We start from the raw sequence: 144,179 nt of genomic DNA, 5'->3' as shown, positions 1-144,179 counted from the left end.
TCATAGACCTGAATGTAAAACAAAAAAACTTTAAACATTCTAGAAGGTAACAAGAGAAAGTTTAGGTGATCTTAAGTTTGGCAACAGTCTCTAGTAAGTCTCTAGAGACGTATTCATGAAACAAAAAAATGATGCAGTTGGAATTCATTGCAATTAACAACTGCTCTGTGAAAGACAAGCCACAGACTGGAAGATAATACATATTTTAAGTAGACTACGTTGTTTGTAAGGTATAATTGATGAACTGTGTGACCTTTTGTCAAAAATGAGGCTGCTTCTGTGTGTGTGTATATATGTTTCTTTTTTTTGTTTTTACTGAAATGCACTGTGTGTATATATGATTGGGAGTACTTTAGAAAGACTGTAGTATTGTGAAAAATAATTAGTAGCAATTTATTTTGTTGCCAAGGAAAGTATAGACAAATAATGTTTCCTAATTGATATCTATCTTTTAAACAACCTATTAGTCCTATTCATTGGAAAACCTGGTGTGTAGATTTTTGTTTTGACTTGTTTCTATGCGGATTCCTTTAAGAGAAAGCATCATTCCTTTTATTCATATTCAAATCCATTAACACTTAAATTACTCCCTATTTTACAAGTAAATAAATGCTGGACTCAATGGAAGGCTTAATAAAAAGACTATGCAATGAACAGGAACATTTATTAAAGGTTGATAAATTCATCCACAGAAATAAAAAATGAATATAATGATATACACAAAAAGAAGATACTTGAGTACAGCAAGGTAAAATTCATTTCAACATTTACAATATTTTATTTGTGTTTCTATTTTGTGGGTGTTCTTAACAAAAATGTTTCAAGGGTAAGAAAATCATAGATGTTCAAAAATACTTTTTAAATATTGAGAAAATATGTGTATACTAAATACTAATTATTGTTATTGGGTCTGTAACCAGTTATCCTCCTGTTTTCAGTTTAACAGGCTTCCAATTTTTTTTTTTTTTTTTGAGATGGAGTCTCGTTCTGTCACCCAGGCTGGAGTGCAGTAGCGCAGTCTCGGCTCACTGCAACCTCCACCTCCTGGGTTAGCAATTCTCTTGCCTCAGCCTCCCGAGTAGCTGAGACTACAAGCACGTGACACCACGCCCAGCTAATTTTTATATTTTTAGTAGAGACAGAGTTTCATTATGTTGGCCAGCCTGGTCTGGAACTTCTGACCTCATGATCCACCCACCTCAGCCTCCCTAAGTGCTAGGATTACAGGCGTGAGCCATCGCACCCGGTCAGGCTTCCAATTCTCTATAGAAAAAAAGTTATGAATGAGGAAAATTATTTTATGTAAAATAAAATGCTGTACATATATATAATTTAAATGGCCACATGGCAAGATTTTTTCTAGATCTTACCTGAAGTCTTTTCCACTTATCAAAGTCTATTGATAAACCCTGAACTGTCCAAGTTAAGTTGATGAAACTGCTATAGCCATGACTCAGTAATATAGTTTCAATTTGGGCATCTAACATACAAATCAGGAAAGCTAGATGTATAAACACCAGCGGCATTTTGATGCCATAAGCTTCAAAATTACCTCAGATGTATGCAGCCATCTTTCACTCGCGTCTGTATGAAGAGACCACCAAACAGGCTTTGTGTGAGCAATAAAGCTTTTAATCACCTGGGTGCATGCAGGTGGACTGAGTCGGAAAAGAGTCAGGGAAGGGTGGGGCCGTTTTGTAGGATTTGGGTAGATAAAGGAAAATTACAGTCAAAGGGGATTTGTTCTCTGGCGGGCAGGAGTGGGGGTCCCAAGGTGCTCAGTGGGGGAGCTTTTTGAACCACGATGAGCCAGGAAAAGGACTTTCACAAGGTAATGTCATCACTTGAGGCAAGGATCGGCCATTTTCACTTCTTTTGTGGTGGAATGTCATCAGTTAAGGCAGGGCAGGGCATTTTCACTTCTTTTGTGATTCTTCATTACTTCAGGCCATCTGGGCTTATAAGTGCAAGTCACAGGGGATGCCATGGCTTGGCTTGGGCTCAGAGGCCTGCCACCATCTTTCACACTTCTTATCTTACTGACAAACACTTTATCAACAGCACTTAGAATGTTTGCTTCCCTAAAATGAGAAAGAGACAGTTTCTGATTTTAGTTTTTTTAAAATATATATAATTGTACATTTATAAAAACATTGCAAGTACCCTACAACATAATACCAACATAATGCCTCACTATTGTGGAATGTGTTAGTGTGAAATTTCTACAAGCAAGGGCATTTTCCTACATAACCGCAATATAACCATAGAAATCAGGAAATTAAAACTGATACTTAGCTGTCATCTTATCGTCAGACTTCGTTGAAGTTTCATCAGTTGTCTCAGTAATATCCTTAATAATAGAAAGATCCAATTTAATTTCATGTGTTACATTTAGTTGGTGTAGGAGAGAAAACAATTTCTTTCCTTTCCTTTTTTGGACTCCTTAGTCAAGACACAAGAAAATTAATAAAAGTCTAATTAATAAAAGAAAAACAAGTAAAGTTGATTAATGAGTGCTATTAATCCCATCATATGAGAAAGGCCACAGTTCAAAAGCATTTCTCTCTCCAAGTGGCTGCTTAAGGGCCTTAATTAAATAGTATGTTAACAAAGAGCCATAAATCCTACATAGTGAGAAGACAAAGGATATAGCAGTTGCAGTCTTTTAAACGGTGGGAAAATGTGTAAATATAGTAAAATCAGTTTCCAGATTCCTCTGGTGCTTCTAGTGCCTTCCCTAGGCGGATAAGCAAGTGCTGTCTTCAGCAAAGAAAGATTTATGTCCTACCTGCAGTCATATTAATGCTGAGGCAGAGCGTTCCCCTGCATTTTCAAATGTCTTTAATAATCCCCAATATTTTGGACAAAAATATTTTTGTTTCCTTTATTGACATGTCTCTTTACTCTCCTTTATTTTTGAAGAGTTCTTAAATCTTTCTTTGATGTTCATTACCTTTGCCCGTTGGAAGATTACAGGCCAGAAATTTTGTAGAAAGTCTCTATAGTGGGTTGAATAGTGTTCCCCCAAATTCATGTTCACTGGGGACCCCAGAATGTGACCTTATTTGAAAATAAGATTTTTGAACATGTAATGACTTAAGGATTGAGATGAGATCATACTGGATTAGGATGGGTTCTAATTCCTTAAAAGAAGAGAAAAAGACACACAAAGACACAGAGAAGCCGGCTATGCAAAGATCGTTAACAGTGGTTGGAGTGAGGGGTCTACAAGCCAAGGAACACCAAAGATTGCTTGGGGCCACTGGAATTTAAAGGAGGCAAGAATGAGTTCTTCTCTAGAGCCGTCAGAGGAAGCATGTCTCTGCTGGCACCTTGAATTCAGGCTTCGAGCCTTAAGAATTGTAGGAGAATAAATTTCTTCTGAGTTAAACTATCGAGGTTTGAAAATTCGTGATGGCAGCCCTAGAAGACTAATGCAGTCCCTTAATTTGGGTTTGTGTGATTCAAGTTATACCTTTTTGGCTGAAAAATTACTGAAGTCATATTTTTCTCATTCTTCTTAGTGCCTCTTCAGTACACAGAATTTTGATTTATCCCATTCCTGATAATGTTCCTTTTACTTACTTGATTGAGGTGATATCTGCCAGTTTTCTCCACTGCAAAGTTACTTGTTTGCTTTTGTAATAAACAGGTGTTTTGTGGGGAGATGCATTAATACTGTGGAAAGATCCGTTTTGAAAACTTTCTCCACCAGCTTTAAAATTGGGGCTGAAATAATTATTAATATCATGGCAATTAAAAGGTGATTTTCACTTCCAATATTATGTCTGCATTTTCACTAGTTGATCTTCTACTGTTAAAAAAGAGATTTTTCCTCTCTGATTAATTTATTCATTTATTTATTTATATCACTATGGGCTCCTGAATATTCAATGGGTTAAATTTATTATTATCATTATTTATTTTGATGCTCAAATTATACTTAATTTGGCAGTGAAGCTCCTTCAAACTGGCTCCTATATTCTCTTGACATGCTCCCATCATTATTTGAGTACTTCTTTGCTTTCTAGCATAACAAAATGTTCCAGGCTCATCTTGTTTTTTTTTAACCCCATCTCAGTTTTGAAATTAGCCATTTTTTCTAATAAGCCCTTCTTTCTGCCAGTGGACAATGGCATTTAGAAAGCAAGATCTGGGTGCAGGTATGCTCACTGCTCTTAGGTAGCACCATTCCCAGACAAAGGTAGGAAATATATGTATGTGCAAACACACACGTACCTAAACTTATATCTACCTCTACTCCATCTCTTTATATATTGAAAAAGATTAGAGTTTATGCCAATAACTTTAATTTCAATATAAAACCACAGGGTTCATTCTAATGTTCTGCCTTTTCATATCTGTGACTGCCTTTTCTGACAGTGAAAAGTATGACCTCTGTTTTCTTAAATATACATACTTGTTTGCTTAATCTGCTCTCTGTATAAGCAATCACCAATCACTGCTTCTAACATTTTATCCCTTGTCCACCCACCACACGTTGCAGCCTGTTTGCCCACTTGGGTACGGATGCCACATGCTGGGCCATTTGGTTTCATAATTTGATACCAAATGGCCATAGTTTGATCATCAAATTATGATACCAAATGGCCCAGCATGTGGCATCAGTACCCAGTACCATTATGTCCTTATCCCCATGCATGGATCCCAATAGTCTCTCAGATCTCTGCGTGGCTCTTCTCTCACTCTCAAAATTGCACAGATGACAGCCTTGTTTGGCCCCACCTAATGGCTTTTAGATTGCTTTATTCTGGAAGAAAGGCAGATGGGTTTTGGCTTTTAAAAACCTGTTCCATTCCTCCTCCCTAAGTACTATCTCCTACCTCTAGAGCTTATTTATACTGTGCTGGATTGGTTTCCAAGTTGGAAGTAAAACTTTTCTACTCAGTACTCAATCTTGATCTTTAAGAACCATTATTTTCTTTTAACATTGCACTTATATAAATATAGCAATTATTATATTTACCAAATTCACTATTAACCTGTTTTCAAAAGCTGTGTATTTACTCACAAAGGAGTTTCAATATAACCTGCTGAATTTGAGCAAATAGTAATTCAGTAATCTAGTCAAAATTATTGAATCAGTACGACCAAAGCCACTGACTAGCTGCCGGTTTATATAGAAAGTTCTTTGCAACTGTAATCAAATTACCAACTTAAAAAGAGCCCTATTGGACAGACTGCTATACTTCTTTCATATGCCTGACTCTTTGAGAGGTGATGAGTTACCATTTCTGTGTACAAAATATTTTGGGCTACTAACAAAATAAGAAATAAAGCTCAGTATCCATAAAAGGAATAAATGTTTGTCATAGAATCTCTTTTTGATTTCCTAAAGAAGATTAGGAAATCAAAGGTCTACATTCAAGAAAGAGTTCACAGCATAACACATTATTTCCTAACACCCAAGGGAACATCATGAGGTATGGGAAGTATGGGGGCTCTTGGTTTTCCAGGTGTAGGTATTACGTAATTACTCATGTGATAATAGAGAGTAACAATATGCCTGATCTGTTTGGATCATTTGTATATGTTATCCTTCTTTGCTTTCTGTTCTCAAGTTTGGCTCTCTCATTACAATACTGAAATAATTAAATCCAATATCCCGTTTCCTTTCCTCAAACAATAACAATTACAATAGCAGCAGCCCCAAATGAATATTAGTATAATTAGAATGTTCAATAGATTGAGGAGAGGTATGAAAATTCACCATTTCATATTTTCTATATACAGATTTTTATAACTCATAAGGCTAAGTGTTATATAAGAAGGACATGGATTTTTGGATCCCAAAATATAAGTCTGAATCCAGTATCTTCCACTTAGTGTCTGTGGACTTTGGACAAATTACCTGACATCTCCAGGTCTTGGTTTCCTCATTTAAAAAATATAACAGACAAACACACCTACCTAGATAGCATTACTGATCAATTCAATGACACATTGCATGTAAAGTGCCAGGTATTGTATCCCAGTTCCTTCTGCTTAGAACTTGGGGATTACATATATATCTAGGCCCTTGAAAAAGAGAATAATCCCGGAACAGTTTGGCTGTATTCCCACAGGGAGTGACTAAAATTGCAGATTTTAATCTGCAGGGGCTGTAGAAAATGAATTCTTATCCAGTTTAATATCATTATACAAATGGTTCAAAAGGAATGTGGGGAAAATGAAGAACATGGTTGTAATAAAGGGCTAAAGGATAAGCCAAAAGGATTCTAGGCTTCTCTGACTTGTTTTGGTTCTTCCGTTTTAGGTGTGAAAAACGACTGTATTTCCGGAAAGAACTGTCACAGATGGTACAGGAAAAAGATTCCTGCTGTAGAAAAGATAAATCAATGCCCTGGGAGATAATTAGTAATTTAGGGAACTAGGAAGCACAAACTAAGATAGAAGCTCAGTTGGTTAAACTAAATATACTCAGTAGAAGTTACACAGAAGGCTGTCTGTGGCATATGCACAGATTATGACTTCAGATGCCCTGAGATTGAGGCCATGATCTCATTCAAAACTCCTGTGTATTCATGAAAAAAACCGTTTAATACACTCAAAGTTTTACTCTCTTTAATTGAGAAATTGTGCAGAGATGAACCTACAGAAGGTAAATATTTTTATACCTGTGTCAGTGTATGGCTAGGGAATAGCTGAAGTGATTTGGTTTTTATTCAAATTTCAAAACTGAATTATCACTGCTACTTGTAAGTATCCCATAAAATCCTAACAGCCTCCAATAGAAGGATACAGTTCTATGAGACTCGCTGCAAAAACACTCTGCTTTGGCTGGGCGTGATGGCTTGCTCCTGTAATCCCAGCATTTTGGGAGGCCAAGGCAGGCGGATCATCTGAGGTCAGGAGTTCGAGACCAGCCTCTCGAAACCCGTCTCTACTAATAATACAAAAATGAGCCAGGCATGGAAGCATGCACCTGTAATCCCAGCTACTCAGGAGGCTGAGGCAGGAGAATTGCTTGAATCTGGGAGTCGGAGTTTGCAGTGAGCCAAGATCATGCCACTATGTTCAAGCCTGGGCGACAGAACCAAACTCCGCCTCAAAAAAAAAAAAGAAAAAAGAAAAACCACTCTGCTTTAATGTGCTCACAAATTAGTTAGTGCTGTTTCTAGAGGTGTTGCCTAAAAACATGGTCCCAGTCCAGTCCCCAAGAGCCGGTTCATGGATCTCATGCAGGAAGGAATTCAGACCAAGTCACAGAGCACAGTGAAAGAAGAAATTGTATTAGAAATTATTCCTATACAAAGTGGGGAGTCCTCAGAAAGTAAGAAGAGGGACGCCCCATCTTTTGTTAGTGCCTCTACTTAAAAGAAACTATAAGGATATATAATTAAACTTGGAATGTGTCTACATGCTCACTGAAGGTAGGGGCTATTGGTGTTATCAATGACCGTATTGATGACTATTAATCTTTTAACCTAAGCTTGCTCATTAATTTATCTTTAAGTACAGAAGGCTACATTCTTAGGACATCTGGACACTTGGCAGGCTTGGTGGGAGATGCTCTGTATGTCCACAATTATTCTGTAATTATAAGTGGTTGCCAGCTTGGAATGTGGCTATTTATTAAACCAGAGGCCTGGTACTTAGGGGTTCCTCTAACAGAGCTATCTTGTTTACAACCTAATTTACACTCAGGGAACAGTTCAAGTACGAGAGAATTGTTGGTAATTATGTACTGAAATCAGTTTCTGTTTAAGCTCAAATTTCTATCTAAGCTACACTAATATGATTTAAAGTGAACTTGCTATTATGCAATAATCTGTTGTTATATATCATTTATTTTAGTATTACAGAAGATTGTTAATGTTTAATATTGTAATATTTAATATAGTAATATTTAATATATTAAAAAGAGGTAGATATTTTTGTGAGGTATATATAAAAATTTAAGTGTATACTTTCTCAAAATATATGTAAACATGAGTGACTATCTTTGAATTCCTAACTATATATATGAACATACGTTCATATTAGCCTAAATGGCACAATGGATTTTTTAAGGTCTATTTATATTTGAAGTGAAGCCACGAACATTGATTTCACTTACTCCAAAAAGACCTCATTTTGGTTGTAACTCAATCAGCTTGACATAACTAAAAGAGAAATTCTCAAGCCTTTACTGAGGAACATTTTGGGATAAGAAACATAGTTTGATCGACAATGAAAATGCTTTCACAACTGAAGATTGTGCCTGAAAAACACTGAACATATTTGAAGACACTTTTGCAATGTAGACACACTTTGAAATGATGTTACATGTTTTTTCAGAAAGCATTCATCAGGCTTACACATCAAAGGTTAATGTCAAGGGTATGGAATCATGAAAAGGAGGATAAATGAACTATTGAATTGAAAAGTTGCTAAAGGACAGAAAACAAAGGAAAGCGATAAGTGGAAATTTAGAGCTGAAAATTACTTTTCATTTGATATTGGAACAAAAAAAAAGAAATTAATCTCAGGAAGGATTTCTGAGCTTTTCCAAAACGTATTTCCAAAGTTGCAATATAAATTAGTTTGAAAAGATGAGGGAAGTGTTCACTTTTAAAGAGTCCCATTTACCAAATATCTTTAACACGTTCTATGATCTCAAATTTGAGTTTTATGAAATTGTTTTGCCCTCTGTTTATGTGGCTCCAGTAATAAAATATGAAAGTAAACGGTTTAGTTATGTCTGAATGCAAACAGAAGACTGTACTAAAATTATCCCCAATACCTTTCTAGAAGCCAGTGTACTTGTCCTTCTTCTTCACCTCACTTTTGTCCTCATATTATTATTAATACTAACAGTTTTAAGATACCAAATTATGTGCAATTTATGGACTGTACCTATCTTTAATTTGATTATTCATGTATGAAACAAGGAGTTGGACTGGATGATCTTTACATTGTCTTCTATGTCTTAAAAAGTTACTGATTTTTAATTCTAGTGAGAATTTATGAACAAATACAGAAGGATTAAGACAAGTTTTCAACATTTTAAATTGACAAAGGTAAGAAAGGCATAAAAAGTATGAGGGTCAAAACAAACAAAAAAATTTATGCTGCTTCATTTTAAAAGCTCGTTCTCCTTAAAATTGAAATAATCTTTCTAATTAATTATATCAGAGATGCCACACATTTCTTGAGGAAACTGAAAAAAATGATTTGTATAAGTATTAATAAATATGAATTTGATATCTGATGAATCTCATAAAACTTGGGTTATAGAAAAAATTTTTATCAACTGCTCATTTATTTTTATACAATAATTATCCAATAAATGTTATAATAATTCCTTGGCAGCTTTAGTTCCTTGACCAAAATCATGACAGACTAGGGCTCTCTTTGTGAAAACAAAGTCTGCTAGATACTTCTCTACACAAGTTCACAGAAAAAAAAAGTCTGCTAGATTCCAATTATGATTCTGCAGAGATCAGGATTTATTTTTCAAAAGAATGAATGGTCTTTTCATCTTACCTATACTCATTGAAGAATAATTTTCTTGAAAATTAACTGCACCCAAAGATTTTAGAGAGCAACAAAAAGAAAATAAAAACTACACTTTAGAGAGGAAAGATACAGAGTAGCTTCTATGAATAGTTAATATTTGTGAATATTAAAATTATCAATAAGGTACCAAATATGTAAGGTACACTATGCTAACCAAAAGTTGATTAACTTGTGTGGGTATTGACAGAGCCAGGAGGCAGACAAATGCCTAGCAGATAGGGAAGGCTCCCCAGAGAACTTCCTTCACACCCAGGTCATTGTGCACAGTGGGCTTTCCTAAACATGCCCACAGCGAAAAATTCCATCCCTTAACACATGTGCAGTAAGGGAAGTAAATCAATGTGGAGTGGCTCAGACTTAGGGCCCTCATGGGCACTAAAAGAATGGGGAGGAGCCACCAGGAATTTGTGCCTTATGTTGAGGAGGAGCCTGGTCTCTTCAGCGCCTGTGTGTGGAGGCCTGGTATTCAACTTTGATTACTTTTCACTTAATAAATTTCATCTTCCTCACTCTTCATTGTGTCCACGTGCCTACTTCTTTCTGGTCATGAGACAAGATCCCGGATTTAGCTGAGCTAAAAAGCAGAAAATCCTGCATCATTTTTGTGGCCTGTACAGGGACATGAGGAAGGGTAAATAAAAAGTGGACCCAAAAATCTCTTTCCCTTTTGTTTCTAAGCTTCTTCAACCTTAGACTTAGTCTGAGGGCAGGGAAACTGCCTTTCCACGTCGCTCTCAGGGTTCAGGAATGTCAGCCTCAGTGCAACTGAGTCTTTTCTATGGCATTTTCTTTCTTTTTTTCAGGACTGCAATGGCACTTATATTTTCTTTTACAATATGAGGGGTGTTCCACCCCCACCCCAACAGCCACAGGCACACAAGCAGGAAGGATGGGCAAACAGCCCCTTCCTGCCCCACTCCTCTCCCAGCTGGGGCGCATGGCAGTGTCTGCTGTGTGTGAAGCATCAAACAGCCATGTAGGGCGTAACTGAGCCATAGCTACTGCCTGGGCCTCAGGGCAGTCTCAGGGGGGCCACAGGCCCCACATGGCTGGCAAACCAGCATTCTCTGCTTCACATCCAAGGAGCCGTCCCCTCCTCCAGCCCAGGGGTCCAGCTCAGTACAACAGCAATTAAAAGTTTTTCTCTCTGTTGGAGTAACCTATTTGCATAAGAATAAGAGGATCTTAGGCCAGCGTGGTGGCTCATACCTGTAATCCTAGCACTTTGGGAGGCTGAGGTGGGTGGATCACAAAGTCAGGAGTTCGAGACCAGCCTGACCAACATGGTGAAACCCCATCTCAACTAAAAATACAAAAATTAGTGGGGCGTAGTGGCACGCACCTGTAATCTCAGCTACTCAGGAGGCTGAGGCAGGAGAATCACTTGAATCCCGGGGGCAGAGGTTGTAGTGAACCAAGATCATGCCACTGCACTCCAGTCTGGGCAACAGAGCAAGACTCCATTTCAAAAAAAAAAAAAAAAGTTTTATCATTCAGTCATCTTCCCTGCCCCAGACTTAAGCAGTTTTTTTTTTTCTTTTCTTCACTCTGTCAGGAGTTAGCTTTTATGCGAGAAGTTTTGTTTCTTTGCTTTTTTTTTGTCCTTTGGAAGACATCTTGTTAGGTCAGGACCCCTATTTACATTTACAAGACACCCATTTATCTCCCTTATTTGAGGAAGCAACAGCCAGTCTGGCAAGGGACACCTGGGGCTTGAAGAGTTTATGCACCCCCGAGGCAATTGCTTTGTCCCAAACTCAATTCCAAGATTCAGGTTGAAACTCTAGGAAAGAAAACTGGATCTGATTGATCCAGAGGCAGATGACAACAGAAGTTAAAAGGCACAGTGCAGGTAAGCATGACTAATTCCTGCCGATTAAGCCGAGCCTCCCATTTCACGGATAAAGCTCATGCTAGTATCCAAGGCATTAATGAGGTCTAGGGAACTTGAAGACTACTGACAGCAGAGGGAAAAGGCAACACGTGGGTAAGAGTGTATGATCCCACTCTTAGACCCCCGGTTAGCATGGGTGAAAGCCACTTTGAAACCCATGGCAGCACCCTGTCAAGATCACCAAGACTTGGGGATATAAGGATGGAAGAAGGAAAGAAGATGCTTTTCCTTTTCTCCCTCATGTATCATGGGTATTCGCTAGGAAGAAAAAGGAACCAGGGATGCCTGGCTCCCCTCTTTCTGTATGAGTATCAATCCATTTTCAGTCTGTACCACTTTCGAATGCATCCTAAACCCCTTTGACTCCTTTGAAAAAAAAGATGCCTTCTTTTTTCCTTTTCTGTCCTCTCTTTACAGATGGGTAATTTTGTCCCTGTACTATAAGATACTCCCCTCAGATGAATCCTTCAAACTAGGGAAAGTTAATTTGCCAAACCTTAAACTGGTTGACTTAGAATTGAGTTTGGGGGAAGGGAACCCAAAAGTCTGACAGGCCAGCAAAGGGGTAAAAGTTTTTTTTCACAAGTCAGACTTTTGGCCTCTGCCTGTGCAAACCAGTACAAGGAATGATAAGGATCACTGTTTATATCCTCTGTAAAGTTTTCATTAATTAAAAAGGATTTATGAGGTTGATCTTAAGCTGTAGCGAATCTGGTTTATTTTGTGCTATAAATTTGCCTTTCTGTGTCATTCTGTCATTAAGAGGGGTTCCTTAAGATAGAACACAGGCTAAGGACCCCATAAGCTTGCTGTTCAAAATGACCCAGCAAGCTGGTCAACAACAAACTTTGCCACAGTTCAACAAACAAACAAACTGGATGAAGTCTCCATCTTGTTTTATGTCATGAGGAACTTGACCTTGTAATCACATGGTGGTACTTCTTCTTGGTCTACACCTTCCAGGGGACAGGAATTTTGGGGTTCATGGCATAGTTCTGTCTAAAAATTATTAAGTAGTTAAAAGCCTTTGCAAGCCCAAAATTACCTACTCTAGACTCCTTCTGGGAAGGGGAATGAAGACTGCCCAGTGCTATAGCTCAGTAGCTAAGGCTTTGTTCTTTCATAGTGGTGGCCCAAGTTCAATTCTCAGCATAGGTAAGGAGTCCTTTCCGGTTTGATATCTGTGTGACATTTACCATTCGTTGATTCTCCTCCCCTCCATGAACCATCTTGAATTTTCCTTCCTCTGGGCACCTGGGAGGCTACCTTTGGTAGAGTTCAAAAGCCGGAAATATAGGCCACTTTGCATGTCTAAAGTCAGGTAATAAGTGATTTGAATGGACTTAAAGAGAACTTGGCTTAATTAAAAGTAAATATTCAAGTTATAGGCATGTTTAAAAGACCTTTACGTTTGTTTCTCTTCTTGGATCTTGTTTTGCTGGAAAGAGGTTTTTTCTCAGTCGACTGAATTACTTTTCTCCACTTTGTGCTGCCATTCATAATGTACACATGTGAGGCCCTAAGATAACTTCTGATGGCCTGGGAATCCCTGGGAAAAACAGAAAAGGCACCATGGATTCCACTTTGGGAAAAACCTGTTTTCCTCAGGGAACCACAGGAATTGGTTGACAGCAGATATATGACTCTCAACATCTGTTTTTGTCTTTCAGCTATACCTGCTTATTGGGCCCTAGAAACCACATGTTTTCCTAGCTTTGCTCTTAAAGGGCTCCACGTGTATGCCAATAATCCAATTAGGAGATTGGCAAACATAAAATCTTGTAACTGCTGGATCTTTTTCTGTCTGTCTGTGTAGTTATATATGTGTTGTGTGTAATGTCTATAAAAAAGAGCTCTAATTAATTGGCTTAAAGAAAACAAAGCACTTAAATCGACTATTTTTTGAAGGAAAGGTGAAAGCTGTAATACCTTTTAGTTCACGTAACTTTAATCTTTGAGAAATAAAAACAGTCTTAAAGATTATTGGTAAAATGCAAATGTCATTAAAATAAAAAAGGTGATCTAACTTAGGCAGGTCAGATACTAAGTTTGCTAAGTGTTTTATGGTTGTAAACTGCCTCTTTGGCATTGATAACTGTTCGACTTGCCTGCTTTACAACTTGGTAAGGCCTGGAGACATATGGAATTAACCACTCCCTTAACTATGCTGATAGGATTCAAACTTTATTGGCACCTAGTGCGTAATTAAAACAACTTACCAGATTTTACATGAAAGTTAAAAATTGCTGAGGGTTAACATTATAATATGTAATTGAGACCACTGAAAATGGATTTACATGGAAGGTGTGTAAGGACAGTAAAATGTGTTTTTTTAGTAAAAAATTATAAGAAGGTATAGAAATGTAATTTTTTCGCCTAGGGTTAAAGGATTGTTTTGAATTAGATGAGATAAAACTGAAGGTTTAAACAAGTTGTGGAAGGACTGTAAAAACTAATTTTGGAAAAGAAAGTCTGTGTGTGAACATATTAGCTAAATTCAAAAGGTTATTATATGATTTTTCTGTAAATTGTGCATTGAAATAAAAGCACAACAAGGTTCCCTTAAGGCAGTAATCTGCTGTTTAGCAAAATTTGTAAAGGGTTGTAAAAGGCTTATAAGAATCTTACCTCATAGTCAAACTGGTTAAGATTGGATAGAATTGCTTATAATGTTTCATTTAAAAAATTGGGGTTGACATTAATAGTAAACTAATGTAAGGGTAAAATTTGGCTTTCTCTCCCTTATACAAGATTTTCATGTAATAGTAAATAATAGTGAAAAATTTCCATTTGCCTTGCAGATAAACTGCCAAGACAAAGAAAGAGAAGAAAGGAGACAAATTATTTGCAAAGCTGTTTTCCCTCTTAATGAGTAAAGGTTTTTACCTTGTTTTATAATTTTTGAGTCATCATTTTGGTGAAATAACTAATTCATGGTAATCTGGAATTCTATCTCATGACATTAAATGTTTTAAAACTCTAACATTTAACAGGCTTCCCAAAATCAAATTTTAGCTTCAGGGTTGTCTTTCCTGACCCCTGGCTTTTGGATGCTACAGAGGGCTCTTGGAGCATCCAAAAGAGAGGTAATCAGAATTATCTGACAAGTTTAGTTACATGAGATTACTAAAATGATGTTTAGTCTTCTTCAGGTTACATTTTAGTGAATAATATTAATATATGTTCCAAAATTATATGGGATTTCTAAAATTCGAATGTCTGAGTATATGCTGCTATCAATCATAATTAAGGTTAAATTATTGTAAACCACAGTGATAACCAAATTTCTTGTCAATTGTGTATTTAATTGTAACTATCCTGGACATTTTGTTATTCACAGACAATTGTCTCGTCTTGATCCTCTTCAAAAGATGATTTATAATCAGCTATAAGACTTTGACAGGTGCTCTCAAATTCAGGTTTCTGATAACTTTGGAGATCATGACATTGGAATAAGGAAAAACATACAGGATTAATGAATAGCTGAAATGTTCAGAAATATCAAACAGAACAAGTGTTAACAGAATGGACCAGGCATGGTGGCTCACTCCTGTAATCCCAGGATTTTGGGAGGCTGAGGCGGGAGGATCACTTGAGGACAGGATTTTGAGACCAGCCTGGCCAATGTGGAGAAACCCTGTCTCTACTAAAAATACAAACATTAGTTGGGCATGTTGGCGTGCACCTGTAATTCAGCTACTAGGGAGGCTGAGGAAGGAGAATCACTTGAACTGGAGAGGTGGAGGTTGCAGTGAGCTGAGAGCATGCCACTGTATGATAAGTTTCAAAACTTACCATACATTTGTCATTAAATTCTAGACTCAGTTGTTTTTAAGTTTTTACCCACATTTTGAACCAACCCTGCTTATTTCATGGATCAACCGGTGATGTCTAGCTTCAGTTCAGAAGAAACAGAAGGGATGTGTAATGTAAAAGTCTGGATTAATATTCTAGTTCTGGGCAATTATCCTACAAACCCTGCAAGGTGATATGAGTAAATAGGCTGTCCATAACCCGGAGGTTTCTTTACACGGGAAAATAAGACCAAGGGAGCTAATCAAAGCCAAGTCCCATGCACCCAAATCTTGGCAGGCATAACTGTAGCCACCAGCTATCTGGGTGTGCCATCAGTCTTGGGATTTTTGAGCTGTCCTTATCCACCCTTTTTTGTTTCATTTTGAGACATGTATTCTAATAACCCGGTTTGTCTCTTCTCACCTTCAGGCCACCAAACTCTAAATGGCCATGCAAACAATGCCTCAGATGATGGCTCTTTTTACTAGAGACCCTTAGATAGGCCTCTGAGGGAGATCTGACTGCCATCTTCCCAATCAGCGCCCCCTGTCGGTAGGAAGCAGTTAAGATCAGTCTTCATCCCTATTCTAACACAGTTAGATGTACCTCTTTAGAAGCGGGAATGATAGAGGCAGGAAGCTGACAAATGCCTAGCAGACAGGGAAGGGCCCCCAAAGAACCTCCAACCTGCCCAAATCATTGCACACAAGGGGGTTGCCTAAATATGCCCACAGTCAAATATTCCATCCCTTAACACATGCACAGTAATGGAAATAAATCAATGTGGAGTGGCTCAGACTAAGGGTCGGCATGCACCCTGAGAGAATAGGATCAAATCCCCAGGAATTTGCACCTTTTGTGGGGGAGGAGCCTTACCTTTGCAACTCATGTGTGGTGGCCTGGTATTCAAATTTGTGAAGTGGAAGCCTGTGTGCAGGACACCTCTCTTTACTGAGTGCTTTCCTTTCACTTAATAAATTCTGCCCTCACCCCCCTTAATTGTGTCCGTGTGCCTACTAATTCCTCGTCAAGAGACAAGATTCCAGATTTAGGTGAGCTAAGGAGCAGAAAATCCTGTATCAATATATTCTGTACCATGATTCTCAGTCATCAGCATGCATCAGAACCACCTGTGTCCCATCTTCAGAGATTGAGTGATGGGGCCCAAGAATTTGCATTTCTAACATTTTCCTAGGTGATGCTGATGCTGCTGGTCTATGAACAACATTTTGACAACCACTGATCTATGACACTGATTTCCAAATTTAAGCACTAAACCTGTTTACATCGGAATAATTCAACAGCTGAGAAAAAATAAATTTCTTGTTTCCAGACCTAGAAGAAACTGATTCAGCATGTCTTCAGTGGATTGCAGAATGCTATTATTTCCTAAACCATTGTTTTCCTGATTCTGATAATCAGTGAAGTTTAAGTTTTTTCCTTTTTGTTCTCTTCAGTCATCTGGTTTATAGACTTCCTATATAGAGGCAGATGAAATCAATGTGTCTTCTAATATCTTCTTACAATTATATAGGAAGAAATAAAGTACAATGAAAATCAGGTAGAATATAAACTTGATCATCTTAAAACCTGTAGGGAAACTTTATTATAAAATTTCTTTCTGGAATCACATGAAAGCAAAAGATGCTGTGGGTGAGTTTCCACACAAATAGAAACTAAATGAAGAGCTTTATATCATTTATCAAATTAATTAAAAAACAATTGGTAGTTTATTTGCTTTTCAAATAAAAAGAAGACAAAGACAGATACTGTGATGGTAGATTTAAAGATGTCACATAGAGAATGCCAGAGACACTTCAGAAAGATTACAATATTCTGATGATAATAGAAAACCAGAATAGTGAAACCCTGTTATAAATTGCTTCCCTATACTATGGATTTAGTGGATCAAGGTATTTCCCATGCATACAGAGGTATAATTCATCTTTCTCGCACTTATATGTAGACTCTTCTACAAAGAATAAAGTAAAGCAATCATAAGCCTTTGTGATAGATGAAATTTCTTTAAATCATTTTAAAGACCTTGTTAGGTTTTCTATTTAAGCTTATTTTAAAGCAGGATTCTTTTAAAATGAAAGACTTTTGATGACTTCTAAGAAGGCAATTTTCAAAGAGTAGCTAGTTTTTAAGGTAATTTTTACTGCTAATAAATGTGCTATTATATTTAAATTTTAAGAACCATTTAGAAAAAGAGTTAATTAATGATATGAGGAGAAAAAAACATGTTTATCATTTTTAAAAAGTGGGAAATGGCTCCCCTCAGATTAGGGGCACAGTCGTAAATGACTTGTGCTTGATGTTTAAAAAATAATACTTTTTGTTGCTTTGTTTTCCCTTTCTCTATCATTTTCTCTCTCCCTCTTACCCACCATAACACACACACACACACACGATTTAATTACAATGCTAGAAAGATAAACTAAGACCATCCATTGAATTACCTTAGGTAGTCCAAACTGATCTAATAATCAAACAAGTCTAATAATCAATTCTAGCTATGAAATCATTATTAAAATAAATTGGGGCTGATAATAGTAAGGAATTCAGGCTCTATCTTGGTAGTACACCTTAAAAGAGTGATCTGTAAAAAATATTTACCTTTTGGTTTAATTTTTAAGCCCATTCATCTTAATAAGCCTTATATGTGCATTAAACATAGCTATACACTTTAAAAATAATCTCATGAAATAAATCACAGCCATTATATAAGTAGAACAGTACAATTATACTCAATTATTTACTTGTAAGTGTTTAACAATCAGTTTCTGGAAAAGAAGTATATATGTGTATGTACATATATATAATTTTACTAACATAAAACATATGTAGCACACAATGTAAAGTAACAAAGGAAAAAACTTCACTGTAAATTCATATTGCCAATTGATTATTACAGAATATTTTTGAAATTTTTGTTGAACTCTTGTTGCCATATCCTACTTATTATAATTGACAAATGAGTGTACTTTTGCCATGAATGTTGGTTGACATTTTTGTTTAGGTTAATGAATGAGACAACAATGAAACAATAAAGGTGTATGTTGGAACTTCACTCATTCACCAATGACACGAACAGTTTTATCACAGAAATGGATAATGGTTTATTTAAAGGGGAAAAGCTTTCCTTTTGCCCTCTAAAGGTTTACTGAATATTAACCGATAACAGCCAGATTAACAGAGGAAAAAGGTATGCAAATTTATTTAATATGCATAAGCATAGGATAATTTCAGAAAAATGGTTACCCAATAATCCAATGATGCCCACATGCTTATACACAATGCTACATTAAGAGTAGGGGAGATGGGGAAAAGGAGAATTGTTTGAACCTGCCAGGAGGAGGTTGCAGTGAGCCGAGATCGCACCAGGGCACTCCAACCTGGGGTGACAGAGCGAGACTCTGTCAAAAACAAACAAATAAACCCTAAATTGGTAGCTGTGGAGACAATAGAGTTAATAGCAGAGTGCAAAGTATCCAATTAAGCCAGTCTCTCATTCCTAGGCATAGGAACGAGTCCAATTAAATCAGTGTGTCTCATTTTAGAAGATGGCATTGCAGATGGTCTCTGAAAGCTAGGCCACTATATGGTCTAGGCAAACAGGTTTTAGTAAGAGGCATTTCTACGGAAATGAAAGTAAAACAAAGAGTAATATTTGGAGTAGTTTATTAAGTAGTTTCTGTGTCCAGTAGTTGAGAAAATGTCTAGATTTTGCATTTGAGCTTCATTTTCAGTTCGAGCAGAAGCAGGCAGTGTCTATCTGAAAGATTCTTTTAGTTTGCAGTTTACATGTTATTAAGTTTGTTCAAACGTAAGCTGTTGTGGTGATTTTTCTTCAAATCCAAGTTGTGTTGCTTTGGCTTGTAGGGCCTCAAGATAAAGGCAGTTTTAATTTCTAGTGATTCCAAATAAGAATAGGCAAATAGGGCCGGGCGTGGTGGCTCATGCCTGTAATCTCAGCACTTTGGGAGGCCCAGGTGGGCAGATCATAAGGTCAGGAGTTTGAGACCAGCCTGGCCAATATGGTGAAACCCTGTCTCTACTAAAAATATAAAAATTAGCTGGGCATGGTGGCAGGCGCCTGTAGTCCCAGCTACTTGGGGGGCTGAGGCAGGAGAAATTGCTCTTGAACCCAGGAGGCAGAGGTTGCAGTGAGCCTAGATAATGCCACTGCACTCCAGCCTGGACAACAGAGTGAGACTCCATCTCAAAAAAAAGAAAAAAAAAAAGAAGAAGAAGAAGAATAGGCAAATAATTGAAAACCTTGGTTTAGACTCTCAAAGACAGGAAATAATTCAAGATTCAGTCCAAATTGCAGGTAAATAATAAAACCTAAAAAAAAAGATATAGAATCTAATAATGGATGCATTATAGGTTTTGTCTAAAACATTTTTTTCTCTAAATCCCCCATAATTTAACCAAAGATAGTCACTGTCAGAATGGCGTGTTTGCTAAATGAGTTTCACTTTTGGACTGATTATGTAAGTTTAGCAAGATGGTGATTGATAATATATGCTCTTTTTAAAGTTAGCTTTGTTGAGAGGTTTTCATAAGAAACCTCAGACTACACTTTTGGAAAAGCCACTTGAGGCTAATAAGCCAAAGCAAAAATGTAACATCACAGTGCCTATATTACTTATATCAGTTGGTTGAATACCTCTTTTCTTGAGGTCCCCAAATGACTTAAAATCCTGGGCATGTCAAAACTGACATTCTTCACTCACTGAAAGGCCAGCCTGTCTAGACAAAATACCAGATCAGGTTTTCCAAAGGTTTCAATTGGCTTCATAAATCCAACCTCAGTTTCTGAAAGCCAACTGGTCATATGTGAAATATAACATTCCAGTCAAAGCCTTGGTAGTACCACCAGTGTCCCCAAAGCCTTGGTAGTACCACCAGTGTCCCCAATTGTCCTGTTATAAAGAGAAGATATTTTTGAACTTACGAAAATTACTATATTGTCATAAAATAAGAGTGTCTATAAATAGTTTTCAAATTCTGAAAGAATTAGGATAAAAGTAAATAATTCAGTTCTACTCACAAAAGTATGCTTTGTCAATTTGCTACAAGCTACATATAGTTTAAAAAATGTTTCTCTCCATTTGAAAAGCAAATCATTTAAAAAATCAGCAATGTTTTCAACAAAACATTATTAAAATATAGTTTTTTATCAGTTGAATGTTGTGTAATTAATTCTTATTCTGCTTAGTGTTGGGATAGAAATTTTATGGGTCCAGTTTTTGTTCCTTTTTTATTAGAATTCTGGAAATTTAGTCAAATCCTATAAATTCAAACATGTTAGAAACCTGTACTTATGAGAATATTAAAATTATTTTTTCTACATACCTTCTAGAAAACACAATACTTTAAAATTTGTAACAAGTTTTAAGAAAAATGCATCAGAAAAATGGACATTCTTAAAAGCCTGATGAGAATTCGTTATAACAATAATATAATCAACATGGAAATTTGGTTATTTTATAGCACACAACAAATTTATATTAGAGTTATGACTGATAATGTATACCAAGTACATTAGTCAAGATTCTCCAAAGGGACAGAACCAATATGATATGTGTATGTATATAAAAGGGAGTTTATTTCGGAGAGTTGGCTAACATTATTACAAGGCAAAGACCCACAATAGACTGTCTACAAGCTGGGGAAAGAGAGAAGCAAGTCAGTAGCATGGCTCTGTCCAACTCTGAAAGCCTTAAAACCAGGGAAGCCGACGGTGTAGCCCTTGGTTTGATGCCAAAGGCCCAAGTGGAAGACAAATGATGAAAGTCTCACAGTCCAGAGCCTAAGAACCTGGAGTCTGATGTTTAAGAGCAGGAGCAGAGGAAGCAAGCGTCTGGCCTGAAAAGAGACAGAGAGTGAGAGGACTCAGCAAGCTACTTAACCCCTTTTTTCCACCTGCTTTGTTTTAGCAATGCTGGCAACTGATTGGGTAGTGTCCATCCATATTGAGAGTGATCTTTTTCTCTCATTCCACTGACTCAAATGTCAATCTCCTCTAAACATACCTTCAGACAAACCAGGAAACAATACTTTACCAGATATCTAGGCATCTCCTAGTTCAGTCAAGTTGACACTCAATATTAGCCATTACACAAAGACTTATCAGATTTCTAGGAATATCATACATTTCAGATCAAATATTAATAACAAATTTATACAAATATGACTCAGAGTTAAACATCATTTCTTATTTGATAAGCTTTCCATGTAATTTTAGCATATTAAATAAGCCAATTAGTTTAATAAGTCTCTCTTTTCTTTCCATGGGCCCGTCTAGATTGTCCAAAAGTTAGCTTGTGGTCAGATAGACTAAATTTAGAATTTGGAATTTGATTTTAGGAAGACTATCAAATATATCAAAGGTTTAAAACACTTGATCAAAAGAGGATCATAGTCATTGTAAAATAATAGTCATCCATTTAAACAAAGTGATAATTATAAGTTTTTAAAAGCAAGTAAAAGAAGCTACATAGGAAAAGCAAAACCTTAACTCTTAACATTTAATTTTTGATAACATAAAATATCACTCTCTCTTTTTGCAGTTTAATAAAAATGTGAATATTTTACTCTCTTTTATTAATACTATATAAAAAATTTAGTTTAAAAAGACCAAATTTTAGTTTTATGTCAGTTGTATTGAGGCTCATTTTCTAAATTTTTATTTTATATATTTTTTATGTTTGTTTTTATTTCAATAGGTCTTTGGGGAACAGTTAGTGTTTGGTTACATGAATAAGTTGTTTAGAGGTCATTTTTGAGATTTTGATACACACATCACCCAAGCAGTGTACACTATACCAGTGTGTAGTCTTTTATCTTTAACCCTTTCCCACCCTTCACCCTGAATCCCCAGAGTCCATTGTATCATTTGTATGCCCTTCCATCCTCATACGTTAGCTTCAACTTACAAGTGAGAATCCACAATATTTGGTTTTCCATTCGTGAGTTACTTCACTTAGAATAATGGTCTCCAACTCCATCCAGGTTGCTGTGAATGCCATTCTTTCATTCTTTTAATGGCTGAGTAGTATTCCATGGCATTTATATATCACATTTTCTTTATCTGCTTGTTGATTGATGGACATTTAGGCTAGTTCCATATTTTTGCAGTTGTGAATTGTGCCACTATAAACATGCATGTGCAAGTGCCTTTTTCATATAATGACTTATTTCTTTCTTGGCAGATACCCATTAGCGGTATTGCTGGATCAAATGGTAGATCCACTTAGTTCTTTAAAGAATCTCCATAATGTTTTCCACAGCGATTGTACTAGTTTACATTCCCACAAGCAGTGTAAAATTTTTCTCTTTTTACCACATCCAAACCAACATCTATTACTATTATTATTTTAATTATGGCCATTCTTGCAGGAGTAAGGTGGTATTGCATTGTGGTTTTGACTTGCATTTCCCTGATAAGTAGTGATGTTGAGCATTTTTCCATATGTTTGTTGGCCATTTGTACATCTTCTTTTGATAATTGTCTCCTCATGTTTTAGCCCACTTTTTGATAGAATCATTTGTTTTGTTCTTGATGATTTGAGTTCCTTGTACATTCTGGATATTAGTCCTTTAATAGATGCATAGTGTGCAAAGATTTTTTTCTCATTTTGTGGGCTGTCTGTTTACTCTGCTGATCATTTCTTTTGCTGTGCAGAAGCTTTTTAATTTAATTAAGTCCCATCTATGTTTCTACGTTTTTGTGGCATTTTGTTGCATTTGCTTTTGTGTTCTTGGTAGTGAAGTCTTTGCCTAATCTTTGCTAAGCCAAGAAGGGTTTTTCCGATTTTATCATCTTCTAGAATATTTATGGTTTCAGGTCTTAGGTTTAAATCTGTGATCCATCTTGAGTTAAGTTTTCAATAGGTGAGAGATGAGGATCCAGTTTTATTCTTCTACATGTGGCTTGCCAATTATCCCAGTATCATTTGCTGAATAGGGTGTCCATTCTTCACTTTATGTTTTTGTTTACTTTGTCAAAGTTCACTTGGCTGTAAGAATGTGGCTTTATATTTGGGTTCTCTGTTGTTTTGCATTAATCTATATGTGTATTTTTATACCAATACCGTGCTGTTTTGGTGACTATAGCCTTAATAGTATAGTTTGAAGTCGGGAAATGTGATGCCTCCAGATTTCTTCTTTTTGCTTAGTCTTGCTTTGGCTATGCAGGCTCTTTTTTGGTTCCATATGAATTTCAGCATTGTCTTTTCTAGTTCTGTGAAGAATCATAATGGTGTTTTGATGACTAATTCAATGAAGATTGGTGTTTTGATGGAGAATCATAATGGTGTTTTGATGACTAATTCAATGAGGATTGAATTCGTAGATTCCTTGTGGGAGTATTGTCATTTTCACAATGTTGATTCTACCAAGCCATGAGAATGGGACATGTTTACACTTGATTTTGTCATCTGTGATTTCTTTCAGCAGTGTTTTGTAGTTTTCCTTGTAGAGGTCCTTCACCTCTTTGGTTAGGTATATTCCTAAGTATGTTATGTTATTTCCTGGTATTGGTATTTGGGTGATGCTGGCTTTATAAAATGATTTAGGGAGGATTTCCACTTTCTCTATCTTTTGGAATAGTTTCAATAGGATTGGTACCAATTCTTCTTTGAATGTCTGATAGAATTCAGTTGTGAATCCATCTAGTCCTGGACATTTTTTTTGCTAATTTTTATGTTACCATTTCAATCTCACTGCTTGCTATTGATCTCTTTTAAGTTTCTACTTCTTCCTGGTTTAATCTGTGAGGGTTGTATATTTTTAGAAAATTATTCATCTCCTCTAGGCTTTCTTGTTTGTGTGCATAAAGGTGTTCATAGTAGCCTTGAATGATCTTCTATATTTCTGTGGTATCAATTGTTATATCTCCTGTTTTGTTTCTAATTGACTTTATTTGGATCTTCTCTCTTCTTTTTATAGTTAATCTCGCTAATGGTCTACCAAGTTTGTTTATCTTTTTGAAGAACCATCTTTTTGTTTCATCTATCTTTTGTATTTTTTTGTTTCAATTTCATTTAGTTCTGCTCTGATCTTTGTTATTTCTTTTCTTCTGTTGGGCTTGGGTTTGATTTGTTCCTGTTCCTCTAGTTCCTTGAGGTGTGACTATTGATTATCTATTTGAGCTCTTTCAGACTTTTTGATGGAGGCATTTAATGCTATGAACTTTCTTCTTAGCACCACTTTTGCTGTATCCCAGAGGTTTTGATAAGTTGTTTCATGATTGTAATTCAGTTCAAAGTTCTTTTTTTTTAATTTTCATCTTGATTTCATTGTTGACCCAACAATCATTCAGGAACAGATCATTTAATTTGTATCTATTTGCATGGTTTTGAGGGTTTCTTTTGGAGTTTATTTCTAATTTTATTCCACTGTGGTCTGAAAGAGTACTTGAGAAAATTTCTATTTTCTTAAGTTTATCAAGACTTGTTTTGTGTCCTACCATAAAGTCTATCTTGGAGAATGTTTTATGTGCTGATGAACAGAATGTATATTCTGCAGTTGTTGAGTAGAATGTTGTGTAAATATCTGTTAAGTCCACTTGTTCTAGGGTATAGTTTAAGTCCATTGTTTCTTTATTGACTTTCTGTCTTGACCTGTCTAGTGCTGTCAGAGGAATATTGTAGTCCCCCACTATTATTGTGTGACCATCTATGTCACTTCTTAAGTCGAGTAGTAATTGTTTATAAATTTAGAAGCTCCAGTGTTAGGTGCATATATATTTAGGATTGTGATATTTTCCTGTTGGACTAGTCCTTTTATCATTATATAACGTCTTCCTTTGTTTTTTTTGTTTTTTAACTGTTTTTGCTTTAAAGTCTGTTTTGTCTGATCTAACAAAAGCTACTCCTGCTAGTTCTTGGTTTCATTTTGCATAAAATATCTTTTTCCATCCCTTTACCTTAAGTTTATGTGAGTCCTGAAGTGTTAGGTGAATCTCTTGAAGACAACAGATATTTGGTTGTTGAAGTCTTACCCATTCTGCCATTATGTATCTTTTAATTGGAACATTTAGTCCATTTAAATTCAATGTTAGTATTGAGATGTGAGTTATTATTCTATTCATCATACTATTTGTTGCTTGAATGCCTTGTTTTTTTTGTTTGTTTGTTTTTTCATTGTGTTATCCTTTTATAGGTCGTGTGAGATTTATGCTTTAAGCAGGTTCATGTTGGTGTATATTAAAGATTTGTTTCAAAATTTAGAGCTCTTTTTAGCAGTTTTCATAGTGCTGACTTGGTAGTGATGAATTCTCTCAGCATTTGTTTGTCTGAAAAAGATGGTATCTTTTCTTCATTTGTGAAGCTTAGTCTTGCTGGTTACAAAATTCTTGGCCAATAATGGTTTTGTTTAAGGAGGCTAAAGGTAGGACCCTAATCCCTTCTAGCTTGTAGGCTTTCTGCTGAGAAATCTGCTGTTTACCTGATAGGTTTTTCTTTATAGGTTACCTGACGCTTTTGCCTCAGAGCTCTTCAGATTCTTTCCTTCATCTCAATTTATATAATCTGATGACTATGTGCCTAGGTGATGATCTTTTTGCAATGAATTTCCCAGGTGTTCTTTGAGCTTCCTCTTTTTGGATGCCTAGATCTCTAGGAAGATCAGGGAAGTTTTCCTCAAATAATTTTCTGAAACTTTTAGATTTATCTTGTTTCTCGGGAACTCCAGTTATTCTTAGGTTTGGTCATTTAACGTAATTCCAAAATGCTTAAAAACTTTGTTCATTTTTTTATTCTTTTTTTTTCTCTTCATCAGATTGGGTTAATTTGAAAGCCTTGTCTTTGAGTTATGAAGTTCTTTTTTCTACTTGTTTGATTCTACAGTTGAAATTTTCCAGTGCATTTTGCTCTTCTCTAAGTGTGTCTTTCATTTCCAAAAGTTTTCATTGTTTTTTATTTGTGCTGTCTATTTCTCTGGAGATTTTTTCTCCCAAATCCTGTATTGTTTCCTTAATTTCTTTAAGCTGGTTTTTGCCTCTCTCTGGTGCCTCCTTGAGTAGCTTAATAATTGACCTCCTAAATTATTTTTTCTGGCAATTCAGAGATTTCTTCTTGGTTTGGATCCATTGCTGGTGAGCTAATGTGTACTTTTGGGGGTGTTGACAAATTTTGCTTTGTCATATTACCAGAATTGTTTCTCTATTTCTTTCTCAAAAGATCTGGGGCTCAAGGGCTGCTGGTAAGCTTTTTTTGTCCCATGGGGTGAGTGTGATCCTTTGATGTGGTGCACTCACCCTTCCCCTAAGGATGGGACTTCCTGAGAGCTGGACTGCAGTGATTGTTATTGCTCTTCTGGGTCTAGCAACCCAGCAGAGCTACTGGGCTCTGGACTGGTACAGGGGAGTGTCTGCAAAGAGTCATATGGCATGATCTGTCTTTTGGTCTCTCAGGTGTGTATACCACCACCTGATCCAGGAGAGGTAGCAGGAGAGTGAAGTGGACTCTGTGAGTATCCTTGGATGTAGTTTTGTTTAGTGTGCTGGTTTTCCCCAGTGCTGATTGTGCTAGCAGTGAAGTTGTAATGTGGACAGACTCAAGATCTCTAGTTAGCCAGAATGTTCCCTGAAGTGGAATTAGTTGTTGTCTTCTCCTTTCTTGAAGCAGGGTTGTTCTTCAATGAGTTTCCGTAATGGGTTGGGTTGGTTGGCCTCCAGCCAGGAGGTGACACTTTCAAGAGGACATTAGCTGCAGTAGTACAGGAGGCATACAAGCTTGCTCTAAGGTTTCCTGGATAGATATTCAGGTTTCTGAGGTGATGAGTGGGGCCATAGAGCTCCCAAGTGATTCTTTTGTCTTCAGCTACCAGGGCTAGTTGAGAAAGAACATCAGCTGGGGTAGGGTAAGGCATGTCTAAGCCCTACTGTCCTTGGGTGGGGCTTGCTTTGTCCCAGTGTTTTGTCTTTATTATGGAGCTTGCAGCGGCAAGCCACTTCTTTCATTGGGTCTGTGAATTCTTTCAGTTTTCCTGATACTTTCCTGCAGCAGTGCTTGGAGCAAAAGTTCACGATGTGAGGCTCCACATGCTGTTCTGTCCATCCGAGTGGGAGCTACAAGTTAGTCCTGGCTGCTACCTTCATTGATCAAGGCTCATTTTGAAAAATCCTTATAATAAATGTATTAATTTTAGTTAGTTTGATCACACATAAAATTATTTTGTAAGTTTCTTATTTTATAAACCTTTATAACATTGTATTCATTTTGGTTTATCTATATAATTTTCAATTAAAAAAATTTTGAAACAACTTTTAAATACCAGGTAAACTAGACAAAATTACGTTTTCTTTAACAAAAGCCACATCCTCATGCCTTTTTCTTACCTTTCTCCAAACTGACATAGCTTACATTTTTGTATATTTTGTATACTATAATTATTTTTTAGTTTAATTTTTAATTACATAATTACATAAAATAGTAATTAGAATGTTTGACTTTTAGTTATCTTAGTTATTATTTGGTAACATATTTTATCTTAATTAAAAATGATTTAGAATTAAGATAAATACCTGTCACTTAATTTAATTTAGAAATACTTTTAAGATATAGTTGTCAAAGAAACTTGAGAAGTCTTTTTAAGTAAAGAAATGTTAAATATGAATTCTAAATTTCTCTTCAAAGAATTAATATGTCAGTATGTTCAGTTCTTTGCCTTGTACTTTTAAACTTAACTTCCTCATAAAGCAACCTTTTTCCATTACCTACTCCACCCTGACTCATTCCAATGACCTGCTCCACCCTGACTTATTCCGGTTACATGCTACCTGCTCCACCCTGACTCATTTTTCTCCACCCTGCATAACCATTTTTTTTCCCACCAAAGCACTCACCCCATCATTCTCTAAATTAGCCGGTCAGAATCAGTTTAGCCTGTGCGGTCTAACCCTAGCCAATAGGGGAATGACACAGCAACAGGGGCCATGTGCATCAGGGATAAGAACGTCTTTCCCTCCCTTGTCCAGGTGTGCACTCACCCTTGCTCCATCTGTGAGGGTGCAACCTTCTATAGAAGTACCTTGCCTTGCTGAGAATTAAAAAGAAAATTTTATATTCGAATGCTACTTCTTTTGCAGCACCGAAACTTTATATATAATGGTTTTTAGACGGCTCACTAGAAACAGTGGCGTTCAGAGACTCCCACCAAAACGAACCATAATAAGCATGTGAATCCTTTACCAGCAACCAAGGTATCCAGGTTCTCTCATCAGAACTGACTAGGAGGCTGGCATGATCCACGGAGAGCAAGGAAGAGCAATGTGGTGCTGTGGCCCACCTGAGAGCCACATGGGGCAAGAGAGCCCCCACCACCCCAGCCACGGGAGGCAGTGAGTGAGCATGCTACCCAGTCAGGGAAACTGTGCTTTTTCCACAGAACTGTGCAACCCACAGATTAGAAGATCCCACTCATGAACCCATGCCACAGGGGACTAACGTCCCAACCCCAGACCCCTGCAGATTCTCAACAGACTCTCAGCTGGAATCTGCTTAAGCCTAGCAGATTCCTGAGGGGAAGGGTGACCAACAACACAGATGCAGCTGCCTGCTTGTCTAAGCCATTTGAGCTCCTCAGGGGATGGGAAGCACTCAGCACTGGGACTCACAACTGCCTAACACGCTAAGCTCCCCAGGCAACAGAAGGGTGGCATCCATCTCTATAGCTCCAGGCTGTGCTTTTCCCCTGCTGGAGCCAGGGAGGCTGGACTACTTGGTCAAAAGACCTGTCCCCCACAGCCCAACACACTGGCTGTGGCAGACTGCAGCCACAGTGCCTCTTCAGGCTTGACTCTGACTCATCCTTCCTCACTGGGAACTCCAATAACTCTAGCCAGAGGCTCGGGGAGAGAACCTGGATCTCCCTGGGCCTGAGGCTCCAGGGGGAGGGGTGGCCACAGTCTCTGCCGACCAGCAGACATAGCCTTTTCTCCTGGTAGTTCTGAGGAATCCAGGCAGCCCAGACTAGTGGATTTTTCCCCAGTGAAGCACACCCACTCCAAGGGACAGACAAAGTGCTTCATTAAATGGGTCCTGTTCCCCGTGCCACCCAACTGGGTGGGACCCTCCAACAGGGGTTGTAAGACATCCTACACAGGAGCCTACTGGCATCAGGTTGGTGCCCTTCGAGGTCAGATATCCCAGAAGAAGGAGCAGGCACCTATCTCTGCTATTCTCCAGCCTCCTTAAGTGACATCTCCAGGCATGGGAGTGAACCAGGTGAATAGGCTCTGAAGTGAACCCACAGAAAACTGTAGCAGCCCTACAGAAGAGGGATCTGAACATTGAAAGAAAAACAAACAAACAGAAAGCAACAACAGCATCAACAACAAAAGGCCCCAAAAAACCCTATCCAAGGGTCAGCAGCCGCAAAGATTGAAACTAGACAAACTCAGAAAGATGAGAAAGAATCAACAACAATTAAAAAAAAAAAAATGCCAAAAACCCAAAAGGCCAGAGCGCTTCTACTCCTCCAAATTATCACAACATCTCTCCAGCAAGGGTGCAGAACTGGATGGAGGATGAAATGGTTGAATTGACAGAAGGAGGCTTCAGAAGATGGGTAATAAAAAGCTACGCTGAGCTAAAGGAGCATGTTTTAACCCAAAGCAAATAAGCTAAGAACCTTGATAAAAAGTTAGAGGAGCTGCTAATTAGAATAACCAGTTTAGAGAGGAACATAAATGACCTGACGGAGCTGAAAAATACAGCATAAGAACTTCATGAATCATATACAAGTATCAATAACTAAATTAACCAAACAGAAGAAAGGATATCAGTTTGAAGACCACTTTGCTGAAATAAGGCATGTAGATAAGACTAGAGAAAAATGAATGAAAAGGAATGAACAAAGCCTCCAAGAAATGTGGGACTTCATAAAAAGACTGAACCTTTGATTGGAGTACCTGAAGGAGATGGGGAGAATGGAAGCAAGCTGGAAAACACACTTCAGGATATTATCCAGGAGAACTTCCCCAACCTAGCAAGGCAGGCCAACATGCAAATTCAGGAAATACAGAAAACACCACTAAGATACTCCATGAGACGATCAACCCCAAGAGACATAATCATCAGATATTCCAAGGTCGAAATGAAGGAAAAATTGTTAAGGACAGCCAGAGAGAAAGGCCAGGCCACCTACAAACGAAAGTTCATCAGATTAACAGCAGAGCTCTCAGCAGAAGCTCTACTAGCCAGAAGAGACTGGGGACCAATATTCAGCATTATTAAAGAAAAGAATTTTCAGCCCAGAATTTCATACTCAGCCAAACTGAGCTTCATAAACAAAGGAGAAATAAAATCCTTTCCAGACAAGCAAATGCTGAGGGATTTCATTACCATTAGGTCTGCCTTGCAAGAGATCCTGAAAGAAGCACTAAATGCAGAGAGGAAAAATCAGTACCAGTCACTGCAAAAACACACCAAAATATAAAGACAAATGACACTATGAAGAAACTGCATCAACTAGTGTGCAAAATAACCAGATAGCATCATGATGACAGGATCAAATTCACACATAACAATACTAACCTTAAATGTAAATGGGCTAAATGCCCCAATTAAAATATACATACTGGAAAATTGGATAAAGAGTCAATATCCATCGGTGTGTCGTATTCAGGAGGTCCATCTCATATGGAAAGACACACATAGGCTCAAACAAAAGGATGGTGGAAAACTTACCAAGCAAACAAAAAGCAGAAAAAAAGCAGGGGTTGCAGTCTTAGTCTCTGACAAAACAGACTTTAAATCAACAAAGATAAAAAAAGACAAAAAGGGCATTACATAATGGTAAAGGGAACAATCCAACAAGAAGTGCTAACTATTCTGAATATATATGCACCCGATACAGGAGCACCCAGATTCATAAAACAAGTTCTGAGAGACTACAAAGAGACTTAGACTCCTACACAACAATAGTGGGAGCCTTTAACACCAAACTGTCAATATCAGACAGATCAATGAGACAGAAAATTAACAAGGATATTCAGGACTTGAATTCAGCTCTGGATCAAGGGGACCTGGTAGATGTCTACAGAACTTGCTACCCCAAATCAACAGAATATACATTCTTTTCAACGCCACTTGGCACTTTTTCTAAAACTGACCACATAATTGGAAGTAAAACACACCTCAGCAAATGCAAAAGAACTGAAATCATAACAAACAGTCTCTCAGACCACAGTGTAATCTAGATATAACATTATGAAAGCAGCATTGAATTTAACTTGCACCATAAAACAAACGAACCTGTCATTTATAGAACATTTCATTCAACAGTTGTATAATACACATTATTCTCATCAGCACATGAAACATTCTCTAGCATAGACCATATGTTTGGTCAGAAAACAAATTTTAACAAAGTTTTATTAAAATTTACTGCTGAATTCTACCAGACTTTTAAAAAAGCACTAATACTGATTCTTCTCAAACTATTCAAAAAAATAGAAAAAGGGGGAATTCTTCGTTATTCAACAAAAACAGCATTATCTTTTTACGAAAACCAGACAAGAGTGCAAACAAACAAACAAACAAACAGAAAACTATAGGCTCCAATATCCCTGATGAACATAGATGTAAAAATCCTCAACAAGTCTGGGCATGGTGGCTCATACCTGTAGTCCCAGCACTCTGGAAGGCCAAGGTAGATGGATCTCTTGAGCTCAGGAGTTTGAGACCATCCTGGGCAAATGGTGAAACCCCGTCTCTACTAAAATACAAAAAAAATTATCCAGGCATGGTGGCATACACCTGTAGTCCCATCTACTCAGGAGACTAAGGCACCAGAATTGCTTGAGCCCTGGAGGCAGAGGTTGCAGTGATCCGAGATCATGCCGTTGTACTTCAGCCTGGGCTACAGAGAAAGACTCCATCTCAAAAATAAGTAAATAAATAATAAATAAAAATTCTCAACAAAATACTATAAGACTAATCAAACAGCACATCAAAAATGCAATAAACTATGATCACGTGGGAGTTATCTCAAAAATACAAGGATGATTCAACATATTCAAATCAATAAATGTGATATATCACATCAATAGAATAAATGTGATATATCACATCAATAAAATAAATGTGATATATCATATAACAACTACATGATGTGATATGTGTTATATCACATAACAATTACACGATCATCTCAATGGATACAGAAAACACATTTGAGGAGATTCACCTTCCCTTCATGATAAAAACTCCATAAATTATGCATAGTAGTTACATATATCAACACAATAAAGGCCGTGTTTGACAAACCCACAGCAAAAATTATACTAAATGGGGAAAAGTAGAAAGATTTTTCTCTAACAACTGGAAAAAGACAAGGATGCCCACTTTTACCACTCTTATTCATCATTGTACTGAATATCCTAGCAAGACCAATAAGAAATAGAAGAAAACATAGGGCTTCCACAATTAAAACAGAGAAAGTCAAATTGTCCCTCTTTACAGGTAATATGATCTTATATCTGTGAAACCTAAATATCCCACAAAAAAACACATCAAAACTGATAAATAAATTCAGTAAAGTTGCAGAACACAAAATCAACATACAAAAATTAGTAACATTCCTATACATCAATATCAAACTAACTGACAAGGAAATCAAGAAAGCAATATGATTTTTAATAGCTATAAAAAATACATTATGCCTAGAAATGAAATTAGCTAAGGGGATGTAAGATCTCTCCAATGAAAACTAAAAAACACTGATGAAAATGAAAATTGAAGATTACACACACCAAAAATGAATAGACACCCTATTTTCATGGACTGGAAGAATTAATATTCTTAAAAGGAGCATTTTACACAAAGCAATATACAAATTCAATAAAATCTCCATTAAAATACCAGTAACATTCTTTGCAGAAACAGATAAAATAATCTCCAAAATTCTTTGGAACCAAAAATGAGCCCATATACCTGAAGCAATCTGGAGCAAAAAGAACAAAGCTGGAGGCATCACACTAACTGACTTTAAATCATATTACAAGGTTATAGTAACCAAAACACCTTGGTTTTGCTTTAAAAATAGACCCATAGACCAATGGAGCATCATACAGTTTGGTTATGTCCACACCCAAATCTCATCTTGAATTGTAACTCCCAAAATTCCCACATTTTGTGGGAGGAACATGGTAGGAGGTAACTGAATCATGGCGAAAGGTCTTTCTTGTGCTGTTCTTATGATAGTGAATAAGTCTCATGAGATCAGATGATTTTAGAAAGAGGAGTTCCCCTGTGCAAGATCTCTCTCTCTTTGCCTGCTGCCATCCAAGTAATATGTAATTTTCTCTTCCTCGCCTTCCACCATGATTTTGAGGCCTCCCCAGCCATGTGGAACCATAAGTGAATTAAACCTCTTTCTCTTCTCCGTCTCGGGTATGTCTTTTTCAGTAGCATAAAAACGGACTAATGCAGAGCATATAGAAATAAATCCACATATTTACAACTAACTGATCTTGAATACAGTCATCAATCACATACATTGGAGAAAGGCCACTATTTTCAATAAACAGTGCTGGGAAAACTGGATAATCAGATGCAGGAGAATAAATCTGAACCCCTATCTCTCACTATATACAAAAATCAACTCAAAATGTATTAAAGACTTAAATATAAGAAACAAAGTTAGAAAACTATTGAAGAAAACATGGGGGAACACTTCAGGACATTGGTCTGGCAAATATTTTATGGATAAGACTTCAAAAACACGAGCAACAGAAACAAAAATAGGCAAATCAACTATTTCAAATTAAAAATCTTTACAGCAAGGGAAACAATCAACAGAATAAAGAGACTACCTGTAGAATGGTAGAAAGTATTTGCAAACTATTCTTCTGACAATGACTAATATCTGAAATACACAAGAAGCTCAAACAATAGCAAAAAATCAAGTAATTTTATTAAAGAAAGGGCAAAGGAACTGAATAGATATTACTCAAAGGAAGACGTACTACTGACCAACAGCTATGTGATATAATGCTCAACATCACTAATCATTAAAGCAAAGCAAATCAAAAGCACAATGAGATATGATCTCACCCTAGTTAGAATGGCCATTATCAAAAAGACAAAAATGAAGGTGAAGATGCAGAGAAAAGGGAACTCTTTTGAACTGTTGGTGGAAATGCAAATTAGTATAGCCACTATAAAACACATTATGAAATGTTCTCAATAAAATGAAAATAGAACTACCATATGATCCAGCAATCCCACTACTGGGTATTTATCCAAAGGAAAAGAAATCAGTATCTCGAAGAGATGTTTGCACCTCCATGTTTATTGCAGCATTATTCACTATAGTCAAGATACGAATCTAAGTGTCCATCAACATGAATGGATAGAGAAAATGTGATATATATAAACAACAAAATACTATTCAGTCATAAAAGAGAATGAATGTCTGTCATTGGCAGCAATATGGATAAACCTGGAGAATATAATGTTAAGTGAAATAAGTCAGACACAGAAGGGTAAATACCACATATTTTCAGTAATATGTGAATGATAATAAGTTGAGCATATATAAGAGGAGGGTAGGATTGCGGTTATTAGAGACTGAGAAGAGGAGCATGAAGAAGAGACTAGGGAGAGTTTGGTTAATGAATACAAGGTTACAGCTAGATAGGAAAAATCAATTCTAGTGTTCTATAGCACTATCTTGTGAGTATAGTTAACAATGCTTTATTTTATATTGCCAAATAGGTAGAAGAGAGGATTTTGAATGTTCCCAACACAAACAAATAATAAATATTTGAAGTAATGGTATGCTAATTACCTTTATTTTATCATTACACATTGTATATATGTATTGAGATATCACCTTCTATCCCATAAATACATATAACTTTCACATGTCAACTAAAAATTTAAAGGTAAATAAATACATATAGGTGACCAGTATTTGTTATAGAAATTTTATTGAGGATTCAACACTAGAAACATGGGGGCAAACACACATACATATATGTGTGTATATATGCACATGTATGTATATGTGCACATAAAGATGCACATGCACGTATATGTATGTATGTGTATAAATGCACATATATGTATATATTATATGCACACATTAGTATATGTAAATACGTATGTATGTAGATCAAAATCATGGTAACTGTTTTGTTTAGGTGGCATAAGATATTGTGTGACAAAGTGACAAAAATAAGACACTATATACTAATGATAGTGGTGCTGGTGGTAAAAGAAAGAAAAGGCATTTTACTTGGCAAAATATTGATGTAATAAAATATTAGATTTGTTCAGTGGTATTTAGGCTACATATCTATATAATTAAGCAAAAAGGCAAATATTAAATCTTTACAAAAAACAGCTTGATACATATTCACTCTAGGTTTATTAAAACATAAATAGTTCATAGTAGCTGAACTACAAAAAGAGACTGTAATACCTTATACTCATCGGTGTTTTTTTCACTTTAGTTTTCAATTTAGGTTTCTTATATATTAACTTATTTGTGCTCCACAAGAACTTGAGGTAGATATTGCAAAGTCTATTAACTTTATTTTATAGATTAGGAGTGAAGGTTTAGGAGGTTAGACAATTTGCCTAATATCACAGTGATTAAGACTAGATACAAACTCAGAACTGTTAACATCCTAGTCCGTTTTTTTCTTCCTATACTTTGCCTTTACTAATCATTGCAATGTATCATCCTCATGAATAGACCAATGAAAATCTCCCCTAAAATAGGGCTGCCAGATTTAGCAAATAAAAACACAGGACAGATAGTTAAATTTAAATTTCAGATAAATAATAATTTTTTTTGTATAAGTATGTCCCAATATTACATAGGACATATTTATGTTAAAGTATTTATTGTTTACTTAAGATTCAAATATAACCAGGAGTCATGTATTTTATCCGGCAAGCCAAGCTTACAACAATATAAGTAGTTTTATTCCTAGTCAAACACTACTTTACAGTCAAATAGAAGTAGCCAATATTAAATAAGAGGTAGGCATTTATGTGAACATTTTGGTCACTGTAGACAGGAACCTGAAAAAGCAAAAAATAACCAAACTTTATTATCCCTCCTCTCTATTGCAAGTTGCAGAAGTATCCAAAATTTTAATATTCTCCACATATTATCTGTAAAGATACTGGCTGTATTTACATAGTGATAGTAGTTAGTGAAGCTTCCAGTTGCCAGTTTTATTTTTCATTTTTAGTTTGAAGTATAAGATATGGCTGTTCATATTAATCAAATTTGGTGGCTAATTGTTCAATTATTCTTTTATGTTTACTATATCTAACTAAGCCGCATGGAGTATGTTTCTTCTTTTTAATTGTTATTTTAAGTTCGGGGGTATATGTGCAGTTTTGTTACATAGGTATACTTGTGTCATGGGGGTTTGTTGTACAGATTATTTCATCACCCAGGGATTAGCTCTTGTACTCATTAGTTATTTTTCCTGATTCTCTCCCTCCTCCCAACCACCACCCCCACATAAGTCCCAGTGTGTGTTGTTCCCCTCTCACATGGAGTATGTTTCAATAGTGATTTACTGTATCACTATTGAATGTTGTTTGCCATCTTTTGCTAAAATGTTAACATATTTTCTAAATGTACTGTGTTTATTTTTGCAGAAAGTATGATGTATTGCTTGGATGCAAAATCAGAAAAGGTGTGCGGCAAGAGAATCAGCATTTACGAAAAAATAAGTCAGGTTTATGTGTTGGATTTTATTTCTGGCATTAAGACAGCCAGACTTAGCCTTTATAGGGATTTTGGTGTCCTTGGGCATCCTGACATGCCAATCAGGAGGGCCCTCTACTACTCTCCCTGAATGGTTCAACCTCTAGAGACTTTTATTTTCTAGGTCAAGGCCAGGCAATTGGTCCATGGACTGGATCCTGACATATTTATTATCACTGAGCCTATCATTATAATTAATTGTATTGATGCCTTTAGTTGTGTTATACTTTTCAGATTTTTAAATGTTCTTTTAGATTACCTCTACTTGACATTCGAATAATTGATATTTTTAATCGAGGTAAATTAGTTAAATTGGTGAGATGTGGATTAAAAAACCCAAATGTTAGACCGTGTTGTTCATCTTAAACTTCTATTAGCTAGTATTTGTGGAGTGAGGATTTGTTAGAATCAAGGGCTTAGTGATTACATTGAAACTTGAAGCCCAACTTCTATTTATTTTTAAACTTTACTTGAATGAGTTGATAATAATGGACATAAGTATACCTACTATGGTGACATTTAAAAATCCTCTTATTTTTTCAAAAACAAAAAAGAAAAAACCTACCATAAAACTGTCTCCAGGACATACATACTAAGTCTGAGCATCTAAAATGTATTTTCAGAAGACAAAATTTTAGAATATTTCTTGTCAGTTGCTGCTGCATAAATATAGTACAAGCATCAGTTGTCACTGAAAAAAGGAGAAGGACTATCTCCATGCACCACTATGATTAATTTCATTGGTAAATCATTAGGAGCCTTAGTAAAATTGACAGTTAATCCAAAAAATTTTAAAAAGATACTTACCTGGTTTTTATGTCAGAAAGCTTTTATTTCAATTTATCTTTCCTAGAGAAGAAATATAATAATGTGTTTGTGATAAATTAAAACTAGAAATTATTAAAAATGAAAGATTTGACAGAATAAGGTTTCTAGTGAGAAAAAGAGTTCTGAGCAACACATTTTTTCCTCTGGAAAAAATTATTCTATAATTTTACAAAACCCAGCAGTGCTTTATAATTCTTCTTAAGAATTTCATTAATCAAAAACACCATAAAACTACTGACAAATCTACTGCAATACAAATATGTGACATATATGTGACTACTGCAATACACATAAGTGACAAAATATTTACATCCAAAATGTATGATTGTCTACAAATCAGTAAGAAAATAACAGAAATGTAATTTACAAAAATAAAGAAGGAAGAGCCAAAATTATAATATTTCACAAAAGAAAATCTCCAATGCCAAAAAACATATATGAGGATGTTCTCATTAGGGAAATTAAAATTTGAATTATAATGAGATACTGTTACTTGGTTAAATGAAAAACACAGATAATAATATCAAATGGTGTTAAGGATGTGAAGTAATAACTGAACCACTCATATACTGCTGGTTTAAAGTGTCAAGTGACACAATGACTTTGGAAAAATGCTAGGTAAGGCCTACTGAAGTTGAGTGCATGCACACCCTATAATACAACAAATCCACTCCCAGGTTTAAACCCAATATATGTACATGCATATGTGTACTAAAAGTGATATGCAAGAATTTTTACATTAGCACTGTTCACAATTGACAGAAAATAGATACAATTGAAATGTTCAACAAAAAGACTGGACATAGAGATGAAAGTATACCCATACAGTAGAATATACAATAATGAAAATAAAATAAATCTTGCAACATGGATGAATCTCAACAATATAACATTTAATAAAAGCCAGAAACAAGAGTGCATACTGCATGATTGTGTATTTAAAGTTCAAAAGTTGGAAAAATCAAAGGGCCGTGATAGTCAGGATAATCCTCACCCTTGTTTGTGGGATGAAAAGTGATTGGAAGGGTGCTTGAGAGAGACGCCTGGGGTAGCGCATATTTCTTGACATGGATGGTTGTTTCACAGATGTGTTCACTTTCTAAACATTCATTGAGCTGTATAGTCATCACTCATATACTTTTCCGAATGTATGTTACACTTCAATAAAAAAATTTGAGAACAAGAAGAGTTCATAAAAAAAGATCAAAGAAAACAAGGACAGTCTGCTAAGACAAAAAATGATAACTAGAGTTGTCATAAAAAGGCCATGAATATTCATATAAAGTTTCTATAATTCTACCTTTTAATTATATTATAACTATTATCGGGCTATTATTGAATTAGGCTGAAACTGCCCATGGTACTCAGGTTATGCTCACACTAAGGCAATTTTTTTAGTCAATTGCTATTGTGTGGAACTGGTCTATTGCAAAAAACAATCAAAAACAGGAATATTATGCAGAATTTTACTACTCATTTCTGCACACTTTCATTACATAAAGTTAGGTAATAGATGCAAAATTGTTTTTGGATCCAGGTGTTCTGGTATATAATTATGTTACAGAGCAGCAATCACAAAAATTCCATCTGATACCTGTGCGCAATGTGCAGGTTAGTTACATATGTATACATGTGCCATGCTGGTGCGCTGCACCCACTAACTCGTCATCAAGCATTAGGTATATCTCCCAGTGCTATCCCTCGCCTCTCCCTCCACCCCACAACAGTCCCCAAAGTGTGATGTTCCCCTTCCTGTGTCCATGTGTTCTCATTGTTCAATTCCCACCTATGAGTGAGAATATGCGGTGTTTGGTTTTTTGTTCTTGCGATAGTTTACTGAAAATGATGATTTCCAATTTCATCCATGTCCCTACAAAGGACATGAACTCATTTTCTAAAACCTAAGTATAATAAATAAATAAATAAATAAATAAATAAATAAATAAATAAATAAAAGAAAAGAAAAAAGGGAAAAAAAGAAACAATTTCAGGCTGAAATAAATGATAAAGAGAATCCCTGTATACTTTAATTTTAATCCATATTTCTCGATTCCTTGAAATTAACATTTATTGCATTTCCTTTACCATTCTTCCTCTCCCTCTCTTTCTCTCCCCTTCCATATGCACACACACACACACATTCATTTATAAGTTGTAGACATAATGCTCCTTGTTTCTATATTTGTATTGGTAAATATTTGTATATGTGTGTGTATATTGTGTATATGTATATGTATATGTGTATAGTGTGTGTTCTTGAGATGATAGTTTTTTGTAGGGTTTTATGAGAAAGTATAGATATTGTGTTCAATTAAATAATCTATTACAAAAAAAATTCCATCTGATAACAATATACAGTTAAATTGTTTAGTAAAATCTTTATGGGAATCAAAATACTCCTATGTTCTTCTAAGATTTATTCCCCTAAAACATCATACATACAGAAGCATAGAAGGTAAGTCATATTTCTATAACTATTTTATGTTGATTATAGTTTGCAAGGACCAATGCAGAGTGATTTTCTTCTGTTATTATATAAATACTGTTCTCTGGCCTTGACAAAGTGTTCATTATCAAGCAGGGAGCAGATGCTGTTAAACTTTCTAACCTAGAGAGAGACACTTCCCAGTGTATAACTGTATTCTACTTATGAATAATGAGTAGTTTAACATAACCTTTTACTTTACTTTGACATCTGAGAAGTTTAATGAGAGAATACTGTTGAGCAACCCCACAATCTCAACCTCTCTTTACTCTTAAGACTATAGACTTGAAATTAAATGATATGTTACACATGCTTTTACTTTATATAAACAGAATTTAGATTGTTCTAATAGATGGATCACATAGGAGATTCATAAAGTACACTTAACTTTTGAGGCACTTAAGTTAATAAGATTGGAAGGATGTGAGACATTCTGACTATACGGAGCTATGTCAAACTAAATATAATGAATATTTATATACATAAATATTTTAATAATACTCAATATTTTATACAATATTTAAACAAATATTTAGATAATTATTTCCTTATTCTTGGATAATAAATGGAAATCTGTACTTTTTTTCACATGTAAGTAACAATAGGGGTCTTTTTATTGAAGCACATTTCTTGGAATTAAGAAATTAATATTATACTGATATATGTATTACTTTTTAAAAGATCATATAGCTAATATACAAAGTCCTATAACACCCAACTCCAACATCTGTAAGACAAATTGAGATAAAATTAATCAGATCTACCAACCTTATATTTCTCACCTAAAATCATAGAAACTCAGAAGTAAAAGGATATTAGAGCTCAACTACTATAACCTCTCATTGATTTTTATCTTGACTGTACAACAATTGTATAAGTTACAGTTGCTCTGTTTGCATACAGTGAGCACAAAACTCACTACTACTTCCCCAGAAATCTCACTACTTTTCAGACAGCTGTAATTTTTATACATCTTTTTTATGTGTTGCACTGGAGACTGCTAGTTGATTATGCAATATTCAGTTTCCTCTTCTTCCTTGTTAACATAATGCCTAAATCAGGGGTAGCTGCATAATTTTTCAGGGTCCAGTGCAAAACAAAAATGCAGAGCCCTGATTGAGGGTGAGGAAGTCAATCTTCCTTTCTCATGGACCCACCATCCTAACTTATGGGAGATGAGCAACTTCCAAAGGATTGCAACCTCCCTGCTGGTTGTGCTTGGAACCTGGTATGTGAGGAGGCAAGAAGTCCCCAGTGAGTTGCCTGTTGAGCTGTCAGCCTAGTGTTGAGATGGTTGCTGTTTTTTCTCTCCCTGAGATGCCATGGGGTGCAAACCCAACCTCAAAATGTTCTACACTCTTACTAAGCCCCCCACCTGGGATGGAGGGCAATGGAGGAACACGGGCCTTCCCCCACCAATGCATCCCATTACCAAGACCAGCTCAGTTGTGGAGACCCTAACCCAGTGGCGCTAGAGGAATTAAAGACACATACACACAGAAATATAGTGTGTGGAGTGGGAAATCAGGGGACTCACAGCCTTCAGAGCTCAGAGCATCGAACACAGATTTACCCACATATTTATTGACAGCAAGCCAGTGATAAACATTGTTTCTATAGATTATAGATTAACTAAAAGTATTCCTTACGGGAAACAAAGGGATAGGACAAAACAAAGGGATGGGCTCTGGCTAGTTATCTGCAACAGGAACATGTCTTTAAGGCACAGATCGCTCACGCTATTGTTTGTGGTTCAGGAACACCTTTAAGTGGTTTTCCACCCTTGGTGGGCTAGGTGTTCCTTGCTCTCATTCCGGTAAACCCACAACCTTCATCGTGGGTGTCATGGCCATCACGAACATGTCACAGTGCTGCATAGATTTTCTTTATGGCCAGCTTTGGGGCCAGTTTATGGCCAGATGTTGGGGCCTATTCCCAGCATCCCATACACCACCTGGGCACAGAGCAGCACAGTAGTGAGGCAAGGGCAGGGAAAGAGAGGCTGATAAGTTGTCCTCAGAAGCCAGGGAGAAGGCAATAGCTATGATTGCTTACAGGCCAAAATTCCAACGTACGGGCACATACTCCAATATCCCATTAGTCTTAACTTAGAAAAAAAATAACTACAAAGATTAAAATATTAAGAATTTTAAGCCAGCAACCTCAGTGCGTTCAATCTCAAGTACAGGGTCAGTCTGAGTTGATGGTCCTCTGCAACTGTTCTGGTGACACACCAATGAAGGGTCACATTGTACCCTAAATTAAAGGATGAAAACTGTGTGTTGGAGCTGAAAGCCACTGGCCCAAACGATTTTATGAAGCCTACGTACTAGCACTGGTTTGCCTGTTTTCAAATATCTTTTACAAAGAGATGCCATCCACTCTAATTTTTATCCCACTATATATTGGTCTCTCTTAACAACTGCTAAATGCAATTCCTAATTAATAGACATTATAGCTAAATTTACCTTCCTGTTGCTTCCATACTTTAGTCCTTACTGTATTATATGGGATAGTAAATAAATAAACACACAAATATATAACAGCGTTAACTTGTAAAGCTTGTTTTACAAAAAGCCTGTAACATTTTCTGTACATACCTTTAGAAACTGTTACTGATTTTGTCTTTATACTGTGTAACTTTTCACCATTTCTACCAAATTATTCTTTTTCCATTTTCCTTTACTCACTCAGAATTGAACTAAATGTCAGGCTGTGCCTGGATATATCATAGTAGTAGTTCACTAGAGTAAAGGGAAGAAAAGAGGTAATCCTCATGCTACCAAATGCCAAATCTAAATCTTTTAACTATTTTTTATCCTCTCTCTGCCTCTGATTTTGCAGTATTTTCGGTTGGCATTATGTATATGCTACCAAAGACTGAACTTATTTTTAAGATACTCTCATTCATTTTGTTTTATTTGCACATTTTTGATTCTTCCATTATACCTTGAAATAAATGTGGCAACATTTAAAACATTAAATAATTTTACTTTTTTTAAATCTATATTTTCAACAATGAATATATTATTTTTGTTATGAACAGCTAGGTAACAATGGCCCTATACTGCACTTTATTTATTTATTTATTTATTTATTTATTTATTTATTTTGAGACAGGGTCTCGCTCTGTTGCCCAGGCTGGAGTGCAGTGGTGAGATCTCAACTCACTGCAACCTCCAACTCCCTGGCTCAAGCGATCCTCCCACCTCCACCTCCCGAGTAACTGGGACTACAGGTATGGGCCACCATGCCTGCACAGTTTTTGTAGTTTTTATAGAGATGGGGTTTCACTCCTGGGCTCAAGCGATCTACCCATGTGGACCTCCCAAAGTTTTGGGATTACAGGAAGGAGTCACCGCACGCCTGGTCTGCTCCTAAATTTTTAGTTTGACAGTTATTTTAATTTATATTTCAAATGCAGAGGACTCATATTCTAGATTGCTCCTTTGATACTTGGATATCCTGAAACACAAAAGATACTTGCATTCCGACACCAGCTCCACTACCTAAATGCGCACATCATGGTGTATGAAGTCTGGTGCAGGGGGTGGGGTCTTGAAAAGGATGGTGGATTAGTAAGAGTTTAGGTAAAATTAACTCTGAAATACACTGAACAGCAATAGATATTTCACTATCATTTAACAGGAAATATTATCTAAGATTCCCATACTAATGCCACAACAATCATATGACTTATTAGTTATGACATTTTGCCCATTAAATGTCATTTTACTGTTCACTAATAAGATCAAAATTTAGTTCTAGTATCTTAGTTTCTTTTGGAAATCATGCAGTAGTTTAAAACACATAAGCTGTAAGACATGTTCACCAAATATTGTATACTTTAATCCCGATTCCCCAAAGCAGTGAAAACAGTGGTCTCAGTTTTATGTGCCCCATCTGAAACTAACCCCTAAGGGTGCAGTAATGAAGTTTAATCTTATTTGGTGTTTCCGGTTAGTGTAATTACATAAAAATGTCCCCAATTATTTTATAAATCTCAGTTATTACATTAACATTCATTTATTCACTTGAAACCAAAACACACTGATGAGATTTTATTAATATTTACATAGTAATACCATTTAAATGTTGCCAAATAAATAATAAAACAACTGTCCTGAGAAAAGTGCTGTCTTAAAGAAAGTTTCTAGTAGAATAAAAACCCCCACCTCTCTGAAATCTATTAGTGAGTCCACCTCATTTCAATAAAAAGATTTCACAGATACTAAAGAATAAAGAAGAATAGCTATATTCTATTTATGAACCCAGCACATGAGGTTATTAGTGCAAAATATTGTGAATGTCTTACATTCTAGGTGAATGAAAAATTGAAAGAGTTATCCAAAAAACCTAACTCCTCAAAAGAAACTTTAATTTAGAAATACACTTTGTTATTCAACAAATAATTTTCCAGTGCTTACTACATGTAGGGTCCTGTGGAAATTATAGAAATTCATACATATTCCGTCTTGTTTTTCAGAAAGGGTAGAAGAATACATGTAAACAAAGACTTCACTTTCATCAGGACATTCACAGTTTATCTACACAATGAGCAATGATTGAACATTACTTATGAGACTAAAGTCAATTTCATATATTCCTAAGTGAGAAATGAAAAAGAACTGAAAATGTAAACACTCTATGAAGCATAACTGAGTTATTTAATCAAACACACACAAATGTAAACACACACATACATACATACATACACACACATCAGTTTTAATGGTGATTTTTGGCTTTTCCACAGATGTAATTTGCCCACTATACCAATTCACCTCTTGCTTTGGTCCATTTGTATGGCTATGAAATAATACCTGAGGCTGGGTAATTTATAAAGAAAGGATATTTATTTGCCTTATGGCTCTGCAGGCTGTACGAAAAGCATGGCATCAGCATCTGCTTCTGGTGAGGGTCTCAGGAATCTTCAGCTGATGGCAAAAGGTTTTTGTCACTCAGGTAATAAGTGTAGTCCCCAGTAAGTAGGTTTTCAGTCCTCATCCTCCACTCACCCTCAACCCCCAAGTAGGCCCCTGTGTCTTTCATTCTTTGTGTCCATATAGACTCAATTCTCTGTGTCCATATATACTCAATGTTTAGCTTCTGCTTATAAGTGAGAGAATATGTTATTTGTTTTCTGTTAGCGTGTTAGTTTACTTAGAATAATAGCCTCCAGCTCCATCCATGCTGCTGTAAAAGGTATTATCTCATTCTTTCTTATGACTGCATAGTATTCCATGGCATATGTGGACCAGGTTTTCTTTATTCAGTCTACCATTGATAAGCATTTAGGTTGATTCCATATTTTTGCTATAGTGAAAAGGGCTATATGAACATATGTGTGTGTGTGCCTTTAGAGTTAGAAAATTAATATTTTGATTATAGTAATTCTAAAGCTACTTTATATCACACGGTACCATTCTTCTCATTAACATTTCATCCTGGAGTCATCAAAATGTATGTTTTTTAATATAATATTTTTGCTATCAAGTGTTTGGTTAATGCAACATTTCTTAGAAGAATTTATAAAATAACCACATTAATTAATGTTGGGCTGTTATGCTAGCTTTGAAATTATGTGCAGTTAGATCACTTTGATTCTCACTTTAGAAATGTTAAACACATGTGATGCACCAACTCTTCCACTCTCTTCCTACAATCATTTGTCTCATAGGGGTTAAACTAAACTCTCCACTATGGGCTCTCAGCCTCCGACATCTACTCTGCACATGTTGGTGATGCTAATCCTTCCGATGTGATCACAAGTTCAGGAAATGACTACTGTATTACAGTTGCCACTTGAGAAACAATTGTGAAATGCCTTTGATTATAAGATACATTCAAATTTTAGATATGTAAAAATGTGGAAAAAAAGCTAATCTTAGAATCCATCAAAATTTTAAGAATTCTAACAAAATATTAAGACATCAATAGTGACATTTAGTAGACTGGAATAAATAATTATATACAGACAACTATTTTTCTGGCAAAGTTTCCTGGAACCCCATGTTTTTCTCATATCTCCAGTAAAATACTTGAATATATCTGCAAATATATTCTTTTTCTTTCTCCTTTTTGAAGTAATTTCCACACTTCTGCTGTATAACACATGAAATACTAGATATTCATTTTGTAGATTCAGGACAATTTTTTTTCCCAAGCCATCTCATCCTAAACAAAGCCAACAACATATTTCTACTTCGTTTATTTTTTGTTCTGCTCTGCACCAGGATACACTACATGACTTGACAACTCTCATAGGCTTTACTTAAAAATAAGACCCAGTTTTATTCTACCATAGAATTTCACAGTTTGTTGGTAATTTCTAATGCTCCTCTATCATCCCATCATCTGAAGAGTGGAAGAGCATAGCATCTTTTATCAAGGATACTTACTAACTAAAAAAAGAATGAACTTCCTTTCTACTTCTTTTCTCAATTGCAAGTAATATTTTCTGAAACAATAAAACTCACTTATATTATTGTGATTTCTTCAAAATCTGATGTTTAAGCCCATTTTTTTAATATCAATTCCTCCAAGGACTTGTCTTATGATACTCAAAATCAAGATTTTATATTCAAGATTTTATATTCTACATACTATTCATGTCCAAAATGTCACTTATTTTTTCTTTACATTCATAAGGTAAAAACATATATTGAATGAAAAACCCAGCAATCTCATGTGGTTTAACTTAATATTATGCTTTTTTTAATACTTTTTGAAATTATACTTTAAGTTCTGGGGTACATGTGCAGAACATGCAGGTTTGTTACATAGGTATACATGTATCATGGTGGTTTGCTGCACCCATCAACCCATAATCTACATTAGGTATTTCTCCTAATGCTATCTCTCCCTCAGCCCCCTACCCCCCAACAGGCCCTGGTGTGTGATGTTCCCCTCCCTGTGTCCATGTGTTCTCATTGTTCAACTCCCACTTATGAGTGAGAACATGCAGTGTTTGGTTTTCTGTCCCTGTGTTAGTTTGCTGAGAATTATGGTTTCCAGCTTCATCCATGTCCCTCCAAAGGACATGAACTCATCCTTTTTTTATGGCTGCATAGTATTTCATGGTGTATACTTGCAACATTTTCTTAATCCAGTCTATCACTGATGGGCATTTGGGTTGGTGCCAAGTCTTTGCTATTGTGAGCAGTGCTGCAATAAACATATGTGTGCATGTGTCTTTATAGTAGAATGATTTATAATCCTTTGGGTATATACCCAGTAATGGGATTGCTTGGTCAAATCGTATTTCTAGTTCTAGATCCTTGAGGAATTGTCACACTGTCTTCCACAATGGTTGAACTAATTTATACTCCCACAAACAGTGTTAAAGTGCTCCTATTTCTCCACATCCTCTCCAGCATCTATTGTTTCCTGACTTTTTAATGATTGCCATTCTAACTGGTGTGAGATGGTGTCTCATTTTGGTTTTGATTTGCATTTCTCTAATGACCAGTGATGAAGAGCATTTTCTCATGTTTGTTGGCTGCATAGAAGTCTTCTTTTGAGAAGTATCTGTTCAAATCCTTCACTCACATTTTGATGGGGTGGTTTTTTTTTTCTGTAAATTTGTTTAAGTTCCTTGTAGATTTTGGGTATTAGTCCTTTGTCAGCTGGATAGAGTGCAAAAATTTTCTCCCATTCTGTAGGCTGCCTGTTCCCTCTGATGATAGTTTTTTTTGCTGTGCAGAAACTCTTTAGTTTAATTGGATCTCATTTGTCAATTTTGGCTTTGGTCCCATTGCTTTTGGTGTTTTAGTCGTGAAGTCTTTGCCCATGCCTATGTCCTGTATAGTATTGCCTAGGTTTTCTTTTAGGGTTTTTATGGTTTTAGGTCTTACATGTAAGTCTTTAATCCATCTTGAGTTAATTTTTGTATAAGGTGTAAGAAAGAGATTCAGTTTCAGCTTTCTGCATATGGCTAGCCAGTTTTCCCAACACCATTTATTAAATAGGGAATCCTTTCCCCATTGCTTGTTTTTGTCAGGTTTGTCAAAGATCAGATGATTGTAGATGTGTGGTGTCATTTCCGAGGCCTCTGTTCCATTCCATTGGTCTATATATCTGTTTTGTTACCAGTATGCATGCTGCTTTGGTTACTGTAGCCTTGTAGTATGGTTTGAATCAGGTAGCATGATGTCTCCAGCTTTGTTCCTTTTGCTTAAGATTGTCTTGTCAAGGCGGGCTCTTTTTTGCTTCCATGTGAAATTTAAAGTAGTTTTTTCTCTGTGAAGAAAGTTAATGGTAACCTGTTGGGGATAGCATTGAATCTATAAATTACTTTGGGCAGTATAGCCATTTTCATGATATTGATTCTTCCCTTTCATGAGCCTGGAATGTTTCTCCATTTGTTTGTGTCCTCTCTTATTTCCTTGAGCAGTGGTTTGTAGTTCTCCTTGAAGAGGTCCTTCAAATCCCTTGTAAGTTGTATTCCTAGGTATTTTATTCTCTTTGTAGCAATTGTGAATTGGAGTTCACTCATTATTTGGCTCTCTGTTTGTCTGTTGTTGGTGGATAGGAATGCTTGTGATTTTTGCACATTGGTTTTGTATCCTGAGACTTTCCTGAGGTTGCTTATCAGCTTAGGGAGATTTTGGGCTGAGACGATGGGGTTTTCTAAATACGCAATCACGTCATCTGCAAACAGAGACAATTTGACTTCCTCTTTTACTATTTGAATATCTTTTATTTCTTTCTCTTGCCTGATTGCCCTGGTGAGAACTTCCAATACTATGTCAAATGGGAGTGGCAAGAGAGGGCATCCTTGTCTTGTGACAGTTTTCAAAGGGAATGCTTCTAGTTTTTGCCTATTCAGTATGATATTGGGTGTGGGTTTGTCATAAATAACTCTTATTACTTTGAGATACATTCCATCAATACCTAGTTTATTTGTACTTTTTAGCATGAAGCATTGTTGAATTTTGTTGAAGGTCTTTTGTGCATCCATTGAGATAATCATGTGGTTTTTATATGCTTTAATCATTAGTACCACAATTAAGATAATTATCCTATTTTTAACATGGCTTTTCTCAAAAGTCAGCCTTGTTATATTCATAGCGGGAAGTTAAGATCCAGAATAAACATGGAAGAGGGCTTCTTAGAGGAAATGAGGGATTGGTAGCATCCATTAAACCACAGAATGTAGGTGTGGATTGCCTACTCTGTCTTTTTTCATCTTTCCTGGCTCTATTAATGCTTATGTATTGAAATACGTGAGTGTCATTTCTGAAAACTGCGTCTCAGTTGGTACTGGTTACCACCTCTGTTTTAATCAGAAACCATGTCTTTTTCTATTCAGCATTAAATTTGCAAGCAAAATTTACTAGAAAAATAATATTTCTTCTAAAACATTTACTTGAAAATAAGGAAAGAAAAATAAACTGATGTGGGGATAAAGGCTGTACAGATTATGTGGTCATATAAGCCCAGAGTGATTATTTGCTTAAAATCGTAGGGTTTGTCGATTAGTCAGTGGGAAAATTGATGCTGAAATTCACCTCTCGTAATTCTTAGTTAACAGTTTATTCCAAAATCCAGGAGTAAGAAACAGAAGAAACAGTCCCTCCATTAAAGGAGTATTGTTGTCTGATTGGAGACATTGAAAATACACACACACACACACACACACACACACACACACACACTCACACACAAACACATACATACACACCCTTAAATATAGTATGAATCATGTTCAAAATTTACTGGCGATTTAAGTTTTGTCTCATGTAATATTTCTAAAATCGCCAACCCACCAACTCTTGATGATTTTCTTAGTCATCTATTTCTGAAACAGTGCTGTGAAACAAAGCATCCCCAAATTTAGTGGCTTGCTACGACAAATATTTGTTCTTATAATTATATTTCTCTTGTTTGGCTGATCCAGGCTCAGCTCAACTGGGTAACTCTTCTTAGGTCTAGACAGAATGCTTAATGCTATAGAACCATTGGGGCTGGAATCTGGTTGTAGATTGAATTCAGGTCTGCAATAAATGTTTCCTAGCCTTCTTAAACCAACACCTACCCATGACATATTCTTGTCATGGTGAAGGAAAAGAATACAAGAAGCCAAGTCAAACTATGCTAGCATATTTAAGGATTTTGTTCATAGCCCATAGGCTAACATTTTATTGACAAATGCAAGTTGCTTAGCATTGCCCAATATAAATGAGCTGGGGAAGTATTCTTCCCCCACAATGGGAGAACACTGTAAAGTTGTATGTCAAATGGCATGAATGTTTAATCCCATTATGGAGAAGTGAGGACTTAGAGTCAATAATCCATATTACTATGGATCTTTCGTTTCTTTAGACATCCCAAAATGTTTCTATACTTTAGTTATATATTACTAAATATTCTTACTCATCTTTAAAAAAAATGGTAGGTACTCAAAATTATAACGCAGAAAATATGTGGTAGAAATGAGAATAAACCAAAGCTTCTTGGATTCCAAAGTTGGTAATGATAACTGCTGTGGTATAGTGTTGCTTTTACCAGCAAATCATTAGTTCATTGAAGATTTTAAACTCTTAACTAGCGTAATATCTTGCTAAGAGAACTAACTCAAAAAATACTTGTTGAAAGTTTAAATTCTATTGAGTAACAAACATTTTGATTTGAGCTATCAAAAGGGACTAGATACTGGAATACAGGCTCTATGTGTTGGTTGAATCTAATCAGTGCACACATACTATACCAATTATTTTAGAGAGATAATATAATATAAAATATGTTAACCAGGTATTATAAAACTGTAAAGGTAAAGGAAGGACTATGAAGTATCACAGAAGTAGTAGCTTCAGGAAGCAACGCCTAGACCCTAGATCTCAGGGAACAAACTGAAGAGATTTACATTTTTAAAAGCTAGAAGGTTGCAGGAGTGCCCTCACAAAGTTAGGACCAGACAGCCTCAACAAGTGCTGGTACCTCTGAAATACCTCAGTTAGCCTGGTCATAGATATGTGAAAACAGCAACTTGGAACCAATTGATGTTATAACCAATGTCATTGTCAGGGTGAAAACATTGCTGTGATATTATGAGGCAAAACAATGTGAACCATTTTTCTCCTTCAGTAATTTAGTCCCCCTTCTCTCCCCACACCCCTCTCCTGCAACTCTATTGCTCTCTGTCTCTCTCACTTCCTATTGGCAGTGACTATAAAGAAGTCACCTGCCAGTAAAGAAATGTGGTTTGTAGAATCCCAGTTACAACATCAGAATACAAATATAAAAAGGTGGGTTTAAAACTAAGAGATAATGATTCAATTATTATTCGATATCATCTAAAAATACACCATATTTATTTCAACTCTAATGTAAAATGTATTAAACTTTTATTTTTTAAAGGTGTTCCCAACAAGGGATAAAAATACAAAGTAATTACTTTGTTTGAGAAAGTGCTTATTCCTTAGATTGAAAGAGTAGCTTCTTACTTAAATTTAATTTCAAAGTTTAGTTCAAACAAATTTTTATACTCTCAAAATTTTATTTTTCCTTTTTTTAGTAGTATAAAGGCAAAGGCTCTCTGCTGAAATCATTTTCAGATCTAAATAAGTATAAGAAATTGAGAAACCTTTTTATTCGAGGGTACTATAAATGATAAAGACTGAAATATGTAATACTGTACTGTGATTATAATAAGCAGAAACTCATAACAAACAAATATATAGTTTTTTTACATAAAAACCTTGTCTTCTCGTCTTTGCAATCATCTTGGGCAAATCTTTATAAGGAAATCCTTCTCTGTTCAGCTATGTGGACTGTAAAATTATTCTTCTCAAACGAATGAAATGAAAGTGTTCTCTTTATTGTAAATAAAACTTTTTAACAGTTGAAGCAAAAAGAAGTATGAATTTTTTTTTTAGTTTCTAGTCATTGGTATGACAAACAGCTTCCAAAGCTGAAGATGAGACAGGTATGTTTCATCATTATTTTAGAGCTCTTCTCTGATTATTTATGACTATATTTTGGTAACCATAAAACATATGCTAATCAGTGAATTTAATAAAACATCAACTAAATCTCTGGAAAAGGCAGTAAATAGCTAAATTACATTTAACAGCAAGACAATTCAAGAGATTTAGCTATTTAAAACTGTCATATTCCTATGGAGGAGAAGTAAGACAGAATGTGGCTAAGCTGTAATTTCCTGACAAGATTTAGAGATAATTGAAATAGCCCATTCTGTCATTTTGTAAAAAGATATTTCACTCTTCAAGTAAGTTTAGCATGCAAATGATGTTTGGAAAGTTTATAAGAGACGAATGAAGTATCGTATCTGAATCCCGTATGTGTGTGTGTGCCTGTGTGTGTGTTTGTGTGTGTGTATGTGTGTGCATACTCCTTCCCCTCCAAAGATAGTGGATGTAGTTTCCCGAAAGAGTACAAATAACGAAAATAACTGAGAGTAAGTTGCTAAAGTTTTTGTGAAACAACTCTTCTGAGGAATGTAAATGCAAAGAACTTTTATGCCCTGAAGGCTAAAATGTCATATAGACCAAACTTACTGGGAAATCTAAAGAAGCCTGTCTGAATTAGGTTTCCTGTTTGGAGGGAGTATCTTTTTCCAGATCAGTCATTTATAATCAGTGACTCAGTGGTCCCCAATTAAGCTTAGCTATATTTCTACCAATCTCTTGTAGTTTTGTCAAAACTCGACACAGAAATTACCCATAGTAATTATGGCACATATATTTCAGATTATTAAAAATTGACTGAGTAGTGAATAAACATTAATATATGCACCATTCGTCTGACATTTGTATACCACATTTTCTTCTCTAAAATTGACTGACTTCTATCTCTTTCATAGTATCTCCGAGTACTTTCACTTATTCTTCACTTCTTTGACATGATGACTACACCTTTCCTAATTCGGACATTAAATTCATAATACTTATATTAAACACAAATTTGTGGCAATAGGTATAATGCTTTTGTCGTGTTTTTCAATCTATAATGAGCACATAAATCACCTGGAGATCTTGAAAACATACAGATTCTAATTCAGGGGTTTGGGCATTAAACCTGGGATTTTGTATTTCTAACAAACTTCCCTGTTATGTTAATACTGCTGGCTGGCAAATCACACTTTGGGTAGCAAGGCCTTAGAGAATCTGGTTCCAGATTCTGCCTTTTTCTTTTTAAATTTCTTTTGGCCCAAGCATACAATTTTTTTAAAGTTTAATTTTGTGCTTGCTTGTACTCATTCTCTCTGTCTCATACACAACAACATTTACACAAACAAAATTGTGGTAACTAAAATGTTTTTTATTCCTGTGTAATCAGATTCTTCCTAGACCTCAGCAACCTATATGTATATTATTAAGGGTTATAGTAAGAGCAGTAAACAAAATTTTATTGTTATTTTACCTCACGCATTCAAACAGGATATTATTAATAGTAATCACAGAATTGCCCCAGTTTATTTATGGGGTCTGCAGCATTATCTAATATGCACATGAGAATGTCTATTTCCATGGAGTATTATTCCTACTGAACTCATTCTTAATGACTATATATCTGCTGGTCATCATTATCTCCTGCTGCTTCTGAAGTAACAGAGTCCACAAGATGGAAATCCTGCAGTGTTCCATGTTGCAATAGGGAAAAATAGTTTTTATTCTCCTTTCACATTAGAAGTGTTAGAGTGATATCAAAGCATTTTTGCTTGTATCACAGTATTTCATAGAACAATTAGTGGTAGATGACTATCAGTTTTGGCTTAGAGTCTCCTTACTCTCTAGATGATTCATCCTTTAGTCCAATGGATAACTGGGAAGACAAATTAAGCTCAACTGTAAATAATATGATGTTTGTATAATGCTCCCCCACCAATTCTCATAATAAAGGCTTAGTATTTGATCAGGATAGTCGTATCTAGCTACTTTTCTGTCAATATATATCTCAGGATACTTTTTAGCACCTCTACTTAAGTGGACTTCCAGAAAACTCTATCCACCATTTTTTCTAACAGTTCCCCAGACAAATCTACACACCAGTGAATCTCAGGCCATGAACAGTCTGGCAATTCAAGTTGAAAGTAAAATCACCACACACCTGTTCTTTAGATACCAATTTATTCCCTTTTAAATAATAGAAGTGATACATCCTTCAAAACATGTGTGATTAATTCTCATCTTAATCTTTATTCCTTAAGCATGCTTACTAACCCACTCTTTCTAATTCACTTTTATGAGCAGTCAATTAATTTTTAAATGTAGATCATTTTCTTTGTCTTTTCTTCCTTAATAAATTTTAATATTATTGAGAACAAAGGCCACAGACATGCATGTGTGTACAATTGTTATTTGCTGAAAGGGTTTGAAAAATCATTGTTGACCAAACAGTAATGAAAATATGTGACCATAAGTAGGTGCTAAAGTTTCATTGGGCTAGGAATTTTTTTATAGAGTTCCAAAATGCCCAAGCCTGATAACAGGCATAAATATGAAGAGCTACGTTATTATAAAATGTACTATGTATATAATATATATAAAATATAAATAAATATTTATATTATAAATGTAATTTAATGCTTATGCTTTGCTTACAGTGGTAGCTATAAGAAAGCTATATATAAAAGATATGGATGTTTTATAAGTGATTGAGAAAAAATGGTGAACATGTGAATGTTAGAAGTTTATTATATTTAACATGTGTAATAGTTGAGATCTGTGTAATAATATACTTGGTGGAACAAAAGTGTCATTCCATTTAGTAGCTTTTAATGATAACTTTTCCTTTCCTTGCAAAACTATCTGTAAAGAACATAAAAATAAAGACATTAATTTTTCATATCCCACCACCACCTGTTGTTTCCATGTAGATTATATTTACAGACCCATGGTTCATCATTCTTTATTTTGTAAAAATACCCCCACTGTGTGTCAACTGAAAGAGACTGAATTATTTGTCGGCTTGAAGAAAAATATGTTATGAATCGTGGTGCTGTTTGAAAATTACAGGTGTAAAAACAACAGGGAAAAATTTTGTTATCTGAACCAATGCGAGATATCATTTTGTGGAATGGATTAATTTTTTGTGAATTTAGAATCTACTTTTGGTTTTTATCATGTATGTTTTGTGCAGCTGTAACTGAATACCTGAGAGTAGGTAATTTATAATGAACAAAAATTTATTCTCACCATTCCAGATGCTGGGAAGTCAGTGATCTAAGTCCTGATATCTGGCAAGAGCCTTTCTGATGTGTCAAACGTAACATGGACAAAGGTATCACATTGCAAGAGGGCAAGAGAGAGTAAAAGGGGCTGAACTTGTCTTTTTGCAGTGAACCCACTCCTGCAATAATGGCATTAAACTATTCATGAAAGTGGAGGCCTTACGGTTCATTCACCTCCTAAAGGCCCTAATTCTTAATACTGTTACAAGGACACTTAACTTTCTTTTTTTTTTTCTTTATAGAAGAGGGTTTTATTTTATTTTTACTGTTTTAAAATTATACTTTAAGTTCTAGGGTACATGTGCACAACGTGCAGGTTTGCTACATATGTATACATGTGCCGTGTTGGTGTGCTGCACCCATTAACTCGTCATTTATATTAGATATATCTCCTAATGCTATCCCTCCCCCCTCCACCCACCCCACCACAGGCTCCAGTGTGTGATGTTCCCTGTCCTGAAGGACACTTAACTTTCAACATGAGTTTTGGAAGGACAAACATTCAAACCATAGCAGTGTGCTCTTTGTCTCAAAAAACTCATGTCCTTCTCACACACAAAATACACTGATTCCATCTCAATAGTCTGAAGAATCTTAACTTGTTCTAGCACCAACTTAGAATTCCAAAGTCTCCTCTAAACATCATGCAGGTGAGACTCAGGCATGATTCGTGCTGAGGCAAATTGTTGTCCTGTCCTGAAGTGAGCCTGTGAAATCAAACAAGTTATGCATTTCGAAACTAAAATGTCAGAACAGGCATGAGCTAGACATACCATTTAAACATAAAATATTTTTCTTAATAAGAAATGTTGAGACATTGTTTCTGACATATGGATAAAATGTTTTTTAACATATGTACTTTTATATCATAAATCATCTTCACTTTCAAACCTCACAGTTATAGTTCTTGGTACATCATGTCAATTTTGATCAAGTGGAAATTATTTCAGCATCATAAATCCATGCATGGGATGGTATTCTAGATACATAGGAAAAATAGGAAATTGATTGTACCAAGAAAACATAGTATTTTTTATATATGTTTAGAATTTCAAATTAGAATTTTGGTCTCAGTTTAGATATCTATTGCTTTCTATGTGGGCACTTTCATATTCAAAGTAAAGATGTAGCAATTCCAGTATACCTATGATATTTGTGTATACGTCTGGAGGCCCTTATGAATGTGCCAGTTCATAAATATTATTGTAGCATGTAAGTTCTCCTATAAAATACAGTAATTATTTTAAAAAATGAGTAATCTTTTTAGATAATTTTATTGTAAGATAAACAGAAAAAAGTCTGATTTAATCTGAGTTCTTCATTCTAGATATATTCTCTCATTCTACATGTAATTTTATTCTAGTCATATTCTCTCCATGATACTAACTTCAACTGTTAAAAATGCCATTTTTGTTACACTGTATTAGTTTCTGTATTGTAATCATAAATGCTAGCAGTTCACATTAATTTCAGGAGAAATTTTCCCCAAGCAATGATGTTTTCATCATATCAATAAAAATAATGTAAATTTTGAACAAAATAAACTAAATATAATTGAAATGTAGATGTTGGATAAGCATTTACATTTACTCATTGCTAAGATGCTCATTTCAATGCACTTACCTGACAGGACCTAGAATAAAGTCTGTGATTTGAAAAACATTTTAAAAAACAATATATAAAATTGACATTTGTGATACTGTACCTTCCCTTAAACAAATGTTCCATGGAAAATCATTCCATAGGGTTATACTAGACTGTACTTTGTCAACTTGGCTAAGCTAGGAACTATGTGTCTCAGATTCACATTGCGAAAATTTATCAGGTTAGAGTTAGCCAAAAACAGATGTTTTATGAGAGTTGAAAAGCAGGAATGAAGAAGAAACCAATACTTTTGAAAATACTGGAAAAATGACAAAGTGATAAATGGAAACTTACGTCTAGTGGTCTCCATTTTCCGGTGTATCGTCTCAAATTTTGTATCATCCTTTCATGAATGGTGCCACCAAGGACTTGACTACCTCACCTTACTTACTTACTATGACCCTTAGAGGCAATATCTTCAAGAGACTTCCACATAGCTCCTTCTTCCTGGGTTCAGTTCAGTAGCCAGGCATATATAATCTCGGGGCTTTTCTTGCAATCTGTGATCTGCCTACTCAGATCACTACTTATTATGTGGTATGATTATTATGGTTATGTGATTATTATGGTCATATTATGGTTATTATTATCGATAGTGATTTTATACCTCTTCTATAATTTCACTTTTCCAGAAATTTTAATGCAAGTGGTTATTTCTAATATCATGTTTCCACAATGATTTCAGTGTCTCTTTAATCATGGTTAACCCCTGGTATGCACAGATTCTTCACAGATCTGCTGTGGGTGGAGGAAAGAAGTGGCTAGTGTTTAACAAAGTAAATAAATTGCTAGATTTAAAACAATTGCTAGCTGTTCAATCTTTGAAATTTTAATTTCAATGATGTTTAATTTACTCGTCAGTAAAATATCAGTAACAATAGTGTATCTAATTGAGTTACTGGGGAAATAAAATATCATATTACATGACAGGTGTTTAGTATTGTAATACATGCTAACTAGCTTGGTTATGTAAAATTAAATAGGTTTATTTACTGTAGGACATATCAGGGGCTTGAATATGCTGAAGCATATCCTTAGGAGACGAAAAAAAAGGAGTGGAAGAAAGAAAGGAAAGAAGGAAGAAAGGAAGAGGGGAAGAGAGACAGAAAGAGAGAAAGAAAGAAAGAAAAGAAAGAAAAGGAAAGAAAGAGAAAGGAAGGAAGGAGAAAGAAAGAAAAGAGACATTTTGTTACATAATAATAGCTACAAGAAAACTTTGCACAAACTAATAGCATAGCAATGGTAGTGGGAAAGACTGAACTGGACACAAGTACTAAGGGAGTTTATTATAAATAATTATAAAGGAAAAACAAAGCTAATTAAAATTCAAACAGCTTTTAATTATTATCATGTGAAGACAATTCTGAACGATGTCTACAATAAATAACACTTCCAGAGAAAAGCATTTGTTGGTCAAAGTGCTAAACAATTGCCGCTGCTTATATTGAATTTTAAGTACATATCTATATATCTGTATCTATATATCTACACCTACCTATATGTGCATCTGTCTGTAAAATCAGCCTGTTTGTATTACTTAGACTTTCATAAACATTGTATTCTACTTGGAAGTTAATTCAGATATCTAGTTATACAGGTGGCACCTAGCATGTGTAAACTCTAATAGATTTGTTTCTATGTAATAAAAGAAAAACTTCAGCCAAATTAAGTTTAAAAGAGTTTAATTGAGCAATAAATGATTCATGAATCAGGCAGCCCCAAGAATCATAGCAGATTCACAGAGATTCCAGGGGTGCCCCGTGGTCAGAACAAATTTATAGACAAAAAGGTAAAGTGACGTACAGGAATTGGAAGTGAGGTACAGAAACAGTGAGATTGGTTACAACTCAGCATTTGCCTTATTTGAATGCAGTTTGAACATTCAGCAGTCTATGAGTGGTTGAAGTATGGCCACTGGGATTGGCCAACACTCAGCTATTGTTACAGGTACATACTACTAAGTTAGGTTTTCAATTTTGTCTGACTATTAAGCTAGGTTACAGTTCATCCACAAGAACTCAAATATAGAAGCATGGAGTTCTTTTCAGGCCATATTTAGTTTGCTTTAACATGTGTCTTAAGATAATGCTTTTTCCTTTAAAATATATTGCAAGTTTTTATCCTAATGTTTAGCACATAAACCACAGTTTATATATATATATAGTATGTGTATATATGTATATATATAGTGTGTGTATATATATATAGTGTATATATATAGTGTGTATATATATATATACACACACACACACACACACACATAATTGAATACTGCTCAGCCATAAAAAGGAATGAATTAATGGCATTCACAGCAATCTGGATGAGATTGGAGACTATTATTATAAGTGAAGTAACTCAGGAACGGAAAAACAAACATTGTATGTTCTCACTTATAAGGGAGAGCTAAGCTATGAGGATGCAAAGACATAAGAATGACATGATGGACTTTGGAGACTTGAGGAAAAGGGTGGGAAGTGGGTGAGGGATAAAAGACTACAAATTGAGTGCAGTGTATACTGATCAGGTGATGGGTGCACCAAAATCTCACAAATCGCCGCTAAGAAACGTATTCATGTAACTAAACACCACTTGTTCCCAAATAACCTATGAAAGTAAAAAAATAAAAATAAAAATAAAAATAAAATAAAATAAAATAAATATACTGATACGAAAAATATAAATGAAAACATTATATTCCTACAAAAAGAAATTAATAAACAAAGACTGTCAGAAAAGAGAAGAGCTAGGTCGCTGCGAAAAGAAAAATAAAAACTTGAAAAAGCAGAATACTATAAATAATAAAAAAGAAAAAGGAATGGAAAATTTTATCTTACACAGAGAAAAAATAAATTGGAGGCTAGGCTATGAAGTGCCAATATAGCAGAAGCAAAAAAATGAGATTTTATATAAAGTTTAATGAAAGTGATAATAATTAACAATATTACAATAAAAAAGTATTCTAACGAAAAAAGAACTACCAGTATCAAACTGAATACAAATAAATAAGTTGACTCATCTATCCACATAGTAGCAATCCTGCATAATATGAAGAATAAAAGAACAAGCTTAAAAGCTACTAAAGACAGATTAAATTCAAGGAATGATAATTTAATTGACAGGAATGTCAAAAAATACATAATAAGAAAAATAACTGCCAAATTAATTTTTTATACTGAACCAAACTATCATTCCAGAGTAAAACTTTTTAAATTAAACTTTTTAACTAAATCAAAATTAGGCAAGTTCACCACTTAAAGATGGCCATTAAAATACATATTTCAGCATAAGAACGAATTTGATGAATAAGCATAGGAAAGGTTAAACAATGAAGAGTAATATGGATAAAATATATTGGCAAGCTGAGTGATGTGGCATGTGCCTGTAATCCTAACTACACAAAGGACAGGAGGATTGCTTTAACCTAGGAGTTTGAGACCAACTTAGGACACACAGTGAGACTCTGCCTCTAAATAAATAAATAAATAAATAAATAAATAAAGGATACAGGAGGATGTGGATAGGTTATATGCAAATACTGTGCAGATAGATAGATAGATAGATAGATAGATAGATAGATGATAGACTGTTCTGAAAATGTTTTTAAGAAGTAAAATTGCAACTACAAACAAAATAACAAGATTAAAAAAACATGATAAATAGATGGCAAAATGTTCTCAGGTACTTGTTATTTACAGAGAGAAGAGAGAAAATAATGAATTGCATAATATATTGGAAAAATGTATATTTAAGTACATGTATTTAAAATGACAGGTTAACAGTTAAAGTAATATATATATATATACAACTTTTAGCATCCAAACCAGTAAAAGAGATAAAAGTATGTATACACATGTTTATAAATCCAATAGAAGGTAAGAAAATAGAAAAATAAAAGCAAAATAAGAGGATCGGGGAATAATAAAGAGAAAGTAAGTCTAAATACATTAGTAATCAAAATATTATAAAACCAAATGATTATACTAGACCAAAAATACAACCATAAGCTTTTAGAAAAGAAATAATTGGATGTAATCCCAGCACTTTGGGAGGCTAACTTGAGCTCAGGAGTTTAAGATTACCCTGGGCAAGATTGTGAAATCCTATCTCAACAAAATGTACAAAAGTTAGCCAGGTGCAGTGGCGTGCACCTGTAGTCCCAGCTACTGGTGAGACTGAAGCAGGAAAATCACTTGAGCTGGGAGGTGGAGGTTGCAGTGAGCCAAGATTGCACTATTGCACTGCAGCCTAGGTGATGGGAGTGAAACCCTGTCTCAAAACGAAAAAAAAAAGAAAGAGAAATAATTGGGATAAAATAACAAAAGATTTAAAATTATATTACTATATTATATATATTATATTATTTAAAATTATAATATAAAATTTATAGTATAAAAAAGAAAATGATATTATTTCCAGAGCATGAGATAAATTGTCTTACCCAAGTTTGCACAATTACTAAGTTACAGAGCCGGGATTTGAATATGTTTCTCTCTGGTCCCTAACTCTACTCCTTTCCCACTCTACCATAATTCATTTAATAAAATAAAATTTCTTTATTTAACTGTTCTTTTTTCCTTTGTCATTTAGATTGATCCAGTTATTGAGAAACCCAAAGAATATTGTTAGCTGGACTGGCTGTGGCTTTCCTAGGGCTTGACTAGGCAAGGGCTGCATTTGATTAAGTAGGAAGAATCCCTTAATATGAGAATAAAAGAGGGAAAAAGTAAAGCAAAAATGTATCTTTGTTAAAACTCAAACAGTAGAAAACAGCAAAGAAAATGATTCAATTTCAGAATCAGAATATTAATAAATCTGAAATTACTGTCATTCATTTATAATACTAAAATTAGTCTTAAGATAATGTTTTTTCCTTTAAAATACATTGCAAGTTTTTATCCTAATGTTTAGCATCAACAGCTTGTTGTTCCAAATTTTTCAACAAAAAGTTTTCCACAATATTATGCCCTACTAGAAATATAAGGAGATCTGAGTTTGACTTAAACTAGAATATTCATTGATGTAGTTGGTCAAAATGAGCAGTAAAGTTTTTGTAGATATGAAAGGAGCTATCTTGACTAAACACAGAAATTACAGCCAACATCACTGATGCTTTTTAGATAATAAGAAACTTTAAAATTATACCATTTTATTAGGCATATGATATGAGCTTTAATACTTGTGCATTTCTAGGTTTTAACAGAGGGAAATGCATTGTGGATACTTAATAGCAGACAACAGTAGCATCCGGTAGATGTATTACCCTTATAGATAAAGACTTGTCAAAAGAATTGTGACCTCTGCTTAATATATCAGAAATGAGAGAGTACAATTGAACTTCTCTCCTTGGAGAAAGCACATTTCTCTTTTTTTACTCCTCCAAAGTATTCATATTCTTTCTTAATCATGTCCAAACATTAGTGTGTATTTCACAGTGATTAAGATAACATATTGTGCAGCTAAGAGTCATCTACATTGAAATGTTGCCTTTGATACTTAGTAGTTACGTGACTTTGGCGAAGTTCATTTACCTTGTTAAGCCTCAGTTTTCTCATCTATAAAAGAAGGATAACAATTTCTCCTGCTTCCTGTGCTGTAAGAACTGAGACGATGTGTATACTCACACAGTGTTTTACACATAGTGTCTAGCAAGTAGTGAGCTCACAAGAAATTTTAGTTTTTTCCATTGATGGTTCTTATTACAAATAAAAGTATTTCCTTAATTTTATTATGTTTATACATCATGTGGAGAAACTGCTTTGTAAAATAATTTCATGTCACTTAACTACATAATAAAACTCCTAAAGTGAAAACATCAATATCCCAAAGAGAAGTAGGTTTAGAAAAACAAGTATTACTAGGTTACTGAATAATACCTTCTACTCATTAATATAAATTTTTTACTAAGACAATAAAAAGTATGAGGGAATTAGTAACTTAGTTCTCAAGTAAAAGCTATCTACATCTTATATTTAAAAGCGTTCAGCCTTTGTCTTACTCCTTTCAATAAATATCATCTATATCACCCACCCAAGCTGGATATTTTGCAGTCATTAATAACAGAATGCTAACTCAGCACTCCCTATTAAATGGTCAGAAAATCTTGCCTCCTGAATTTGTCTTGGGCCTGTCTGCTTCCCTATATTTTAATTGCCATTGTCATGACTCAGGCCTACATCATATTTCTACATAGTCTACTTCAAAGCCAAATGTCCCACCAGAACAGAATAAAGATCTATGTATTTATGTGGGTCTATCTCTTCTACTAGATGTAGATTTTATGTAACAATTTAGTGATGATTCTTCCATATCCTCCATTTTTATGTCTAATAAAAGGTCATTGCATTAGATGATAAACCAGTGCTTGTGAAATCAGGCCATTTCTCTATGTTGTTTTGTAAAGAATCCCGATTATCCATTACAATATGCCACTCTCTCTACAGAAACAGAACAAAAGCACTTGACTTTAATTTAATCTTATTTCACTACTCTATAATTTCCATATTTTTGTCTTTTGCTCATATGGGATTATTGTAAACAATAATAGCTAATATTTGTTAAAGACTTCTTTTCAAAAAAACAGCTCCTGGATTCATTGATTTTTTTTTGAAGGGTTTTTCATGTCTCTCTCCTTCAGTTCTGCTCTGATCTCAGTTATTTCTTGGCCTCTGCTAGCTTTTGAATGTGTTTGTTCTTGCTTCTCTAGCTATTGTAATTGTGATAGCAAGGTGTCGATTTTAGATCTTTCCAGCTTTCTGATGTGAGCATTTAGTGTTATAAATTTCCCTCTTAACACTGCTTTAGCTCTGTCCTATAGATTCTAGTATGATGTGTCTTTGTTTTCATTGGTTTCAAAGAACTTTATTTCCTCCTGAATTTCGTTATTTACCCAGTAGTCATTCAGGAGCAAGTTGTTCAATTTCCATATAGTTGTGCAGTATTGAGTGAGTTTCTTAATCCTGATTTCTAATTTGATTGTACTGAGAGACTGTTATGATTTCTGTTCTTTTTCATTTGCTGAGAAATGTTTTACTTCCAATTACGTGGTCGATTTTAGAATAAGTGCTATGTGGCACTGAGAAGAATGTATATTCTGTTGATTTGGGTTGGAGAGTTCTGCAGATGTCTATTAGGTCCGCTTCATCCGGAGCTGAGTTCAAGTCCTGAGTATCCCTGTGAATTTTCTGTCTCATTGATCTGTCTAATATTGAGAGTTTGGTGTTAAAGTCTCCCACTACTATTGTGTGGGAGTCTAAGTCTCTTTGTAGGTCTCTAAGAACTTGTTTTATGAATCTGGGTGCTCCTGTATTGGGTGCATATAAATTTAGGATAGTTAGCTCTTCTTGTTGCACTGATCCCTTTACCATTTTATAATGCCCTTCTTTGTCTTTTTTGATCTTTGTTGGTTTAAATTCTGTTTTATGGGAGACTAGGATTGCAACAGTCTTAAAGATTATTGGTAAAATGCAAATGTCATTAAAATATAAACACATGGTCTAAATTATGCAGGTCAGTTAATAGGTTTGTTAAATGTTTTAATATTATAAACTGGTTCTTTGGCTTTTGAGAACTGTTCAAATTGTCTGCTTCACAATTGGTAAGGCCTGAGGATATACCCAATTAACCATGCCTTTAACTATGCTGGAAGGAGTCAAACATTATCAGTGCCTAGTGCATAATAGAAACAACTTACTAGACTCCACATTAAAGTTAACTATTGCTAAGATTTACCATTATAACATGCAATTGAGACCACTGAAAATTGATTTACATGCAAGGTGTGTAAAAGCAGTAAAATGCGTTTTTAGTAAAAGATTATAAGAAGGCATCAAATGTAAATTTTTACCTTGGGTTAAAAGATCATTTTGAATTGGATGAGGTAAAGCTGAAGGCTTAAACAAGTTGTGGAGGGATTATAAAAATTAATCTTGCAAAAGCAATTATATGTGTAAACATTTTAACTAAATTCAAAAGGGTAATATATGGTTATTCCATAAAGTGTCCATTGAAATAAGAGCACAACAACATTCCCTAAAGCACTAATCTTCTCTTTAGCAAAATTTGTAAAGGGTTATAAAAGATTTAACAGTTACCTACACACACACACACAAAATTACATTTATAAGAACTAAAAATTAGGTGAGCACTCACAGTACCTGCTTTTAGTTTAAAAAGTTACTGGAAGAGACACTAAAGAGGTAGAAAAAACAGTCTTGAATCACTGATGCTACCTCTCCCCCATCCACCAGCAGTGGAAGCATAATGTGGACAGTATTTCTATGCCCTGAGGAGAGAAAGATCCCAGTAATTGTGAGGCTTCCCTTATTATAGCAGAAAGGAAAACTGAACCAAACTCAGCTGATGCCAGTCACAAAAGGTGCAATTAAACCAGCCCTTAGCAGAGAGGAATCACTGATTCCAGAGGTCTGAAATTGAGTTTCCACAGGCCTTGTCACCATGAGCTAAAGGGTTCTGGGGTCCCAGATAAACTTGGAGGACAGTCTAGTTGACAATGACTGCAACACCTAGGTGAGTCCTAAGGTTGAAATGGGCCCAAAGACAGTGGATTTGAGAGCATGCAATCTACTGAGACACAGGCAGAGCAGATAAGGGAGTGCTGGCATTACCCTACCACTAGTAATAGGCTGCACAACTCATGGCTCCAAAAAAGACCTCTTTCCTCAGCCTGGGGAAAGGATACAGAAGAATAGAAAGCCTTTTGTCTTGTATCTTGGATACTAACTCAGCCACAGCAGAATAGAACACAAGTCAGAATTGGGAGGCCTTTATTCCAAGCTCTAACCTCCAGTCATTTCTAGATCCACCTTGGGCCAGAATGAACCCTACAGCCTTGAAAGGAATAACCCAGTCCTGGCAAAATTTATCATCTACTAACTGAAGAGCCCTTGGGCCCAGAATAATGAGCAGTGATACCCATGTAATACCTCAAGGGTCGTGGGTATGATCCTGAGACTCTCTGACCTCAGGTGAGACTCAGCACATTTCCAGATATGGTGGCTATGGGGTAAGACTCCTGATTGAGAAAAGTGGAGGGAAAAGTAAATAGGGTTTTGTCTTGCACCTTAGGGGCTAACTCAGCCACAGGGATGTAGAGCACTAGGCAGGCTCTAGGGGTCCTCGATTCTAGGACTTTGCTCTTAAATAGCATTTCTGAACCTTCCCTTGGCCAGAGAGAAGCCCACTGCCCTGAAGGGTGAGTCCCAGGACAGGCAGCCTAAACCACAAGCTTAATGAAGAACCTTTGGGTCTTAGGGGAATATTGCCAGCAGTCTGAAAGTACCTTCTATGAGCCTGAAATGGTAGTGGTCATGGGGAGAGGTTCTTCTGTCTTTGGAAAGGGGAGGGAAGAATGGAAAGGACTGAGTCTTGTGCTTTGAGTGGCAGCTCAGCCACAGTACAATAGAACACCAAGTGGACTTCTAAGGTTTTTCATGCTAGTCTCTGGCTCCCAGATGGCACCTCTGGAACTTCCTAGGACCTAGGAAGACATGACATACTGAATAAAAGTATATAAATATGGCTGTGCCACTTGCTTTACATTGCCCTCTGATGATTGTAGAGCTCCAGGGCTTGAGAAAATCTAGGCAGTAGCCAGAGAGTGGTTATAGCAGGTCTTGGGTAAGATCCAATGCTGTGCTAGCCTCTAGTCTGACCCAGTATGGTCTTAGAGGTGGTAGCCATAGGGGTGCTTGTGTCACTCCACTCCCAGCTCCCGGTGGCTCAAAGCAGAGGTAGACAATACACTTGTTTGGAAAAAGTAAGGAAAGAGAAGAAGAGTGGCTGGCTGGTAATCCAGAGAATTTTGTTGGATTTTGCCCAAGATTAACATGGCTGTATGATAAGAACCAAAGTGTTACTGAGTTTGTGGTGCCCTCTAAAGCAGATACAGCTTAGACTGCAACACACAAATCCTGATGAATATCTGGAAAGCCTTACCAAGAAGGACATGTACAAGGAAGCCCAGATTGTGAAGATTAAAATAAACCTCTAACTCTTCAATGCTCAAAGATGAATATCTACAATAATGAGGATGATTCAGAAAAACAAATGGACTAAATGAACCACCAGGAAGCAATACTGGAGAAAGAGAGATAGGTGATATTTCAGCCAGAGAATTCAAAATAGCAGTGTTGAGGAAATTCAAATTCATGATAACACAGACAAGGAATTCAGAATTCTATCAGATAAATTTAACAAAGAGATTGAATTAATTAAAAAGAATGAAGCAGAAATTCTGGAGATGACAAATACAATAGGTATACTGAAGAATGCTTAAGAATTTTTTAAATAGCAAAGTTGATAAAGTGAAAGAAAGAATTAGTGAGCTTGAAGACAGGCTATTTGAAAGCACACAGTCAGATAAGATGGAAGAAAAAGGAATTTAAAAATTTGAAGCATGCCCATAGGATCTAGGAAGTAGTCTCAAAATGGCAAATCTCTTACCTTAAAGAAGAGGTAAGAAAAAGAGATAAAGGTAGAAAGTTGATTCAAAGATATAATAACAAAGAACTAACAGGTAGAGAAATGTATCAACATATTAACATTCAAGTATAAGAAGGTTATAGAACACCTAGTAGATTTGACTCAAAGACTACCTCAAAAAATTTAATAATCTATCTTTCAAAGATCAGGCATAAAGAAGCAATCTTGAAAGCAGCAAGAGAAACAAACAACACACAACAGAGCTTCAATGTGTCTGGCAGCATACTTTTCAGTGGAAAACTGACAGGCCAGGAGAGAGTAGCATAATATATGAAAAGAGTTCTATCTATTTTGTTAATCTTTTCAAAGAAACAGCTCCTGAATTAATTGATTTTTTGAAGGGTTTTTCGTGTCTCTCTCTCCTTCAGTTCTGCTCTGATCTTAGTTTTTTTGTGTGTTCTGTGAGCTTTTGAATTTGTTTGCTCTTGCTTCTCTAGTTCCTTTAATTGTGATGTTAGGGTGTTGAATTTAGATCTTTCCCGCTTTCTCCTGTGGGCATTTAGTGCTATAAATTTCCCTCTAAACACTGCTTTAGCTGTGGCCCAGAGATTCTGCTAGGTTGTGTCTTTGTTCTCATTGGTTTCAAAGAACTTATTTATTTCTGCATTAATTTTGTTATTTACCCAGTAGTCATTCAGGAGCAGATTGTTCAGTTTCCATGTAGTTGTGAGGGTTTTGAGTTAGTTTCTTAATCCTGAGGTCTAATTTGATTGCACTGTGGTCTGAGAGACTGGTTGCTATGATTTCCATTCTTTTGCATTTTCTGAGGAGTGTTTTACTTCCAATTATGTGGCTGATTTTAGAGTAAGTGCGATGTGGTGCTGCGAAGAATCTATATTTCTGTTGATTTGGGGTGGAGAGTTCTGTAGATGTCCATGAGGTCAGCTTGATCCAGAGCTGAGTTCAAGTCCTGAATATCCTTGTTAATTTTCTGTCTCTTTGATCTGTCTAATATTGACAGTGGGTTGTTAAAGTCTCCCACTATTATCGTGTGAGAGTCTAAGTCTCTTCGTAGGCCTCTAAGAACTTGCTTTATGAATTGGGGTGCTCCACTATTAGGTGCATATATATTTAGGATAGTTAGATCTTCTTGTTGCATTGATTCCTTTACCATTATGTAATGCCCTTGTTTGTCATTTTGATCTTTGTTGGTTTAAAGCCTGTTTTATCAGAGACTAGGATTGCAAACTCTGCTTTTTTTGTTTTTTTTTTTTTTTTTTTTTTTTTTTTTGCTTTCCATTTGCTTGTTAAATCTTCCTCCATCTCTTTATTTTGAGACTATGTGTGTCTTTGCACATGAGATGGGTCTTCTGAATACAGAATACCAAAGGGTCTTGACTCTTTATTCAATAGGTCAGTCTGTGTCTTTTAATTGGGGCATTTAGCCCATTTACATTTAAGGTTAATATTGGTATGTGTGAATTTGATCCTGTCATTATGATGCTGGCTGGTTATTTTGCCTATTAGTTGATGGAGTTTCTTCATAGTGTCGATGGTCTTTACAATTTGGTATGTTTTTTCAGGGGCTGGTGCCAGTTTTTCCTTTCCATATTTAGTGCTTCCTTCAGGAGTTCTTGTAAGGCAGGCCTGGTGGTGACAAAATCTCTCAGCATTGGCTTGTCTGTAAAATATTTTATTTCTCCTTCGCTTATGAAGCTTAGTTTGGCAGATATGAATTTCTGGGTTGAAATTATTTTCCTTACGAATGTTGAATATTGCAACCCCCCACTCTCTTCTGGCTTGCAGGGTTTCTACAAAGAGATCCACTGTTAGTTTGATGGGCTTCGTTTTGTGGGTAATCCGACCTTTCTCTCTGGCTGCTCTTAATATTTTTTTCCTTCATTTCAACTTTGGTGAATCTGATGATTATGTGTCTTGGGGTTGCTCTTCTTGAGGAGTATGTTTGTGGTGTTCTCCGTATTTCCTGAATTTGAATGTTGGCCTGTCTTGTTAGTTGGGAAAGTTCTCCTTGAGGATATCCTGAAGAGTGTTTTCCAACTTGGTTCCTTTCTCCCCATCACTTTCAGGATAGACTGCTAGCCAGACTAATAAAGAAGAAAAGAGAGAAGAATCAAACAGACACAATAAGAAATGATAAGACCAATATAAAATAACAAAAATGTAAAGGAATCAGACTGAACTAAAGTAAGGCTGTATATTGAAAGTCATATTATAAAAGGTTTGCTTTCTTTAAGTGTTACTTATCTTAAATTATAATCGTTAAGTGTTTCAAAGATAATTTTTGAATCATAACCAGCATAACTTCATTTTACTTCTCAATAATCTTGATACTAGAAACAATAAAAGAATCAATATTAAATAAATTGTAATGTTAAAGATGTGAAGGTTCTTTCAAAAATTTGTAAGGCTTTCCTAATTAATAGTAAACTCTTGTAGTTGATATCATTGCATACTAAACACAAGTTTCTGCTTTTCCCCATATGTTTGCTTAAGCATTTCTTTATACAATCACCTCCTTTTATTGCTGTAGTTTATTTTCTAAAGATGCCAAAGGAGACAGGATTTTTCTTTCTTTATTTTAAATATCTGAAACCTTATACTTTATTTTTTGAAGTAAGGTTGGATTGTGTAAAAATGTGAATGGTTTTTCTCCATTGTTAGTTAGAATTTTTTTTTTTTAAGTGGAGGGCAACTTAGTAGTAATAGTAGAATTTGGGTTTAAAAATATCAGACACATCTACCCAGTTTATTTTTTGCTTGTATTATCAGGGTATATTTAATTGTCCTTTGGTTAGACAAAGGTGAGATAGCACAGAGGTTACTATAGGTCAAGCACTACATACATACATACATGCTCTTGGAGGCGGCTATATATTGCTTTGATTTTTATGCACATGAACCATGTAGGATATGTACTCATCTAACTACACTTCAACATCCCCAGTGCCCAAGAAATTGGAAAGTAAAATATTTGGTTTGAGACATTCTTCATAATAGATTCTTTATTATAAAAATTTACCTCATTTACATTTAATGTGATGATCTTTTTTTTTTTCTGGTATATTTCCCACTGTACTGTTTGGTTTTTGTTTTTCTCTTGTGTGTGGGTAGATTTAGTTACCCAAACATAGAAACTAAAGCAATTGCATTTTTCCTCTGGTCTTAAATATGTTTGGAAAAACACTAAAAGATCAGACCTAGGGGGAAAGTACCCTGGTGGAAATTATTTTTGTAATTCTTAATGTTTTTGAGTTGGCTCTATTTGTCAGTTTAAAAAGCCTCAAAAATTATGTTTTAAAAAAAAAATCTAGTGAAGTCCCATTTAGGGCAGGCAGATTTGCTACAAGTCACTGATAGTCCAGTAGGCTTTTGTTATAATCAGACCTGTTTCCTGAGTATATGCTTCTTTTAAAAGAAGAAATAATTAGCTGTATAGTATTTCAGTACTGATTACTGAATGAATTAATGAATGAATAGCAGTTAGTGGACTCAAACTAGTATTCAGTGGTATATAAATATTTGAGGAACTAGGTATATAAATATTTGAAATAGATGCTCTGAGTTGGCACCCCAAAATGTTTGGAATTACAACTATGGTTTACTTAAACACATAACACGTTCAAGGATATATAAATGTTTGGAATCTAAGTATTTTGCCTTTGAGGAGAGTAATCTATGAAATGAAAGATTGATTTTTTTTTCATTTCTTAGAAGCAATACATATTTATGATTGTTGGTGGCACATAAACCTATGCAAAATAGTTCTTTATAAGTATCTGTAAGAAAGAGTTGGCAGTTTAAATGGATTTTGCTTATTTATGCGCTATAGAATGCAGCATACTGTATTACTGTTAGGGCTGCTTAATAAGTTTACCAAAGTGAAAAGCAGATCTTGGGTATAAGTGTATGCCTGCTTTAATCTTTTAAAACTGTGCAGTAGGTGTATGATAGTGTTTTAAAACCATATGTAGCAAAATAGGACATTATGAATTTTTTTGTTGTTGTTTTAAAGATTTAAGATGGATTGGGGTAGAGAACAGCTGGAGCCAGGTATACTTTCTAGTATGTAGAGGGAAACAACGTTTAGATATGAAAAAGGAAGCTGTCTGTTTACAGTTAACTTTATTTCATGGACTTCTACAAAATGATGTTATATTAATCACTTTTTCTAGTTTAAGGAATTTCAGTTCCAGGGTACAAACCATTGATTTAAAAAAATTGCATTTCCATTCTTTTAGTACCAGTTTAAAATAAATGCTTACCATCAGCCAGTTGCTGTCACTAGGAAGAAGGTAACTTGAAGTATTTACTGATAAATTGCCTTCATTTCCAAGTGTCACTCTTCTTCAGTGTCTACATATTATGTCACACTTTCTATTGGCACTGCTGCAATATAGATAAAAAATCTTGTGGCATGGGGTAGGGGAGTGTTAGCACCTCCCTCGTCCCATTTGTCCTGTTACTGCTTTATTGGATTGATCTACCTCATGAACTTGCAATCACCTAAATGGAAGTTTTGAATGTGTCACCTTTTGCTTGGTTATTTCAACCATGCTGCTGTATATAATCAGGTGTGGCACAGTTTGTCAGTTTGATTCTAGGTGTGAGTGGATAGAAATCATTACACTGTGCTGTTAACGATCCTTGTCTGCTTGCTGTTACCTAATTTGTACAGGCATCACAATAAAACCTAGACTATTTCTTTGGGGAGAAAGAGACTTATTTAATGTAATTTTAAAAACTTTTCCAATAGAAAATGAAATATTATTGTAAATAATATCTATTTTTTAGCTTTCAGCAATTGATGGTGCTTTGTTGTGGTGTCTGCTGGAAGTCTACTGCCATTATAGGGAATCTTGCTTGTTAACCTCTCTAGATCTCTATGCTAAACAATCTGTTATTGATGATAAATTCTGTAGGAGGGTCTATTCTGAGCTGTTAACTTCCTGTAAGGCGAAAATGGGTGGGTTACCAGAAATACCATAGAAGCAGGGTGGGCTGTGGGTGGAGGGTTGGGGTATCTGTCTTGAGAATTAAAAACTATGAAACACTTTTGTACACAACTGACTTTTTAAAAAATAAACACATTTTTAAAGATGTTGGCTTTTTCCCCCTTATTGGGATTCTTAAAAATAAATGCATATATGTTTTCCCCTGAAAAAACAAAAAGAAATGATAAAGGGGATATTACCACTGATCTCACAGAAATGCAAACTACCATCAGAGAATACTATAAACACCTCTATGCAAATAAACTAGAAACCATAGAAGAAATGGATGAATTCCTGGACACATACACCCTCCCAAGACTAAACCAGAAAGACGTCAAATCCCTGAATCAACCAATAACAAGTTCTGAAATTGAGGCAGTAATTAATAGCCTACCAACCAAAAAAAGCCCAGGACCAGATGGATTTACAGCCTAATTCTACCAGAGGTACAAAAAGAAGCTGGTACCATTTCTTCTGAAACTATTCCAAACAATAGAAAAAGAGGACTCCTTCCTAACTCATTTTATGAGGCCAGCATCATCTTGATACCAAAACCTGGCAGAGACACAACAAAAAAAGAAAACTTCAGGCCAATATCCCTGATGAACATCAATGTGAAAATCCTCAATAAAATATTGGCAAACTTGGCCAGGCATGGTGGCTCATGCCTGTAATCACAGCACTTTGGGAGGCTGAGGCGGGCAGATCACGAGGTCAGGAGTTCGAGACCAGCCTGACCAACATGGTGAAACCCCGCCTCTACTAAAAAACAAAAATATATACAACACAAAAATTAGCCGAGTGTGGTGGTGTGTGCCTGTAATCCCAGCTACTCAGGAGGTTGAGGTGGGGAGAGTCACTTGAACCTGGGAGACGAAGGTTGAAGTGAGCCAAGATCATGCCACTGCACTCTGGCCTCCATGACAGAGTGAGGCTTCATCTCAAAAAACAAAGAAAACAAAACAAAACAAATAAAATACTGGCAAACCAAACCCAGCATCACATTGAAAAGCTTATCCACCACGGTCAAGTCAGCTTCATCCCTGGGATGCGCGGCTGATTCAATATATGCAAATCAATAAACATAATTCATCACATAAACAGAACCAATGACAAAAACCACATGATTATCTCTATAGATACAGAAAAGACCTTTGATTAAATTTAACACCCTTCGTGCTAAAAACTCTCAATAAACTAGGTATTGATTGAATGCATCTCAAAATAATAAGAGCTATTTATGACAAATCCACAGCCAATGTCATACTGAATGGGCAAAGCTGGAAGCATTCCATTTGAAAACTGGCACAAGACAAAGATACCCTCTCTCACCACTCCTATTCAAGATAGTATTGGAAGTTCTGGCCAGGGCAATCAGGAAGAGAAAGAACTAAAGGGTATTCAAATAGGAAGAGATGAAGTAAAATTGTCTCTGTTTGCAGATGACATGATTGTATGTTTAGAAAACTCCATCATCTCCATCCAAGATCTCCTCACAAGCATTCCTATACACCAATAATAGACAAACAGAGAGCCAAATCATGAGTGAACTCCCATTCACAATTGCTTCAAAGAGAATAATATACCTAGGAATACAACTTACAGAAAATGTGAAGGACCTCTTCAAGAACTACAAACCACTGCTCAAGGAAGTAAGAGAGGATATAAACAAATGGAAAAACAATCCATTCTCATGGATAGGAAGAATCAATGTCATGAAAATGGCCATATTGTCCAAAGTAATTTATAAATTCAAAGCTATCCCCATCAAGCTACCATTGACTTCCTTTGCAGAATTAGAAAAATCTACTTTAAATTTCATATGGAACAAAAAAAGAGCTGGTATAGCCAAGAGAATCCTAAGGAAAAAGAACATAGCTGGAGGCATCACACTACCTGACTTCAAACTATACTACAAGGCTACAGTAACCAAAACAGCATGCTACTGATACCAAAACAGAGATATAGACCAATGGAACAGAACAGAGGCTTCAGAAATAATGCCACACATCATTACAGATCATTACAACCATCTGATCTTTGACAAACCTGATGAAAACAAGCAATGGGGAAAGGACTCCCTATTTAACAAATGGTGCTGGGAAAACTGGCTAGCCATACGTAGAAAACTGAAACTGGGCCCCTTCATTACACCATATACAAAAATTAACTCCAGATGGATTAAAGACTTAAACGTAACACCTAAAACCATAAAAACCCTAGAAGAAAACCTAGGCAATACAGTTCAGGACATAGGGATGGGCAAAGACTTCATGACTAAAACACCAAAAGCAATGGCAACAAAAGCCAAAATTGATGACTGTGATTTAATTAAACTAAAGAGCTTCTGCACAGCAAAAGAAACTATCATCAGAGTGAAGAGGCAGCCTACAGAATGGGAGAACATTTTTGCAATCTATTCATGTGACAAAGGCTAACATCCAAAATCTACAAGGAACTTAAGCAAATTTACAGAAAAAAAACAAACAACCCCATCAAAAAGTGGGCAAAGGATATGAACAGACAATTCTCAAAAGAAGATATTTATGCAGCGAACAAACATGAAAAAAACTGCATCATCACTGGTCATTAGAGAAATGCAAACCAAAACCACAATGAGATACCATCTCACACCACTTCGAATGGCAATCATTAAAAAGTCAGGAAACAATACATGCTGGAGAGGATGTGGAGAAATAGGAATGCCTTTACACTGTTGGTGGGAGTGTAAATTTGTTCAACCATTGTGGAAGACAGTGTGGTGATTCCTCAAGGATCTAGAACCAGATATACCATTTGACCCAGAAATCCCATTACTGGGTACATACCCAAAGGATTATAAATCATTCTACTATGAAGACACACGCACATGTATGCTAATTGCAGCACTACTCACAATACCAAAGACTTGGAAACAACCCAAATGTCCATCAATGATAGACTGGATAAAGAAAATGACGCACATATACACCGTGGAATACTATGCAGCCATAAAAAAGGATGAGTTCATGTTTTTTGCAGCTACATGGATGCAGCTGGAAACCACCATTCACAGCAAACTAACACAGGAACAGAAAACCAAACACCACATGTTCTCACTCATAAGTGGGAGTTGAACAATGAGAACACATGGACACAGGGAGGGAAATATCACACACGAGGGCCTGTTGGGGGGTGGGGGGCAAGGAAAAGGAGAGCATTAGGAGAAATACCTAATGTAAATGATGGGTGGATAGATACAGCCAATCACCATGTCACGTGTATACCTATGTAACAAACCTGCACCTACTGCACATGTATTCCAGAACTTAAAGTATAATAAAAAATTTATGTGTGTGTGTATATATATATATATATATATATATATATATATATGAAGTGTTGAAGGAACAATAAAACTTTTATTCTAGAATAGTCTACCTATTGATATTATTCTTCAAATATGATTAAAAAAAAGAACTTTCCCAGGAAACCAAAAGCTGAGAGACTGCATCAGCACCAGACCTAGCCTACAAGAAATGCTGAAGGGAGTAATTCAATCCGAAAAAAAAAAAACTGTTAATGAGCAATAAGAAATCATCTGAAAGTACAAAACTAACTGATAGTAGTAAGTACATAGATATAGAAAAACATAGAATACTATAACACTGTAACCCTGGTGTGTAAACTACTCTTAAGTCAAAAGACTAAATGATGAACCACTCAAAAACAATGACTACAATAACTTTTCAAGGCATAAGCAGTAAAAAAATATATAAATAGTAACAATAAAAAGTTGAAAAGCAGGGAGAAAAAGTTGAGGTGGAGTCTATCAGTTTTTTTACTTGTTCATTTTTCAAAGCGTTAAGTTGTTATCAACATAAAATAATAAGTTAAAAGACAGTATCTGCAGGACTCAAGGCAACATAAAACCAAAAAATGTACAACAGAAACAAACAAAAAAATAAAAATAATAAAACAGAATTATTTTACCAGAGAAAATTACCTTCATAATAGTAAGACAGGAAGAAAGAAGGAAGAGAACATCACAAAACAATCAGAAAACAAATAATCAAATGGCAAGAGTAAGTCCTTACTTATCAAAAACACCAAATTGAATGTAAATGAACTAAATTCTCCAATAAAAAGGGAGACTGGCTGAATGGATGAAATAAGAAGACTCATTGATCCATTGCTACTAGAAACACACTACACCTATAAAAACACATATAGACTGGAAATAAAGGGTTTGGAAAAATATTATATGCCAATGAAAATGAAAAGAAGAGCAGGAGTAGCTCTATTTATACCAGACAAAATAAATTTTAAGAAAGAAAGTGTAGGAAAAGGAAAGAAGGTTGCTATGTAATGACAAAGGAGTCAATTTAGCATGAAAATATAACAATTTTAAATATATATGCACCCAACAATGGAGCACTTGGATATATAATGCAAACATTATTAGAGCTAAAAAGGGAGATAGAATCCAATACAATAAGAGCTGGAGACTTCAACACCCATTTTCAGCATTAGACAGATCTTCCAGACAGAAAATCAACAACAACAACAAAAAAAATCAGATTTATTTTTCACTATAGAACACATAGATTTAATAGATGTTATCAGAACATTTTACGCAATGGCTGCATAAAACACAACCTATTCCTCAGCAAATGGATTATTCTCAAATATAGACCATGTGTTAGGTTACAAAATGAGTCTCAAAACAGTAAAAAAACATGGAAATAATACCAAGCGTATTCTCTGACCACAATGAAATAAACTTACATGTCAATAGGACAAGAAATTCCGAGGAGTATACAACTACACAGAAATTAAACAATATGCTTCTGAATGACCAGTGAGTCAATAAAAAAACAGGAAGAAAAATGAATAATTTTTTAAACAAATGATAATGTAAACACAACACACCAAAAGCTATGGGATACAGCAAAAGCAGTACTAAGTGGGAAGTTTATAGCTATATATCCCTACATAAAGAAGGAAGAAAAACTTCCAATAAACAACCTAATGATGCATCTGAAAGAGCTAGAAAAGCAGAAACAAACCAAATCCAAAATTAATAAAAGAAATAACAGAGCAGAAGTAAATGAAATTGAAATCAACAAAACAATACAAAAGATTAATAGAACAAAATGTACTTTTTGAAAACTGAAACAATATAGACAAATCTTTAGCCAAACTAAAAAAAAAAAAGGAGATCCAAACAAATAAAATTAGAGATGAAACAGGAAACATTACAATTGATACTGCAGAAATTCAAAGGGTCATTAGTGACTACTATGAGCAACCATATGTCAATAAATCCCCAAATCTAGAGGAGATACATAAATTCCTAGACAAATACAACCTATCGTGATTGAACCGTAATGAAATACAAAACCTGAACAGACCAATAACGAGATCAAAGAAATAATAATAAAAAGTCTCAAAGTAAATAAAAGCTCAGGACCCTATGGCTTTACTTCTAAATTCTACCAAAGGTTTTAAAGAACTAACATAAATCCTACTCAAACTATTCTAAAAAATATAGGAGGAAGGAGTCCTTCCAAACTGATTCTATGAGACCAGTATTGCCCCCGAAACCAAAAACATACAAAGACAAATCAAAAAGAGAAAACTACAGCCGAGTATCCTTGATATGAATATATAGATTCAAAAATTCTATACAAAATATTAGCAAACCAAATTCCATAATACATTAAAGAGATCATTAATCATTATCAAGTGTGGTTTATTCTTGGGATCCAAAGATGGTTCAATATATGCAAATCAATAAATGATACATCATATGAACAGAATGAAGGACAAAAATCATATCATCATTTCAATTAATGCTGAAAAACATTTGATAAAATTCAACTTCCCTTAATGATAAAAAACATTCATAAAACTGAGTATTGCAAGAATATAACTCAAAATAATAGAAGCCATATACAACACACCCACACCTACTATTGTACTGAATCAGAGAAAAAAACTGAAAACTTTCTCTCTAAAATCTGGAGCACAAGAAGAATGCCCACTTTTACCACTGTTATTCAACATAGTACTGGAAGTCCTACCTAGAGCAATCAGAAAAGAGAAAGATATAAAAGCATCCAAATTGGAAAATGAGAAGTCAAATTATCTTCAATTGCAAATGATTTAATTTTATATTTGGAAAAACTTAAAGACTGTACGAGAAAACTATTAGAACTCATAAGTAAATTCAGTTATATTGCAAGATACAAAATATCAGTATTATTTGTATATGCCAACAATAAAAAAACTAAAAACTAAATTTAAAAACTGGTCCCAATTACAATAACCACAAATAAAATAAAGTACCTAGAAATTAACCTAATCAAAGAAAAATGAAAGATCTCTGTAATAAAAGCTATAAAACCTTGATGAAAGAAATTGAAGGTAGCACCAAAAAAATGGAAAAATATTTTGTTTATAGATTGGAAGAATCAATATTGTTGAAATGTCCATACTGCCGAAGGCAATTTACAGATACAATGTAATCCCTATCAAAATACCAATAACATTCTTCACAGAAATAAAAAAAATTCTAAAATTCATATAGAACCAAAAAAGACCCAGAATAGCCAAAGCCATTCTAAGCAAAAAATGAAATAAAATAAAATAAACCACAGGAATTACATTACCTGAGTTTATATTAAACTACAGAGCTAAAGTAAACAAAACAACAGCATGGTTCTGGCATAAAATAAGACAAATAGACCGAAGGAAGGGAATAGACAACAAAGAAACTGTTGCTAAAACAAATGATAATAGGTGGGCAGGCGTGGTGGCTTATGCCGGTAATCCCAGCACTTTGGGAGGCCGAGGTGGGCGGATCACAAGGTAAGGAGATCGAGATCATCCTGGCCAACATGGTGAAACCCCGTCTCTACTAAAAATACAAAAATTAGCTGAGTGTGGTGGCACGTGCCTGTAATCCCAGCTACTTGGGAGGCTGAGGCAGGAGAATCATTTGAACCAGGGAGTTGGAGGTTGCAGTGAGCTGAGATAGTGCCACTGCACTCCAGTCTGGCGACAGAGTGAGACTCCATCTCACAAAAAAACAAAAACAAACAAAAACAAACAAAAAAATGATAATAAGAAATCCATACACATGCAGTGAACCCATTTTCGACAAAGGTGCCAATAAAATACACTGAGGAAAAGACAGTCTTTTCAATAAATGGTGCTGGGAAAACTGGGTATCCATACACATAAGAATAAAACTAGACCTCAATTACTTTTCGTATACAAAAATCAAATCAAAATGGATTAAATACTTAAACCTAAGACCTCAATCTATAAAACTACTGCAAGAAAACATTGGGGAAACTCTCAAAAGTCTGGCAACACATCAGTCTGGGCAAAGATATCTTGAGCAATATCCCACAAGCACAGGCAACCAAAGCAAAAAATGGAGAAATGGGATCACATGGAGTTAAAAAGCTTCTGCACAGCAAAGGATATGATCAACAAATTGAAGAGGCAACCCACAGAATGGGAGAAAATATTTACAAACTACCCATCTAACAAGGGATTAATAACAAGTATATATATGGCACCTTAATAACTCTATAGAGAAAAAATCGAGTAATCTGATCCACAAATGGACAAAAAGTCTGAATAGTCATTTCTCAAAGGAAGACATGCAAATGGACAACAAGCATATGAAAAAAATGTTCAACATTATTAATCACCAGGAAATGTAAATCAAAATACTATCTCACCCCAGTTAAAATGGCTTATATCCAAAAGACAGGCAATAACAAATGCTGGTGAGGATGTGAAGACAAAGAAACTCTTGCACACTGCTGGTGAGAAGGTAAATCAGTGCAAGTACTATGCAGAGCAGTTTAGAGGTTCCTCAAACAACTAAAAATAGAGCTAACATACGATCCAGCAATCTCTCTTCTGGGTACATATATATGCAAAAGAAAAGAAATCAACATATCAAAGAGACATCTATACTGCCATATTTGTTGCAGCTCTGTTCAAGGTAGTCAAGATTTGGAAGCAACTTAAGTGCCCAACAACACAGGTGTGTCTAAAAAACATGTGGGAGGTGGACAAGATGGACGACTAGAAGCATCTAATGTATGTGGCTCTCATGGAGAGAAAAAAGGGAATGAGTAAATACAGGAACTTCAACTCAAGCATCCCTGTACTTGCATTGAAAATAATCAAGAAAACAACTTGACTCATGGAGAATGGAGACTAGCAAGGCAAGACAATGACTTATCCAGGAGCTACATGGAACCAAGGGAACTCTCCCACCCGGGGAAGTAGTGAGTAAATGTGTGACCCTGGAAACCCATGCTTCATCCATGGATTTTTGCAACCCTCGGGTCAGGAAACTACCTCATGAACCCACTCTACCAGGGTCTTCAGTCTGACACACAGAGATACATGGAGTCTTGCATAGAACCAAAAAAGACCCAGAATGGCCCAAGCTATTACATGACTTTATGACTTTAAATTATACTATAGAGGTATAGAAACCAAAATAGCATGGTACAGAGCAGCTGCTCAGGCATGTGTGGAGATACAGGAGTGTTAGATACTCAGACTTTCCAGGCATCCCAACAAAAGAAGCTGCTGCTGTAACCATTTGGTAAGTCAGATCCCCATACATAACCCTAGGAAAGAGGCTGATTCTAAGGGGCCAAGCAGTGACATTCTGCAACCCACCCCCCTCCAAGGCACCTCACAGGATAAGAACCACAGACTTGAAATTCCAGCCAGCCACCTGTAGCATCACAATTCCCTAAGAGGGAGCCCCCAGGTAAAGGAGTGGGCCACCATCTTTGCTGTTTGGGTGACTCAACCATCCCAGTTTTCAGGCTTTGGAGAATCTGAGCCTACAGGGAGGTAGAGACAGTCTCCCACCAAAGCACAGCTACTCCATAAGAACATGACCAGACTGCTTTTTAAAGCAGGTCCCTTATTCTGTTCCTCCTCACTGGGCAGGACCTCCCAACAGGTCTCCAGCCACACTTGCTGGTGTTTTCCAGAAAATAGAGTTGTGAAACCACCCTGAGACAGAGCTCCCAGAGGGAGGGGCAGACCTCAACCTTTTCTGTTTGGATGATAGCCATTCCAGCCTTCGTCTTTGGAGTGTCCAAGCCAACCAGGGGCTAAAATGGACCCCATGCACAGCACAGCTGCCCTATGAAAACATGGACAGATTGCTTTTTTAAGCAGGTCTCTGACTCCATTCCTCCTCACTAGGTGAGACCTCCCTGGGACAGAGCTCCCAGAGTGGGGGCAGGCTGCCATATTTGCTCTTTCACAGCCGTCAGCGGTGATATGTCTAGGTACTTGGAAATCCAAGGTGACTAGGGACTGGAGCAAACCCTCAGCATACTGCAGCAGCCTACAGAAAAGTGGCCAGATTTTTACATGGGTGCCCATTCCCATATCTCTAGCCAGCCCCCACCAGGGCTATGGAGCCAATAGCAACTCAGCAACTCCCTGGTCAGAGCCTCCAGGGGCAACTGAAAGCCTCTCTGCCACTGCCTCTGCAGTGGAATTGTCTACTCTCGGACTAATGAAGGCGCAAAGATGCTAAGTGCCTTGTCCACAACTCCAACAAGCTGGAGTCAACCCAAGGAGAGGCCAGTCTATCTCCCATTTATCCCACACACCCTCCACTGTGCATCACCAAACAGGAAACCCCTGACTTGGACCTACAGCACAGACCCACCATCCTGGGCTGATAGCATTGAACTATTGCTGACTTGCATCTCTCTGGGGTGTACTTCCTAGGAGACAAGAAAAATAGCCTTGGCATCAAGTCAGCTGATGTGAAGCCCAGAGGATTTGGTGTGGAAGCATCGGTAGCAAAGTGTGGCCAGGGATGGCCATTCCTCTAGGCTTGACTTGCTCCCATGAGACACTTTAGCCCTAGGGGAACTGTCAGACCTGATCTCTGCAGGACAATTTTGCACATCAGATGAGGCTGGTTCGACCTGAGCACTCCTTGGTCTGCTGGCCCCTATCACGTCCCCAGACTGGTCATACCTGCTTAAAGGGTAGTCAGAGGTACCCCAGGGACACACACCATAGCTTCTGCACTGGCAGAATGTACCCGACTGTTGGAGAGCTCCAGCAAGATGGCCCCTATTGCTGTACACCAAGCTGCACATTCCTTCTCCATACTGCAGCTGCCCAAGAGCCCGCAGCTACCCATGAACCCACAGCAACTCCCCACATCACATTGCTTGTGTATGTCTGCACAGGCAGGTTTTGCTTTACTTGTCTCACCAGCAAATGAGAGTGCAGTATGTCCCCCCACTCTACTGACTTCTATTGCAGATAGAACATTGGTGGGCATTAAGCCAGTAAGTCTCATCCTCACCAGTGCCTCACCCATGTGCTAACTGAGCAATCACTTCTGCTTGATGGAGCCCCCAGGGGAAGAAGTGGGCCACCATCTTTGCTGTTTGGGAGACTTAACAGCAAAGATGGTGAAAGAAAGAACATTCAAATTTAGAGAAGGCTCCCAGACCTGTCCCAGTCAGCACCCCACCTTAAGCCAACACCACCACCAGTACAACTGTACCCACAATTTTCAGCAGGTGCCCCCTGCTTCCCCCACAGCTTCCTTGTCTCTGCCACTATGGTGGATGCTCACAGGGAGGCAGGAAAGCCTGCAGGGCAGCAGACACCTTCACAACCACTAGCACTCTGCTGCAGGTGCCACACTTCACCCTTCCCAGGGCAGTGGATTATAAACCTCAAGAAGCCAGAGAACAAAGTTTGGGCTTAATACAAGTCCCCCAGAGTTAGAGAACACAGTCCAGGAGGTAGGAGCTGATTGTTGGCTCCCTAAAAATGTCCCCAAATTGAAGGCAATCAACTGAACCCACTTCATATCACAGTCAAACCCTCAATATTATTAAATAGGAAAAAAAAGACATCCAAAGGTCAGCAACCTCAAAGATTAAGATATATAAACCCACAAAGGTGAGAAAGAATTAGCACAAGAATGCTGAAAACTCAAAAGGCCAGAGTGTATTCTTTCCTACAAATGAGTGCATCACCTCTCCAGCAAGGGTTCAGAACTGGGCTGAGGCAGAGATGGCTGAAATGACACAAATAGAATTCAGAATACGAATAGGTACAAAGTTCATTGAGCTACAGGAATATGTTGTAACCCAATACAAGGAAGCCAAAAGTCATAATAAAACATTGCAGGAGCTGACAGATAAAATAGCCAGTAAAGAGAAGAACATAACTGACAGTATAGAGCTAAAAAACAGACTACAATAATTTTATAATGCAATCACAAGTATTAATAACAGATAGACCAAGCAGAGAAAAAAAATCTCAGATCACAAAGACTTGATTTCTGAAATAAGACAGGCAGACAAGAATAGAGAGAAAAGAATAAGAAGAAATGAACAAAACTTCCAAGAAATATGGGATTATGTAAAGAGACAAAATCTATGACAGATTGGTGTACCTGAAAGAGATGAGGAGAAGAAAACAAACTTGAAAAACATGTTTTAGAACATCACCCATGAGAACTTCCTCAACCTAGCTGGAGAGGACAACATTTAAATTCAGAAAATTCAGAGAAGTTCAGTAAGACACCGGAGAAAAAAGATCATTCTCAAGGCATGAAATCATCAGATTCTCCAAGTTGAAATGAAAGAAAAAAAATGTTAAAGACAGCTAGAGAGAAAGGCCAGGTCACACTCAAAGGGAAGGCCATTAGACTAATAGCAGACATCTCAGCTGAAATCCTAAAAGTCAGAAGAGATTGTGGGCCAATATTCAACAATTTTAAAGAAAATAATCCAACCTAGAACTTTATATTCGGCCAAACTAAGCTTCACAAGAAAAGAAGAAATAAGATTATTTTCAGACAAGCAAATACTGAGGTAATTTGTTATTACTAGACCTGCCTTACCAGTGCTGCTGAAAAAAGCACTAAATGTGAAAGGAAAGATTGTCACCAGCCACTACAAAAACATACTGAAGTACACAGACAAGTGACACTATAAGGCAACGACATAAACAAGTCAGCAAATAACCAGCTAACGTCATGTTGGCAAGATCAAATCCCTACATATTAATACTAACCTTAAATGAAATTAGATAAGTGCCTGAGTTAAAAGTTACAGAGAGGCAAGCTGGATAAATAACTAAAACCCATTGGTATGCTGTCTTCAAGAGTCCCATTTCATACGCAATTACACACATCAGCTCAAAATAAAAGGGTGAAGAAAAATCTACAAGAAAATGAAAAATAGAAAAAAGCAGGGGTTGCGATCTCAATTTCTGACAAAACAGACTTTAAACAACCAAAAATCAAAAAAAAGGCAAAGAAGGGCATTTATTACACAATGGTAAAGGGTTCGGTTCCATAAGAAGATCAAACTATCTTAAATATATATACACTCAACACAGGAGCACCCACATTTATAAAGCAAGTTCTTAGAGACCTTCAAAGAAACTTCGACTCACACACAATAATAGTGGAAGATTTTAACACCCCACTGAAAATATTACACAGATGATTGAGATAGAAAATTAACAAAGACATTCATGAGCTGAACTTAGCACTTGATCAAATGAACCTGATAGGTATCTACAGAACTCACCACCCCAAAACAACAGAATATACATTCTTCTCATAACCACATTGCACATACTCTAAAATCTATCACATAATCAGAAGTAAAACATTCCTCAGCAAATGCAAAATAAGTAAAATAATAGCAAACAGTGTCATGGACAACAACACCGTCATATTAGAAATCAAAACTAAGAGATTCACTCAAAATCATACAATTACATAGAAATTGAATGACCTGGTTCTGAATGACATTTGGGCAAATAATAAAATTAAGACAGAAATCAAGAAGTTCTTTGAAACTATTGAGAACAAAGCTACAAGTTACCAGAATCTCTATGACATAGCAAAGGAAGTTTTAAGAGGGTTATTTATAGCACTAAATGCCCTCTTTTAAAACTTGAAAAGATCTTAAGTTAACAACCTAAAATCACAACTATAAGAATTAGAGAACCAAGAGCAAACAAATCCAAAAGCTAGCAGAAGACAAGAAATAAACAAAATCAGAGCTGAACTGAAGGAGATTGAAACACAAAAATATCTCCAAAAGATCAACAAATTCAGAAGCAGTTTTTTTCAAAACATTAATATAATAGGTAAACTGCTAGCTAGACTAATAGAAGAGAAAAAGATTAAAATAAACACAATCAGAAATGACAAGGTAGATACTACCATTGACCCCACAGAAATACAAATAACCATTAGAGAACATTATGCACATTTCTTTGCACACAAACTAGAAACTCTAGAAGAAATCAATAAACTCCTGAACACAAATACCCTCCAAAGGCTAAGCAAGGAAGAAATTTATTTCCTTAACAGACCAATAACGAGCTCTGAAGTTGAGTCATTAATAAATAGTCTACCAACCCAAAATAGCCCAGGACCAGATGGATTCACAAGTGAATTCTACAACATGCACAAAGAAGAGCTGGTACTGTTGAAACTATTTCAAAATATTAAGAAAGAGGGACTCCTTCCTAAATCATTCTATGAGGACAGCATCATCTCAATAGCAAAACCTGGCAGAGACACAAAAGAAAAAAAAATCTTCATACCAATATCCTTGATGAACACTGATGCAAAAATCCTTAAGAAAATACTGGCAAATGAAATTGAGAAGCACATCAAAAAGCTTTTCCAGCATTATCAAGTAGGCTGTATTCCTGGGATGCAAGCTTGGTTCAATATACACAAATCAATAAATATGATTCATCACATAAACAGAACTAGAAACAAAAACACATGATTATCTCAATAGATGCTGAAACTGCTTTCAATAAAATTCAACATTCATTCACATTAAAATTCTCAATAAACTATGTACTGAAGAAACATACTTCAAAAAAATGAGAACCATATATGACAAACCCACAGCCAACATCACATAGAATGGGAAAAAGCTGGAAGCATACCCCTTGAAAAAGAAGACAGGACAAGGATGCCCTCTTTCACCATTCTTATTCAAATATAGTATTGGAAGTCCTGGCCAGGGCAATCAGGAAAGAGAAATATATAATGGGCATCCAAATAGGCAGAGAGCAAGTATAACTATCCCTATTTGCAGATGACATAATTCTATTTCTAGAAAACCTCAATCTTAGCCCAAAAGCTTCTTAAGCTGAGAAACAACTTCAGCAAAGTCTCAGGATACAAAATCAATGTGCAAAAATCATTAGCATTCTTGTACACCAACAACAGTTAAGTCAGCAGCAAACTCTTATTCACAATTGCTACAAAAAAATATCTGGGAACACAGCTAACTAGGGAGGTGAAATAACTCTACAAGGAAAACTACAAACCACTGCTCAAATAAATTAGAGATGACACAAAAGAATGACGGAACGTTCCATGCTCATAGATAGAAAGAATCAATTTTGTTAAAATGGCCATACTACCCAAAGCAATTTATAGATTCAGTTTTATTCTTACTATACTACCATGGAGATTCTTCACATAACTAGAAAGCAAACTATTTTAAAATTCACACGAAACCCAAAAACAGCCCAAATAGCTCAGGGAATCTTAAGCAAAAGGAAAAAAGCTGGAAGCATCACGCTACCCAACCTCAAACTAACTACAGGGCTACAGTAACCATGGTACTGGCACAAGAACAGAAACATAGACCAATGGAACAGAGTAGAGAACTAGAAATAAGACTGCACACCTACAACAATCTGATCTTCAACAAAGCTGACAAAAACAAGCGAAGGGGAAAGAATTCTGTATTTAAAAAACAATGCTGGAATAGCTACCTAGCCATATGCAGAAGACTGAAACTGGACTCTTTCCTCACACCATATAAAAAAATAACTCAAGATAAATTAAAGACTTAAACATAAAACCCAAAACTATAAAAGCCTTTGAAGATGACCTAGGCAATACCATACAGGACATAGGTATGGGCAAAGATTTCATGATGAAGACACCAAAAGCAATTGCAGAAAAAGCAAAATTTGATGAATGAGATCTAATTAAACTAAAGAGCTTCTGCACAGCAAAAAAAAAAAAAAAAAATACTATCAACTAAATAATCAGACGATATACAGAATGGGATAAAAGTTGGGCAAACTATGCATCTGACTAAGGCCTAATATCCTAATTTGTTACGGAACTTACACAAATGTACAAGAAAAAGAAAACAACCCATTAAAAAAGTGGACAAATGACATAAACAGAGACTTTTCAAAAGAAGACATACATGTGGAAAACAATCATATGAAATAAAGCTCAGTATCACTAATCATTAGAGAAATACAAATCAAAACCATAATGAGATACCATCTTACACTATTCAGAATGGCTATTGTTAAACAGTCAAAAAATAACAGATGCTAGCAAGATTTGGAGAAAAATAAATGCTTATACACTGTTTTGGGGAGTGTAAATTAGTTTAGCCATTGTGGAAGACAGTGTGGCTATTTCTCAAAGACATAAAGACAGAAATACCATTTAACCCAGCAATCCCATTACTGGCATATACCCAAAGGAATATAAATAATTATGTTACAAAGACACATGTATGTGTATGTTCATTGCAACACCATTCACAATAGCAAAGACATGGAGTCAACCTAAATGCCCAAAAATGTTAGACTGGATAAAGAAAATGTGGTACATATACACCATGGAATACTATGAAGCCATTTTAAAAATCATATCTTTTGCAGGTATATGGATGGAGCTGGAGGCCTTTATCCCTACCAAACTAATGCAGAAACAGAAAATCAAATACCGCATGTTCTTACTTATAAGTGGGAGCTAAATGATGAGAACACATGGACACATAGAGAAGAATACACACTGGGGCTTATTGGAGAGTGGAGGGTGGGAGGAGTGAGAGGATCAGAAAAAATAACTAATGAGTACTAGGCTTAATTCTTGGATGATGAAATAATCTGTACAACAAACCCCTATGATACAAATTTACCTATGTAACAATCCTAAACGTGTACCTCTGAACTTATTTGCAACAATTTGGGTGCAACTGGAGGTCATTATATTAAGTAAAATAATCTAGATGCAAAAAGACAAGCATCACATGTTCTTTCTTATTTCTGGGATCTAAAACTCAAAACAACTAAAACCTTGAAGATAGTGTGAGAATGGTTATCAGAGGCTGGCAAGAACAGTGAGAGGGTAGATGGGAAGGAAGGAATGATTAATGAAATCAAAATAATTGTTATAATTAATAAATATGGCCTCATATTTGATAGCACAACAGGGTGACTATAGTAAATAATAGTTTAATTTTACATTTTAAAACGACTAAAATAATATAATTGGATTGTTTGTAGCACAAAGGATGCTTGAGGGGATGAATACCCCATCTTCCATGATGTGATTATTATGCATTTTATGCCTGAGTCAAAATATTTCAAGTGCCCTATAAATATAAACACTATGTACCCACAAAAATTAAAAGTTTAAATTTTTTTAAAAAGTCTCATTTGTGTATTTTTGATTTTGTCACCTGTAATAAATTCTTAGTCAAATACTTTTTGCCAAGGCCTATGTCTAGATGAACCCTTTTTAGTTTTTTTCTAGTATTTTTATAGTTACCAGTTTTTTGTTTGTTTGCTGTTTTTGTTTTTGTTTTTTTTTTTTTTTTTTTTTTTTTTTTTTTTGAGACTGAACGTCACTCTGTGGCCCAGGCTGAAGTCCAGTGGCACAATTGTGGCTCACTGCATCCTCGAACTACTGATCTCAAGCAATCCCTCCACTTCAACCTTCCAAGTAGCCAGGACTACAACTGCACATTACCATGCCCAGTTAATTTTTATTTTATTTTATTTTATTTTATTTTATTTTATTTTATTTTATTTTATAGAGATGGGGGTCTCACTATGTGTTGAGGCTGATCTCTGGCCTCAAGCAATCTTTCCACCTTGGCCTCCCAAAGTGTTGGGTTTACACACGTTAGTGAACTCACCTGGCCTAGTTTCGGGTCTTAAATCCAAGTACGGAAAACATCTTGAAATGATTTGTGTATGTGGTGAGAGATATGGGTCGAGTTTGATTCTTTTGCATGTGGCAATCCAATTTTTTCATCATTGTTTATTAAAAAGGATGTCTTTTTCCTGTGGATGTTTTTGTAGAATTGGCAAAGATCAGTTGGTGGAGTATGTAACTTTATTTTGGGGTTCTCTATTCTTTTATCTTCATCTATGTGTCTGGTTTTATACCAGTACCATGATGTTCTGTTTCCTATAGCATTGTAGTAAAATTTTAAGTCCAGCAATGTGATGGACTTCAAATGGAGCTGGAGGACATTATCTTTAGCAAACTACTACAGAAACTGAAAACCAAAAACCACTATTCTTCCTCATAAGTGAGAGAGCCCCATTTCTCCAGGCTTGATTTATTCTTTGGATTGCTTTAAGTATTCAGGCTCTTTTTTGGTTGCATATCAAATATAGAATTGTTTTTTCTAATTCTGTAAAAAATGACATTGGCATTTTGATAGAAATTACATTGAACCTGTATATTACTTTTGACAGCAGAAGAATAGCATTTTTTAAAGGGTCCTTGGACTTTTCACAAAATGAACTTTATTCTGGGCCATAAAATATATCTCAATGTTTTTTAATTAAAATTATGTAGAATGTGTTTTCTGAACACAATGGAATAAAACTAGAAATCAAAAACAGAGACAAGAGAACAGCCTCTAATTACATGAAAATTAACATACATCATATTATTTAAAAACACACATCAGTAACATGAAAGAGGAATTCACAAAGGAAGTAAAAATATAAACATTGAAGAACAACAACATATCAAAATATGGAAGATATAGCTAAGTCAGTGCTGAGAGGGAATTTTATAACACTAAATGCTTATGTTGCAATCATGGAATGCTTTCAAATATTCACTCAACTTATTACCTCAATAAACCAAAATAAATCTAAAGCAAGCAGAAGGAAGAGAAAAATGAAGAACAGAAAACAATAATATTCAATGTAGAAAATATCAATAAAATTAATGAAACAAAAGCTAATACTTTGAAAGAATCAAAGACACTCATAAACTTCTAGCAAGGCTGACAAAAAAGAAAGGACAAATAAATCACTAATATCAGGAATAAAATAAAATATATCACTAGAGATCCTGCAGCCACAGTAATAAGGGAATACTATGAAAAAAAATTCTTATTTATTTTGTAAGTCAGAAAAAAATGCATCGATTCCTCTAAAACCAAATATTACCAAAAATCAACCAAGATAAAATAGACAATCAGAATAGACTGATGACCATACAATAAATTAATGATTCAAATCCTTGTGAAAAGCTAACTTATAGGTCCACATTATTCCAGCGTAACATCACGACAAATATTTAAAAAAAATTAACACCAATTTTTCATAATCTATTCCAGAAATATAAGAGGATGAAACATTTCCAAATTCACTTTATGAGGCCAGTGTTAATCTGACACCAAGGCCTGACAAAGACATATGATGTGGTTTGGCTGTGTCCCCAGGCAAATATCATCTTGAACTGTAGTTCCCATAATCTTCACATGTCATGGGAAGGACCCAGTGGAAGGTAATTGAATCATGGGGACAGTTACCTCCATGGTGTTCTTGTCATAATAAGTTCTCACAAGATCTGATGGTTTTATAAGGGAATTTTCTCTCTTCATTCTGCATTTCTGTTGGCTGCCCCCATGTGAAGAAGGACATGTTTGCTTCCATTTCCATGACTGTAAGTTTCCTGAGCCTCCCCAGCCCTGTGGAACTGTGAGTCAATTAAATCTCTTTTCTTTATAAATTGTGCAGTCGTGGGTATGCCTTTATTAGCAGCAAGAGAAAGAAATAATACAGTAAATTTGTACCAGTAGAGTGGAGTTCTGCTGTAATGATGCCTGAAAATGTGAAAGTGGAACTGGGTAACAGGAAGAGATAGGAACAGTTTGGAGGGCTCAGAAGAGAGAAAGATGTGGAGAAGTTTGGAACTTCCTAGAGACTTGTTGAATGGCTTTGACTAAAATGCTGATAGTGATATGGAAAATAAAGTCCAGCCTGAGGTGGTCTCAGATGGAGATGAAGAACTTGGAAACTGGACTAAAGGTTGGTATTGCTATGTTTTAGCATAGGACTGGTGGCATTTTGAACCTGCCCTAGAGATCTGTAGAACTTTGAACTAAAGATAATGATTTAGGGTATCTGGAAGAAAAAAAAAATTAAGCAGCAAAGCATTCAAGACGTGACAGAGGATAAAAGTTTGAAACATTTGCAGCCTGAGGATGCAGTAGAAGAGAAAAACACATTTTCTGGGGAGAAATTCAAGCCTACTGCAGAAAATTGTATAAGTAATGAGGAGCCAAATGCTAATTGCCAAGACAATGGGGAAAATGCCTCCAGGGCGTGTCAGAGGCCTCTCAGCAGCCCCTTCCTTTACAGGCCCAGAGTCCTAAGAGGGAAAAATGGTTTCCTGGGCTTGGTCCAGAGACCTGCTGCTGTGTGCAGCCTCAGGACTTGGTGCACTGTTTTCCAGCTGCTCCAGCTGTGGCTAAAAGGGGCCGAGGTACAGCTAAGGCTGTGGCTTCAGAGGGTGCAAGCCTCAACTCTTGGCAGATTCCACATGGTGTTAAGCCTGTGGGTGCACAGAAGACAAGAACTGAGGTTGGGTAACCTCCACCTAGATTTCAGAGGATGTATTGAAATGCCTGGATGTCCAGGTAGAAGTTTGCTGCAGAGTGGAGTCCCTCATGCAGAACCTCTGCTAAGGCAGTGTGGAAGGAAAAATGTGGGGTTGGAGCCCCCACACAGAGTCCCCACTGGGACACTGCTTAGTGGAGCTGTGAGAAGACAGCCACTGTCCTCCATAACACAGAATAGTAGATCCACTGACTGCTTGCACCATATACCTGGAAAAGTCACCAACACTCAATGCCAGCCCATGGAAGCAGCCAAGAGGGGCACTGTACCCTGCAAAGCCACATAAGTGGAGCTGTCTGAGGCCATGGGAGCCTACCTCTTGCATCAGCATGTCCTGGAAATAAAACAAGCAGTCAAAGGAGATTATTTTGGAACTTTAAGGTTTAATGACTGCCCTAATGGATTCTGGACTTGCATGGGGCCTGTAGCCCCTTTGTTTTAGCCAATTTCTCCCATTTGGAATGGGTGTGTTCCAACGGCTATACCCCATTATACCTAGGAAGTAACTAACTTGCTTTTGACTTTACAGACTTATAGGCAGAAGGGATTTGCCTCATCTCAGATGAGACTTTGGACTTGGAGTTTTGAGATAAACCTGGAATGAGTTAAGTCTTTGGAGAACTGTTAGTAAGGCCTGAATGGTTTTGAAATGTAAGGACATGAGAGTTGGGAGTATCCAGGAGTGGAATGATATGGGGGGTGGTTACCCCTAAGCTGCTGTTCTCATAATAGTGAGTAAGTTCTCAAGAGATCTAGTTGTTTTATTAGGGGCTTTTCCCCCTTTCACCCTGCACTTCTCCTTGCTGCTGCCATGTAAAGAAGGACATTTTTCCTTCCCCTTCCACAATGATCATGAGTTTTCTGAAGCTTCCCCAGCCCTGAGGAACTGTGAGTCAATTAAATCTCTTTCCTTTAAAAATTACCCAGTCTTGGGTATGTCTTTATTAGCAACATGAAAACAGACTAATACAACACATTAACAATAACAACAATAAACCAGTGTTTAAATCTGTTTGTACATACACAAACCTACACATGTAATAAAATAATAAGGAATTCATTATACACACACACACACACACATAAATGAATGTGAATAAAACTAGAGGAATCTAAATAAGAATGGTATATTATATCAATACTAATATCCTGGTTATGGTATTGTGCCACAACATGGCAGAATGTTATCTTGTGGGAAAGTGCCAAAGAGTAAAACAAATATTTCTGTATTATTTCTTACAAATGGATGTGAAAATCAACAGTTGTCTCACAAAAAAATTTTAATTGAATATATATATCATAGTAAAAAACTAGTTTAAAACTCAAAAAAATCATAGAATCATGAGGTATGAACTGTACAGTACCATAAGGATTATCTTGGCTAACACCTTATTTTATGGTTGAGGAAATACATACAGAGAGACTTCTCCCAAAGTCACAAAAAGAAGTTAATGATAGAATCAGAAAATCTGAGCTTGTCTCATCTCTGTCATTTTTGAGCTATGACCTTATACAACCCCTTTAACTTCATTTAGATGGTTTCTTTATTTGTAAATTAGGGATAATAGAATCATCCCCAACAACATTACAAAATATTTCAAAAGGATCAAGTGAGATAATCTATGTAAAATTGCTTTTAAAACTATAAATTTCTATATGCTTCAGAATGATTAAAATAAAATAATAATTAGAAAAATGCTTTAAAAGTTAGCAACAGCTCCATACTAATGCAAAAAAATGTGATAACAGATGCTAAGAATAGATGTTAAAAAAAATATTTTTTTTTATTTTAAATCTGTGTCAGCTTAATTTTTATTTGTTTTAAAGATTTCTATTATGGAAGATGTGGATTTTTATTTAATTCAACTTAACCCATAGAAAGGAATTTTGTTTTATTACAAATAAGCATTGTTTGATATGATTTCTTGGATTTACTACCCATTTAATATTTTAGGCAAAACTCTAGAAACATCATCCCAGATTAATGTTAATGCATGCTTTGCCTCCGCTCTCAAAAAAGTTTGTTTTTCAGCCAATTATTGTTAAAACATATTCTTCAACCAAGAGTTTATTCATGACACATAAACATTCATGGTATAGAAAATTCAGAGGTTAAACATGTTTTATTTACATTATTTCTTTTTTTTTATTATGCTTTAAGTTTTAGGGTACATGTGCGCAATGTGCAGGTTAGTTACATATGTATACATGTGCCATGTTGGTGTGCTGCACCCATCAACTCGTCATTTAACATTAGGTATATCTCCTAATGCTATCCCTCCCCTCTCCCCCCACCCCACAACAGTCCCTGGTGTGTGATGTTCCCCTTCCTGTGTCCATGTGTTCTCATTGTTCAGTTTCCACCTATGAGTGAGAACATGCGGTGTTTGGTTTTTTGTCCTTGTGATAGTTTGCTGAGAATGATGGTTTCCAGCTTCATCCATGTCCCTACAAAGGACATGAACTCATCATTTTTTATGGCTGCATAGTATTCCATGGTGTATATGTGCCACATTTCCTTAATCCAGTCTATGATTGTTGGACATTTGGCTTGGTTCCGTCTTTGCTATTGTGAATAGTGCCGCAATAAACATACTTGTGCATGTGTCTTTATAGCAGCATGATTTATAATCCTTTGGGTATATACCCAGTAATGGGATTGCTGGGTTTCGACTTTACTTTGTGTGTTAAATAATCAACTCACATTTTTATCAGGTGAACTTTTAAATGGTACATCTGTTCCTTTTTCCTATGCATAAGCCATACTAGGGGAAATGAAGTAATATTCTGGATACATATTGAGGAATTCAATCCTTTCTGTGCCTCTTCCATGTGCCTATTGCCTAAATTAAATGGTCCATAATGATACTATTCAATTATTTTAAGAAAAGATGAATCAGCTTAATAGACTATTAACCTTGCAGGGTGCAAGTCTATACAAATTGCTAGCTAGCAAACTTTTAGGCATTAGTAGGTACTTATTTCAGAGGGAAAAGTGATTATGTTCTATTAAATAGCTCATTATAAAAGTAAATATAGCATTTTAACATTTTTATTATCCTTAAGAAAACAAATGATCTTTGTCAACTATTTGTAAAGTAAAAGTTGAATAGGGTGCCTTCCAAACCCCACTGTTCAATTAAAAATTTGTGAGGCTTTACATGGTGCAGGTTGTATTTGCAGGGGTTTACTATATCTTAATCTGAGAAGATTTAGCCTCTTATTTTCTGTATATAAATTATTTATATTTTATCAAGTTATTTTAAATGTTTCAATAAATGTTCAGACTTATAGTGACCATGCCTGACAAATTTTCAATTAAATTTCAATAATGTATGCATGGTATTTCTCAGGAACTTGAAGAGTAATAGAATTGTTTTAGTTTGCTATAGTAACAAAGTTTAGTAATCAAAATGAAGTCTAGGCATTAAAGTTTTGGATTTTTATTAATATCTCTTTTGTAAGCAACTTCACATTAATAGCTTTATACCAAACTTGCTATAAAGGTGAATTTAGTTATTAAGACATTGAATATTAATGTTTTAATGTCTCAAGAGATTCAAAGGTGATGTGTTAAGGTTTTGCTGCTATTAAATTTATAAAAAGTTACAGCCGTAGGTAAAATTTAAAGCCTTTGAACCACATGTAGATTACATTATAAAACAATTTTTTGGGTGCTATAAAAGTTCAATACTTGCTGGATTTAAACACATAGAAATACAAAATGATGTGGGCAGCATGTATAGATTTTTTTAAGCAATATTAAACTCATCTACTAGTCCTTGTAAGACAAATATAGTGTTTCTTTGATGATTGAGTACCAGCTTGGTCTAGGATGCATAACTGTGTTTCAATACACAGTTGTGATTAATTTTCAAAATGCTGCTACTCTGTTGAACATCATTAAAAAATTATACTGACAGGAAGACCCAATTTGTACCCTAAAAAGGAATATTTTATGGAAATGCTGTAAGAAAAAGGTAAGCAGTTAATTCTATAAATTTTAAGTAAACTATTGTGAGATGATATGCAACAGTGGAGCAACTAAAAACTTAAATTTATTCACCTTTGTTATCTGCAAATCAAACAACTGGGGGTGCAATATAGTATAGCATAACAGTTAAATACACATGCTTTGAGGCCTGGTCATTGACTGAGGTTCTGGCTTTTACAGTTACTGATTAGGCATCATTTGGAAAAGTATTTTGTTATAGTTGCCTCATCTATAAATTTGTAAAAATAATAATACATATTTTAATGGTGTTATAAGGATAAATGAGATATTGCATTGACATTAGGCCTGGCACGTAGTAAGCACTCAAGAAATTTAAACTATAATATATTAATGTAATATAGCTAAAAATGTAAATCATTTGGATAACCTACCTACTCTACTAGGGGCATACTCAAGGGTTGGAAATAATTATTATATGAAGAACTAGACATAACTGAAGGGGCCAATATGAAGAATAGCAAGTAGGATATTAGCCTATGGCCAGGGTAGATGTTAATTTTGCACTGGCAGAGAAAATAATGACTTGTCTGACCCTTGAGCTATGGGCCAGTTGAGAATGATGTGTGTGCATTTTTGTACATCTGTCTTTGGTTGGCTAGGAAAGGGTGACAGAGAGATGAGACGGTGAACATTAATAAGCTGAATTAATCTAAGGTTTAATAGGTAGCATAGCCAAATACATAATAAAAAAACTTTATAATTATAATTATAATTAAATTATTTGGTACTTTTCAAAATTCCTGACCATAGCCTTTATCATGAAAACTTGCCCCACTTAGCCCAAGGAGAAATTCTAACCCTGTAAATACACGGAAGTAAATTTTCCATTGATGCCTATAATGAGTGAATGAAAATAAGAGAGATGTCTGCTGAGATAAAGAAATGAAGAATTTTTAGAAGGGTAGTTAATGTGTAGATTAATATAACTAAGGAAAAGAACATTTAATTAAATGCTAATTTAATTTACTTTTTTTTTAAATTGAGCTATTCGATGTGTACAACAAAAGTACTATTTAAACAAAGTCAGGAACCAATACATTTCAAATGTTTTTTAAGAAAAATTTTAATGCACAGTTTCAAGAAACTTAAGACTTTTCTAGAATTTCGATAGATGAAATAAAAATCATGAAACTGACTGAATAAACCAATGGTAATTTTTTATAGCTCTCCAATATATTTTCATACTGTAAAATGAAATTAGGGCATCCAAGATATATAATTATTAGTGTATTTGGTAATACTCTCTAAATTTGTAATAAAGATCAATGTCTTACAGAAAAGTTTTATATAGGAAACATAGCTGCTATGTTTGCATTGCATTTGCAAACATGTTTTAAGCTGTTGAAAATTTAAGCTCTGTCAAGCAATGGAAATTGAAGTCACACGACAAATATCTTCAAAATATCCAGCAACAAAAGAAACATTTACATGCCAACTTAGCCAGACAGTCTTGCCATTTGTGACATATGTTGCAGTGCAAAAATGGCTTGTGTGAGATCCTTGAACTAGTCAGAGAAGACAATGGCATTCAAAACAAAAGTTGCAAAATTGTCTCCTCTAGTAGGAAAGATGTATTGGGTAAATGAATCAAAAAAAGATGTATATATATTTTAAGTATATTTAGATATATATATGTATACATATATATGTACATTACTAAAAGCAGCATCTCTGATATCACTTTGAGACAGCTATACTAGAAAGGCAAGAATTCCTTTAATTCTAATAATTATAAAATCGACTGAATTATTTGATACTTTTCTAACAGGTGAAGCAAAAGCTGATGCTCAGATGCCAGAAGCCATGAAATTGATCACAATAAAAACATCACACTTGCTTGAAAATTCAGAGCTTTAATATGGTACTGTCAAGTTGTAAAAATGTTTACCAAGATACAGGAGTCTTTCTATTTAAAAATAAATGCTATCGAAACACCTAAATAACATTAAAGCAACTGATGTTCTATTTATTTTATAGACAGAGTTTCACTCAGTAACCAATGTTGGAGTACAGTAGTGCAATCATAGCTCACTGCAGCCTCAACCTCCTGGACTCAAGCAATCATGCTGCCTCAGCCTCCCAAGTATCTGGGGCTATGGCCATGTGCCACCAGGCCCAGATAATTGTTTATTTAATTTGTTTGTAGAGATGGGAGTCTCATTATGTTGACCAGGTTGGTCTTGATCTGCTGGCCTCAAGTGCTCATGCCACCCCAGCCTCCCAAAGTACCGGGATTACAGGCCAGCAATGTGCACCACATTGCTGGCTTAAAGTGACAAATATGTAATATTTTCAAATGTATTGCAAAATAATACATGGATCATTCTGTGAACTGTGACCTGTGTTACTACAGGAATGCATTTAATATTTCTGGAATCTAATTTTACAACAATGTTAATGAAATTAAGGTATTTCTTCATAGAGTTAAAGATACAAGAGTGGTTTCCTTTTTTGATGAAATTATTAGCAAGAATATTATAATTATATAATTTATGGGAAGTTTACTGGGGTAATCAATGTAGCATTCTAAGGTAAGCTTAGCTGAGAACAGTGAATAGAGTTCAGCAATATTTCATTTTTATTCAATGTTTATCTAGTTTGGATTTATCACAAACAAAATGTATAACGTAATTACCAGGGCTAATACATTGAATTTTAATACGTAGATGGTGCCTAGAATTTTCTATTGATATGGAAGTGCTGGGGAAGGAAGAGCATAGTCCCTTTAAATAATACAGAAGCGGGGAAGAGAAGTGCTGGTAGAGGAGAGTGCAGTCCCTGACTAGGGCTCCACCTCCATGGACCTAGGTGAGTGTAGGCACTTCTGCTTTCATGACCAAATGTTGCATTTTCCGAGACCACCTTGGCTTTCCATGCCCCCATCCTGGGCCTATAAAAACTCGAGACCCTAGCAAGGCAGACACACAAGTGGCTAAATGTTGTGAGGAGCACATCAGTGGAAGAAGACACAAGTGGCTGGTCACCAAGAACACATCAGGGGAAGGAGCATGCCCAACAGGCACTAGCAGGCTGGCAGGCCATCGACCAGTGGAATGATGTGGAGTTTGTCCAGAGTGGTAGGAGAAGAGTCGAGCAGCCCAACTCTAGGGGAAACCATCTCCCTTTGGCTCCTCCATCTGCTGAGAGCTACTTCCACTCAATAAAACCCTACACTCATTCTCTAAGCCCACGTGTGATCCAATAATTCTGGGACACCAAGGCAAGAAACCCTGGGATACAGAAATCCCCCTGTCCTTGTGATAAGGAAGGGGGTCTAATTCAGCTGGTTAACACAAGCCACCTATAGATGGTAAACTAAAAGAGCACCCTGTAACACATGCCCACTGGGGCTTCAGCTGTAAACATTACCCCCTAGACACTGCCTTATGGTCCGAGCCCCACAGCCTGCCTGTCTGTATGCTCCCCTAGAGGTTTGAGCAGCGGGGCACTGAAGAAGACAGCCACACCCTCAATGCATGCCCTACGAGGGGGAAGGGGAACCTTTCCCATTTCACTGTGATCTCAAAATATCAATAGCTTCCAGAGTTACCTAGCTATTTCTGCCACATTCACACTGGTTGTTGTCTACTACAGGCAGATAAGTAGCACTTATTAAATCTGCAGGAGATAATTTTATAGCCGTTCTTGAATGTTTTTAGTCACTTTAAGAATTATAGCCTCAGAATCAAAACATATTTATTTTCACTGAATTTTTAGGCCATTGGTTGACAGACTATTATGTTCAAATTCACGCACCAAATGCTAATCTTTTGTTTTATACTCTGGTATTTAGAAAGATTTTTGGTGTGTAGTTTTTCATAAGTTTTACCTTAATTTTTCCTGGTACAATTCAAGACGGTTCACTGCTTTTCAGCAAACAAATAAAAATCTCATGTCTACCTAACTACTTGCTGTTGTTACATTTCCTAAATATATGTAGGTATATATACATATATACACGCATATATATACATATATATATATTTGCTGTTGTTACACTTTCTAAAATTATATATATATCCACTTCAAGAATCTCTCACAAGCCATTTTTGCACTGCAGCATATGCATATGTGTGTGTGTGTGTGTGTGTGTATATATACACATATATATATAGCCATTTTCCCATTTGTGACATATGCTGCAAAGCAAAAATGGCTTGTAAGAGATCCTTGAAGTGGCGATATATATATACACACACACACTCACATACGTGTGTATATATATATATGTATAAATTTAAGAAGAGTAATAACAGCAAGAAAAATATAGATAGGTATAGATATAGATATAGATATAGATATAGATATAGATATATTCCTGGATAAAAAGTCTGAAGCTATTAAATATCTTGTGAGCCAATAAAATTTTAGGTATATTTGGTAATGCAGTTTTATTTGATGTAAAATAAGTATTTTAGGTTTCTCCAATATTCACACTCTGAGTATCTATGAAAATCATGTTGAGTATGAGTTTAATACAACATGTCATAAAATAAGACTGTCAGATCAGCCATTTCATCATAGTGCCTACATTGTTTTGCTAGATAAAATTGGGCCAGTCACTTTATTTTACAATTTACTGTTAAGTGCTAGTCAATCAAGTTTCAATTCATGACTTAAGTATGAAATATAAGGTTGCATTTAATTCAATTTGGCTATATGTGTATTAAGAGAAGTATTGGCAACAATAAGGACAATCACACTAAAAATATAAAAAATATAAGTCATGATAAATGCAAGCCTATTGTGACAAGAGCAGTAAGTGAGATGAGTGATAAGTAGTACCAATGTATAATTTGCAACTAAAATTTGTGAATTATGGTCAGAACTTCTTTTCGAGTAGCATTTCTTTTAAGGACACAATAGTAAAGACATTCTTTTGCTTTCTACTTATTATTTCTTGAGAAGTTTTCATGTCTCATTAATCTTCAGTGAAATTATAAATTTTGCAAAACAAAACAAAAATCTAAATTTCATGAAACTACTCAACATCAAATTGCAAATAGTAATGGAATAATTATACTATCATTGAAGTCCTGTGTTTAAAATCTGTGTGCCAATTGTGGCATATTAAAGTTTGTAGGTTATAGTTACATTGACTACAAAGAAGGAATGAAAACGGTTTTCTTTATACTAGTCTTATAATTTCTAAAGTGCACTAAGGAAGTCATGAGGAAAGCTAGAGCTTTAAGAAACCATTATATTTAAGACTATAGAAATTAATTTAAAAATGCCTGTATTATTATGACATATTAAAGAATAGTATAATATTTTTAAGTTTAAGTATGTACAGGGCTCTTTAAATGTAAGTAGTATGACCAAAACTGACTTTGTTGATATCTGATTATATTGCCATGGCCAAATTTTTTTTTCCTTGTTGATCTTTTTTAGCCACCTGGTTAATCTTTAAAACACATTGCTACTTGTACTTTCTTGATGCATATATCTGCAATCTAATTATTAATGACAGACATAAATAAAAATCTATTTAGATTAAGTAAATTTTCTTTTGTACCAAGTGAAGAAAACCAACCACTACATATTTTTTTCTTGTATCTATATTAAAAATATAATTTATGTGTAAATGTAAAATATTGTAGACTAGAGTAATGAGAGAATTCCCCCTCTGCTTCTACAATATAGAAATTCTGGAAACAATATAAATGAAATGTTAAAATACATAAACAAACACCAAATTAATAGAAGAGAATTCCCAGGTTTCAGAGGGTAAAAAGGAAGTGAATGTCAGAATAATGTGTAGGACAGCGAACAGAAACTTGCAAGAAAATAGAGTCTAAAATTAAAAAAAATAAATTAAAGCACTTTTATCACTTAAAATTACACCTTAGCAAACATGGAGAATTTTACAATTTCATTGACATGATTATTTGGTTTTAATGCCCTTACAAGAAAAAAAGTAAGGTCTTGGACTGTGCTATGATAGAAACGGAGCCGTGATCTTTTTTAAAACTCAAATCATATATAAAATATTTATCTACAGTAAAATAGTACAGTAAAACGTAAACATACCAACACACAGAAACTTGCTTGGTATTGGCTTGTGTTATAATTATAATAAAATTCTTCCCTTAAAATGTTTACATACAGGCACACCTGTATAAAAGTTTGTGTTTTAAATGTTTAATTTCTATGTAGGCAAGGAAATCTCAAGCTGATAATGGCAAGTTGGGCCCAGATTGGCAAATCAATGTTGGTGATAAATTGAGGTACATCCCCGGAGCAATAAAAACTCTCTTATGCAGTCAGAACAAAATTATTGCATATGAAATATTAGTTAAGAGTGTGTAAAATCCAACATTTACAGCAAAAATGAGAAAATCTATTATAAAATTAAACTGTCATAATTTTCTATGATAGAACAAGTTGCAGAGATTAAAAATACATATTTAAGGCCAGGCACAGTGGCTAATGCCTGTAATCCCAATACTTTGGGAGGCTGAGGCGTGTGGAACATGAGGTCAGGAGATTGAGGCCATCCTGGCCAACATGATGAAACCCCGTCTCTACTAAAACACAAAAAAGTAGTCGGGTGTGGTGGCGCACACTTGTAGTCCAAGCTACTTGGGAAGCTGAGGCAAGGGAATCAATTGAACCCGGGAGGTGGAGGTTGCAGTGAGCTGAGATTGTGCCACTGCATTCCAGCCTGGTGACAGAGCAAGACTCCATCAAAAAAAAAAAAACAAAAAACTAAAATAATTAAATTCAACGTAATGAATCAAGAACAACCATCTTCAAAAAAAGAGGGAATTAATTTTTAAAATACTTTTTAAGATACTATATAATCTTGTGAAATGAATAATAAAATAACTAAAAGTAAAAACTCAACAGATGGAGTAAACACCATATCACATTCAATGAAATAACTAGTAAACTGAAAGTTGGATCTGAAAAAAATTACTCAGAAGACATTAAAAGAGATATGAAAGACAACTGAGAGACAAGGGTGGCAGAATGAAAACATCTAACATATGTTTAATAGTATTTCAATGACAAGAGGAGATGTTGGAAAATATTATTTATTTAAAAATGCCAGAATGATGAAAGACATCGATTGTAAGACTCAGAAACATAGTAAAATCTAAACAAGATAAATAGCAAAAAAAAAAAAAAAAAAAAATCCACATCTTTGTAGCAAAATTTCAGAACATTATTAATATGGTGAACTTAAAAATAACCAAAGAGAAAAGACAGATATTTACAAGAGATGTTAGATTTACTGTAGACTTCCCGGAGTATCAAAAAAAAAAAAAAAGCCAGAAAAGAATGGCATAGTATTTTCTCTATATATACAAATACAACTGCCAAACTAAAGTTATTTACATGCTTAGTTAAAAGCATGCCAGTTACCTACACAGTATACTTTATACCTTAAATAAGTAACTGAGTCACATTTTTCTTTGTGTTGGCAAAGGATCCAGTGAAAGGGCAATGTTTTCCAGCTCTGCATAAAGTGAGATGCAAGCTTACACACATTTGCACAAACAAAGGGACTATCTAAAACAGGAACTTATACTTAAAAGGGAAGCAGAGTGTAAAAGTTTGGAAAATTTGCAGTCTGACAGTGTTGTAGAAAAAAACGAAAAACAACAACAACAAAACATTTTTCAGGGAGAAATTCAAGCCAGCAGCAGAAATTCACATAAGTAAAGGAGAGACAAATACTAATAGCCAAGACAATGGGAAAATGCCTCCAGGGTATTTCAGAGACTTTTATGGCAGCCCCTCCCATCACAGGCCCAGAGGACTAAGAGGAAAAAATAGTTTTGTGGGCCAGGCCCAGCGCCTCACTGCTCTGTGCAGCCTCAAGAAATGGCATCCTTCCTCCCAGCCACTGCAGCTCTAGCTGTGGCTAAAATGGACTAAGGTACAGCTTGGGTTGTTGCTTCAGAAAGTGCAAGCTCCAACTTGGCAGCTTCCGCATGGTGTTGGGCCTGGAGGTGCACAGAAGGCAAGAATTGAGGTTTTGGAGCCCTTACCTAGATTTCAGAGGGTGTATGAAAATGCTTGGCTGTTCAGGCAGACGTGTGTTACAGGGGTGAAGCCCTCATGGAGAACCTCTACTAGGACAGTGCAGAGGAGGAAATGTGGGATTGGAGCTCCCACACAGTGTCCCCACTGAGGCACTTCCTAGTGGAGCCATGAGAAGAGGACCACTATTCTCCAGACCCCAGAATGGTAAATCAACCAACACTTGCACTGTGCACCTGTAAATGCTGCAGGCACTCAACACCAGCCCATGAAAGAACCTGTGAGGGCTGCACTGTTCAGAGCCACAGGGGTAGAGCTGCCCAAGGTGTTAGGAGCCCATCCCTTGCATCAACATGGCCTGGATGTGGGACATGGAGTTGAAGGATATTATTTTGGAACTTTATGGTTTAATGATGGCTGTGCTGGGTATGGACTTGCATGGGGCTTGTAGCCCCTTTGTTTTGGCCAATTTCTCCCATGTAGAATGGGATCATTTAACCAATTCATTTACCCCCATTGTATCTTGCAAGTAACTAACTTGTTTTTGATTTTACAGGCTCACAGGTAGAAGGGACTTGCCATGTCTCTGATAAGACTTTGGACTTGGTTTTGGTTTAATGCTTTTGGTTTAATGCTGGAATGAGGTAAGACTTTGGGGGACTGTTGTGAAGGTATGATTGTATATTGAAATATGAGAAGGACATGAGCTTTGGGAAAGGCCAGAGGCAGAACGATATGGTTTGACTCTGTGTCTCCACACAAATCTCATGTTTAATTGTGATCTCGAGTGTTGGAGGTGGGGCCTGGTGGGAGGTTATTAGATCATGTGGGTGGTTTATAATGGTTTAGCACCATCCCACTAGTGCTGTCTCATAATAGAGTTCTCACAAGACTGGTTGTTTAAAGCGTATATCACTTCTCCCTTTGCTCTCTTCCTCCTGCTCTCACTATGTAAGACATGCTGGCTTCCTCTTTGCCTTCTGCCATGATTGCAAGTTTTCTGAGGCTTCCCCAGCCATGCCTCCTGTACAGCCTGCAAAACTGTCAGTCAATTATACATTTTTTCTTTATAAATTACCCAGTCTCGGATAGTTTTTTTATAGCAATGTGTGAATGGACTAATACAGTCTTTTTTTCATTAGACTCACAGAATTATTTTTAAAAAATTAACCCACAAAAAGCTCCCAAATCCTAGCTAACTATTCATTGCTTGCCATACATAGGCCATCTCCTATAGTGCCAGCTCTGTATAACTCTTTCCCTGAGTGTAACTCAGTTTGTGACCCTGCATGGCAGCCTTCTCTTTTTTGGAACTTTAAGTAAGAAGGAATTCTGCCTTTCTTCTCTCCAGATGGTCATTGTGTTGTATCCCACCATCATCAGAATGTAACAAAGATTTTAAAAAACCTTAAAGCAAGTGCATAATTATGTGTTGTCTTTTCATTCTATATGAATATTATTCTTCTGCTTTTGATCTTTCCTCTTTTGTGGATGGAAAAGGACATTTGTTTATGCCAGATTAAAAGCTAAATGTCATGTGTCTGTAGCTAGTAAATATACATATAACATAGCAGCTGCAAAGGGAATTAATTTCTATTTGAGTTTGTGCTAATTCACTATGATCTGCCAAATTTCATCTAATTTCCATAAGAGCCAAACTGGTAAACTAAATGGGTATATAATAATGAATACAATTTCTATGTTCATAATGTGTTTAAACATGGCACTAACCTATTAACCTCTTTTATGTGATATTGTTTACAATTTATTATTTTGGCTGAGGTGAAGGTTGTTAGAAATTTTCACTTAATCTTTTTATTATAATAGTTCTTACATATATTTCAAAAACCCAAAATAAGGTTTCTGTTAACTACCAAGTATATTCATTCTAATTATGTATTTGAAGACTAAGGAAAATAAACACTAGACTGGTCCATGGATCCAGTGAACACAGTATAAACTGGAACTGGCCTAAAACTACACTGCCCAGTCTCCATATGTCCCACACTAACAAGGGGACAATGATGAGGCCTCAGGTATCTACTTTACATGTTATTTGTTTGTAAGAAGCCTGAGGAGGAGAAGTTGATTAGCTAACTGGAAAGTTGCTTCTACAAAATGAGATAATAATTAAAATTTTCATCATTATTATTGTTGGCAACCTGGCACACAGAACAAGTCTTCAATTGACACTTAATGGGATTTTTCTTGTGTTAATGGCAGACTAGAAGTAAAGAAGAATGCACAGTGATTGAGATCGAGAGTAAAATTACCTGAATTCCTGATTGAATAAAGAGACTTTTCTTTAATTATCTTAATCATGCCTGCAAAAATAAAAGTCTAATTTTTTTCTAGAGCTAGATAGCAACATACCAGATCCTCAATTTTTTCAAAATATTATACAATATTCAAATAAAAATGTATGTATATTTCAAGAAACAAGATGGATGATGACAAAATAATTGATCCAAAAGTTATTCAGGTATTAAATGTATTAGATAGAAACTCTAAAATAACTATAATTATTATTTTCAAGAAAATTAATAGCATTAATAATAGAGGAACTGAATGTAAAAACAAAATGAAGTGAAAAGCATAAAAGAGAGACAAAAACACAACAACTGAAATTCAGAGCTCAATGTATGTATTTAGGAGTAGATTTAGTTTATTACCTTGATTGTGTTAATGGTATCATGGGTGTTTGCATATGTCTAAATCTATCCACATGTATGCATTAAATATGTGCAGTTGTTTATATATTGATTACACTTCAATAAAACTGTTTAAAAGAAGAGTAGAGTGGGTAAAGTTGAAGTGAAGACTATTGAGTTGAAGAAATAGTGAAAACTATACAGACTAAAGCAGGGAGAGAAAAAAGAGAAAATAGACAAAAGTGTACACGAATATCATGGTAGAAAAGACTAACACAAGTATTATTACAAAAATAGTATTTGATGAGATAATATTCCAAAAGCGGCATAAAACATCACACCACATATTTATGAAACCCAAGAAGCTCCAAGCAAAATAACTTCAATAACAATACCCAGTCATAATCAAAGTTATTGCGTTGAAAAACAGTGAGAAGAAGAAACATATATAAAGCATCCTGGAAAAAGATACTTTATATTCACAGAAGTAACAATGAGACAGACAGTTAATGCTTTAACTGAAATTTGGAACCTAGAAGATAAAGACATATAAAATGTTGGAAAATACTGCTAAGTATTAACTGTACAGTCAATATAAATATTCTTAAAAGGTGAAGGTCTATAAAATGTTTTTAGATTCATAAATTAGAAGGAAAAAGAGTTGTAGATTATAGAACCATATTAAAAAGGATATTAATGAGTTTATACAGAAGCAAAATGGTGCCAGAGAAAAGGCACACCAATTTAGAAAAAAAAAAAATTAGGGAAAATTCATGGATAAATTATAACAAATATTAGCATACAGGACAATATTTATAATTTCTTGTAGTATTTTTAATTTATGTAGAATTAAAATACATGCAGAGGTCGGGGAAGATGGCAGAGAAGACAGGGCTAACATGCAGCTCCCATTTGGACTGACAAAACAGTGTGTGAAGACTCACAATGCGAATTTTTGCTGCAAGAACCATTGCAGGACTGTACCAGGAAAACAGAAAGAATTCACAGATCCTTTGAAAGAAGTGACATGAGATAGGCAAAAACTGAGTTCTCAAAGTGTGAGAGAGGAAAAACCTGCTTCCAAACACATCATCCCACTGGGGAATCTAAAAATACAGATCACAGGAGAAGGATTTAACCTTACCTAGAGCTGGAATGGATTTAGGGAGCCATGGAAAATATAAAAATAAAAGCAACAGTGGGAAGAGCCTTATGGGTACTCCCATTCTCCAGCTGGAGCAAAGGGAAGCCATCTTTGACTACATCTCACAGAGGCCGTCAGGAAAGGCATCTAGCAAAATTATGGAGGGGTCACAAGGTGTTAGAAGCTTCCAACTGAATTTTGCAATGATTTTGACTGGGAACTAACTTTTTTGAGCAGAATATGGGGGGAAAACAAGAACTGCGACACATGTGAGGACAAGAGCCGCAGCCAATATTGTGGCCAGGCAGTTAGGGGCAAGGCTGGAAAGCTGAGCTTGCTTGATCAGTTCAGTAGCTTATGGCCTGGGAAAAGGTCTGAGTTCTGCATCAGCAAGCTGTCTGGATTTAAACCCAGCAGTTTTAGTGGAGACCAGGGCACTGTGGAAGCCAGACCGGCCTTGCCAACTGCATGGGAGGTGGGTGAAGTCTTTGCTACTGACTAGCTCCCACTTCCCTGACAAACAATATTGCTAAGCAGAGGCAGCCATACTCCCCTCTAGGACATAACTTCATTGGCCTGAGAACCACCCCCATCCCCCACGGTGGGCACAGCAAGCCCCGGCAAAGGAGAGTTTGAGCCCAAACCCACTTAAATCTTGCCCCAACCTGATGGTATTTTTCTACCAGCCCTGGTAGACAAACACAAAAGACATACAGTCTTGGTTGCTTTATGACCCTGCCCATTGCCTAAGTAACCAGAATACCTCCCCTGGCCAACTTAGAGCAAGCTTATATCCCACCACAGCTGGTGCTCTGTCACAACTGCCACTGTTTGGCTGGAGGCCAACCAACTCAGGCCTTTACAGCAACTCATGACAGAACAACCCCGCTCCAAGGAAGGAGAAAATGACCATTAATACCACGCCTGAAACATACTGGCTAACAAGCAGCCCTAAGTCTGTCCATGTGACAACTTCACTGACTGCTAACATATCCAGCATTTGAGAAAGCCAGCACACTAAATGTATCTACAATCAAAAATTCTCATGGAATCTATCTCACTCCCCTGCTACTACCACCAGATCAGGTCCTGGTATTCACAGCTGAGAAACCTGAAGACACACCACATCACAGGACTCTTTGCAGCCATTACCCAACACCAGCTGGAGCCTGGTGGCACTGCTGGGTAGCTAGACTCAGAAGAGCAATAACAATCACAGTAGTCTGGCTATCAGGAAGCCCCCATAACTAGGGGAAAGAGGGGAGTACCAAATCAAGGGATTATCCCATGGGACAAAAGAATCTTCATGTCTACAAGCACTAAGAATCAAATTAAGCTAAAATAGACATTAAAGCCTGATTCTTAAGAGGGAAAAACAGGGCCGGGCGCGGTGGCTCACGCCTGTAATCCCAGCACTTTGGGAGGCCAAGGTGGGTGGATCACGAGGTGAGGAGATTGAGACCATCCTGGCTAACACTGTGAAACTCTGTCTCTACTAAAAGTACAAAAAAATTAGCCGGGTATGCTGGCTGGCCCCTGTAGTCCCAGCTACTGGGAGGCCGAGGCAGGAGAATGGCATGAACCCAGGAGGCGGAGCTTGCAGTGAGCCTAGATCGCGCCACTGCACTCCAGCCTGGGTGACAGAGCCAGACTCCCTCTCAAAATTAAAAAAAAAAAAAAAAGAGGAAAAAACACCACCACCACAAAAACTGTAGTCTGATCAAAAATAAATTCAAGAACAATTATAAGCAATAGTCTACCCAAATGAGAAGAAACAGAAAAGTAATTCTGGTAATATCACAAAACAGTGTTCTATAACACCTCCAACATATCACACTAGCTCCCCTGCAATTGTTCCAAACCAAGAAGAAATCTGAATTGCCAGATAAAGAATTCAGAAGGTTGGTTATTAAGCTACTCAAGGAGATACCAGAGAAAGGTGAAAACTTCAACAAACAAACAAAAAACAGAATATGGATGAGAATTTCTCCACGGAAATAGATGTTATAAAAACATCACAATTTTTGGAAATAAAAGATATACTTAGAGAAATTCAAAATGCAGTAGAAAGTTTAAATCATTGAGTAGAACAAGTAGAAAAAGGAGCTTGAAGACAGGCTTTTGAATTCTCCTAATTCGACAAAGACAAAGAAAAAAGAACCAGAACAATGTCTCCAAGAGGTTTGGGATTATGTTAAATGTCTGAACCTAAGAATAATTGGCGTTCCTGAGGAAAAAGAGCAATCTCAAAGTTTGAAAAACTTATTTGAGGAAATACTTGAGGAAAACTCCCCTGGCCTTCAAGAGATCTAGACAGCCAAACACAAGGAGCTCAAAGAATTCCTGGGAAATTTATCACAAAAATATCATCTCCTAGGCACATAGTCAACAGGTTATCTAAAGTCAAGATGAAGGAAAGAATCTTAAGTGCTGAGAGACAAAAGCAATAATATAAATTAGAATATGTTTGCTACTGAATGACATGGAGAGTTGTAAGATGCATCTAAGACCAGTTTAGAGGAAAATCTTGCAGCTTTAAATACATATAATAAAAAAGAAGGCAATGTGAGAAATTAGTGACCCAGTATGCACTTCAAAAATCAGTTATCTATTATTCTGCTTCAATTTTAGACATTGTAGGAGTGTTGATGTTGTATTTTTTAGTTAGAACTTAATTTGCAATGTCCTGAAGATTTGCTACTGAGGGCCTATTCTTATGCTCACTGTCTACTTGGACATCTTTGTGAAATATCTGTTCAAGTTTTTGCCATTTATTGAGTTGTCTATGTTTTCCTAATCAATATGCCTATTGTATATTAAAAATGTGAATTCTTTAGTACATATACGTATTACAATTCCTTCTCCCATCCTATGGCTTCATAATTTATTCTCTTAGTATTTTTTGATGAACATAAATTCTTAATAAAGTTTAATTCATCAATTAAAAAAATTTACCAAAAGAAGTATTAAACTATATCTAAAGAAATTAAATGAAAAAGATGAGAGCAAGATATAATAAAATAAAGTAAATAAATATACAATGTAATCAATAAATATATATTTACATTATATTTAAGTGAAATTAATATGTATATAATCAACATGGTCAGATGAGCAGAAAATTAAAGGAAAAGGATAATCCAATATTCAATAAACTTATGAAAATACAATTATTCTCATCTATTAGAGAATTGCAAATTTAAAGTACCATGAAACATCATTTCAGATACAAATAACCCAATTATTTTTTCTCTTTAATTTTCTTAGCTAATATTGTGATTTTTCTTTCGAAATATATTTTAGAATTGACTTTTTATGTTTTTTAAAAAACATGGCAGAATTTAAATTTGAATTATACTGAATTACTTCTTTTCATTTTGGGAGAATTTATACATTGACTACATTTAATCTTTCAATCTAGATATATAGTCTTTCCATTTATTTAGGTGTTCTTTTATATACTTAGAACAGTTCTACAGTTCACCACATATAGACTTTTCATGTGTATTATATTTATTCCAAGATAAATTGAATTATTCTGTTAGAAAATATAAGGCAGGTATTGTGAGAATTGGCTTTCATGTGTTCTTTTATATATTTAGAAAAGTTCTGCAGTTCACCATATAGAGACTTTTCATGTGTATTATATTTATTCCAAGATAAATTGAACCATTCTGTTAGAAAATCTAAGACAGGTATTGTGAGAATTGGCTTTTCATGAAAAAAAGTAGATATTCTGTCATTCATAAATTTTCAAGTTCCAAATCCATGCAATCCAATCTCCATAAGAGAGAAGAACATGTTGCTTTAAAGAGAAACAACCAGAGAATTCAAAGAGGGCTCTCAGATATTTTAAAAAATGTTTTTGATTTCTAAAAGTTTTAAAATAGATAGAGTGCATGATGAAATAAGTCTCCCAGAAAGCAGGGAATGGTAATACTTTGCAAATATCCTGTTTGGTCACCCATATTCTCAACTTCTTTGGAGTATGCAGAAACTATATAAGTTCTGGTTCAGAGAATGTAAGTGGAAATGAACCGTCAGTTACAAACTGAAGCATGAAGGAGCCAATTTGTGCTCTCTGTGCCTGCTATAAAGATTATAGGAGACTGCAAATTTAGACGATAGTGCTATAAGATCACAGCTGCCCCAAATTTTCTGCGACTTCATTGAGGGCAACTGCCCTGGAGAGTATCTAAGAAACTACAGTGGACTTTGCTTGAGAGAAATATGAACAGTAGTTTTGTTAAGCTACTGATACTTGGACACAGTTTATTATCACAGTGTAAAATAGATTGCTCCACTGTAAGGTAAGTCTTTTAAATGTATGTTCACACACACATACTCTTCCCCAGTAAATCTTGGAAGTTTTAGAACTGTCTTTTTATGCCTTAGTCTTAGACAATTTTATAATTTTACAATTTTATAATTTGTATGCATTAGTACTTTTCTTTTTCTTTTACCCAACCTGCTTATTTCTCTCCAGTGGACTTTTTCACTCAGAGCGACCAGGACATCCTTCAATTTAGAGGGCCCACATCTGTTACTGTTTTCATAACTACTTCCATTGTGTTTCCCACTTTCTTTTTCTAAAGCTCAGTTGTCAAATTGTAATTACTGAAAATATTTTTTAGGCTCTTATCTTCCCTATCATATTTTCTACTTTTTTGTCAAAATGACAGAATTCCATTTTGGAACTTCATTTTGAAGAACTTCCAATCCATCTGAAAATTTTAATTTTTTATTATGAATCATTTGTTTTTAAGTTTTCCATAATACCTTATTGTTCTTTTATATAGTATGAAAATATAAAGCAAAGCAAAACAATACACATAAAGTACACTGCCAGTGGATATTTTGTGATTAATGGATGAACTAATCAAGCTCTTTTTCTCTAAAACTATTTAAAATTATTATTCAAAAATACATTGCCCTTTAGTGAAACAGTTCAAAAAGCACTAGCTAAAATATTTGTATATTTAAAAATGTAAACCTGTCTGCATATAGCACATATAGTCCTAAATGGAACAACCTCAATTGTAGAATGCTGAACAATATTTTTACTTGTTTATTTTATTTTATTTTATTTTTTATTCAGGACAGTGTCTCTCTGTCACCCAGGCTGGAGTGCACTGGTGCAATCATGGCTCACCACAGCCTCAAGTTCCTGGGCTCAAAAGATCCTCCCATTTCAGCCTCCTGAGTGGCAAAACGGCCTCTCCACATACACACAAAAAAATAGTGGCCAGGCACAGTGACTCTTGCCTGTAGTCCCAGCACTTTGAGAGGTAGAAGCAGGCATATCACTTGAGGTCGGCAGTTTGAGACCAGCCTGGCCAACATGGCGAAACCCTGTCTTTACTAAAAATACAAAAAAAAATTAGCCAGGTGTGGTGTCACACACCTATAATCCCAGCTACTCTGGAGGCTGAGGCAGTAAAATCGCTTGAACTTGGGAGGTGGAGGCTGCAGTGAGCCAAGATTGTTCCATTGCACTCCAGCCTAGGTGACAGAGTGAGACTCCATTTCAAAAAAATAAAAAAAATAAAAAAAATTAAAATTCGGCTTGGAGGTATGCACCTGAGTAGCTAGGACTACAGGTGCAAACGACCATGCCTGCCTAATTTTTATTTATTTATTTATTTTTTGTAGAGAGGCAGTTTTGCCATATGTTGGCCTGGATGGTCTAGAACTCCTAGGTTCAAGCGATCCTCCCATCTAAGCCTCTCAAAGTGCTGGAATTACAGATATGAGCCACCATACTGCACCTGGTTAATATATTTTAATTGGAGTTTACAATATCCTATTCTTATTAGCTATAGATTAGAAAATACAATACAATATTAAGTGACAGAGCAAAGATCGAAATATGACCATTAAAGGGTTACATATCTAAATTATTTTTAAAGTAGTAAGAACCAAGTTCAGAAAATTTGATTATTTTCTTGTCACACAGGCAATTTTAAAAATACATACATTGACAAAAAAGACATAGATTGACACAGCTACTGAAAGGTTCAATGAGATTTTTTGTCCAAATAACTTCAATATTTGTATTTAATTCTGTTCTCTCAATAAGAAAATCCTCTCTCTTTAATCAATAGTGTGTACAACATTAATTCAAACCACGACTTGCCCTCTCTTAGAAGCTGCATAAATTTCCAATTTCCTTATGATCTCTTCTGAGCTTTTCCTCTCCCTATTGTATAACCCTGCAATGAAGCATGCCAGGAAACCGTATTAGTTTTTGTGTACCTTTTCATAACACTAACATGTGCCAAAGGGAATTTTTTAAATACAGGATTATTGTTTCACAAATCTTCAAAGGTTATACCATGGTTTCTTAATGCTACATAACATGCATTAGTCAGTATAAAACGTTTTCAAATACACAATAGAAAAATAAAAAGTTTCCTTACAAATTGAGATGACAATTACGGAAGCCAAAAAACATCCTGGTGATTGAGGAAAATTAATTTATGACAAATACACACTCAAGCACACACATTAACAACAAGAATGCAAAAGATTACCATCCTAGCTGGAAGTAAACTTTCATGAGCAGTGCATTCTTAAGAGGAAGCCACCTACATGCATACATTTATGAATATTCAGTTACTATAGAACAAATTTGGAGAAAAAATTTAGGAATCTTCTTTAATGTGATATCAAACTAAAGAATTGTAAGCAGAATAGGCTATTGTTTTTAAGAGAGTTTATATATTTTAAATTAGAAGAAATCCTCTCAAATTATAAAGAGGATAGTTTATGTATGTAATATATTTTCAGCTGGTATTTTGATACCACTCTGCCTGTAATCCAGTTTAAAGCCAATTCCACATTGTTAGGTATTTGTTACAGAAGCATCACACTTCCCATTACTAGAATCTATATCAGTTTGCTAGGGCTACCATTGCAAAGTCCTACAGACTGGGTAGCATAAATAATATAAATTTTTTCTCTTACAGATATTAAGGCTGGAAGTCCAAAATCAACTTGTCATTAGAGTTGCTTCCTTACAAGAGCTGAAAGGGAAGTGTCTGCTTCTGGCCTTTCTCATTGGCTTGTGATGGCATCTCCTTATGTCTCTTAACATCGAGTTTTCTCTACGAACAACTGTATACAAATTTTCCCATTTAATAAGGACATCAGTCTCATTGGATTAGGAACTCCCCATGACCTCCCTTTTCCTTGATTAGCCCATTTCCAAATAAGGTCATATTCTAGGTACTAGGAATTAAGACTTCAACATATGAATCTGGGTATCACACAGTTCAACTCATAACAGGATCCATTCTCAAATCATTGTCCTCTTCCTATCAGCCTACCTCTTTCTCAAACCTCCTTGTCACCAATTCTCCAATCTGTTTTTTACAAGCCTCTTGAAACGCAGACAAACCGTAAGACAATGCCAATGAAGTAGTAATATTTCTGAATGTATCTCTCCAGCTCCAAAAATTGAACAATCAAATGTAATGATCAAAGTTCTGCTTACTATGAAAATTTCTCATCCTCTTTGGCTTTCTGAGTCACCCTTACAAGGCCCATAATACTGCAGCAGTCAACTCAGCTGATGCTGGTTTTGCCTGCAGAACTATCTTTAAATCAAGCTTGTATATTTTTATTCTTTCCTAACTGGCTTTAAGGAACTTCCCATGAAGCCATAGGTGTGTGTTAAGGAATATATGACAATGTAGCAAAGATAGGTATTATAATGAGAGTTTGAGCAACTTGTTCACGTAGCTTTCTTGTGCCTTCAGGAGTTTCATTATGAGTAACTTTATGGTTTGGTGTAACAAATGACATCCAGTTTATTATAGATAGTTCAGTTCTTAGGGTCATATTAAATTCATGGTCAAGAATTTCATTTCTGTAAGGGTCCAGTAGCAATTGTACACAACACTTGATCAGGTTTGTTATACTATTATAAGATTCAGAGGTCTTGCATACATGTGAAATAATTGAGTTAAAATGGGAATCATTGTACCTGCATCTTCCAAGTTTTTTTGTGAAGATACTAATCTCTGTGATTCACTCAGCAATGTGACACTGTTTTGGTTAACTATATTAGTAGGGAGGGTTGGATGCAAGGTCTTGCACTTAGACTTTTCTATCACAATAATGCTCACTAGATTGACCAGGTACCCAATGTAGAATTATTTATTTTTTAACAAGTATTTTTATTCTAACTATGCATTCAGTAGGTGTAGAAATAAACACAGGATCGATCTCTGGAGCCTCTGGTTCCACTCTGAGACAGACATAGACTAACAGTCTATCTTCCAAAACATATAAGTACTGACACTACCCACTACACCGGGGGCTTGTTCTGGGTTCTGTAGGTTAGGCTGAGTTCAGAGGCAATGCCAAATAAGCCCAGTCGCATCAAAGCCACTGAAATACCATGGCAGGAGGGAAGAGATGTGGTAGTAATAAAATTTGTAATAACATAAATTGCTCAGTACATTAGAATTATTAGCAATGTATAATAACCATTAGTCTAAATAAGAGATTATAAGAAATAAGTGCTATATAACAGACCTTAAACAAGCCAACAAACAGAAAAAAAAGAAATCAGTGCTGTCAGGTGTAAACAATGTCAAGGAACATGTACGTAGTTCTCAGCTCCTTCGATTAATGCTAAGGGATATTGAAAAAAATGAATTAAAGAATAGGCTTCATCACTGGGCACGGAAGCCTATACTTGTAATGCCAGCTGCTCAGGAGGCTGAGGTGGGAGGTTCACTTGAGCCCAGGAGGCAGAGACTGCAGTGAGTGAGCTGAGATCACTCCACTGCAGTCCAGCCTGGGTGACAAAGTGAGACCCTGTCTCAAACAAATAAATAAATAAATAAAAATAAAAATAAAAAAAGACCAGGCTTCATCAGGGAAGTGAAGATGAATCATTTTTTCATTTTCACAAGGGTTCCCTATAATATATTTTTCCAAAACTTATTAATTTAGTCACTAGCAGTGACTCATAAAAGCAGTAACTCTAAAGGAATGGGCTAAGGAGAAGTTACTGAGGCTATACATTTATTTGTGACCTTATAAATATCACCAGTGAGGAATGATTCTAATTGTTTTTTAAATTTAAATGTATGAGCTAATAAAAAAATCAGCAAATACATGAAAAGCTACAATGATTGAGATGCAACAGAAAAAATACGACAGAATTAACTACACAATGATATCAGAAATTGAAATCATAAAATATAGGATATAAAAAACTATAACTAAAATACTTAAATAAAATTATGTTGAAGTGAAGCATTTCTGGGATGGCAGTGTAAATACTTTCAAAGTGTGTTTCTTAATAAAAGTAATTAGAACACTATAAAATTGCCAAAATCAACTTTTTCAGAAATTTGGAAATGGGGAACATTTATTCAAGGAATTAGCTGAACCTTGGTAAGAGTAGTGAGCTTTGTGGCATTTTAACTTACTCTATTTACATTTCTCTCTCCTCAGCTCTCCAGCAGTTTCTAAAATGAACAGCTTTGGTAATTGTGAAAAACAAGAGCATAGCAGCCACAAGAGGAGGCAGAAAGGGTTTGGCGCTCCCCAAAAGCCCCATCCCTAGAGAACTGTCACTGTTTGACTTATCTGGCCGCTCAATGAAAAGCTACGTTCTGAAGCATTTTCTTTAGTTTACCTTACTCAGAGAACACTTTGTGAGAACCACCCTGTCACCACACAATTTTTTGTTTTTAAACCAAACTGTTCAATGTCACAGCTGAATGAAGTGATGTTAAGAACTGGGGCTACTGTGAATGGGAGTTCACTCATGCTTTGGCTCTCTGTTTGTCTATTAGTGGTGTATAGGAATACTTGTGATTTTTGCACATTGATTTTGTATCCTGAGACTTTTCTGAAGTTGCTTACCAGCTTAAGGAGATTTGGGGCTGAGACAATGGAGTTTTCTAAATATACAATCATGTCATCTGCAAACAGAGAAAATTGGAATACTCTTTATTTCTTTCTTATATTCCTGGGGATGTATAATTCTATGCACATTGAAGAGCTGTGCACATGTCCAGAAAAATACTAAGAAAATTAAAGTATTTAACCTATAGTTGACCTTGAGGTTTTAGGCAAACCAGAAATGCAGACTAAGGCAGAGTTGTAAACTGCCTGCCAAAGTATTAAAGGCATGTCCTGCCACATGGAGAGAAACTCTCAGCAGTTTGGATGATATATTGGTTCAAGTCATTTCAGGAAACCTCTGTTCAACCATTAGCTGATCAGAAAGCCAAACAGAGAAAAACTTTGGTGGAAACACATAACAAGGAATACAAACTTAACAGAATTGGTACAGGAATGCCACAAAATTAACTGCAACTATATAAAAAATAAACAAAACAAAAACAACTTCAAAGGAGGTAGGGGACCATAATTTTAATATTTGTCAATTTATATTATTTGAAATATCCAGTTTTCAACAAAAGTATGAAATATACAAATAAACAGGAAAATAAGATGTATATGCAGGGAATATAAAAGTTAATAGAAATTGACACTGAAAAAGTTGAGATATTGGACTTATTAGATTTAGTTGACCTAATGTAAGCATAAAAAAAAGTCAAAAGAAAATGATGGCAAAAGAGAGTAGATCAATGGTATTATATTAAATAAGGTGTATCAATAAAGAAATAATAATTATATAAAAGAGCAAAATAAATATGCTAGTGTTGAATAGTACAAACATTGAAATGAAAAATAAATCACTGAAGTGGCTCAACAATGGATTCCAACTGAAAAAGACAGAATCATCAAACTTGAAAACTAGACAATTGAGATTATCCAGTCTAAGAAACAGAAAGACAACAAACAAACAAAAAAGAAACAGAACCTTAGAGACATGTGGGCCACGAATAAGTATACCAAAGTATGCAACATGGAAATCTGATGGACAAGACAGAGAAAACACTAAGAAAAATATTTGAAGAAATAATGACCAAAAATTTTTGCCAAAAATGAAATATTAATGTTCACATCCAAAAAGCTCAAAAAAACTGCAATTAGATAAACAGAAAACCATTCACATCTGGATACATTACAGTCAAATTATCATAAGCCAAAGACAAATATAGAATCTTAAAAGCAGCAAGATAAAACTCACTTATCATAGACAAAAGAACCTCATAAGATTAACATTTGACTTCTCATCAAAAATCATGGAGGGCAAAAGACAGAGAGGAATGAAATATTCAATGTACTGTAAGAAAAAGACTATCAACCAGATTTTTTTTTTATAAAGCAAACTATACTTCAAAATTGAGGGAGAAATGAAGATATTTCTAGATTTAAAATAAACAACAGAGAATTTATGTTTTGCAAACCTGTCTAAAATAAATATTAAATGGAAGCTTTCAGATTGAAATGAAAGGACAATAGACAAAAACTAAAATCCCCAGGAATAAATAGACTGGTTTTGGTAAGTACACAGGTATTAGTTTGGTGCAAAAGTAATTGTGGTTGTTGCCATTAAAAGTTGCACCAAATTAATAAATTTAAGGTAGCATAAATGTATTTTTATTGTATATATTTTTTTCTTGTAACTGATGTAAAGTGCATAGAGCAACAATTATAAAACTGTTTTGATGAGCTGATAAGCTACGAAGATGTAATTTACAAGGCAAAGATACTACAAAAGGAGAAAGACAGAAAAAGGAGCTATAGTGTAAAAAGATTTTGTATATTATGAAATTCAATTAGTATTGTGATAAGAGCCATATTGTTTTGTATTGCTTTTATTTGGATTAAAGACTTATATTTTTGAGACAGAGTCTCGCTCTGTCACCCAGGCTGGAGTACAATGGTGCCATCTTGGCTCACTGCAACCTCTGCCTCCCAGGTTCAAGAAATTCTCCTGCCTCAGCTTCCCGAGTAGCTTGGATTACAGGCATGTGCACCACCACGCCCACCTAATGTTTTTGTATTTTTAGTAGAGACAGGGTTTCGCCATGTTGGCCAGGCTGGTCTCGAACTACACACCTCAAGTGTTCTGCCCGCCTCCATCTCCCAAAGTGCTGGGATTACAGGTGACATATGCTTTTATTTTGCATAACTCTCTAAATAGTTCATGCCAAAGACCATCAGTGTTCTCCATATTATCAGAAATAGAGTCCTCAGCATTCTCGGGTCTAATCATATTAAGCAGCCAACTCCAGAAACCCCAAAACCAAGAAAACAACTCCATTCTTAATATTCTGTTTTTCTAGAACCACTTCCTGGTACCAAAATCTGTATTAGTCAGGGTTCTGTAGAGGGACAGAAAGAATGGAATGTATTGGTATATAGATATATATAGTTTTATAATTATTGCTTATGGACTTTACATCAGTTACAAGATAAATATAAATATATATGATATACACATATGAATATATATATATTATATATCTATATAAAGGGGAGTTTATTAAGTATTAACTCACACAATCACAAAGTCCCATAATAGGTCATGTGCAGGCTGAAGAGCAAGGAGAGCCAGTCCGAGTTCCAAAACTGAAGAACTTGGAGTCCCATGTTTGAGGGCAGGAAGCATCCATCATAGGAGAAAGATGTAGGCTGGGAAGCTAGGCCAGTCTCTCTTTTCACATTTTTCTGCCTGCTTATATTCTAGCCCGTGCTGGCAGCTGATTAGATTGTGCCCACCCAGATTAAGGGTGGGTCTGCCTTTCCCAGTTTACTGACTCAAATGTTAATCTCCTTTGACAACACCCTCACAGACACACCCAGGATCAATACTTTGTATCCTTCAATCCAATCAAGTTGACATTCAGTATTAACCATCACAAAAGGGAATGATACAAGTGTCCTTTTGTGTCTGGTTTCTATAACTTAGTCCAGTGTTTTCAAGGTTCACCTATATTATAGCATGTACCATTTCTTTTTGTGGCTGAATTATATTCCATTGTATGAATATACCATATTTATTTCTTCATTCACCATTTGATTGGAATTTGGAATGTTCTCACCTTTTAGCTATCATGAATAATGCTGCTATAAACATCAATTTATAAGTTTTTTGTGACATATGTTTTTAATTATTTTGGGCATATACCTAAGAGTGAAATTTCTGGGTTGTATGGTAACCCTAAGTTTAACTTTGTAAGAAACTGTAAACTGTTTTCCAAAGCAGCTGTACCATTTTACATTACCAGCAATATATGAGGGCTCCACTTTTGTCATATTAAGGACAATTCTTGTTATTGTGTATCTTTTTTATTATAACCATCTTATTGGGGAGTGAAGTAATATTTCATTGTGGTTTTAATTTTAATTGTGCTGGTGACTAATAATGTTGAACACTTTCTCATGTGCTTAATTACTATTTAATACCTTTATCAGATAAATGTTTATTCAAATATTTTGCCTATTTTTAATTGCGTTTATTCATCTCTTTGTTTTTTGGTTTCAAGAGTACATTCTAGATACATGTACTTAATCAGAAGTAAATTTTTCCTTCTGTGGGTTGTTTTTCACTGCCTTGATGGTGTCTTTGCAGGACAAATTTTTAAAAAAATTAAATAAAGTCAATATGTTATGCATTTTTGTTGTTGTTGCTTGTTCTATGGGTGTCATATTTCAGAAGTTATTGCCTTATCTAAGGTAAAAAAGATATGCTTATATGTCAATGTAATATTTTTGTTATTTCAGCTCTTGTATTTAAGAACATGGTATATTTTGAGCCAACTTTTTTTTTCTTATGAGATAGGATTGCAACTTTATTCTTTTTTTTTAGATATAGAATTTACCCAGTATCTTTTGATAAAGGAATATTTTCTCTACATAGAATTATTTTGTCACCCTTGCCAACAATCAAGTCACAATAAATGTCACAGTTTTTTTCTTATTATTTTTATTTTATTAATGTATATATAATCAATATATAATTGATCTTTGCCAGTACCACACTGCTTTGATTGCTGTAGCTTTTTAGTAGACATGAAATAAAGAAATGTGAGTCCTCCAACTTTGTTCTTCTTTATCAAAATTGTTTTGAATAGCCTGAATTGTTTGCATTTATATAAGAAGTTTAGGACAAGTTTATCAATTTTTGCAAAGTCAGAAGAAATTTTGATGTGGTTTGCATTGAATATATTGATCTTTTTAGTAACTATTGTTATTTTAAGAATATTAAATCTTCTGATTTATAATATGACATGTATTTTCAAATATTTTGATCTTTAAATTATTTCTACAGTGTTATGTAACTTTCAGAGTTCAAGTTTTATACCTATTTTGTTAAAGTAATGCTAAAGTATTGTATTATTTTTGATGCTACTGTAAATAAATATATTTTCTTAATATTTTTTGAATTGTTCATTGCTAGTATATAAAAATATAATTGATTTCTATATATTTATATTTTATACGAAATTTGCTGACCTCATTTATTAGTTCTAATAATTTCTTATGTGTGTCTGTGTTTGTGTAAATTCCTTAGGATTTTCTATAGGCAAGATAATGACTGCCTTTTATTTTATATTCTTTTCTGATTGCCCTGTCTAGACCTTCCAGTATAATGCTGAATAGAAGTGAAGACAGTGTACATCACTCTCTTTTTCCTGATTATAGAAAAAATAAGATAATTCACTTGCACCAGTAAATGTGATGTTTGCTGTATGTTTTTTGTAGATAAACTTTATTAGTTCAAAGAAGTTTTCTTCTATTATAGTTTATTGATTGCTTTTATTCTGAAGAAGTGTTGTATTGTGCCAAATGCTTTTTCTGCATCTATTGATATGATCATGTGAGTTTTGGTCTTTATTTTGTGATATGGTGAAATATATGTATTAATTTTTTCATATATTGGCACAGTTTTGCATACCTGGGAAAAATATCACTTTTTATAGGTGTATATAATCTTTTCTATATGTTGCCATATTTTGTTTTACTGCTTTTTTTTCAGATTTTTGTGTTTATAGTAATAAGGCATATGGTCTGTAGTTTGGGTTTGGTTTTGGTTTTCTCTTGTGAAATTTTCATCTGGCTATAGTATCAGGCTAATAATACCGGCTTCTCACAATAAGTTAGAAAATATTTTTCTTCTATTATTTGGAAAACTTTGAGAAAGATTGATGTTAATTATTGTTTAAACATTTGGTTTAATCACATCTGTCTATTTTTGTTTTAATTGCCTGAGCTTTTGGAATCAAACCTAAAAGTATTACTGCCCAAACTAATATTATGTCATTTTTCTTTATGTTTTCTTCTAGTAATTTTATATATTCATGTCTAACTTTAAGTCTTTAACTCATTTTGAGTTGATTTTTGCATATAGTGTGTGATAAGGATCCAACCTCATTGTTCTGCTTGTAGATACCCAGATTTCTCCTTTTTCCATTTTGTATTTTTGGCACCTTTACTGAAAAGCAGTTTACCATAAATGTGTGAGTTTTTTCTGAACTCTCTATTTTGTCACATTGGTTAATATATCTATTTTGATGCCACTACCATTCTGTTTTAAGTAAAATAACTTTGTAATATAGTTTTAAATCAGGTAGTGTGATAGCTCTGTCTTTGTCCTTTTTGCTCAAAACTTCCTTGGCTATTTAGGGTTTCTCCTGTGTTCATATAAATTTTAAAACTGGTTTTTCTATTTCTTTAAAAAGTTACATTAAAAATTCTACAGAGGTTACATTGAATCTATAGATCACTGTGGGTATTATGGACATTTTAGCAATATTAATTTTTCTTATTCATGAAATTAGAATATTTTTCTATCTATTTCAGGAAACCTGTCGAGGAAATGTGTAGACAAGGTACAAGGCCAACCCTTCTAAACGACTTTTATCAGCTCTATAAAGTCAATCTCAATTTCTCAAGACAGTCAGAACTGAAACTATGCCATTTTAGGGATTTTGTACAATTTTGTAACAGACATTAATTACACATTTATATAAATAAAATTCACAGAAAGTTAAACTCCATTTCATGTTTGACAATGCTTCCTGAATTATTTAACATATTAAATAAGCAGATATGTCTCTCCTGGACTTCTGGAACACTAATATCCAAAAACAAATAATTTGAGGACAAAAGACAGTATAAAAGTTGAAATTTTGATTTAAAAATTATAATATCAGAGGTTTAAAACACTTGATATCAAAAAATTGGGTTACATATTATTGTAAAATAAGTCACTCACTGAGCCAAAATGATAATTCAAAGATTTAAAAAGAAAGAAAAACTTTATTTATTGATAGAAGAAAATTTCCCAAAAAATAAGAGCCGATCAAGATGGTGTGAAGCCAACTGAATCTGTCTCTCCCTGCTCCACTTTATTTTGTTTTTGCAGTTTACTGAAAAGGTACACAAAACTTTTTATTATCTCTTATTTATATTACATAAAGATTTTGTTCAAAGGGAAAAACCATATTCTACCTTTTCATTAGTGTATTAATGCTAATCCTTGTTTTAATAAAATCTTATAAAGAAATCCATCCAATATCAGTTTGAACACAAGGTAAGATTCTCATAAACCTTTATAAACTTTTACAATTTTTCCAATTCTTTCTTTACTAACTTTCTATATCCATTCAGTTTTAACCATCATTCTTTTATTTCTTCAATTAAAAAATAATCCTTTAAAAAGCCTCTTTTCTTTCCTTTAAAAAAAAACATATCCCCATGCATTTTCATAAACTTTTTACCCAAAACACATCTTATTTTTTTATTTTCTTTGGATACATAATTGTTTCTCTTATGTTTGGTAGTTTTAATTGCATTTATTTGTTACAATGTTAACTGTTAGTAATTCTTATTTTTAGTGAAAAACCTAAGAGGTAAGAAATTGTAATTATATGTCACATGCAGAGCACAGGACAAAAGACAGAGCTGCAGGTAATACCTGACCCTTCACAGCATAGACAGGAGTCACAAATAGGCCAGGGACAACTCCATATGTCCCCAGGCATTTCTATGACAATTTGTGTAGATCCTAGAATGTAATGGCTCTTAGATGGACAAGTTAAAGAATTTTCAAAAATGTCACAAAAGCAGTTTATGACCTTAAAATAGCAAAACAGTATCTGACCTGCCTGACCAATTAGGCCAAATGTCTATATTAAATTTTGAAGGCATTTATTTCTATTTTACCAATAGTTTTAAAACAATCTTTATTCACCAAAGTTTACTAAAATCTAATGAAATAAAAGGCATTTGAGTTAAAGTTTCTATTTTTTGGTAAAATATTTGATTTAAGTACCTACTTTTTTCTTTGAGCCAATAAATTAGAGCTCTTTTGTGTATTCTGATAGTGAAGCATCACATATACATGACATGTATAAACACATAGACATGAAAACAGACAGAAGCACGTGTTACAGATTTATAATATTCTTTGTCAATTTTAAATAATTTTTTTATTTGCTCTTTTCGTTACTTGTTTTATTGACCTACAATTATTAGCTAGGCAACCCTAATTTTTCTGTTTTTAAAGCACAACTCTTAGATGAAACAAGGTAGAAAATGTACACCTCAAAGCATGTAAAGAGACAGAATTTAAGCCTTTGTAAAAAGTTTGGATGGGTTATAGGATGATTTCAAAGTAGACTCCAAGGTAACACAAAATTGTAGAAATTTACCATAAGATTTATAAAAAGACCAATTTAATTCACATAGGTTGTTTTCAATTTAGTCTCTATCTTATAACTGGATCACTGCTTATAATGCCATTATACATACCAAGTTCAAGTTTTTTAATAATACAAAGTAATTTCTGGTACCCCCCCTCAAAAGCTAAAGAGACAAGATAATGCAATGCAAAAGAGACTAAAGATGGTAAAAAAGGAAACATAAATAGGTGAAGTAAGAATAAATATTAATAAGAGAACAATTTTCAAGAAAGAAAGTGAACAAAGTGACCAAGCACATAATTTTTAAAAAGTTTCAGTCAATTAAAAAAAAATTCCCCAAAACAGGATCTAAAAAGATAAAATATATAAAGGCCTTTTACATTGCTAAATAAAGGTTAGCTTAAAGTTGCCTCCTTACATATTTTAAGTCCAGCCTAAATTATTTTCTGTACACTGTGAACTATAGCAAATGGAGGTGTAAGCACACCATAGACCACACCTGTGCCAATCACTGAGTTTTGGCCAATCATAAGTAGCCAGCTGTTTGAACCATGTTCAAATAAGGCAAACACCAAGCTATAACCAATCCAGTTGTTTCTGTACCTCACTTCTATTTTCTGTACATCACTATTCTTTTTTCTGTTTGTAAATCTTCTTCCACTGCATGGCTGCACTGAAGTCTCTGAGCCTCCGCTGGCTCAGAAGGCTGCTGGACTCATGAACTGTTCATTACAAAATTAATGTTTTAAAAATTTAATTCAGGTGAAGTTTTTCTTTTATCAGATGGTGTCAGAAGCAGGGTCCCAAGTAGAGCTTCTAACAAACCCTAGGAGTCCTGGGTGACCAAAGCAAGGTAGCTGCAGAACCCATTTGTGTCCATTGATCTCTTGGAGCAGCTGGGGATCATGGTAAGTTCTCGCTCAGATTTCAGAGCTCTACAGATTCGTGTTTTGAGCTGTTCAAGTTTCTTTGAGCAAATTTCTGATCCAAACTGGGTTTAGAAGTTGTGACAGAAACTGGCCTGGGTCCAGGGCTGGATTAGATCCAGTAATTAACTGGCTTGGTTCCAGTTAGAGGCCTCTTACATCTGACTGGGTCAGAAAGAAACTGGTAGTAAGTGGTAATATTTCAGGATGTGTAATATTTGGCTTTAGAAAATTCACAGGGATTTTTATGTTCTACCCCACTGTTTCATTTTTATTACAGGCTTAGGTAGGAAAAAAGTCATTGGCTATGTCTTTTGACTTGAACCTATGTCAGGTTCAAGAGAACCTGAGAGCAAAGCCAATATCTTAGGTAAAAATGGGATCCTTAATTTCTGAAGAGATCAGTTTTTTCTGGCTCATATATGCATAAGTGTTAGGCCCCAGAAGCTCCAAAGTCTCACAGAAATGGCAAAATCTTACTAAAGTTAACTTAGCGTGGAACGTTCCAAATGAACAAAACTGCAATGAAGTGCATTTGGAAATGAGGACTCCCAAATTAGTCCTATCTAGAGATGACTCTTGATATTCAGAAGCTTCTAAAAAGATTTCAGTATTTTTATTTAAAGACTTTATGAAAGGCAAATAATAAGCTTAACTGACTAATTGATTAAATAAAATCTACTAACCTTTTAGCTTAGTTACTATTCTCATCCAAAGGAAATGGACTGCAGCACCAATTGGCTGACTTAGGTTAAGTAATGGGGTATATTTTACATGGGAAAAGGATGGAATTGGGTTAGAGACCCTCCCTTCAATAAAGTCTCTCTTTGTGAAAATAGATTTGGCACTACGGGATGTTAACTGCTATTCTCTTTGGATTAATATGCCTTGTACTTTTTTTCTGACAGCTATGAGTGACAGGATTAAGCATGAATAGGACCATGGAACATGGGGAACTTTTTCTCTTAAAAAAGGAAAACTTGAGAGCAGATGTGACTGCTGGAAAAGATCCCTTCATGACTGACAAGCAGCTGCCTGAATTTTTAATTCAGTATTGCTGCATTGGGTGGGTCTTTCTCTGGCCCCCCTGAGCTCCTTGACTTCACCACTCTACCACAGGCAATGCTTTTATTTTTTTCTCTCCTTTCCCTTTCCTATCTTTTCTGTTACTCAGGGCAGCCATCTTGCCCAGAGACCACATGTTAAATCTCCTGGTGGGAGGTTGGATTAAACATGACAGGGCCAAACTGGGGGCAAGTTTGGGCATTGCCAATTTGATATTGGGTGCTAAGCAAAGTGGCTAATGTTTATAATTTGTCACATGTATTTTACTCTGGCCAAAATTGAAAATGTTAATTTGGTTACCCCATGCCACTCTTTGGACAGCGTCTTACAAAATTGAGAGGATTTTGCCTGTGGTTCCATGAAACAGAAAGAAAAAAAAAAAAAAGATTTTCTTTTGTGTTGCATCTTGGCCGCCAGAGCTAAAGTGTGGCTGCTCAGGGAGGGGGAGGCGAGAAGCTTGGCAAGCTGGCAAAAGGGTAAGAATTTATTACCAGTCAGACTTCTGGCCTCTCTCTCTCTGTGCAAACTGGCTGAGTGAATGATAAAAACAAATCACTGTTTATCTCCTCTGTAAAGTTTTGATTAATGTGATAAAGGATTCTGAGGCTATTCTTAAGCTGTAGCATATTTGGTGTGCTTTGTGTGTCTTTCTGTATGGTTCTGTCATAAAGATAAGTACCTTAGGATAGAATACGGGCTTAGGACCCCATAAGCTTGCTATTCAAGATGACCCAGAAAACTGTTCAGTAACAAACTTTGCTGCAGGTCCCTGAAACAAACAAAAAAAACTGGATGGGGTGTCCGTCTTGTTTTATGACCTTGGGAGCTTGAAACTACGTGGCGGCACTTTCTCTTGGTTTCTGCCATCTAGGAAACAACGATTTTGGGGTTCATGTCATAGTTAGCTCTAAAAATTACCTTGAGTAGATAAAAGCCTTTGCAAACTCAAAATTGACTGCTTTAGACTCCTTCTGGGAAGAGCAATGGAAACTGCCCAATGCTGTAATTCAGCAGCTAAGGCTTTGCCATTTTACAATGGTGGTCCAGGTTCAATTCTAGCTCAGGGAATGGGCAGTTACTGGGTGATATCTATTTGACCTTTACCATTTGTTGATTCTCTTTTCCTCCAAGAACAACTTCTAGCTTTCCTTCTTAATTTTTTTTTTTCTGAGCTACCCTTGAAGATTCTAAATTGTGTGAAAATGATTTACTGCCCTTTTGAAAATATTTCATACACTCGTGATTGAGTCAGAACCTTAGTTAAAGTTTGTTTCACTTGTGAGGTTACTTTTGGTGTACTTAAAAGGCCAGAAATATGGGCCATTTGGCCCAGGTAAAGTAGTATAATAAATAATTTAAAGGGACAGTTTCTTACAGAGCACTGTGGTTAAAAGTCAGCTTAACTAACAGTGGATATCCAAGCTATATGTGTATTTAAAAGGCCTTTACGTTTTATTTTTTCTCCTTCTTGGATTTTATTTTTCTGAAGAAAAAAGAGTTTATTTTCTTCTCAGTCAACTGAGTTTTTCTCTCCACTTTGTCTTCTTGCTATTCAATGTACACAAGAGAGGACCTAAGATAACTTCTAATAGCCTGGGACTCCTTGGGGAAAACAGAGAAGGCTCCATAGATCCCATTTTGAGAAAAATCTCTGTTTTCCTCATGAAACCCCAGGAATTGGAAGTGGATAGATCCCTCTCAAAATCTAAGGCTCTGTTTTGTTTTGCATTGTGTTATTTCATGGTTTTGAGTTTGGGGATATCAGAAAATACTTTGCATTATAACTAGGTTGAAAATACACTTTTAGAAATGGTTATTGGCTGCTAGAGGGGATACTCAGCTCTTTACACATCTGGATTAGAGAAGCATGCTCTTGACCACCTAGAAGGTATGAAGATATCGCCACTCCCCACTGAGAGATGCCACTCCCCACTGAGAGATAAGACTCCTGTGGGAGGATGGATTGATTGCAAAATGGGCTAAGTGGCTTTGGGTTGTCATGCAATGAAATGCATGGTAAAAGTGTTGCACTTTCTTCTCCCATAGCATTTCCTTCTTTTTGAGAATCCAGGACGTGATATAAAAATGGGGCCATTAATTTTGGAAATCTTTGTCTTCCAAAGAAGCCTGCTTATTAGGCCCTAGGAACTGCATGACTTTCCTGGCTCTGTTCCCTGAAGAACTCCACCGTGTCACCAGTAATCCAATTAAGAAACTTAAAAACTGACAAATAAAAAAATCCTATAACTTCTGGATCTTCATCTGTCTGTCTGTGTAGTTATATATGTGTTGTATACGTGATGTTCATATAAAAATGCTCTAATTAATTGGCTTGAAGAAAAATGAGCACTTAAATCAAATATTTTGAAAGAAAAATGAAAACTGTAATGCCTTTTAGTTCATGTGACTTTAGTAAACTTTGGAAAATAAAAGCAGTTCTAAAAAGATTATTGGTAAAATAAAAACATTTGGTCTAAGTTAGGCAAGTCAGATATTATGTTTGCTAGATGCTTTAAGGTCGTAAACTGCTTCTTTCACTTTTGAAAATTGTTCAACTTGCCTGCTTTACAGCTAGGTAAGGCCTGGGGACATGTGGAGTTAGCCATGACCCTAACTATGCTGAAAAGAGTCAGACCTTATCTGCATTTTTGTATGCCACTTTAGGCTCCAAAACTAGTAAATAATTAAAATCACTTACCAGGTTTTTCACCAAAAATTAAAATTTCTAAGAGGTAACATTGCAATATGTAATTGAGACTACTGAAAAAGTTTTTTTTTTTTTAATTATACTTTAAGTTTTAGGGTACATGTGCACAACGTGCAGGTTTGTTACATGTGTATACATGTGCTATGTTGGTGTGCTGCACCCATTAAATCATCATTTACATTAGGTATATCTCCTAATGCTATCCCTCCTCCCTCCCCCCACCCCACAACAGGCCCTGGGGTGTGATGTTCCCCTTCCTGTGTCCAAGTGTTCTCATTGTGAAAAACAGTTTTACATGTAAGATGTGTAAGGAAAGCAAAATGTGCTTTTAGTAAAAGATTATAAGAAGGCATGAGAATGTACATTTTTGCCTACTTAGAGGATTAAAGGATTGTTTTAAATTCGATAGGATAAAGCTAAAGGTTTGAGCAAGTTATGAAAGGTTTCTGAAATATTAATTGTAAAAGGGATTCTGCGTATGAACATATGGGCTGAATTTAAAGAGCTATAATTCAGTTTTTTCTCTAAACTGAACATTGGAATAAAAGCACAACAGTGTTTACTTAGAGCACTGATCTGCTCTTTACAAAAACTTGTAAATGGTTATAAAAAGTTTATTAAAATTTCACCTCATGGTCAAACTGATTAAGATTGATGGATTTGCCTATAAGGTTTTATTAAAGATTGGGGTTGACATTAATAGTACAATAATGGAAGGATGAAATTTGACTTTCTCTCTTGAAGAAGATTTTCATGTAATATTAAAGGATAATGAAAGATTTTTGTCTGACTTTTGAATAAACTACTGAAAAAAAAGTGAAAGACAAGAGACAGATTGTTTGGAAAGCTAAGTCTTTCCTCTATCAATGAATAAAGTTAACAATAATGTCTAACCTCCTTCAGGTTATATTTCGGTGAACGACATTCATATATGTTCCAAAATTGTATGAGATTTCTAAAATTCTAATATGTCTGAGAACATGCTATCAATCATAATTATGGTTATGTTAATTTATTGTAAACTACAGAAATAACCAAATTTCCTTGTCAATTTTGTCAAACTTTGACTATTTAAAGTCATTTCCACAGGTAATTGCTTAATGCTGATGCAGTTTCTAAAAATATCACAAGCATGCAAAATTCTAAAATATGGTGTCTTTTAGGAGGTTTGTGAAAGGATGAAAAGGACACCAAAAAGCACTCTTGAATACAGGTTTCTGATAACTTTAAAATTGTATCATTTGGACTTCTTGCTAAATCAGACAATACTGAAATTGTGTATATATACAATTTGAATGAACTCCATGGTCTAAGTCAAATGACCTATGATAATCCATCGGTTATCAGTGCTATACACCTAAATTGGAGAAACAACTGGTATTCAAGAGGACGTAAGTCCAATGTTAAGCATGAACTCATGGAGAACCATGATGGCTGCCTTGTCTTTCCTGAGCCTTTAAAATTTTATTAAAAGTTCTGCGTTCAGTGACTCATACTGGAAAAGATAAAATGATAAAACAGTTTATGACCAATGTTTGGTTTGTCAAACCCATATTCCTGGGAAGACAATCAAAGCTTCAGGTACATTCAGCTACCTGATGGGCCATTTAAATATTTATGGAGTGATTTTATTAACTTGTCATTTTCAATGCATGTCTTCTGGTTGTATAAAAGCTTTCCCATGCAAGAAGGCTGATGTTATAATAGGAAATTGTTATGCCACAGTGTATTTTTACCAGGTAAAGAAAGCTTTTTATGGTTCACTGAGGAAAATCAACTTCTTCACAATCTAGAACCCAAAGATTGGATTTTCTGAGAACATCAGAGAAAGAGTGCGCTTGCCACTCACACTGCAATAAAACTTCAAGACCTTGAAACTTGAGTTCATAATCTCACAACTGAGAAGGATCCCTCCATATTCTTGGAACTGTACACTCATTGGAACCCTTAAGGTAAAGCTAACAAGGAATGTTTCTCTTCAGAAGAAGATGGCATCCTTGACGTGAATAGCTTTTTCCATGATCATGAATCAAGGCTTCTCTACTATCATGAGACTCTTATGTTCAAATATTTTTCCCTTGCTTATGCCCCTAGGAACAATAGAAGTGAAAAAGGCAGCTGTTGTATGCACTTATGGGTTATACTTTTATTTGTGAAGGATTTTGCAGCCAGCCTTATATGTGGGTAACGTTATACCTTGATATATGAAAGATGAAGGCCCAGTGGAGGTGAGAAACTTTAATGGTACATAAATTCTGCCTCATAATTCGTCAGAAACAAACATTGTTTCACTCCTCTTAACCCACATCATGAGTTAAAAGAACATTGACAGAAGGCTTTCAGTCTTCTAGAAGGGCTTTATTTGTTAGGTCATTTTTCCATGGTTTAGAGTAAAAGAAACAATGATTAGCAATGTATCCCTCATGATAGGTGCCATAGCAGGTGCTACTGTAAAGGCTATAGTTACACGAAAGACTTTAAATACTCTTGTGAAAGTTGTGCTAAATAATAGAATTACTCTAGATTACTTACTGGCTAAATAGAAGTATTTGTGCAGCTGCTGGCACTTATGGACTATGGAGAAAATATTGGATATTATAGAGATTTATCTGTAGGGGATTAACAAAAAGACTGCTTAGTTAAGCCAGTAGACTCTTTATCTAGCTCATTCTTTGATCTATTTGATTTTAGGTGGTTTGGATTATGGGGGCACTGGATAAAAAGAATACTCCAAATTCTTGGTATTGTTCTCCTAATAGTCATAACAGTAGTCTTCTTGGTGTGCTGTTCTCTCAAAGGTTTTAAATGTTTAGACGCAGCCATCTCTACAATGTCAAATGGTCTCTCTTCAACTGGAATGGCAAGAGCTGAAAGAAATGTGTGACCATGAGGACATTATAACCTATGAATGACATGCTGGCACCAGAAACTTGAAATGATGATAACTGAGAGTGGCACTAAGACACTAAGTTTTCGTCACACTCTCACATAAGTGAGAACGCGACCAAAAAGGGGGGTTTTTTAAAACAAAATTATGGGAGGCTATTGTTTTGGACTGAGCTCATGTACTAGGCCCCAACAGACCAAACCAAACTAAAATGGAATCGCTTATGCTCAATGTGACATAATCAAACTAAGACTTTAAGGGAACACATAGGTCCTAGAACAGACCAGCTTTTGTTTTTCTCCTGTAAACAGAATGTTCTGGCATAAGGAGGTATCCTCTACTCAGTCCTTGTTCTCACCTTGCAAAACCCACTGTTTTACTATTTCCCAGTGGGTTGCAAGACCAAATAAGTACATTTAAGATGGTGATCATAATATCATTGTCTAAAGTTTTAGTCAATTTCTCAAAATTGAGAAAATTTCCTAAAGGGGGAATTGTTAAATCAAGCTTAGCCTAAAGCTGCGTCCTTACATATTTTGAGTTTTGCTTATAGGTTTTTCTGTGCTTTAACTATAACAAGTAGAACTATAACAAGTAGAGATGTAAACAGACTGTAGCCCACACCTGTGCCAATCACTGAGTTTTGGCCAACCATACGTAGCCAACTGTTTGAACCATGTTCAAACAAGGCAAATGCTGAGTTGTAAGCAATCCAGTTGTTTCTGTGCCTCACTTCTGTTTTCTGTATGTCACTTTCCCTTTTCTGTCTATAAATCTTCTTCCATTATGTGGCTGCGCTACAGTCTCTGAGCCTACCGTGGCTCAGACTGCTGCCCGATTCGCAAATAGTTTATTGCTCAATGAAACTCCTTTAAGTCTTTAAATTTAATTTGTAGTTTTTCATGTGTGTGAGTGTGTGTGTGTGTGTGTGTGTACACTTGGATATCAACTTTTAATTAAATTGACTTCTAACTGTAGATCTCTGTAAAAATAAATAAACAAATAAATTAATCTCTTATTACCTGATTTTAGCTGGGGCAAACAGCTGGCATTTGTGGCTTTTAAACTTCTTTACCAAAGGTATTCTACAAATGAAACTAATAAGCTTTAACCAGAGTTATGACTTAAACAAGGACATATGAAGTCTCCAAAGAGAGGCAAAGCAGTCCTCATAAAATTCAGAATCACCCCAAAGATTGTGCAGAGAAAGGAAAGTTTTGCTAGTCATAAACAAAATGCAGTTCATAATTCTGTTGGCCATATTCTTGAGAGTATCGGCTTCTCAGCTTATCATCTACATACACAGGTCAAAAAGCCCCATATGCCCCCACAGACAGAAGATAGGAAATCAAAATCTGTCCATGGAAATGAAAAGCATCAATAAATGGCAAAAGGCACACAAATATCGAACCAGAAAGGACTCATTCCCTGGCCAGAAATCAAACCAAAGCCACAATTGTAAAAGGGCAGCAACTTAACTACTGGCAGATAGCATAGGGAGGTCTCCATTGCTGTTCCCAGAAAGAAACTGATGAAGGAAGTTTTAAGCTTACAAAGAATTTTAACTTTTTTTGGGTCATACTTTTGTTCCTTAATTTAGACAAGAGAATTCTAAAGGCTAAGCATGACACTATTTTGTGTCCTTTTAAAAAAATGATTTTTTTCATTAATTGTTTATGTAAACCAAAAATAAAATTTAAAGCACCTCAAGTGACTGAATGGAATCCTCTCACGGCCAAGGGAACCCTAAGAAATCTGAACAAACTAGTTCATGCCACGATGGCAAGGGAGAATCACACGTGACTTCTTACACTCTTCCTTTGAAGCTCAGGCACAAGTGACCAGCATTAATACTAAAAAATAGACCTTAAGACTGACGAAACAGGCTCTTTGTAACAATAAGATACTAAATTCCCAATTGACTCTAGGATAACATCACATGACAGATAAATAAAGAAAGAAAAATATTTTACTCAAAAATATGGTTTCTTTGTCACATTTTAAAATGGCCCTGAAAAACCTTTTGTGGGCAAAAATGTGCATCTATAAATGACATACATTAACATAGCTAGATCTTTCCCCATTCAGGCCTTCCCAACCCTGAAGAGATTAACTCAGGGTCTAGCATCATTTAAAGGTAAAAACAGAAAATATTTGTCATCTATTGTTTCTAAACACAGCCATCTATGAAGCATCATGTACATAATAAGAACCGTGGTTTCCACAACTCTCTTATTGTCTTATTAACCCAGACATTCTTTGTTATTTATTCCAGGTCTTTAGATAATAACTTAACTCTTTCAACCAATTTCCAATCAGAATATTTTTGAACCCACCTATGACCTGTAAACCCTCAGTTGGAATTGTCCAGCCTTTCTGGACTGAACAAATGTGTACCTCATATGTATTGACTAATATATATCTGAAACAACCTTTGAAAAAAAATTATAACAGTGAGAATATTTTGACAGTTTAAGTGATTTGATCTAACCAACTCCACCTTGCTTTTAACCTCCAACCTGCTCTTGGTCATTCCTGGGTGTGGGCCAAGTTAATTTTGGGAGAAATTTTGTTTATAGTTTAAATGATAATAGCCCTCACAAAACTGAATCATCTTTATAAAAGCAATAAAGTCCACAAGGTTAGAATTATAAGAGTGACCTGAATTCTGTTAAGATATAGGCATTGTTAAATGATTAGCAGCCAGTGTCCCAGAAGTCACAAGATTTGGAACTTCCTCAATTATTCCTGTAAATAACATCACGGTTGTAGAACCTAAGATTGGCCTTTTGAAATGTGTTTTCAGACTTCTGCATTTCCAATGATCAGATGACTCCACAGGGACCTGAAACTGCCTTTATAAAATTATGACAGTAAGAGAAACCTGACATAGTTGGCCCCATCTTGCTTCTTATCTCCAAGATGTAATTCATCACTTCTGGGTATAGGTCAAGCTAACACTGGGAGGAATTTAGTTTTTAGTTTAACTTAAAAGCAAGTCTGTCTCTAACACTAACCCCGTAGCTTGTTCAGGAATTGAAACCCACATTTATAAGACTAATGAAAGTCCACAAGAACAGGATTATGAGAGGAGCCTGAACTCTGCTAAAATGTAAGTGTACTTTCTACAATCCCTTACTGCTCAGGAGTCATGTGGCCAGAAGTCACAAGATTCACGACTTCTCCAATTGCTCCTATAGATAACATCACTCTTGTAGAACATAAAATTGTTTTCTTTTGTTTTGTTTTTGAGGTATCTTTCAGACTGATTCTACGTGGACTTCTGACTCATTACTCAACTGATCCTGTGGCCCCACCCAGAGGCCAACTCGGGGCATGAGGACTGTTTTGGACACCCCTGTGAGTTCATCCCCAATTAATCAGCAACACCAATTCTCTAGCTCCCTGCTGACCAAATTGTCCATAAAAACCCTAACATTCATGCCTTCAGAAAGACTGATTTGAGTGATAGCGCCAGTTCTCTCAAGGAGGCAGTCCTTGTGTCCATTCAACTTTCTTTATTGTAATTCCCCTAACTTGATAAAGCAACTCTATCTGGGCAGTGGGCAAGATGAACCTGTTGGGTGGTTACATCTCCCTAAAACATATAAATCCAAGCTATAACACAACCACCTTAGGCACATGGTCTCAGGACCTCTTAAGATTGTGCCTCGGGCCATTGTCACTCATATTTGGCTGAGAATAAGCCTCTTTAAATATCTTACAGACTGTGGCTTTTTATAATCAATATTTAGAATAAGACATCGCTAACATCCTTTCTAATTTAGCATTTTAGTCTAATTTAAGGGACCTTGTGGCCACTGTACATTAGAATTTATAATTGCACACTTAATTTCAATAGCAACTCAATCCAAAAGCCTGTCATGTAAAGCCCAAGTGAATTTCCAGGGTTTTTACCATATTTCCTGGAATGGCATACATAAGACAGTCCACGAGATCCCCCAAAACTTACTCTCAGAAATAGACTTAAGAGAGTAAAGATGACAAAATTTTCATAGGGATGGTGCCTTTTAAGACAAAACTTCCCTAAGAACTTACGTTCAGAATGAAAGTATGTGGCTTAAAATCTTACATGTCCTGCGTGCCCAATCTTTTCAGGATGGCTGCTTGAGTTGACCCTGAAAACTCATACCCTCTGGCTGGCATACACTAAGACAGTATCCCCACTTAGTCACAAATCAAGTTTTCAAGGACATAAGCCAAGATGAGAGGAAAACCTCATCAATCAGCTTTTATTTCAGGGACCCACAGAAATGTTTGTCTTAACAGACTCTGGTCTAGTCATAATTGCAAAGCTGATTAGTCTGCAGGACTGGCTCATCCAGCAGGCTTCTAGGGGTTCCAGGCCTGTGTTCTACCGTATGGTACTCCTCTTTATGGCAGAATGGCAGAGAAAGACAAAGACAAAGGAAAATGACCACAAAAAGAATTTAATTCTGATAAGTAAAGGATCAAACAATGTGAGCATTCATACTACAGAGTACCAAAAGTACAGCAGAGTCACTACAACCCAAGACTAATCACATAAATGCTTTTTTCCCAGTAATGAAAACCTTGAGACAAAACAGTGATTTTTACCTTCTGCTCAACTAGATTGCACAGTGAGAGAGAGAGACCGGGAGCCTGATTGGTAAGAAGTCCTTACCCTTTTGCTGGCTTGTCAGGTTCCTGAGTTCTCTTCACTGTAGCTTTAATAAGAGCAGAGCAGCTTTGTTTATCTTGCTCACAGTACCATACTGTGAGTGCCATAGGCTCTTGGCCCCCTAAAGGTTTGCTAAAAAATCCCTGACATGAGACAGATTAATTAATAAGAGAAAAGGCATACAAATTTACTTAACATGTATACGCGGGAGCCTTCAGAATGAAGACTCAACTTTTCAATGAGTAACAGAAGCTTATATACCATCTTGAGATTACAGAAAAAATGAGGGCTTGGAGCCTGGTAAAACAGGTTATGAGAAGGGGAAGAAGAGGTATTCTATTGAGGGGAAAGGTCAGAGAGATCCTGAGGCTTCTTCTTCTGTTCAGCATTTCAAAATGTCATATTTTGGGATGGTGGTTTCTGAGCCCCAAAAGGAGTAAGTCTCAGCAATCTCTTAAGACTTAGGGAAGGGGCAGTAAGAATAAGAACTTTTAAATTTTGATTAAGAGATACCATGAAAAATTGTGAAAGCCCACCTTTGTTTCACTCTCAAACATGAAAAAGACTGCATGAAACACACCCAGTTGTTTCTTCGTATGTTTGTATCTGAACAGTAACAAGCTCAGTATCACCTTGAGAAAGTGTTTCATCTACTGTATTATAAGTAAAATCAGACACTTTTGAATTGTGAACTTTTTTGCAACAAAAGAAATAGCAACATATTCAGATAATGAAAAACAATCACCAGTATCATTCTTGCCTTAAAACAATGTTACCATCATACAAAGATCCAAAAAAGTGTAGAAAACAGCTCAGAAAAAAAATTTCAATCAACCAGTTTCAATTATTGTGCTTTTATTACATCTGAAAAAGTGTGGAAGCCTCCACTAACCCATATGTAATTGTAACTCAAAGGGTGGTTTTGCAAGGCATGGTGGCTCATACTTGTAATCCCAATGATGTTAGATATTTTTGTAGTACTGTAGTACAGTACACAGTCTCACTTTCCTCAGTTTCAGTTACTCATGGTCAACTGTGGTCCAAAAATATTAAATAAAAAATTCCTGAAATAAACAATTCATAAGTTTAAAATTGGTACACCATTCTGAGTAACATAATGAAATATTTTCTGGGACATAGATCATCCTTTTGTCCAGTATATTCACACTGTAGACGATACCTGCCTCTTAGTCACTTAGTAGCTGTCTTGGTTATCAGACAAAAAAATATATTGTATAAAGGATTCAGTACTATCCACAGTTTCAGGCATCCACTGGGGATCTTGGAATGCATCTCTGCAAATTAGGGGGAACTATTTTTACTAATATTGTCGAAACAATCAAGCATGTGATTAGTAAACTTGCCTCCTTCAACAGGATGTGGATCTTTTGGGATACTGTCTTATGTATGTCTAAAGTGCATATAGCATGAATTGCTTACTAGGCAGGAGCAGCCGAAACACAAAAGATAATTATATTTTAAGGTTAATTTCCCAAATGAACCCAACAGTATATAAGAATCTGAAAAAATATTTATTTATATTTATAAACTTCATTTTAGCAATCCATTAACATTTAATAAAGACTGAATTTTTTATGGTTTCAACATTACTAGCTAGATTAGAAAATTAAAATTTATATTCCTTTTTTTTTGAGACAGGGTCTCACTCTGTCACCAGGCTGGAGTGCAGTGGCGTGATCTCGGCTCACTGCAACCTCTGCCTCCCAGGTTCAAGCGATTCTCCTGCTTCAGCCTCCCGAGCAGCTGGGACTACAGGCGTGTGCCACCACACCCAGCTACTTTTTGTATTTTTTAGTAGAGACGGGGTTTCACCATATTGGCCAGGATGGTCTCAATCTCTTGACCTCGTGATCCGCCCACCTTGGCCTCCCAAAGTGCTGGAATTACAGGAGTGAGCCACCGCATCTGGCCTAAAATTTATATTCTTTACATTTGACTTCAATACACTGATGATAAAACAAACTTTACTAATCTTTTTTGTTAAGAAAAAGTACATTTTTTTTTCTGGATGTGGTTGCTGTTATAAACTAAATGTTGATGATGGATGTGATCTTAGAAAAAAAAAATAACCAGTATAGTCTGTAGTAGTTTTGCTTCAAAGTGTGCTCCTTCATATATCGAGTTCAGTGTTTTAGCCATAATTTATTGTGAAGTACTAAAACTATAATATATAGCTTGTGGAGATATACTGGGTTACTAAGCAATAAAACCATCAAAATTTAGGTAGCATTTATATAAAAACCAAAAGAGATAATATCAAAACCAATATAATTCTTTTAAAGAAAGAGTATTGTGTAAAAAATTGATAGATGCAGATAGTCAATATTTTTCACACAAATACTAGTATTTATTTTAATATAGAACTTAAGACTACTAAGACTGGAAATATATGCATCTGCTGAAATATTGTTAAAATACTACATCAAAGATGGTTGCTTAAATGTTTGGCGGATATGTGACCAAAAAAGGCATCATTTTTCAATAACACTATAACTCAACATACTCAGGAAATGAAAAATGACATAGAAGGCTAACTTAGAAGATATACACAGCTAGCTAAGTATTTGAAGTACAACTTGTCAAAGGCACAAATTGATAGCATGGGAACTTTTTTCAAGAATGTAAAATTTGAACATAATAATAATATGAAAGAAGATTTTTTTCCCATATCTTTGCTGATGAACACATCTACTTTGAACTACATAAGTCTACGAAAAAAAGCACATTATCGGTAAATGTGACTTAGAGTTTAAATTTTATCTAAGAGTATATTCTGATGGAATAGCTAAAATGGCAGGAATGTATCCAGATTAAAGTGCTGGCTTCTGAATTTAAATGAATTTCCATCACTGAGAAAGTCTTGCTACAAAAACTGGTCAGCTGAACCAAATAGTTTGCTCACTGAAGTAGTAAAAAAATGTGAATTACATAAAATTAATGCTATATATTCAAGTTTATTATCTTTATTGCGTGAAAATTTATTAGCTAATCATACACAATCATATTGCATACTAAGGTATGGTTGTTACTAAACACAATCTCAGTGTTTCTGCAAGGTTAAAAACAATGGTTTGGTTCAAAATATTCAAAGAAACAAATTGGACAGTCAGGCTCTCTCATTTATTTTATTTATCTGATATATTTAATCATTAAACAATTTCCATAGAAAGAAAGAGAACATGTATTTCAGTGGCAGTTAAGATCAAAGGGCAAAAGAGAAAGAACCCTGAAAGAGTAGATTGTCCAATAAGAACATTCCAGACTTAGGTAAGGAGAAACTTTATTCAAAAAGACTACTACAGGCGGGGCACAGTGGCTCATGCCTGGAATCCCAGCACTTCGGGAGGCTGAGGCGGGTGGATTACCTGAGGTCAGGAGTTCGAGACCAGCCTGACCAACATCATGAAAACCCGTCTTTAATACAATTACAAAAAAATTACAGGGTGTGGTGGCAGGCACCTGCAAGTAATCCCAGCTGCTTGGGAGGCTGAGGCAGGAGAATCACTTGAACCTGGGAGGCAGAGGTTGCAGTGAGTGCAGATTGTGCCACTGCATTCCAGCCGGGGCAACACAGAGAGACTCCATCTCAAAAATAAAAATTAAAAAAATAAATAAAATAAGTAAATAAAAAAGACTACTACAATAGGAAGAACTCTCTAGATCTCAGGTATCTGCTGCAAAGTTCTCAAAATCAAACAGAAAACGTTTTTTCTTTCTTTTATAGGGAGAGGTAAGCAGTACAGTACATAAGGAGACATTGGACAAATGAGGGAGACTGGGTTGACTACAGGATATTTGAGGTTTAACGGGAAATGCATTGCACTGCGGTTAACTGATTCTCCATAAACTGCTAAAGGAAGCAGGCTCTGCACTTGAGTGCTTGCTCAGGTTTAGAGGTAAACCAAAGCTAAAGGGCTTTTGCAGAGGAGAGAAACTGACTAATGATTGGTCAGGAAAAAAAAAAACAACAAAAAAAAGAGGATTATAAATCGGATATAATGAGTGCTTTGCCAAAAGTTTTATAGATTATTATGCTGTGCTACGCAATTGGACAATTATCAATAAGGAGATGATGATCTCCATATTGCATATTTATAAAAGGGTACCACCAAACACATTACAAATTTGGTACAATGTACTGAATTTCATATTCCTTCAGAAGAAAATCCATACAGAGAAAGTTCATAAATTTGAAAAATTTTAAATTCATTTCTTTCCTAGAGAGATAATTTCAACCTACCAAAAGCTTTGTAATATAAATTGGTGGATCTGGCTACCGATGAAGGTTTTAAGAAAATTTTCAAAATGTGCTCTTTTTGGCTTTGTTATGTATAAAGCTTAAATGTTAGTATCTGAAGTTTGCTGAAATTTTAAAAAAATTTCTCTTCTATTCCCTTCAACATACATCTATGAGACTTATTCTTTACTATGAAGGTTATTAAAATAAAGTGTACAAACAGTTTAGATATGCATTATCCAATGACTAGTGTTGTCAAACCAAATTAGATTAAACAATATCCATACTACTGCTTCACATTAAAGTATTTAAAATTGATAACCAAATTATTAATTCAAACTGTGTGTATAGGCATTTAATATTGAGAACTGCTATTATAATCATTTTTTAAAACTTTAGATATAATTGTGAACTAATAAGTTTTAAGTTTAGTAGGTAGACTTTATGTTAATTGATCATATGCACATTTTCAATGGACAATGTACTTTCTTGATTCTCTATTTTATATATGTTCTAATTATATTATAGAAATGTAATTCTATTTTTGCTTAATATAAAGTTTTGAGCTTGTACTTTGTACGGTATGTATTTTATATTTTGTATTTTATTTTACAAAGACTAAAAATAAAAATAAAAAATTTAAAACTTACAAAAATGTTTGTCATCAATAAGTTACATTGGTTAAATAACAACAAAAATCCTGGTGCTTCAGTGCCTTCAGGCTCAGGAGCACTGATAGAAGATGTCTTTACATGAGTTAGAAATAGTCACCTTGTCTGGTCAGATGCAGTCTATCACCAGAATAACAGGTTTAGCAGGTGGAATGAGAACTGGAATTCACCTCCACTCCTCCAACTCCCAATATCCTGTTAAAAGGAAGAGCCTGTGCAGTTTTACCCAGCCCTGCATAATGTATATGTTCTATGAGAAATTTGACAATCGCAATCATTTCAGAGGACATATTTTTTGTTCTTGTTCAAGTTGTCTTACTTATATTTCCTCTGACCACAGAGTTTAACTTTGCCACAAGTGTGGCTAAACCACTAGAAAAGCACCTTGTAGAATTATCATTGTGCAGCTGCCTCTGTGCTGATGCTTAGTTGAAAGATAGTAATAAGTGTTGACGTCAGACTCTTTCACTGCATTGCACCAGAAACAAGGAGTCTGAAATGAACTTGGATCAAACTTAGATAGCAGATTCTGGAAAGAAATTATTAGATACATAGTCTAAGCACATAAAAGATTTACAATCAAACCATGTTTAGTGTTTGTACATGAAAGTGTCTATCTGAAAATGAATTACTTAAAGAATAATAAAGAAGAATTACTTTTTTAAAGATGAGGTCTTGCTATGTTGCCCAGTCTGGTCTCAAACTCCTGGGCTCAAGTGATCCTCCCACTTTGGCTTCCCAAATTCCTGGAATTACAATTGTGAGCCACCTTTCCCAGCCAAAGAAGAAGGGTTATTTTATAACCTTCACAATCAGCAACATGGATTGTAACTTAGTGAAAGAAATCCATGGTTTATATATATTACATATATAAGATACACACACACATCTAGTCAGAAAGCACAAAAACCAATGAGTGACAACTGTAGGCTTCAGCTTTAAATTATTCAAAACAATAAAGATGATACTTCCAATTTCAACTGAGACAATATGGTCAAGATATGGATTTGACCAAATCCTGAAAACTTTTAGAAAAAGTGAGAAAGAGAAAGATACTTTGTAAGCACAAAGCATGGGAAAGACAAAAAAAAAGATGTGAAGATTTTTTATTTGTTCTTTGAAAATGTATTCATTTATATTTTGTAAGCAATTGACTATTTTCTAGTCTTCCAAATTTAGAAAGTGCATTTAAAGATTTTCATCTAAGTCAATTCTCATAAGCACTCAGATCTCTATTCCAACGGCACATAATAAAATAAAAACTTTCACAAGTCAGAACAAGAAGATTTGT

This window comes from Pongo pygmaeus, chromosome X (assembly GCF_028885625.2).
Source record: "Pongo pygmaeus isolate AG05252 chromosome X, NHGRI_mPonPyg2-v2.0_pri, whole genome shotgun sequence".
In the NCBI taxonomy this organism is placed as follows: domain Eukaryota; kingdom Metazoa; phylum Chordata; class Mammalia; order Primates; family Hominidae; genus Pongo; species Pongo pygmaeus.
The sequence above is the reverse complement of the archived record's forward strand: the minus strand, read 5'-3'. Positions refer to the sequence as shown.